Source organism: Scomber scombrus, chromosome 8 (assembly GCF_963691925.1).
Source record: "Scomber scombrus chromosome 8, fScoSco1.1, whole genome shotgun sequence".
Classification (NCBI taxonomy): domain Eukaryota; kingdom Metazoa; phylum Chordata; class Actinopteri; order Scombriformes; family Scombridae; genus Scomber; species Scomber scombrus.
Genome location: NC_084977.1, coordinates 19,742,398 through 19,886,576, shown reverse-complemented (window position 1 = coordinate 19,886,576; position 144,179 = coordinate 19,742,398). Strand labels below are relative to the sequence as shown.

The 144,179-nt window shown below is 39.1% G+C and overlaps 5 protein-coding genes across 5 annotated transcripts; 2 read left to right on the top strand and 3 right to left on the bottom strand.

Moving 5' to 3' along the window:
- Positions 1-61,280: 61,280 nt before the first annotated feature.
- On the bottom strand, positions 61,281-71,037 carry ankle1 (ankyrin repeat and LEM domain containing 1). Its single transcript, XM_062424817.1, has 9 exons — positions 70,973-71,037; positions 70,144-70,296; positions 69,837-69,942; positions 69,376-69,499; positions 65,255-67,577; positions 64,881-65,042; positions 64,257-64,419; positions 64,037-64,169; positions 61,281-63,089 (listed from the first exon to the last, which is right to left on the bottom strand). Exons 1-9 carry the CDS (start codon positions 71,035-71,037, stop codon positions 62,923-62,925), a joined length of 3,396 nt encoding a protein of 1,131 aa, XP_062280801.1. The 3' UTR covers positions 61,281-62,922.
- Positions 71,038-77,163: 6,126 nt separating this feature from the next.
- Positions 77,164-84,184, bottom strand: LOC133984557 (alkaline phosphatase-like). The gene is made up of 11 exons (XM_062423962.1): positions 84,109-84,184; positions 83,302-83,418; positions 81,821-81,936; positions 80,655-80,829; positions 80,019-80,191; positions 79,712-79,837; positions 79,534-79,603; positions 78,927-79,061; positions 78,343-78,534; positions 78,126-78,236; positions 77,164-77,432 (listed from the first exon to the last, which is right to left on the bottom strand). Exons 1-11 carry the CDS (start codon positions 84,182-84,184, stop codon positions 77,164-77,166), a joined length of 1,560 nt encoding a protein of 519 aa, XP_062279946.1.
- A 5,387-nt stretch (positions 84,185-89,571) lies between these two features.
- Positions 89,572-91,629, top strand: LOC133985220 (piggyBac transposable element-derived protein 4-like). Its single transcript, XM_062424816.1, has 3 exons — positions 89,572-89,695; positions 89,937-91,111; positions 91,234-91,629. The coding sequence occupies exons 1-3, from the start codon at positions 89,572-89,574 to the stop codon at positions 91,627-91,629; spliced, it is 1,695 nt and encodes a 564-aa protein (XP_062280800.1).
- A 678-nt stretch (positions 91,630-92,307) lies between these two features.
- alpi.1 (alkaline phosphatase, intestinal, tandem duplicate 1) lies at positions 92,308-104,542 on the bottom strand. The gene is made up of 12 exons (XM_062424815.1): positions 104,422-104,542; positions 103,420-103,536; positions 102,605-102,730; positions 100,628-100,743; positions 99,255-99,429; positions 98,339-98,511; positions 95,393-95,527; positions 95,220-95,295; positions 94,473-94,607; positions 94,112-94,303; positions 93,744-93,860; positions 92,308-92,576 (listed from the first exon to the last, which is right to left on the bottom strand). Exons 1-12 carry the CDS (start codon positions 104,540-104,542, stop codon positions 92,308-92,310), a joined length of 1,752 nt encoding a protein of 583 aa, XP_062280799.1.
- An 11,193-nt stretch (positions 104,543-115,735) lies between these two features.
- Positions 115,736-119,281, top strand: srek1ip1 (SREK1-interacting protein 1). The gene is made up of 5 exons (XM_062424297.1): positions 115,736-115,842; positions 116,358-116,405; positions 116,757-116,915; positions 117,783-117,864; positions 118,109-119,281. Exons 1-5 carry the CDS (start codon positions 115,830-115,832, stop codon positions 118,341-118,343), a joined length of 537 nt encoding a protein of 178 aa, XP_062280281.1. The 5' UTR covers positions 115,736-115,829; the 3' UTR covers positions 118,344-119,281.
- Positions 119,282-144,179: the final 24,898 nt, after the last annotated feature.

Genomic DNA, 144,179 nt, shown 5'->3' with positions numbered 1-144,179 from the left:
AGTCATCTATATCAAATCAACTTTAAGCTTTGAAATGGTGGTAGAGGGACTGGTTTGGAATTAGACTGTAAGTTTTCAGAGAATGTACCTCTATCTAATTCAGACAGTGATCATCCCACAGGCACTGTGCTATATCTTGTCTGGCTGCTTTGATAGAGTCTTCATGTGTAGGCATTTTTTTTTTTCTTAACTCTCTCCCACTGCCTGAAACTGTCTACTCAAATGAAAAACTTTACATGGGAACTGATGGGGCTTCAATTGCACATCTGGAACGACTAGGCTTAGCTGAGACTATAAATAAATTCCATACATTTTCTGTGGCCGGAGCTTTCCCCAGCATGCAAAGAATTTCATTTGATGTTTCCATAAAGTTATAACAAGACTTGGATTTTTTCCAAGAGATCTTGTGGGTTTCTCACTATTGACAATTTTCCTCAAGCATAATGTTTTAGTAGCTGGCATTGGTCCACTTACAGCCAATATAAAGACCACCTTAACATGATAAATCCAAGCCATCTGTGTTGATGAACATACAGTACATACATGTAGAATAACGTGAATTGTGAAGAAAGTTTAACCAAAATTTGGCTCCAGACAAACATTTTCTCGAAGTGGAAAGCACTTCCCACCCATCAAGGTGCAAAGTTTTAATGTGACAAGCCCTTTTTAATTTTTTTCAAACAGCCTGCAATTTACCATCTCATGAATCGAGACTTAAGAGAACTTTATTGTCAACCCATCCATGCACAAGTATACAGTAGAGATGGATTTTCATTTCCCCCTTGGCTAGCAATTCTACAAACTTTACTGTTCTGCAGGGGCTCTCTGATTTTTCCATTGCTGACCTTTGAGTATTGTTTTCTGTCTACCATGTGTGCATGTGAAATCTTATTGTCCAAATCAAATAGTCGTTTCTGGCAACACTTACCAGAAAATCATGAGGATACGTAACACTTTCTTGGGTTTTACCCGAAAAGCTGTTTCTGATCATGGTAAGTAAATTCATTCAAGTAGCAAATTGCTTATGAATGACAAGTTGTGTTTATTGTTTCATGTGTCATAGTCATCATCATTTCACAGATTGTTTAGTACTTTAACACATTCTGAAGTTTGCCATGTCATTGTAACAGATGTTTCTTTTGTCCTTCTACAGGAACAACAAGCATTTCTTTGACTGGTTGACCTTACAACAAATTATATTTAACTGTAGGAAAGGTATGTATAGGTTAACTGCAGGTGAAGGTAGGCTATACAGGATTTTCCTATAAAAAAAAAACAACAATATATGGAATCACACAAAGTTAATCTCTCTCAGTCATCACTTATGAGCCCCTGGAATTGTGTGGTGATGTATTTATCTGCAGATACCCTGACCTCTGCCAGTATTTTCTTATTTTTTTGCTGTGTTTGGGATGCTTCTGGGCATCAAACAGTGGGCAGTGGGTGTGTAGCCCCAAGCCAATACCCCACCAACGAGTCCCAACCTCAACAGTGTTAGTTTAAGACTCGTACCATGGTGACCAGGTTACATCACTTTCTCCTTTGCTCTCCTCTGCTCCACTATGCTCTCTGTCTTTCTGTCATGAATGTATAAAGAGAGCAGGTCTAGGTGTATGCTTGACCCAGAGCAGGGCTGAGCTACACACACGCAGAGCAGAGAGGCCACAGCGAATAGCATTAAGCGGGCAATGCTGCACCTTCCCCCAGGGCTGTGGAGGTTTGAGCTTCTTTATTTGTGCTTTAGAATGTAACCACCATGAAACAATGAGAGAATATTTTTTTTATTTATCTGATATTTGACTTTGTTCTTGCCAGCGCCACTCTCTCTGTTCATTCACTCTCTAGCTCGCTTGACCACTACTGCTCTCTCCCTCTACATAGCTCTTAAAAAGCAAAATCCAAATGCGTATCATTGATTGCTAGGCCCTATGTTTTAAAAATGACATTTCAAAAAAAAGTATGAAGATAAAGAACAAAATATGCTTACAGTTACATATTAACAAAGACATTGTCAGACATTTTTAATAAAAACAAGAATAAAATAAACAATTCAAGTTTATACTGATGCATTACTTTTGACGTACACGTGTTACTTTCATCCTGACTGATGGACTTGAATAGCCATCTGCTATTGATAAAACACACATGGGAATTGTTAATCACAACAAAAATGAGTTTCTTTCGGTGACATTATCTATTAAAATGACATTTATCTGAGAGGTGCTATTATCGTCCTGGTTCTCCCTACCTTTCAATGTCCTGAGGGGGGAAAGCAAGTTTTGTTCCTAGAGCACTTCCTCTGTTTGCATTCTTTGTATGTGATGGAAATAAAGAAACACTGGTTTCACCAGACAGACAGAGCAAAATTGCAGCAATAGTTCAGCAGAAAATAAATTCAGAAAATATTAATATTCTGAACACAAAATAGCATTACCAATGCCACAGTCCTGCACGCCCAGCATCTAGAGCCACTGATGCCGTATTATTACTGTGCAGGATGGAGTTCATTCAGTCAGTCACCCGGTGTGAGGTGGCGGCTGTCTTTGCTCGCCCGGCCGCTCCTCTGCTTCTCTCTCACTGCATTAACAGCGGGAAGTCGACTCCCAGAGCCTGGAAAAGACACACTCCATTAAGTCTCCTACAGGACCCAGACACTACTCAGATACATGACGAGGAACAAAAAAAAACACCCAGCACAGAGGAAATACACTATACATTTTGATACAGACTTCTGATGTGTATATGGGGTGTGTATGGTTTAAGAATATACGCAATACCAGATGATCAGTTTATATTTGAACAAGTGTGTATGGCAGATGTCCATAAATATTCACTAAATTTAGAAGGTGTGCATGCATATGACAATGAAAAGCCCAAGTTGGGAATTAATGCACACACTGAAAGAAAAAGAAACCAAGTGATGCGTGCATGCTTTTGTGTGTGTTTGCCATGGGGCCAGTCATGTATTAAGTTCCATGTGAATGCATATTCAGTGACTGAATTCCTTTATAGAATTATTTTCATGAGATGAAGATTAACTGAAGGCATCTTATATTTAAATGTACATGTGTTGATATTATGACAAACACTCATAGCCAGTTACACGAAAATCTGCAATAACTGCAGTACGTTAAAAGATATTTTAAATCAGCAGAGGCGAATTGGTTTCTTATTTTTGCCATCGTAGAGTGAACAGATGAGGTTTATCCTCTAATTCTGACTGAAGGGTTGGCATCACCCGTCTCTCCAGCTAATTGCATTATTGTTGGCTGTGCACTTTTTAAAAGTTTCATGAAATAAATATAATTTTGTTGTCACTAGACTTCTGTAATATTGGCGTCAGGCGTTGTTGTTGATATTCTATAAAAATATTCCTCTCTCATCCATCTAATAAGAAAATTTGATATAACATATAAAATCCAAACCCCTTCACCATCCCTTTCAATCTCATACACACAAGCTCTTTCCTATGTGTGTTTTGAACGGTTACTGTCATGCAGGAGTACACGCAGCATTTTCATAATGACCAGAGTTGTGTGCATATTGATTCGTAATATTCGCAGAAGGGACTGAGGCAGAATCAACCTCTTCCTCATCACATGCGATGCATCAAAATAATTGGCAGTACCTAATTATCTGTGATCCGTGTACAGGAGATCTGACGAGCTGCCTGAAAATGAATCTGTAATCAGGAAGCCTCCGGTAAGACTAACAGACGTGACACTGGCAGTTCACAATGTTTGGATAAAACAAGCAAAAATATGAAAATAGAAGGACAATTGTTTCCATACTCTTTATAAATGCCATATCAAAATTCTGCCCAAAAAGAAAAAAAAATGCTGACAAAAGTGCTAGCTTACATGACTTAATTAACTGTGGTTTAGTACCCCAATAGCAGCTACTAAACAGTAAGTAATTACAATCCTGACCATCAATGCTCAAGATTCTACAAAGCTTTTTAACTGTAGCTGTTACACAAGAATCAAGTCTTTGCCATGTCACACGTGGCTGGAATTAAACCAGATGGGGCAGTACTATGTGAACTGTTACATCAGAGAAACGCTGTTTTACTATTTTTGTGTGAGGCATGTACACCTTGTGGGCTCTGGTTTATTTTGTAACATTTAGATTTTAGTTTTTTTTATGGTGAAACAGAGCCTGATTAATGTATATATATATATATTCATATTTTTTCCAGCAACACTCAAAATAATGACTTTATTTTGGACATGGGCTGCTGGTGGTGTTTGTGTAAGACAGAGCACTAAAAGTCAAATACACTTTAACTCTGATTATCAGTATTTTTTCTTTCTCTGTGCTGACAGCAGAGTAGTTAGAGTCGTGTTCAAGGACACTTTGGCAGGTGAATGCTTGCCACCGAGAGGACCTTTTAGCAGTTGTGAAAGCACTTCTCAGATAAACCAGTTGAACTAAATCACAATAAATGTAGGTGTAAACTTACCATTTTTTGAGATGCCTATTGGCTAACTGGCTGATTAAAAGAGAGACATATCATGATATCATGGTTTCAGAATGTGTGCACAGTGCCAATCTTACAACAGAACACAAAAAACGATAGCTCTGTGCCTTGCTCTACCCAATGAGGTCAACTAGAAATCAAACCACTGGTCATGTCAATTGGTGGTACGTCCACTTTAACCTACATGAGCTACAGTGTCTAGTCTAACCTATTCCAGTAAATCAGCATAAACAAAGACTAAAGTCAAAATCCACAGTTGACATGAAGCATCAAGAAAAAAATGTACAAACGCTTTATGGGGGAAGGACATAGTGATAGGTCATGCTTGAGACAAAGCACTCAGAGTGGATGCCTCCCAACCATGAAATGTTGTTGCTGTCAATCAGTTGGTGAAAAAGATTTAAGCTGGCATCGGCAAAGTCATAGGGTGGTTTCTGTCCATGTGTGGTTTTCATCATGCTGTTTCTAACAGGAACAAATACTGAACACTGTGACACACTATACGGTTCAAATAACAATCGCTCAAATTGTGAATGTCTTGAGATGACAAACTAAATGAATAGGATTGTGATAAAGGAATCATGTCAGTATGTGTCCTTTTATATATGTTGTCCAGAGTGATTTTCCAATGCATAAACCAATTGTGAGGCTCTTTTGCCCAAAGACACTTAAACATATTTAGAGGTGAGACAAATGACCTTGTGATTACAAAAAAACGGTGGAGTGTATTGGCTGATTGTCAGCAAAATGAGAAATGGCTTTGAAAGTTTAAAAAAAAAACCTTGATGATTAGTAGTAGTGCTAAATAACAGGTGTTATTATAATAGGTGTAAACTGTAATTGGACAAAAGTCAATAACAGAAGAGAGAAGAGAGAGTAGTTGGGGATAGAGAGAAAACAGCGCCATCCTCGCCTGTAAGGCCTGTCACCAGAACTGCAGTGGTATGAAATTGAAATATATCGTTAAATATTAAATTGATATTAAATTTAAATGGTTGCTGTACAAGTTAATTGCATATTTGTCAATATGTTAAGCAACAGTATTATTTAACTGAGCCCTTGAGCTCTACATGTAAACGGCCAAAATGCCACTAAAAATCTGCAGTTTTCTTGCCCTGGCAGTTAAATGCAAAAAACTATCAATCAATACTGAATTCCCTATTGTTGAATTATTTGCATACATTATTGTTTCGACCTTGCACTCCAAAGAAAGGTGAAATTCAACATTATTATTTAATGGTCAATGACAAAAAAAAAGCAATCTAAAATTCTTGTTCTATATTTTTCATCACCCTTAAAATATGAGTCATAACCAGTAGACTCAGCCCTTCAAGAAATAATTCATGTCCCTTGCTCCCCCCTGAATCCCACCCTTCCCTCCCACATGCGTGTCTTACTTACTCCTGTCTACTCTTTTCGATGCCCATATTTCTTACCGGGAATATATATTGTCCAGCTACTCTGGCACAAACACAATGCTCTGGACTTGCATTCAATGTTGGAGGGCTAGAATATAGCTTGTAGCACTAGTTGCACTAGTTAAAAGCCCCATTTAAAACATTTGAAAGTAAATAAATAACACAACGGTTAACACTAATACATGTAATACATAAAAATATTTATTTAGATTGCTACTGTGTGACTAAGTCTGTAAACATTGAATTTTCTTCCAGCACATAATAAAAACCCATAAATGACAAACTCTGAGTTGCAGCACTAGGGAGGCAGAGGCTACATCAGCTTATGCTTGAGCGAGCATGTAGGCCATACGCCATGGATGCACCACACACCCTGAGGTGAATGGAGCAGAGCTTTTTTTTATATATATATATATATATATATATATATATACACGTCAAGTAAGCTTCACTGCATCATTGTGACACAACCCCTGCCTCAGAGAGGAGTCATCCCTGTGCTGAATAAAATAGGCCTGATATCAGCACGGAATTTTGTAAATTGTTAAGGATAAAGATAAACTGGGAGATGGAGTGTTTGTACTGATATGATTTTATTTCAGCACATCTCAGCAAGTGTGCAATGGGTTGGTATGTGGCCTAGAAAATAGTTATATGAGTTGGAATTTTAAAATTCGAAATTATTTACGATTTTTGCTTCCTGAAGCTTGCAGTTGGCCTATGATTTAAGTATATTTTCACACTTTAAACATATGCGTATGACTTGCAACAAGGGTAGCAATTGAGTGAGGTTAAATGACTGCGTACTAACATTTTGATTTAAATCTAACCTGAATTAAGATAAATCAATATATAAAACCTTTCAGCACTCCCTATATTACTCTTTGACTCCATACATGAATGTCTGTTGAGATTCAGATCATGCAGAGTGCAGAGGTTACATAGTTTTTGACTCGTCATTTCAGCTCAACTGGAAAATCTTTGCATGATTAACAGTTCCAAAAATGTATCATTGGTTAGCTCCTGGAAGCTTCCCCTCAACAGACTTCCACCAGTTCCAGAGATTACATACACCAAAATAGTTGTCTGATTTTGCTTCTTTTTCCCGTTCTTTACTCGAAATATAAACTTCTCAAATACATCTGTGCATGCTAAAAATCCAATCCAAATTTACAAGTGGACAATGTGAACAACCCATAGAACAACCTTAACAACAAAGGATACAGAACCCATTGCTATCTGTGGGCATCCATAAACAATCTGATGCCAGTTTTACGGGAAAGTAAAGGTAAGCTCTGACTTTCAACTTGAAGTGGCAGTTTTACATATGTTCACCCCAAGCTTTGGAACTTTGACCATGCTTAACATAAACATCCAATATTATAACAGTATGTAAATGACAGAAAGACACAAAGAGCATGTTATGTCCCTTTTAACCAAGAGTTACTTGCACAAGGTTCAGGATCATAGTATTAAGACATCCCAGTGGGAAATAAAAATTCCTAAATGTAATAATATGAAACGAAATAAAGCCTTAGGAAGACAGTTTTATAGCTAATTTGCAGTACCTATTACTGTAGGCCAGGTAAGTACCTTAAAAGCAGTTTCACCAATCAAATGAAACTTACAACGGGAGATGTGGTTTACTCTGTTGCTAGGTGATTTGACATTTCACATCTTTTGATGGGAATGGGCAAGCCAATCCTGTTTCCTCGTTGGAAATCCGTGGTGAGATTAGATGTGAAATTTGAATATGAATAAGGATATCTGGGCTAATTATAACCCCTCATCCCGCTGCCTCGTCAGCACCAAGCGACATTCAATGGAATCAAAAAACTCCAAAGTGGGGGAGGAGGAGGAGCAGGAGAAGGAAGGAAGGAAGAGGAGAGAGGAAGAAAAGAGTGAGAAGGGAGGAGTCAAGAGATCAATCCCTAGTTTGGGATTACGTGTGCTCAGATAACATCCTCCACCCCACCCACCCCCACAGAGATCTGCTTCCTTTCAGGGTGACTGTTTCAAGGCTGCACTGAGTGATTCCCAAACCCTGCAACACACACATACACACATACACACAAACACACGCGCACACAAAAGCACCTTCACTCATACCCTGCATCCCCCATCCACATAATGCCGTTGGCCAAGTTTACACCTAGCTCTGCTGCCACGGTCTGCAAATGCGATTAGTGCTTATCTGAAGGAAGACCAAACTACCTTCATCATCGGGTTCATCATCATCACATCCATATTCATGCTGTTCAAATCCCCTCTGGAGTAAAACTAAAGGGATTCAAGCACCTGAGAACACGGAGCGCTTAGCGGAGGAGGAAGGATTGCAGATCCTCTATTGAGGTCACAGCACCATATAAAAGAGGCATTTGAAGAGTTCTTCCTCAAAGAGATATCCACTACAGCAAGAAAGGGAAAAGTATTCTCTGACAGTGATCAATTGCACATAATGAAAAGAAATTAGGGTAGCCTTTAATGGAATGTGATGTAAGACCTAATCATCATGTTTAATGTATATTTTTGAAGACAGACTTGAAAATTAAATACTTTATGCAATAAAATGCATATTTTGCAGTATCCTATATGATCTATTATTGCCCAAAGTGATTTGAAAAGCTTTTCTCTGATGAAGTGGAATCAGAGTCAAGATGTTTTTCAATGACAGTTCAAGCTGCAGTGCTAATTTCCAGAAAACTTGTGGATTGCTTCACACAAGACTGCTTGGTTCACTGCTGGAGAATGGCGACGAACTGGAAATTAACACCAAAGTGGAATAGCACTCTGAATTCTTATCCAGGTAGTCTAATGATAATATATTTAGCATTTTGCAATGCTTTATGTTCAGTGGCTGATTTTGTCCATATTTTTAAGAAATTACAATGTATTATAGCCAGCACAATGCATCCTTTGTAGCTATGTAAAACTGAGGTCATTTATTAGGGCCCGAGCGGCGACTGCAAGTCGCCTGGCGAAAGCCCTATTGAAATTTGTTCATGCCCCAACGTGCAAGTGACCCCAAAGTGCAAGTGACCCCAAAGTAATCAAGTAATCAAGTAATGATGTGGTATGGAAGACCCCCGGGGAAAAATGCTATATTGAAATTGTAATGTTTATTATTATTAGGGCCCGAGCGGCGACTGCAAGTCGCCTGGCGAAAGCCCTATTGAAATTCGTTCATGCCCCAACCTGCAAGTGACCCCAAAGTGCAAGTGACCCCAAAGTAATCAAGTAATCAAGTAATCATGTGGTATGGAAGACCCCCGGGGAAAAATGCTATATTGAAATTGTAATGTTTATTATTATTATTATTATTATTCTTCCGACATTTCGTGCCCCAATTTCACCCCTTTACCAAATGCGAAAATGCTTATACTTTTGCACGGACGTCCGGCCTCATCCGAAATTCGATATTTTTGGGTGGTCGCACATGGTCGACGCAGAATGGCGGAATAGCGCCCCCTACAAAGTCCAAAAATGCCCATAGGGAATTTTGCTAACTTTGTCCTATGCTCACAAAATTCGGTACACATATGTATTATACCCACATATGCAAAAAAGCCTCTTGACCTCATGACCTCAACCCAACAGGAAGTCGGCCATTTTGGTTTTGATTTTTCCCGCCTAAAATTAACTCCTCCCACAGCGTTCGCCCGATCAAGTTCAAATTAGGTACGCAACATCTCCAGACCTAGCTGAGCTTAAGTTGTGCTCTGCGCATCCGTGGGTCAAAGGGCGTGTCTGCCAGGGCTCAACTAACTTTGGCGTGCTCGCCATGTACATACGAGTGGCTCTCACGCCCACATACTTCATCCAATCAGCTTCAAACTTGCTGGACATGATGATGGCTCCGCCCTGAACGTCCCGATATATAAACTTCCCACGTAGCACATAGCGCCCCCCGGTGGTAACAGGAAGTTAACTAAGATTCATTAAAAATTCATACTTTGCCCCATCAACTTCATTCAGAACCAGTTGGTGAAGCTACATTATGAAGACTGTGAAGCTACGAGTAATGGCATCCGTGTGGCGACGCAGCGACCATCAATTCCTTGCCATGAAAATACGTTTGGCTTTTTGATGGCTTTATTGAACTCGTATCATCATGAAAATTGGTAAACAGGTCCAGGGTGCCGACCTCAACGTCTCCATTCGCTCATAGGAGATCTCACTCGTGTCGCCCCCTAGTGGAAACAGGAAGTGCCATATTTTACATCATCATTGTGCGATTTCCACAAAACTTCACATGTGTAATCACTGTCCCACCCTGAACGCAACCGCTTGTGTTTTGTTACACTCTACTGCCCCCTGGTGGATGAACCATCAACCTCTCATAACTCCTTCATGCTTTGTCCAATTCACTCCAAACTTCACATGACTGATGAGTGGCCACCCTGAACACACCAGACCACACCAGACCATATGTGTAACTACCTGTGACTGCCCCCTACTGTGTGAACGAAACATTGCATTTTTGGCCTCCTTCCAGGTTTTTTCTCACTTTCTGCTTCACGCCACAGCCCCGCCATGCCTCAGGCCCCGCGGTGGCATGGGTGAGCGAGGGCCCGCCATCGCCGCTTGCGGCTTTAATTTACTTATATAACTCCAAAACACAAATTGATTTTTTAATCTATACAGCATATGACACCCTCAACTTTTAGACCCTCAATCAGATATGAGTATCTTTCTTCAGAGAAGAGGACAATATAGATCTTCTCATCTGACCCAGGGCAAGACAATGGTTGTATATTCTAAGTTTAGCTGAATCAAACCCATTACCTGCAGCATGAGCACTTTAATAGTAACAGATATACTGTAATAGAGTAATCTAACACTGTTTGTATAGTTATCAATGAATAGTAAAATGTACCAACTGACTGAAGATAAAACTTGAGCTTCAACCTAAACAAAAGTTATGATAGTAAGAATTACCATTTTGTCTGTTACTGTAGTAATGCTTTTGTATTCGGGAAACTAGTATGAAGTAATTTTACATTCAACTGACCAAAAGAAAAACTACAGATGTCAGTTTTTATTGATGGAAAAGCCATAAAGTAAAATACAGTCAAAGTAAAATTTTCTTTTTAAATATTTTACATTTGTATTGCCTTGTATCTTATTACGGTTCATATGTATCTATTACTCTGTCTTCCTATGTCGTGGCTACAGCTCCTCTACTCTACTGTAACGAATGTTTCCCATCATCAGCCACATAGGCCTACCTTCAAAACCACGGCCTCAACGGTTTCTTACCACTTCCACCTCCTCGTTCACTATGAGTGTGTGGGTGTGTGTGTGTGAGGGCTGTATGCAGCACACAGCTGCTTAAAAGCAAGTCGAAACCATGATAGCATCATCACACAGGAAAGGGGCTAGTGAGTTAGATGCTAGCTGGCGCTGCTAAATGGGGAGGAAAGGGAAGAAGTGGGGTTAAGTGCTAATCTGTCTCTTTGTGGATAAAACAGATGTTCAGCAAGCATGGGAACTTTTCAAACTTCTTCACTGCGGCTTTTTTGTGGAGGTCAGGATAGCAGCGTGGCCCAAAGTTCGTTACCACTACTAATTAGCTAAGTTGGATGCACAGCATGCGTAACCAGATATTCACAAGTATTCTTTTAGCAGTAATCTAATAGAAGACGAAGTGGCAACAACAGTCTAGACCTAAAGAACATCCTTGAACAAATAGATGTTAAAATAGATGTTTTGTTGTTTGGATGTGTATTCATCTTATTCTTGTAGATAACTAACCAATAATGATGATGATTTAATATCTTGACTTTTGTGTAATTGCATTGGATTTTTGATAGTTGACTTTTGTTCAGCTGTGTAAACCCACACATCAACTGTGTTGTCAGTCATTACTATAAAAGAGCAAAGACCTTTTTGTAAAGCCGCCATGTTGCACCATGTGTTCAAAAATCATGTCTGTAGGAGAGACACATCCCTAGCATATGCTGCATACTGAATAAAATGGGTGTGACAATGATCAAGCTATGATGTTTACACACTGGTTGGCTTGCTCAGCACTTATTGTCTGGAGATATTTGGAAGTTATCCTGGGAAATTTACAACACACTTGAAGTATGAGAAGATAAAACTGGTTTTGGAGCACATGGTTACACAAAAAAGAATTAAATTAACATAAGCACACATAAACATACAGAATAACCAAAGGCACTGACATTGCATTAGGACTTTAAAAGTGTTCAACGCAACACCACAATATTACATTCTTAAATAATTTACAGTTCTGTCCTTCATTAAAGCAGTACTTCAGTGATTTAGTACTGCACATCCATGAAGTTGGGATATTTGCAAAAGACAGAAAAACTGAAAGAATGGTACAAATCGGTGCAGCAGAAACACATATTGTGACTTTGAATCCCTAGAATAGTCCTTCCTTTGATGCAACTCAACAGCATCTTTCATCAGACTACCCCTGCCTGTTGAATACCCTCATCTTTTTAAACACCACACCACAAAAAATCAGTGGAACGGTCCCTTTCAAATTAAATCTTACTGTTTATGCACTACAAAATATGTTAATATTGTACATTTTCCATGCAGCACTGGACCTAATTAATACAGTGTTGTGTTGATTGAACTACAGCAACACAAAATTATTTTATGAGGTTATTGTAGCTTTCACATGAAACAGACAAATTAACAGGAAACTGCAGTCATCAGGTCAATGCAGTGGACAAAGCTGTACAGTACATCCTGTTTGTCTGAAATGTAGTGGAGTAAATTTACCAAATGTCTGAAAATAGAAACACTTAATGAGGCTGTACTTTTCTTTGAACGACTCAAATATGAAACTGTGTGAGGCTGAAGGGCTAGATACTACATACAGTACCCTGCACCTGAATGTTACGCTATGTTTTACAGTAATACAGTTTGTAGATGTACGTAGGCTATTTTGTACATACATTTTTATTTTTTCCCAGTGCTTCTTTATTTAAAAAACATAATGAAAAAAAATCCATCTAAACCAAAGTCATCCTGACTTCTATCAAGTTTTAATAATGATTCCCAAGGCGTTAGATGCTTATCTATCCACAATCTAGTTTACCAATCAGCTTATCTAATATGCTGCAAGTGAACTTTGTTCACACCCCACATGTTTTATCCCTGTCCCCACTTCCATACCCCTCCTCCATTTTCCCTTGCTCCACTCCTTTCATCACTCCACATCCACAGGGGAGATGTAAAGCTTTTGGAGTAAATCAAGGCTTTCTCCTTCATAAATGCCTGTGCAATTAACTTAGCTCTTTCTCCCACTGATTTACGGTAGCCATGTTGGAGACTGGAGTCAGCCAGGCCCTCTGGGTTTCAAACGAGGCAAAGTTGGCTAACTTCCCCCCCTTCTCTCTCTCTCTCTCTCTCTCTCTCTCTGTCTCTCTCTCTCTCACACACACACTCACACCCGAACACGCACATGCTTTCAACCACAACCACTGTATGAACACACACAAACTCATTCACATCTGCTTCTCTAAAACGAAAACGATGAGTGAAAATGAAGAAAACAAAAGTGAGTGAAATAGATGCGATGGCAGAATAAGGGATGATTGAAAGCGGCAGGACAAATTCACTTGATCAGCCTTTTTACAAAGGTGTGTACTTAAAGGCATGAAACATAAGAAGTATAGATATTGGTGGAAATACTGAAACTGTAAAACAAAATTGTGTTAATGGAATCTTAATCAAATAAGTAATTATAGTCTTGATAAACGTACTAAAAAACCTCTTTTTCTGTTGCTGTACTTTTATCAAAGGAGAAAAGGCGACAACTCTAGGAGTTTTGCAAAATTCATTCATATAACACAGTTTGGGTGGCAGAATCCCATATGGGAGGGGTGGTACACACAATTTGAAAAAACAAAACAAAACATCATTCTCCGAGTGGTTGGTACAAGTTGGAAAATCAGCCTTCATTGGTTGACCCAGAATGTTCCCACACAGACAGTCGTGGCCCCTCCCTTTGAGGAAACAACAGCCATCAAAAAAACTTTGTGTCTTTATTCTTCTCAAAATTGCAAGCTAGCATGACATGGGGACATGGATGATGATAAACAAAACCTGTTCTGCATGAATGAGAAAGATTGTTTCAAAGTGAACAGTATTATCCTGCATTTCAGTTTTTACATCCACACTGCGTAAATGTTGAGCAAACACAACTGTTGTGAAGAGAACACCTGCACTTATGGTGGTTTTCTTTCTTGACTTTGAACCAACCATAGGGGTTTCATTAACTTTGAAGCTTGCACTACATAGAAAAACCCCCATATGAGCTTAGTAATACATAACTACACTGGAAAATGTAGCGTGGTTGCTTTTTCGTTTTTACTGTAAAACATCACTCCTCTCGTTGTTTTTGTTCAACAATTGTGATAAACTGAGAGGAAGATACAATGCATTACTAATACTAATACAATTTGCATAAAATTAATTCAGGTTGCTGTATTGAAAGTTTGAGTAAAATTTAAATCATACACACACAGAAAATGTCAAAGGCAAAAACAAAATCAATTGAGAAAGGTGAACCAAACTGAATTTACTGTACATTGAGATCTCAACATTTTACACTAAAGAAAGAAAACACCAACTGATTACAGTTTTAAAGGAGTATAAAATGATAAACAGGGCAGCTACAATTGTTTCAAAGATTATTTTGTTACTGAAGCATCATGTTTAGGCCCTGTGCCAGGCAAAAACAGTAGAGTGTTCTGCTAAAGGGTCCTTGAACAAAAACATGGTAACATCCAACCTGCTCACTCACTATAAGTCCCTTTTGCTAAGAGTATCAGCTAAATGGCTTAAAAGTTAAAGAGAAACCTGACACAGAAAAGTCATTTAGTTTCATAATCTTAATCACAGTTAAATATTGGAGTAGAAGCAAACTATGATAGATTAAGAGACTGACTTTAGAGTACCTACACAAATTACAAAAAGGTAAAGGTACCTCAAAAAGGTTTTTAAGAGATGGTAACTCAAAATTCAGCTTTATAATACACTCTGGTTAAATTTGTCGGATAACAGGACACATAGTCTTATACCATTTTCCCTCTAGAATTAAGGGGTTCTTCTTTTAACAGCAACCAAATAAGCATACAATACATATTAGAGCTCTCCAAAGTTGTAATATCCAGATGTCTCTACAAACTAACATGAAGTGTGGACTCCAACAATTATGCATTTTATGTATTTTCCCCAAGGCCTAGATAGACCTATGGGCATTAACTTGTTTTGTTTGCTGCTTCTGTGAAGTTCAGCTGACAAGTAGGTAAGCAGACAATGACAGAATTTTCATTTTTACATTCAGTATTTCTTTAAAGGCAGTTTCATGCTCAAATCCTTTGAGTGTTGCTTTTAGACAAGCTTCTAAATTTAGCATGGAAACATCCATGATTTTAATAATTTATTACTAAAATGGCCTGTAAGGATCAGCCCTCACATCCTTTAAGGGTCTTTGTAGATGCGACTACAGATCTCCCAGTTTGTCATAATATGACTGCTAGAATGGCTCAGATTCTATTTGTGACTCTGTCTGTTTACTTAAATGCATTTATGCAGACGTATAGGCCAGGGTCCCTCCCAAAACCTACCCACATTTCCAAGCCCTCCGCACCCCCAATACACACACACATGCCCGTGCAAAACTCTGGCCCTGCCCTTGTCTGCTGGCTGCCTAGCTGCACACTGCTTCCATTCTTCCAGGCCATGGACTGAGGGGGGCTGGTTTGTCTGTGTGTGCATTTATGTGTATGTTTAAGGGTGTATTGGTGCATACAGTGCATAGAGTGTGCTGTGAAGTCAGTGTATATGTGTGCTTGTGTTAAGCTGTGCATCAAAGGCTACAGTTGTGTGTGTTTGAGAGTGATTATACTGTTAGCATGCGTGTGTGCATGTGTCTGTATGTGTGCGTGCTGAAGGCACAGAGTGCAGATGGGTTTAATGCATGTGGGAGGCTAATGTGTGCATGAGTGTTTTGCACGTGACAGGGAGAGGGAGGGAGACCTACAGAGGCAGCATGTCAGGATATGTGCAGGGGTATTCAGGCAGATGACCCCATAGAACCCCTCTACCCCACCCCAACTCAAACCTGCCATCCCTCCACCCTGTATCCCCCCGTCCAACCCACCCACGTCTCCACCCACCCATACTAAGGCCGGAACACAATGTTCTCACCAAGGCTGGCCTGTCATCTCCTGGTACAGGATGTCAGCATGGATGTGATTGGTAAGTCAATCTCAAATTATGATTTATGGTTGAATTATGGCAAAATAATATAATACATCAGCTTTATTAGTTTACAAGAGGAAATTTGTTTAAGAACAAGCAGAGTGGCAATGCTCACATTGTGAATCTAAAAGGCATACTTACAAAAACATGCATTTAAAAATTAAATGTTTTTCATTGCATCACAGTCTGTTTCACAGCCACACACATTCAGTTTTAACTTAAGAATCAAGAATATTAAATCACCTGTTGATAACACCTTTGACCAGAGTTTCTAGTTACTATTCGTACAATAACATTTTGTGAAATTAAGAAAACATTTCCCAAACCCGTGTTGCTTCTTGTCACAAAGGGGATGCTCCCAGTCCTGACTGCCTCTTGCCATTTCTTTGATGATCAAGAAATAGAATGAAAGCAGAAAACAAACTTTGATACGGGCAAAACAAAATACACTAAAAGAGTGAAGTGGCTCTAAGTATTATTGTAAATACACAGCGAATTTATAATGTCAGAACAATGGAAATGGAAATAGTTGAGTTTATGTTTGGGTTTTGACCCACAAACCAAATTTCCTGAGCTGTAAAACAATGCAGCTGACCAAATGTGATCCAGCTGTACACAATGTACAGTAGACAAGTAATAGCTTGTCTTAGAAATGTTATGTTTTTCTTTCTTTCTTTCTTTTCTTTACTGCATTTGTGTCTCAAAATGATTGTGACAGCCATTTATTGATGTTCAATGCACCAGACACTAAATTTCACTCAAGAGTTCAGATACTTAATGAAATGCATAATTTAGTTCATGGGGAAAATATAGTGCAGAGTAAACTGTGGACACGGTCTTTGATCTCAGAATGACATCTTCAACTGTTGAAGTGGATTATCACTGAAACTAAAATGCACTGCGTGCTGAAGCCCTGAACCTGAAATCTACATTTGCTTTCCACTTCTTGCACCACATGGGCACTAAATCACAGAGACAGAAACATAACAACAGCTTACCTTTGTGTCATCCCTAGGCACCGAGCACTCTCTCCCTCCCCACATCTTCCCTTTGTAGCCCTTGCCAAACACTGTCACCCCAAATCTCCTACTAACCTGCCTCCTTATGGCAGCAGCGCTCAGAAGGCGACCATGGTGGCATGGCGGAGCCACACAGCACCATCTGCTTCAGCGGGACACGTGGTGGAGGAGAGGGACAGGCTTCCTCCCAACCTCACTCACTCTAACCCCCCCCAAAAAAAAAAAAAAAAAAAAACTGATCATTTTCAAGGGTTGAAGAGTCCCTCTGCGCTTGGATTTATGAACTCCTGTGGTAGCCATGGCAACCATGGGCAACTTTGTATTTGAGGAGGGGAATAAGGGGAGTGAGGGGGGTGTTTGGGTGGGGAGGGTGGTAGTAAGATGTGTGTTTGGGGGGGATTTTGCAGAGAGAGAAGAGGCATTGTTGTATTGGTATTCAGGGTGTCAGCAAACCAGAGTAATTGCTGGGTCTTTATAAAGGGGAAGAGGTAAAAGCTTGTCTGGGGGGTGCAACTCTCTAAATACTCCCAGCACATGGCTGGAGGGAATAAACACTCAATCTGTTTATATTGCCTGTTGACTGGAATTATTTTTATAATTTATTTTCATTTTTTTTGGCTGAATGGTGATGGAAGGGTCAGTTCAATTTGTCTGAGAGAAAAATTAGACATGGCATTGCATTTTTTTTTTTTTTTTTATTTGCAAAATGTATCCTTAGGAAGACTTTCAGTGTGCTTTCAGGTGCAAAGGTGTAAGTTAGGCAGCCTTTTACAACCACCCTATGCTAACACATCTGTATCATATGCCACATGTAAATCCTTGAAACATAATGTATGTGATCTGTTTACTGTCTCCCTGTCTATGTATCTGCAGCTCACTCGAGGATGTATATATCTGCTTTCAGCTTCTTATCAGGAGCTCACAGTGTTCCCTGTAAAGCGCATGCCTATGACTATAGAGACGTAATTGCTGTGAAAAGAAAGAGTAAGAGAGAGAGCGAGTGAGAGCGTGAGTGAGAAAGAGAGAGGGGGATGGAAAAAAACTCCTGACACCTCAGACTCCACTTCACAGCCAGTGAAGGAAGAAAGTGAGCGAGCCGCTAAGCCTTCCCTCCCCGCAGCCGCCTGCAAGGTGGAGATATTACCGTTCACATTTGGACAGATGCAAGGATCCCAGTGTGGTGTGTGTGTGTTTGTGTGTGTATGCAAGGCTAAGGCCTTTAACTGACACTGAGATTTCCATGTATAGTAAATGACTATTGCTGTTTGATTTGGCTAGGTAACATTCTTCTGCTCACAGTCTCAGACAAAAATGCTTTTAATGTTGATTTAAAGCAAATCTGAAAAAGTGTCCTTTGTCCCACACTTTGGGAAGTGTGCAATTTCTGTGCAGTTGAGGTTGAGGTAACTGTTTGCATCTACCTCCAGGAGACTTGGATGCTTGCTGAGAACCATGGAAGTATACTGGGTTTTATGTATCCCAAATGGTCAATTTAGAGACCCTGTAAATGGTTTTGTTATGGTCATATCTCTAAATGCACAGCAGGATTATGTGTGAGTGTAAGCTTTGAAAGGCTTTATGATTGAGCTGTTAGGGGGAACAAAACAAACATACTGCAAGAAACAAGGGCCCTATTTGGTGTAATACTGTGTACTTAGAGAGCAGTGAGACAATAATAGCATAATCAAACATGACATGATCTTATTGCCCTCCAAATGTCAACTGCTGATCGCAAACATTCAAGACCACTGACGCAGAGGGTACCCAAGCAAAGGAAAAAATAGCCTGCACAAGGCTGAAAAAGCTTGTAAAATAAATAGTCAAACTAAAACAGCTGGAGTCAGCATACGAACCAACATAAAATGGATAACAAGAGGGAAGTCTGAGTGACTTGTCCAAACCCCAGTCTCATGTCTTATGCACTTTCATGCTGCATTATATTTAATTATAGATCATACCGGGGCAGCCCTTAACAGGGCCTGCTTGCCTCACAGGTACAAACAGTTGAATAATTCATTAGCCAGCGTGTACGATGTGGTGTGAGTGCAGCGGGAGAATAAGCTTACTGTTATTCAACCCGATGCTCCATCTTGCTGTGGGACAAAATGGAGATTCTGTGAGGTTAAATGGCTGATTTTTAAAAGCTTGTCCCATATATAAACCAGCCAGGGCATCTTGCAGGTATCCAACAGAAAAATATTATATTTTACGAGACACTGACAACAGTGTCTTGTAAAGTGCTACTGCTGCTGTTTTATTTTCAAAGCCAGCACAAGTCATTAGCAAGCCATTTATCCTACAATCACTACTAACACAGAATAAGCCATAGAGTATTAAACCACAACCACGTTTTTATACTCCACAGTTTATTAGGTTAACAGCTGACCGATATAATTTTCAACCAAACCCATTCCTGTTATCTTTTTTTTATCCGCGTGCCCAACATCTTTTTACTCGTTACCCATTATGAGAAAGGAAATTGAAGGTGGAGCTATAAATAAAAAAGGGATCTTACTATGGTTACAAGGAGTGAGAGAGAACACACTAATTTTGTGCATTTCTGTTTATGGCAGGAATTAATGGACTTTGGAATGACAGGAAAGAAACGGTAAATCAGGTGCCACGCAGTAATGTGATCCATGTGCTTCCTTTGTGAATTGTACTGTGCTTACTGTAAATTCTTCTTAAAAACTACAGGTCATAGAATGAAAACAGTAAAGGCTGAAAATGACTAACACTATAATTTCATGGGGGGGAGCAGGTTTTTTTGCATGATAACAAACAGCAGGGGAAAAGAACAAGTCATAATAAATACAGTGTTTCTGCATAGCAACCAATGGACAGGTTTGATTGAACATTTATAGAACTCCATGTGTATGTATTTATGTGTATTTATAAATATGTGTATGGATGTATTTCCCAATGGGATTAATAAAGTATCAATCTATCTGTCTATCTATCTATGTTATCTTATCGTGCAATCTAAAACACTTAACACTGTGTCTGAGCTTGAGTTATCACATACTTTGATTTTATCTATTTGTCATTTAAGGCACAATTATTGGGAGAAATGTGACCTTTGACCCCAGTCTTTAAGTCTGAGTTAAATGTATTGTACAAATAAGATATTTTGTCTTTTATGTTTGCAATGTACCACCTGCATGTGTCCTCTGCTGTACATATCTCTGTAAAAGATCTGTATTTAAATATCAGGCACATTTATTAATAATGTTGAAAAACCAATATGGAGTCATCCAAATCATGTTTTTTAATACTGTTGTTCAATACCTTGGCTTCAAAGACATGACTTGCGCATGGCAAGTTTTCATGCTTAGATGGTGTCATTGAACTGAATATATTGTATTAACTTGTAAATATGTAGCCACAAAAAAGAAACATGCATTTAAGGTGCCATTTTTCTCCTTCAGCGCATGGCTGACACAGCAACAGCAGTCAACACAGCAGGAATAATCTACTTTTTTACTTTTAATTTTACAGTACAGGCACTGTTTGGAAAAATAGGCTACAGATACCATATCAGAATAAAGAGGATGCTTGTAGTAGCATCTTAATGTTTCTAGCTGCCGTCTCTGCTGACGTTGTTGTAAGAAGACTTTGGATGCACAGCAGGAGTCAGGAGTGGTGGGAATGTATTGTGCACTCCTCAGTGGTTCCCGCAGAAACTTTAGAATGAAAAGGAGAATATTTGGATATTTGTGTCAACTTCTTTCCCGACAAAGTGTGTTATTCATTTCTGCCAGCCAGTGACAGTAAAGAAATGTGTAGACTTTGCTTGTGTAGAGATAGAGAGGTATTTAGATCCAGGTCAAACATTGGCAGTTGAAATTGGATTGGAATTTAATATCACATAATCTCCAAAAAATATGGTTTTCCGGCAATTAAATCAAATCTTTGTTGAATAAACAGAAAATTCCGAATCAAGCCACATCACGGTGGCATAATGTGTATATGATGTAGCTACATTTCTGAGCCTGATTAGGAAAAAGTCTGAATTGAGACTTAAAGTTGAACTTGGATTTATCCATAGCTAAATTCCACACAAAGATGCATAGCTTAGATGTCAGAGTATATTAAAAATAGATAAATGAAAGGTTTCAGCATGTGCATGAGAAAATAGAGATGGTATATGGGAAAGACTGTAAAGAGGAAGACATGGAGATGGGGGGTTGGAGTGACAGATAGAGAAAGAAGAGAGAGAGAGAGAGAGAGAGAGAGAGAGAGAGAGAGAGAGAGAGAGAGAGAGAGAGAGAGAGAGAGAGAGAGGAGTGCATGCAATGAACAGGAAGCATCCGGAATGAATTCCCAGAGATGGCCACGCATGGCTGGGCTGAACTGGCCTGGATCTGGGAGGTGGAGGCTGGGTGGGGGGTTGAGAGGCTCCTGCACGTCCAGCTGGACAGAAAGAGTGAGACAGAAAGACGACAGAGAGAAAGAGCGAAAGAGAGAGAGAGGCCCCCAGGCACTGACAGGTGTAGCCCTCCACTCCAGCTGAGGCTTCACAGCTGACCTGGATCTTTGGATATTTCTTTCTATGTATATGTCTCTCTCTTTTTCTCTCTCCCCCCTGTCAAAACACATGCTTTAACTCTGAGGGTTACACACACGACAAGCTACGGTATGCTACACCGTGTTCGCTATTCTTCATTTAATATAGCAAACCTCCCGCCCAGGCTGCAGCACAGCCACAATTTATCACATAATTACCACAAGTTAGAAACTACCACAATTTCCTCTGAGGATCAAACACAGTGCAGCAGCAAACATTCATAATAATAATAATGATAATAAAAGTGAGACTTCTACAGAGGTTAGATCTTTGCTGTCCAAAGCAGACAAAAGAATGTCTGCCTTTGCTGACAATGGCGAAAAACAATAAATACGGGATAACATGACAAGTGTTTCTGGCTGGATTCACACCCAGGACACTGGAATTAAACAACCTGAACCTCCAGGCCAACTGGACACCAGAGAATCACTAAATGTAATTAGTGTGATGGAATTTAACTTGATACAATTGCTACAGAGACATAAACCTTACTACTTGTGTTTTGAGACTTAAAATAAAACTCCAGCTTCAACTAAATATCTCCACTGAACACAGCTGGTATTGTTACTGGCGATGTGTGTCAAACTTAAAACCACATTTCCCATAAACTCTGTTGCTTCCTACCACAAGGAACAGTCAACAATTACTCTCTTTGGCTTTGTGAAGATGATAAACACACTTTTAAGTGACTTTTTCAATCACTCCGAACTAAGGAATACACTTCCAAGGAAGTGCTCTCATCCTGTTTTTTTGAATTTCCCATCAAATCTGATCTGATAACATAGAATTTGAAATGAAATTTGTAGATGCTGGTAGAAGCTGCTGATCTGAACAGCAGTGGTTTTAATTATTTATGATTAATTATTAGACTTACTTCTCAATCAATGTGGTAATAATTAGCTTATCTTAAAGTTTTAACACATTTAACAAATACTTCTCATATCTGGTCAAACAGACTGTATAATATTACGTAGAGCATAAGTTCTTATCTTGTGTAATACTGCAATATTATTATATTTGAATATAAAGAATGAGTGAAAGTCAAAACATACCGTTTTTTTTTTTTTACTTTTTACCAATTAGTGTTTCTATCATCATCCAGACCTTTTTTTGTCATGCACTGTTATTTGAAACATCAACATGATTAAAAAAAAAAATCCAGAATTAATTTAATTTGCCTCACTGGCTTGTTACGTGATGCGACTCTTAACATGATGAGTAAATGAGTATTCCAATATGACAAGTTAAAATGATAAGGTCAGTGCGGCTGAACAAAGAGGGACCATTTTCTGTCATTCAACAAAGGACTAGATTACACTCATGTTAAATAAACAATGAATTAGAGCGAGTGAACAAGTCAGATTGATTTGCTGTTAACAGCACAGCAATTAATCTTACACCGCAAATGAGGATACAAAAAATACAAAGAATTAAAAAAGTACTATTGTGAAAGCAGCATTGTTTCATGTCCTCATCATATGCAGTGAGTGTAATGTACTGTACTTTTTACATGCTTTGTCTCTCTCTGCCTAACAAGGGTTTCACACTTTGTTGTCTTAAAATTTCATTTCTTTGAGAGAAGTGCGCAATCTGCAAATTGGGTAATTTCATTTGTGTCTTTTGCAGGTTTTTTATGACAATATCAACACTGAAATGAAGCAGATAAGACTATTTACATAATGTCACTGTTACTCGATTTAAAACATAATTTAAACAGGGGTTGTAGCTTTGGAAAATAATTTAAAGGAAATATTTTAGAGTTCAGTTCTAGAATTAATTAGTTACTCGCACACATTGTGCAGGATTCCAAATTATTCAGGTCTTTGTGAGTTTTGTATTTGTGTTGTAACATTTATGATTCCTGAGAACAAAGGCATTCCATGTGAGAAATCTGTACACACTTCTGTAAACATTTGGCACCAAACTACATAACTTCTTACTTCAGGGACAGGCATTTTTCTCTTAGCTGTGATATTTGACTATTTGGGCAAACATGCAAGTGTGTGCATCTGTACATGCTCCCAACACACCCACATATCCCCTAAATCAAGCCTCTCCTAAACACACACACACCCAACCATCCATCCATCCATCCAACCATACACACACACACACACACACACACATACACGTACACTCATGTGGATATTATCAGTGGTGCTCAGCTGAGGCTCCAGGCTTTTCCGGTCCCTACGGCGTAGCGGTGACCAAGGGAGGAAGAGCTTATCTCGGCCTCAGGCCCCTCCCTCAGCCCCATGCCTTGGCTGCAGGAGCTGGGAGGCAGATGCCATACAGGCCCCAAGTGTGGCGTGTTTCTGTGGCCAAAGCATATAGCGTTTAATGCTTCAGGGACAGGCTTTTGAACCAGACAGTCCATCTTGTCCGTGTGTTTGTGTGTAAATTTGTGCATGCCATCTGCAGATGGAGGAAAAGGCTTTTAGTATGACCAACTCCCTTTGGCCCACCTGGACCTGATCAGAGCATTTGGTACTCACACACACATGCACACACATATTCACAGACAGACTTAAACCGGCTGTACTCCCTGGATAATATTAAATGGCACTGAATTATTACCAGGTGTAGTGTTCTCCAGGAATTCTAGGAATATTTGCTTCCTTTAAATTCATGAGGACATAATTAGCAGGATGTGTTAAGTCATGTGATGATGGAGATGTGAGTGATGAAGATGATGGCCACAGAGACAAATTTGATGATACTGTCAAAGACAATGAGGGCACCAAGGTTCCCACTGTTTTTAGAATTGATTTCAAATAATACCAATTCTCTCGCGAGTGGCTGAGAGAATCAACCAACTCATCACATTCATATCGTGTTCTCACTGTCAGGTTGCACCATCATCTCCATTCATAATAAACTAATTCCTTTTTGAAATGAGCATTTCATAGGACGATGAAGGCGAGAACAGGTGTTTTTGGAATGCGGAGCTGAAAAACTCTAAATGAGTTTTAAAGAGACGAGGTTAACAGCTTCGAAAAGCTCCTTTCGTCTCAGCGAATTATGCTAAGTGTTCACAAAACACCGGTCTAAATATAGGGCTGGAACGCGCTGCAGATTAGCTCGCACAGTGATGGGTCTATAAGACGGTGGCACAGAGCTGTCTTCCCTCTTTGACTGGCACAGCTTTGAACCCCACAGCTCAAATTCACTCCACAGTGGGTAAATATCTGCAAGTGTGTATGTGTCTGCCTATTAGCCTGTCTGTGTATCTTCCTACAAGAACCAAGGGTGAATGGTTTTTCTGTGTTTGGAGCAAATCCTGTGTGTTCAAATTCACTGCGGTAGAATAAAAACGATGCTACTGGAGTTTATTTTAGAGCTAGCACCTTCCTCTTGGCTGTTTAAAGGTATTAACGAAGGACTGGAGTTTCAGCTCTCGGGGCTAACTATAGAGGCTCGCAACCACCGAAAACATCGAATGGTTAGACTTGCTTAATTCCTTTTTCAGCGAAGACACCCATGCTTTAATATTTGAGTCTTGCCTTTGATGTGCAATCACACATGCGCATGTCTACCACTCACACACTCGCACAGGCACAATACATTTGCTGAGATAAAGTGACTGCAGTGTATGACCCATTTTGCAAAGGCAGGGTTTTGCTTTCATAACCATGGGGTGTGAGTGAGCGCATGTGTGTATGAATGCCTAACCAGTATCTTACACTGGGATGATGCAGCACGACAGGCTTTTAAATCTTGAAAAAGGAAGTGCTAGGCTGGTTTCTGGTAAAAATGCAACTGTCACACGTCCAGTCATAATGCCGTTAGCCATAGTCCCTCGGGGCAACAGGCAAGCTAGTGCTGAAAGTACGCACAAGTGGCAAGAAAAGGGGAAGCGTTATCTTTAGTCAAACAAATTCAAAAATCTAGTGCAGGGGGTGTGTTATGAAATATATTTAATGTTCCTTAAGTGTGGCGACAAGCCTCGAAACCCCTGACCATGCTCCTCAAGCAGTTAATAATCATTGTTTCACGGTATTGGAGGAGCGAGGCAGAGATAATGTTTTATGTCGAGATAACACGTTGCCTTATTTCTGTCGCCCCCCGTTAACGTACGAGACAAATGGAATGGGCGCATCGCCTTAGAGCCATCCAAATGAGGGTGTCTGCCGTGAAGTGAAGTGAAGTGAAGTGAAGTGAAGGAGGAGGAGGAAGAGGAGGGGAGGGGGGAAAGTGCCACAAAAATCAGGGAGAGGCTGCTCGACCCTCGCGGCGCATCACGGCAGCAGTCAAGTGAATGTGAAAACAAGAGAAAGCTTTGCGGAATATTGATTTAATGCTGCAGCCTGAGAAGGGGAAGATGCGCGCTCCAGATTACATGCGCTCTATTTCCCAACCATACAGAACCTTGAGTTCCTCTGCCTCCACACTTTAGAGAACCACAGAGACAGAGAGAGGATCTTCTTTTATGTGCTGTTGCCCCCTGTGAAGTCCAACTGTTTAGAAAATCAATGTGGAAATACAAAAGAGGGTAGAACAGCATAAATATGTAAAATCATGCTCCCTTTGTTTCTATACATGTAAAAGAGAATATCAAGGGATCTCCTTGTTGTATCTGCCCACCACAGCACCTATGGATTGTATCCTCTCCTTTCAATAAGTTCACTGTCTCCTAAATAATGATTTAGCTTCAGAACCTATTAGGATCAAACACGTTTTGATTTGTTGTAGGTCTTTCACAGCAGTTTTGGTAATGTAATTTATATATTTTGTGATGTCTTTTTAAAAACGCAACAGATTTTCTCTTAACAATTTGTATTTCTTCGTTTTTCAGTATTTTTTTTAATAATTCAATGTGGAAATTATGTATTCCATTACATTCCTTCCCACATACCTGTGACGATTGCCTTTCATGTATCTTATTAAAACAGTTCCTGATGATCACCCTACATCCATCAGGTTATTTAAGGAAGCAATGCAACTAATCTTATAAAAACATCCCATCTGGATCATGTGGTTATATGCCATCATAGTGTGTGGAATTGCTGCTCCTTTCCTGTCTTTTCATGATGTTTTCAAATTGATTTCCTCAATTTTAACGTCATCTTTCCTCTGCACCATAATGATGATTTAAAAAAAATGATAAAGTGCTTACATCAGATTGACAACTGAACACAAGTTATGTAGACTCACCACGCACGCATGCATTCAGTCATTCCTCTGTTTCAACTAGAGGAAACATAATGTGTGCATTTCTCTTTGCTGACCTCCGGGTAACTCTGTGCGTCGATGACAAAAAACAGTAGATCTTTGGAACAATGTGTTACTTAATGCCCCCCCTCCCCAACCACACACACACATACGCACACACGCACGCACGCACACACTCCCTCTCTATCCCTTCTGGTTGTGCTGAAAATTATGAACAGTGAGCAGCACTCACATTCTTGCGCACAGCCAAGTGAGGAGGCGCCTCTGCTCCTGTCCTGGGCCAATGGCGCACAGAGCAGCCTTATCGTACTTATCCCCGCCTGGCCAATGGCGCACCTCTCCCCGGCTCACATGACGCCTTTCTGTGCATTCCCTCTCCTCTCAGCGCACAATCCCGAGGAGTCCAGGCATCACTGAAGATCAGACATCGGCGGAATCGGACGTCCAGCGTCCTCGGCAGAAGTAACCAGGTGTTATCTTATGAAAACTTTATCGTCATCAAATGAAGCTGACCCTCCTATCGATGAGAATGACCATGCTTCGTAGGAGGAACAGACTTTTTTCCGTCTCCAAGCGACCGGAGAGGCGCAGGGGCGAGACAATAACGCCCAGAAGTTATTGAAATGAATCGTAAGTAGACGACATTATTAATTTTTGTTCTTCTTCTAATCACTTAATTGTTGCTACTATTCTGGAATGTCGGCTCTTAGTTATGTTTATCGTTTTTTTGTAGCCGACTTAAGTTTTTTCTTTTTTTTTTAATTACAACTGCATGTGTCACTTTTGCGCCGTAGCATATGCTGTGCCTTTTTAAAGTATACATTAAAAGAGAATGAAATGCTTAAAAATGCTTTAGAGATTTTCATTACGAAACAATTTCACTGCACTTGATGCTTGATTCACAGCTAAATTCATTTATTCATGTCGATATTCTTTGTGCGTCTATGTGAAGTCTCTCATTGTGGATGTGCTGCTGTCTCCGCACAGCGCCATAGCATGAAATATAGATAAAAAGCACACGGAAAACCCACTGACCCAGGCAGGCAGGCTGTGCAACCGGTCCACAGGGCTCAATGAGGACAATTAGAGGGGGGACAAGAGAGAGGGAAAAAATTGAGTGCTTGACGCACGCTGAAAACAGGGCTGCACTTGATTTCAACCTGCCAGGCAGGATAAGGGTGGATCTTCAATAACCTTATGTGTCATTTGCAATGAAGGATATGACCAAAAAATGTCCCTTAAGTTAGACTCAGACTCAGAGAACTAGGGTTAAAAGGCATTTTTTAAGAAATTAAATGTACCACTAAACATACATTTATGTTCAATTCCAGTGAATTTGAAACCCCATGAGGTCATGTCATTTACTGAACCCATTTATTGATTTTAAATGAGGGGGTAGTGGGGTCAGAGGTGGGGGGCAACAAAAATGATATACCTTTTTGGAGTCAAAGCAAAAATGGGTGCACGCTGATTGTCCGTGATCTCTGTACAATCAGAGGGAAAGAGCCGGGGACCGGGGCCATTTGATGTTTTGAAAGGCTTCAGATGGCTTTAATTAGGACCTATAAAATCTGTCTGCCCTATTCTCTGAGGCGGCGTTCTGGAGGAGCGACAAGGGAGGGGAACTGACAAAAAACAAAAAGAAAAGCAAACCGACACAGAAAGTCACTTTGCCGAAGGATCGCCTAATCAAAATTTTATAACCCTTCTTCTTTTTTTCCTTCTTCTTCTTCTTGTTCCCTCCCTTGCCTCCCACCCTCCCTTCCTTGATGCTGGTGGTATGTAGGCAACCCTCTTATTCCCTCTTTGTCTGGCTGCTGTGTTATCTACACTCAGCCCCCCCTTCACCCCAATCCTCCCACCACCCTCAACCTAACTACCGCCAACAGTGAGCCCGACCCGAGACACCTGAAGGGTAGACATAATGATCAAGAGAAGTTCCAGTCTGTCTGGAATACAGCCAGTTGTTTTAGCTTTTCTTCTTCTTCTCTACCTTCTTCTTCTTCTCTCTTTTGTTGTCCTCCTGCTGGCCCTGCTCGTGCCTCTTTCCCCGTCCTCCAGCCACAATCAAGACACGCTATGTTGTTTGTGAGTTGGGGGTGTTTGTGTGTGTGTGTGTGGTACGGGTTGCAGTTTCATCGCTACTGCTGTCGCTGTGTAGCCTACACGGATCTCGGATGGAGTGTGGGTGTCTCACGCAGCTGCAATATACACACTCATGAGAAAACATCAAAGTCTTGTGTGTGTGTGTGTGTGTGTGTGTGTGTGTTGGAGAGAGATTTCAGCTTTGCTGTTTTGGGGAGCTTCTATAAGAATATAGGTATGGCATGGTGCCTGTAGTTATTGTATTGTTTCTATTCTGTTCAAACAGCTGGGGTTTATGGGCTGTACTACTTGGCTGTTTTTGAAAGCGTTAAATTAATTGCACAGTGTCATATTTATTCATACGTTTTTTTATACTGCACACAGGAGGTCTGAAGCTTGATGTTTTGCCTCTTTCAAGTTTTTTTAGTGCTATTAAAGTGTTAAAGTTTTGATCTTGAAACTCAAAAAGGATTAGGTCAATAAAACAACATTATCCATTTACTAATGAATGGTGGTGTAATCTTTGGAGCCTCAAAAGTGAACATGAAAAATCATTTCTTTTTGATGATTCCATCTTTATTGAACTGGAGGTTTTAAATGAGGTCCTCAGACACTACCTCTGCTCTCACGGTAGGCGTCTTTCAGTTGGGGCTTAAGGAGAGGTGGCGTCTGAAGCCGAGCAAAAAGAACTACAAAACATTAATTAGAGGTGGGAGTAGGTGAAATGCCTCAATATGTGCATTTCTTTGAGAGACAAATTCATTTTCAACAGTGTATTCTGTTTTGAGGAGTACATGTCTTTGTTTTCTCTGTGTGTGTTGGTTAGGGATTACATCACTCGGCTGCTGCTGGGTTAGCTACATAATAAGCTAGCTTGCTGTATGGAAAATGGCTGGTTGGAGTGGAGTCTTTGTTTGACATCTATGCCTGACAACAAGGGTGAACATCAGAACAAGTAGAGCTGTATGTAATGTTTTTCTCTTTTTAGTCAAATGAGGCAAATCATTTTAAATGCGCATTCTGAGTTGTTTTTCTGAACAGTGCCCATTTTTTATAAACTTGTTTTCAAAGAGAATTATCTCCTCTGTATCCAAAGCCGGGTAATCTTGTCGGATTGGAGGTTTTTAAGAACAAGTGTTTGTTAAATTTGCACAGGGCTCCAGTCAAAATCCTGCCACTTGTTTGTTTGTTTTTTTGTCTGGTTGACTGTGTATCATGGCATCAAGGAGATTGGGGATGTCTCTTCCTCTGCCACCACCCTTTGAAGGGGGAAGTAATAAAAAGCTCAATGGGAGCAACAAGCTGTTCTTCCCTCCTACACTTTGAGGCTTTCTACCTGGAGATGAATAGGAGGCCCCTCCATAACGAAGGGGGAGAAGAGAACATTTTATTGAAGGCTGAGGATGTGGGGGGATGCACCATAGCTTATAGACAGTTGGTGTGAAATACTCTAGTCGTACCAGTTCACCGCTGCTGAGTTTGGCATGAGAAAAGTTAGCATTTTAGATTCTGTAGAGACATAATTTTTTGAAAAGATAACTAATCTGTCAACATATTTTGGCACAAATGATTTAAATCCATTAAGGTTTAAGTAGGTCAAAAGGTTGTTTTGTAAACGTTACCAAATTGTCCTGTTAAATCCTGTTTGAAGTAAAACACTGTCTTCATAGTGTGATAATACATCATCCATGATAATGACATTGGACAATCACAAAGCCACAGATTAGGATTTTCAGTAACCAGATTTATGCGTGAAGGAGTGAAGTCATGGTCAGGAATGTAAATGGCAGAGTCATTCAATTACCACTGTGCCCTTTCCTGGGAAAAGTCCCCAGCCGTGAAGAGGTTAATTGTTTTTGAATCTCCATCCGAGGGGAAAAATGGGTGAACGGGAGGGATAATTGAGCCGCTGATAGTTGAGTGGGTTATGGATTACTGCGCCTTTTCAAATGAGAAAAGAAAAAGAGGTGAACGGGAGAGGAAAGGAGAGAAGGAAAGGGAAGGAAGGGGTGTGAAAGGCCCATGTTGTGCGATGCAGCCGCAGGGGTCGTCTGGCCTTCTTAGAAAGAAGGAGAACTCAATCCAGTTTAGCCCACGAGGTGACCCTTGACCCCTCGCATGCTCCACCCTGCTCCAGGTGCAAGCCCTCACTGCTGGCAGTTCACACACAGACACACATTACAAGCCAATTTTTCACACACTACAAACACTGGGGGGAAACGCTGTATGAAAATGCAGATCCTTTTCACATTTTTGCCCCCCTGCTTCTTTTTCTTCATGCCATTCTTTTGTTGAGGGTTAAAGATTCAAGCCTGGTTGTTGAGGTGGGGGAGTGTTGTAATAATATTGGACCTCCTATTTTTCTTTCCCTTCTCCTCCTCCTTTTCTTGCCAAGAAAATGGATGACTGTCTTTAATCGGTGGAAAAAAGATGATCTGACATGGTGCAATAATCACAGGAGTGTTAATCAGAGGGATGTCATGTATAATTACTACAGTGTTTGATAACACCACAGCGAACCACCTCAGGCCATCAGCGAAAGTTTCCCGATGCTATTAATGTGCGTTAATAAAATTCAAGAAAGCCCGGATGGAACGAGCCCTCTGCATGGCCCACTGGTTAAAGCGCTGTAAGGTTAATGATCCAATTTACATACTTTCTGCTGCCATCTGGGTGGAGTGACAAGGCAGATGCTACCCGCTCTATACTGTTGCATTGTGCTGTTCAACATGGAGGAATGTGTCAGGCTTACAAAGGTCAATGAACACATTTAACAGTAAGCCTGTAGTCAAAGATGTTCTTGAATGAACTGAAAATGAATGCTGCTGAAGGGTCCTGTAGAAATAAGCATCGATCTAACGGCTTTTGTAATACATTTGAAATTTCATTGAACCTAATTGCAAATGGTTGAATAAACGGTAGGTTTTCTTTTGGTTGATGTTAAATGTGGTTGAGATTAAATTCGGCTACCACTCTAGCTCACCAATCTTGGAAATTGTTCTTCATATTAAGTGACCATTATCTATGGTATACAGTGACCTCTCACAATTGAGGGAGGAAAAAAGAAAAAGCCACAGCGCCTCAGGCAATGAGAACCTCGACGGGGGTGATCCACAAAAATCACCATAGATGATACTGGAGACTGGGGGTAATAAAGAGGATTAGTGTTTGTCCACCTCTCTGCCATCCTGGGTGATCACATTACAAATAGAGCATTCTCGAAGCGCTCTTTTAGCAGAGGAACAAAATGAGGTCTGTCGGCGATCAATAAAGCAGTGTGAAAGCAGAGGGATATACTTTAAAAATCAAAGGCTTTGGCTGGCACGGCCATCATCTCGCCCCGTCTGCTGGAATCAGATAAGGGAGCGGGGCGTTGCAGGAAAGGTTGTTCGGCCCTAGGGCAGCTCAACTTGACGGCTATCCCTCCTACTGGCACCCACTGTGGACCGATTTCATCTGCAAATGGGCAAAGCCAAAACCTTTCAACATTTATCTGGTGCCACTCTGATACTGTACATGTGGAAGAAGAGCTGAAGGGATAGATGGGTAAAGGGGGAGCATAATGTATAATCCCTGCAGTGTTCATGGGGAGAAAATACACAGCTATTTCTCAAAACCCCTCTGTTGTCCTCCATGGATGATGGCTTTTACCTCATTCTTCACTTACATGATTTAAAGAAAATAAAATCACCCCGGTTTTGGTTTGACAATGTGTCAGAGCTGGTGCAAGTGTTCGTCTCAGATTAGCTCTTTGTGCCGTGAGGAGAGAGGAAAGATGGGGTGGGGGGGGGTCGGGGATGGGGGAACAATACCGCCGCGATCCAAGTTGAAAGAAATCATTTGCACAATTTTATGAAAGCGGTATTTGTCCGGTTGGATGGTTCTATCAAAGCTTAACAGCCACGGTGGAACGTGATTTAAATGACGGGGTGAGCTACAAAGCTGGCAAGATGTCGGGTTAGAGTCATTTCTCAGCTGAACGCTCTCCAGGTAAAATGCAGATAATGTGCTCTCGAGTTTTTCTTTCTCTTTCTTAAAGAAGTCTCATTTCTACAGACGGTTCTGAGCTGACACCAGAGCTGTAGAGCCTCTGTTCTCAGAGTTAAGCTTGTACAACATTTATGTGAAGAAGATGAAAAGACACCATGACTACACTTCATGCCTTTAAATTCATCCCTGGAAAAACAGCTTCACTAAAGCACTTAGTTTCTTGTTCTTCTTAAAGTATTATCTTTTTTTTTTTAATTTATAACTTCACCCCAAATTATCTTCTCTTAAACACTCCCAATTGTGACTTTTAAAACTTTAAATACCAGTTTTGTAAACTGGCATAGGATGAGAGTTCAGGTAAGTGAACAGGAGAAGTAATAAGAGGATGAGTGCGATTGCTGGGGTTGAAACATGCTGTTCACATGCAGATAAAAGGACATGATTTGCCTCAACCCATATCTGTTGTTGACTTAAGTTTCAGAACCCCCCGACAGTATTTCCTGGCGACTCACTTCTTTTCGAGCCATTTATACTTGAAAACGTCCTAAGGATAAACCACATATATTCACAGTTTTATTGTCAATGAGGGACCATTGGGCATAATGAAGTTCTGTGTCCCAGCGTGAGTTAGGGAGGCTCATGATTACAAATGCTCCTCTCATTGTCTCCCATCATCTCCTGCCTAATTGAAGACAATATAACCAGACAATGCTCCCGCTCATCATTCTGCATCAATGGCATGCTCTATGGAACGTGCCAGTCTGTTAAAAGTAGATTGGTGGTGGTGGTGGGGAGGGGTTTGTGTTTAGATACTTAAATGCGCTCGGGATTGTTTAATTTGGACCAAGAAGATGGACAATTATACTACAGTTCCCGGGGGGGCTGTTCATTTTGGTCAGCTTCCCCATTTCATGGCCGCCCGCCCTTGTAAACGCTCCTGGATGTGTCTGGGTCATGCGTTAGGGGGTGGAGTGGGGTTTGTTGGCGGGAAGGGATTGGGTGGGGGTCTGCCTCTGGAGGGGTTGTCTCAGATGATTAGGACAGCCAAGTGGGGAGAGTCCCTCAGTGCCTGGCCTCCTTCACCTCCCTAATATGTTCTGAATAAGTCCCCCTCCGCTGTGCGTTTGTTGTGGGGTTTGGCGGTAGGGGAAGGGGGGGTGGGGGGTGGGATTATGTCTGGCCATGGTTTAGGAGTGTTTGTCATCTGCCCCCTCGAGACCTGCACCGGGTCCTTTGTCTGGGCGTCAGGCGTCGGTACAATGTCAAACAACACAATGTGCCTATGCAATAAGGGCATCTTGGGTTAGAAACTGACACAGGATTTCATGTCTGGATTTTTTCTTTTTTATCAGTACCTTCATTTTAGGGTTGAGAATTCAGACAGGCAATTTATTCCTTATCCAAAAAAAACACCAGTCGCCAAGATAGATAGATAGATAGATAGATAGATAGATAGATAGATAGATAGATAGATAGATAGATAGATAGATAGATAGATACTTTATTCATGCACATTTCAGCAGACATTTTTTTTCTTTTTCATTCCAGTAAGTGACTTTGCTAGATGTAAGATGATTTTCTCAGAATATTATCAGATAGAAGCACATTGTATCTATGAGTAAACATCTTACGTTATGAGTCGCCCAAAATCAAAACAAGATCTCTGCCATTTTGCACTGTCGTTCAACAGTCGTGTGACAAGGAATCCATCACGGAGGAGGAAGAAATGCTCATTACAGTGGCATCAGTAAACCACAATGCAATGACGCCACAGCTTGCATCTATGATTGCTTAGTGTGAAATCCATCAAACTTCTTAACAGCATTTTTCCAATTTGAACAATGCATCAGCATGGCATTATTTGTTCCACTGTCTAACTTAATCTTGAAGTTACAAACAAACAAAAAAAACACAGTGCAATGCAACTAATGGGCTCTCGTCCATATGTGAGTGCTGTTGAAAAGCATATTAAAAGATGCAGAAAAAATAACACTAACTAATGCTAGTAAATCACAATATTTGTACCTTAAATCAAGGGTTAACACTTTCTTTAGTTTATACATATAGTACTATTTTAGGTGCCTATATATACAGTCAGGAGTTATGTGTAATGGACTCAAATGTGTTTTCTTAGTTTGACACAGTGCATCTCTGTATGAAAAGTGGAAGAAAGATTCATTCATGTCCACACAATGGCTAACAAAGAGACTACTGAGCCCTGGCCAAATATCACAAGTTACACTGAAAAAAAACAAACAAAATAGCCTTGCTCTGAGGAGGCATAATCGCACAATGACTTATAACAGTTTAAGGTTTGGTTGCTGTGGGAGAAATGGCTCCTGTGGCATTGGATTCAAGTCATTTAGCCACCAGGAAATGACAAGCATTCCTTCTGCGCAGTAACAAAATAAACCAAAATCTAGCTTCCTACTATTTCTGCACAATTATACCTAAAATGTCACTGTTAATTGCTTTGCTAAAAATCGTGTAATTGATTTGTGGTATTGATTTTGTCGCACCTGAGGGACCATTTACCAAAATTTGACTTCAAATACAAGTGGACCATGTGTTTTAAAATCAGAGATTACATTAAGAATAGCATGCCATTGTTCTTTGACTATGAGCATTTGTGGAAAATATTTATAATAAATAAATGCAATGTTTTACCAATTAAACTAAGTTATTCTTTAGTCTTTACGATTTTTTAAAATGTATTTAGTCGTTTGTGAGAGATAAATACAGACACACTTCCACAATATATCCTAACAGGAACAAAGGAACAAAGCTCTTCTAGCTAAACTATATTTTTCAGTTAATTTGAGGTTGATAAGGCATGGGTTTTTTTCTTAAGTTGAACTTGCCTTTAATTCTGACTCAAAGCTACATGGCAATGACTAATTGCATCCCATATCCATGTTACAATTCACAGTACTTACAAACTGTACTTCAAAGGCGTAGTCCTTCTTTTCAGATGAGTAAATACACCAAATAGATGAGTATTGATGACACCCAATGAGCTATTTTGGATCACTTGACATGCTCTTGAGAGTGGCAGTTTTAGGTGTTTCTGTTACAGCTCACATGTTCACAGAAACTCACTGGCTTTTTAATTGACAGAAAAGGTTTCAAACAATGAAAGTATCAGAAGTTCACTTGATCTGACTTGCAGGCTAGTCGTGGAAGGTTTTTTTTTTTTTTTTTTTTTACTTCTAAGTAGTTTCCATTCCATTTGACTGTGCCTAAAGGTAAATTAAAACAATTTTCATAAAGATTTGTGAAAAAGCCCTTGAGATGTTGTTTTTTTTAATAGCCTGGGTTTTGAGGAGTATAGATATACACATCAATACAATTTATGTGTGAGTGTGTGTTTGTGTTGGGGGTGGGGAAGCAAGTAATTACAGTCATATATATAATTGAGTTTTTTCCTGGATTCGGGTGAAAGTCTCATCTGACCAGCAGAAATCTGTTCTTTGGTGCTTTTTTTCAGTCTGGTGTTTCATTGTGGTATAGTTGTACCTTCAAAACAGCCTTATACTCAGTTAGTTTTTGCAGATATTAAACACTTTTAAAATTGGTTACTTCACAAGGTGAAAAAGAGTTGCTTGCACATAAGCACACAAATTCAAAAACTCCATTGTCTTTCTTGGAGATGTGAAAGGAGTTGCTGTAGGTTAGGGTTAACACACTGGCCAATATATCAGTCTATGCAAATTATATATCAAATTGTGTCTGACTTTTTTCTGGTGGTACAAGATAGAAAATCTAGTGCAGATTATCTCTGTGTGGGCATGAAGCCTTGAAGGTTGGCATCATGTCTGTCACATTCTCCCTGAGGGCATTCTAGCCTCCTTACATGCAGAAACGCACACACAGACACACACACTCATTCACACAAGCTACTGTTTTTCCTCACAGCACGGCAGGAGTCTGTCTTCATCTGTCCTATTGATTAATGAAGCAGGCGCAGCAGGGTGTCCGAGAGAAGCAGGATTCTAGATCAAGGCTGTGAGCTGCATCATTGACACCCACACACACGCGCGCGTACACACACATATAAACATTCAAGCTCACGCACTCTTTCACTGTCATGTTCTCTCTGTGTCTGTCACAGCAGACACTGTGGACACAGGCAGCGATGACACACAAGTGTACACACATGCATACTGAGAGACATGACACACACAGCAGCACTGACAGACACGTGTCGTCATAGCTTGCAAATACAACATATCACACTTGCATACTTACACGCGCACTCAGAATGAATTAGCATGGCTTGGCTGCGTGGGTGCTTAAGCTGGAAAGGCGTTTCTATAAACATAATGTTCGTAGATTAGTTGGGGTTAATGATCCGATTGCCTTGGAGCTGCCACGGCGCCTCTGTGTGTGTATATGTGCACACGTTTGTGTTTTTGGCTAAGGGGAAAAGGCACTGCTCTACTGTTCTGTCTCCCTCATTTCCAAATGAGACATGCCCCAGGCACCATTACAAGAGCAGAATTTATGCTATTAGGGAACTGGGTCTGCCGTGCTAGCAGTGGTACCAAAAAGAAATGGCTAAAATTATGTATTGACTAACCTCAATGGGCAGGTCCAGTATTTTCTTTGCATAAATGAGAAATTACAAGTTGTGTATTTAAAGGCTATTTTTACACATTGCCTGTTGGAATATTGCGCACATTATTTCTGAACCATGTAAAAAAAAAGCCAAGGAATACAGCTGGGGTTTTTTTTTTCCAAAGTTCTTTCAGAGCAGAAATAAAAATTCAGAGTTAGAGTTTTTTCTTCTCTTCCCCATCTTTACTTTGCTGTTTAAAATTAGCTTTGCAAGTCCCAACCAGAAATAGCCCTCTGCAAACGACTTAATGCAACTCTTAGTCAAACTGGAGTCGGTGGGTTCAGTGAGGGTGTAGTCCCTCCAAACCTACCTTCCTCCTCCCCATAAACACACTGAGAAATCTCTCTCACGTAATGCTTTATGGACAGGAAGGTGCTGGAATGAAAGGCAGGAGAGAAAAAAATGAGTGGCAAGGAGCAAAAGACTGAAAAAATACTGTAAGACCCTTACTCTTTTTTTTTATGCCCTCAAACATTTTTTCTCTTCTATCGCTCCCTCCCTCCATCCTTCATACCCTCCCTTCCTCTCCTCCGGCGTTCCTGTCGAGGCATGCCTCCATCCCCGCCAACCAGCATCGTCCAGAGCAGGGCGAGGGGGCAAGAAGAAAGGAGGGGAGGGTGAGGGGTGCAAACAAAGGAGCACTGTTGCTGCCTCTCTGGGGTTTTGGGGAGGGTTTATACCAGGGTGGAGGGGTGTGGGTTAGGGGTGGGTGGGTGTATGGGGGATGTACAGACGGAGAGAGAGTGTGACTGAGGAGGTTTATCATTAAGAATAGAGATTAAAATGAATGGGAGGAGAGCAGGGGTGTGTGCTCTGTTAATAAAGAGGACAAGCAGTGCCAGTAATTTTTTCACACACATGCAGACACACACACACACACACACACACACACACACACACACACACACACACACACACACACACACACACACACACACACAAGTTGGCACACTCTTACCAATGCTGCAGTCAGTGTGAGTGTGAGAGATAGGGGAGGGATGGGGGTGGTTCATTGTTTCCTGGCCATTGTATAATATTTGCTTAACCTGCGTGCTTTATCTGTGCAGCTGTATGCTACAAATGAGATGGTGAAAAGTGTTTGCGTGTATGTGTGTGTGTATATGTGTGATGGCGGCTGTCACAGCTGTTAGCAATTTCATCAGTGCACTGTAAGACCCCTACATACACATACAGTACATATATACTACACACACACAACTCCTGTCAACTGACAAAGCAGTCTGGCTACGATAAAATCATTCCACGAACAACATAATTACTTACAGTCTATACAAACAAAAGATGAACGATTAAACTGACACAGTAAAAAGCCAAGGCAGGTATGCAAACTGTAAATGGCAATCAGGCAACCATGTAGAGACATAATGATAATCATCGTATTCCTCTTTTTTGCCACTGGTTGCCAGTCAGTGCTTCCTAACCCCAACTTGAACCTTATTTTTTTGTTACATTGAGCAATCTTGGTCTACTCTGCAAATGCAACACTAGCTGTTGTTACTGGTGTTATCTCAGCATTGCTCAGGCGTTTATAGCTGCAAAAAAGTTACCTAGCTCTTGCAATAGAATACAACACAACACAATATATCTTGATTTTAGACTTTCATGTAAGCAGATTCTACTGTCAGTCATGAACAGCATCGATTGGTAATTTCTGGGCCTGTTTTGTACATAGATTATTTCCAAGCGTAGAGCGCAGAACTTTTTTTTAAAGATAACAGAATTTTAAAGGCAATAACTGGAATCCCTTAAGGCTCGACTATATGAATGGAGTGTTTTATGTATTTATTTCTCTTGATAGAAATCTATCTGTGGGGTTAGTTACGCTCAAACAGTTTCTTAATCATTCACTTCCCCTCTCGGCCATTTTTCTGTTTCAGGTCATGAAAGGAGCTGGCACAAGAAGAAGAAACCAAACTAGTACTTGCAGCATTAGCCTTCACCACAGAGGGAAGGAGGGGAAGCAGGAAACCCCCAGAGCAGAGTGCAACGAGGAAAAGACAAGAGTGATGAAAGAGAGGTAAGAAGGCTCAGTTTGCCCCGGGGATATATATGTGGGTCTGTCTGTCTGTCTGTCTTTTGTCGCCCTTACACCTGGTTGCCTGACTAAACTGTATACCTGGTGTGGGTTTGGTGTTTTCATTGGTGTATGTTTTTGTTATGTGTTTGAGTGTGTGCGTTTTTTCGTTATTTGTGTGTGTGTGTCTGTGTGTGTTTGTCCCTGGCATTGTGCCACAGCCGCCAGGTGAAGAACGTATCATCCTGTCTGAGTCACCTCCTGCATCCTCATCTTCTCTATTGTCTTTATCTCTCCTTCTTTTTGCTTTTTTCCCCACTATCATAACGTTTTCTCACTGAATAAAGCCACAGTTTGAAATTACATTTGTTTGCAAATTGTAATAAATAAATAAAATAATCAAGTGTTTTAATGAATTCAATTTAGAATTTATTAAGAATCTTTTTAAGTTTTTATCAACATTAAATACACGTTGTGTGTCACCTTGCATAATTTTTATTGTATTGTATTGTATTCCATGTATTGCCTACTTGTGTTATCACAAATTTGTAGCCCTTTCCGTTTTCTGTCACAGCATGATCTGGTTTATGTTGTCAGGATTTTACTTTTTCTCCACAGTAACCATTACACTTTAAAAAAAGTCCAACATTTCAGGGACAGAGGAAAGAAAAACATTACTTTAGAGAGCGGCATAGCCAAAAGGCAAAACACAAGAGTGAAACTGGGAGAAGAGCCACCTTAGTGTCTTAACTGTGTTTCAGCAGTTCCCAAAGTGAGCAGTCTCTCTGAGTAATCTTCTCACTCTCTCTGTGTGAGACTGAAAGCAGCAGTAAATCATTTTCCACCATGCGGGCATGGTCCGAATGGCTTCCACTGTACATGGATAGGGGGGTTGTTAAAAAGGAGAGGCAGCGAGAGGGAAAGAAAATGTTGTTTTTCTCAGTTCTTGTCATCCTCCCTTCTGATGAGACTCTCCTCCACCTCAGCCTTCCACCCAGAGGTAACAATAGCAATGGTGTGATTTTTCTCTGTCCAGGGTGTTAATAGCTTTGGACACAGAAGTTAGCATGTACTACATTACATGTTATTATTTGTTTTGTTTTGTTTTTTGATTATTCTAATATCCAAAGTTCTTATATTGCATTATTCCCATTATATTATAGTTTTGCAAAGTGGTAATGTGCATTCTTTCATCTATGGTGAATGGTGATTCTATTTTGCTGGGGTTTTTTTCATTTCCTACTTTCCTACCTATTTCTTTTTTCACTCTTTAGAACACCAAATATAAAAACCTTAAATCAGATATCGATTCACATACTATCATGATATAACAAAGGTTTATAAGACGGCAGTAAAAATGTCCATTTCCCTCTCTTTTTTTACCTCTGTCCAGCACTCTATGCAATATTTTCAATATGAACAGCACCTCACAATGTTCAACACTCTTCTGTAGAAGACAATAATTCCATTCATCTTATTTCAGTTCAGTTCAGCTCAACTCATTTCATATCAATCCAGTCAAACTCAAGTATCTCTTTTTGTTACTCATGCTTTGTACTCTTGCTCACTTATTTTCAGTCTGCTGGAGCCTTGCAATCTTCTGTCTGTTCTCACATTTTCAACTCCCTTCTGTTGTGTCTCTCAAGTGAGCATAGGTTCATGGTCTCCCATTTCCTTTATGTAGTGTATTCACACGCAAGTACTCTCTCTATTAACATCTTTCCATCACTGTCTTTATTTCTTTCATTTCTGCTAAATGTCAGTTTTCCCAGGAAGACAAACCAAACAACCCTCCAAGGGATTGCCCAGTGCCGATCATAATCCCTAGAAATTATTTAAATTATTGTACTTCCTCACATTGGATAAGACTAAGCTATTTTAAATCAAAGCAGTTTTGAACTCGTTTGAGAAAGAAATGCAATGTCCTTCTTCTTTCATCATTGGATGGATGTCTTTCAACCAACTGGAATTGGCGGCATCACAAGTTGTCCAACTACACATAACCCCATTGTTTTAGGAACTGGTGAAACGATGCAAGTGTAGTCTGGGGAAGAAAGAAAGGAAAAAGGTGGAGGATGTTGTAAGCAAATATCCAGACGTGTCAATGCTCTTTCTTCTCCCCCCCCCCCCCCCCCCCCCTCCCTTTCCTCTCAAGTGTGTCAGCCTTTGCTTCGGTGGATGAAGGTCTTTCAGGAGCAGCCAAGTCTGTCTAAGATGGCTTTAGAAGCTGCAGGACTCAAGAAGCAGTATCGTTTTCTTTTGGTGGCCATTTGTGTATGTGGAGGTGGGGTTGCATAGCTCACACCACAGTGTGTCACATAGTTTCATATTTCAAAAAATGCATTTGGCAGGCAAATGAGTTACTCCGTCAAGTCACATTGATTCACTGCAGGACTGGGGGACAGAGCGAGTAATTGTCACTTTCACGCTCAAGCAAAATAACCAGAAAATGATGGAGGATGGTTTACAATGGTAAGGAGAGAAAAACATACTCAGCTGGCAAATGGGCATAAAAACCCGATGGACAGGTGTTGAAAATGGTAACATTTGTGTCCGCACAAAGGGAAGCGTGGGACAACACAGTGCTATTTCATCAAAGCCCTTTACCCCCCCATCAGCAGAGACAATTTACAACCACCAGGGGATTAAAGATTAGAATGAGAGCTTTTATTGAGTTTGAAGCCACAGCAATTTCAAAAGTACTGAAGGGATGGATGGCTGGAGGAATGGAAAAAAGATTGATGGATATGAGGTTAAAGAGACAGAAACATATAAAGAAAGAAAGAGGGAGGTGGGTGGTGAAGAAGCAAAGAAGGAAAGAAAAAGAAAGTGAAAGTGATGTTGGTGTAGTGTAGTGAGTAATGAGAGAGATCCAAAAATGGGAGAGATAGAACTGGTAAATGGAGAGGGGGGGTGCCTCTAATGTCTTTATAAGGCCATAAAATACTGCACTTCCTGGCCTCTCTCTAATTGCTGTGAGGGATGGGACGGGGGGAGACTCGACTCTACCTGCCTACTAAATGAGGCCTCTATATCCCCTACTGCCTGGCCTTGGGGGCTTTCTTTTGGATTTTTTGGTGATTTCTGGGAAGCAACAATCAGTATAAGACAGCAATTTGAGGAAGTTCTATGTTTGAAGATTCTTTGTTATTTTGCTTGGAATTAAGTTGATAAAGAGATATGTAAAGAAAGGCAAGAAAGGAGAGAGGAAAGTTAAATTTTTATTGATCCCCAAAAAGTGAATGGGATCTAAGAGAAAAATCCAAACCCAGAAAGCTAAAGTTAAAAATATAATGGACTTGTATGCTATTTCTAACAATAACCACTTGAAAATAAAACTAAAGAACACACAGAAATGAAGAGGTAGAGAGAGAAAGGGATTTTATTGACTCAGCAAGAAACAACCGTAGAAATGGCTATGCTTCCCCAAGGAGCTATATGCTGAACTCTTAAAAACGTGAAAAGTAACGCTTGCCATCATTGGAAAAGAAAACATTTTCATTTCATAAACTGCTTGTCTAAGGGACCCTGCCCCAACCTCTAACCCTCAAATAAGCACAGAAACTAACAGACAGAGCCTTCAGAGGAAGAGAAAATCTTTTTTGACAGTCTGGAAAGGTGTGTGTGTGTGTGTGTGTGTGTGTGTGTGTGTGTGTGTGTGTGTGTGTGTGTGTGTGTGTGTGTGTGTGTGTGTGTGTGTGTGTGTGTGTGTGTGTGTGTGTGTGTGTGTGTGTGTGTGTGTGTGTGTGTGTGTAAGAAGAATGCACTCAGTACAGTGCAGATCTCCACCACCTGTGCATTTTTTCTTATACAGATGTATTCAAAGTTTTTTCATTAAGCGTGTTTGTATAGTGTAATGTTATTAGGGCTTGCCTAACTTAATAAGGAAACTTCTCAATTTAAATATTGTTATTTATGTACACAATTTTGTTGTTATAACACACCACACAGAATGACACCCCTCCCTACCTTCCTCTCCCCTCCCAGACAAAGAAGAGTTGAATCTCACTTAATTGTCTCTTCTGCCTTCCTTAGGGCCAAGGTGGCGGTAACACTAAAAAAAACAGGGATTTATTAATCTCGTACCATGCCTAAATTTGGTGAATCATAAAATATCAGGTATATAAATTAATCTGCAGATGCTCCGGTTTGATATGAGCCTAAACCTTTCGGTGAATGTCAGTTTATGAGCTATGACAAAGTCCAAAATGTGGCCTGTAATAGACTAGGTAAGGCTTGTTCTTAGCTTTGCTGATTGACTGAAATGCATTTACCTATGTCGTAATACATATCATAAAATGAAATGAATCAAATAAAATGTTGAAAAGACCAAATTTTCAGTTTTACAATAGGCTCATAAGGAATCACATAATAAAATAGGCTTTTAAAAAAATGATTAATTATTAAAAAGTTAATCACCACAACCATGGTCCTTGAGCATACAGTCATAAATGTGCACAAAAAATATTAAGCTGATGGGTGCAGTAGTATGCGAGATTATTTATGGACAGATAACACACACATGACCAAATTCATGATCTCCTTCCAGGCTTATGCCTGGCGGAGATAACTATGCCCAACATACCTGGTGATGTACTTAAATGAAAGAGCCATTGATCTCGATATTTGTTCAAGAAGAGACAGCATCAATTTGAGAACAGTGACTTATCAAATTTTTGGAAGCATGAACTATAAAAAAGGTCAAACATTAAAGCCTTGAGCAAAATCCAAATAATTTATAGTTAGGGTGACTAGATGTCCAGTTTTATTTGTAATATTTGATGACATTTTTCATCAAATACCCAAATGAATTGACAACAATGCAAAATACAAGTGTAAACTAGTAATGCGTTTAAATTAATTTAAAAATGTTATTTGTATTTTCATACAAATCATTTTGAGAATTATTGAATATTATTTGATGACTGAATATTTAACATTTGGCTTTAACATCATTCTGCACCACATCCCACACACTATTTCTTTCTATCACGTCACCCTATAAACTATAAATGAAAAGTAATTTCAGGCATTTTGTTTTCCAAAATATGAATTCCACTTCACAGTGACTTATCCTAAGTTTCCGAGCCGTGCGCCTAACTTTTGCTTATTTTGATGATGAGGGTACAGGGGTGTGTTGTGTCTCAACTTGCCGTGCCACAGAAACTGTATAACAGTTGCCTTTTTTGTGCGGGGTTTTATCAGTGGGTGAGAGAATGAAAAGGAGTCAAAGGCAGCCCCCTAAGCTTTCCATAATGCGTCCCGAGAGGAGACAAAGGCCTGCATTCACTGCTGGGTGTCGATAAGACCTATCATTAGTCTGCCATTGGAGGTATTACCGACACACACAAACACACTATACACACACACACACACACACACACGGAGCAGTAATAATAAATACTAATACTAGTACTAATAAATATTAGTATGCGTGCCAGAGGAGTGAAAGAGCCAGCCAGGCTCGACTTGAATTGAATGAGTAGACCCCCTGCCGCCTTCCCATCACAGTAGAATTCACTAAGTCTCACATGACAGCGGCGTCCATGCTTAGCTATACTGTGTGTGTGTGTTCATGTGTATAAAACAGTGTATAGCTGCAACAATAACTTTAAGCAGCTGATGCCACAACTGACTCATGATAAATAATTCACAGCACCATGGAACTGATGTTTATATGCTGCATACTCTGAATGGTCATTAAGGATGTAGAATCTTGAGATTAGGAAATTAATCTATTGAAAACATTTAAGATTGAACTTGCTTAATTTAAAAAAAAAAAAAATATTATTTCATTGTTAAATTAATGGTGGTTTATTTATTTAAAAGGGCAACCATTGTACAAATGACTAATGGCTTTTGCATTAATGCTACACTGTATTTATTTTATTCTCTGATTCAAAAAGGATATTGCTACATGCTTTTTGTGCTGAAAGAACAGCACCTCTGTGAAATATTGTGTATAGTACTGTAAATCCACCCAGCAGACAAAATCTAACCATGTGGTTAAATGAAGATAAAAGGGTTGTGGAAGCCGCCAGCCATCTTGATGATAGTCCTGCTTGTTTATAGTAATAATACTAATGTCTCAGAATTAATGTGCTATTGACTTATTGATGATAAACTTCTACACATCATACATTCATTTAACAAGACAGGGGTAAAATTGGGTGCAAGAATAGGAGGATGCTTTGGTTTCCTATTACCGTTTTCCTGTGCATGTGTATACGTGTGTGTGTGTGTGTGTACAGTTCGGGTAGAACGACGGCACTGCTGTCTAGTTCCTAAGTAGATGATGAACCGTAGCTCGAATTCCCATTGCCTCTCATTAGCTCAGCCCCCTGAGAATATATGAGGTTACTTACCTTCCCGGTCAACGCCAAGCGTCGGCTCAGGGTCATTAGCCTCGCTGCTTGGAACAAATGGCCTTCGATAGCATCTCAGCTAAAATACAACAGAAGCTGATTAACCCCTTGATCCTTGGAGGATAGCATATTGAAAACATATAGGGAAGAAGGAATGGACAGGGATGATAATCATTTATTATTTTTGGCCTTTTCCATCTTAAATTAGATATTTTTTGCTTGCCTTTCTTTGTTGTCTTTTTTTATTTTATTTTTTTTTACAGTTGCTTTTGAGAGTCCTCATCTTTTTAGTGTCTTGGAATCTCATTGCACTTCAGCTAACGACACAGTTGTTTGCCTGAAAACAAAAACCACAGAGAGAGAAGTGGGCAGAGGATCAAATCCCAGGGCGGATTTGTCTGGCAGATAGTCATTGGGGTCCTGTCTGTGTAGACTATTCCTCTCTGTGTGTCTTCATGTTGCTATGTCTCTGTACGTACACAGTGCTAGCTTGCCCCCTCACATTGCCAGCTTGAAAATTACAGATTGTGAAAAAGAACAGTGCAGTCACAACAACCTCCTCCCTGGAGCAGACGCCTCTGTATTCCAACGTTTGTGTGTGTGTGTGTGTGTGTGTGTGTGTGTGTGTGTGTGTGTGTGTGTGTGTGTGTGTGTGTGTGTGTGTGTGTTGTCTTTTCCACCCTTTCATCTAAGTGTTGTGCAGGTTTTTATATTACTGGTATTTTATCCCACCTCCTTTGATATGGTAAATGATTCACCCACTTGAATTTAACATGCTGCAGATTTTGTTATCAGGGACTCTGCGGGAACTTTTAAAGTCTGGAATGATTTACAAGTCTTATGATATAGGAGGAGATTATCCAACAACAAACAATATAAAATCAGATTGTTTTTGTAACCTCTGTGAAAACAACTACACACTGTACCAAATACATTTGTTTCCATCTAAGGTCAGCGTGTTCACCAAAAAGTTCTTTCCATAAGGCCTCGGTTAGGTTTGTGGCCTGATGGTTGGGGGGGGGTGGCTCAGATGTCTGTTTTGAGCAGAAAAACACGCCCAGAGGATGGATATAATTAAGACTATTTTTTTTTTTTTTTTTTTTTTGTGAGTAACTGCTCTGGGTTGTCTAGCTCTACATGTCTGTACTAGTTTAATTACAAACAGCCACAGTATGGTAGGAACACAGACACATCCTGACAGAGCACAAAGATCGGCACATAAAGTGCATACAGACATAAACAGTATAGAAATAGAAGAGTGCAGCCATGTCTCCTGTTTCCTACTCTGGTACCCCTGTTGGTTGTTTGGATAAGACGTAGCAGATTTTTTGCTGAATAGATTAAAACAGATGGTGGACATACCTGACATTCACAGATGTGCACTTGAAATGATTCTGTACTTTACAAAGAACAACTGTGAGCCTGTGCCCTCTGCTTTTCATCACAGAGCCAACTTTAGTATCTTGTAACATCAGGTCTTCATGCATGTCGTTTCATGGCGAGCCTATATTTAAACATTGAACAGAAGCCAGATGAGGCAAAAAAGGGTTTACATTTACGTACATAAAAATAACCATAAAGACCATAAATGCTTTTGATTTTTTTCCTGTATGCACTTAATTAACTTCAAGAAGCTGAGACAAAATATTTGTTCTTTTATGAAATTGCACAAACTTTTCCCCAGCAAGCATCTATTTATCGAGCATCTCACATTTCCACCCTCAGTGACCTGGTGAAAGTTGAACTGTTGTTCTTTGCCTGTTGAGCTGTGGGACCAAAAGTAGTCCCCTTACTTAAATTGCAAAGAGAGTGTTCATTAATAACTTAAGGTTTATTTGCTTGACCCTGCAGCAGTCAAAAGAGAAAAATGTCACCCGGATCACTAGAAATAACCTTTTAGAGTCATATAGGAGCATACAGTTTGAAAACTCTCAATCTAACTGACTATGTAGGAACGAAGAAGTGAAAGGATCAAAATACAATTATACATTTTGACACATTTTGATGCAAACTAATTTATACAAGGTTTCCTTTACTTTGTGGAAAAAGAACAAGAACTGCATGGCCGGTCAATTCCACAACAAGGGCTTTTCAAGCAGTCAATCCTGATTAATAGCATCTCCTCGTTAACACATAAACACCCCATGTATCATCAAACGCTGAAAAAGTCCCTTAATTTGCAACTTCTTTTTTCTCCTTTTCCGTGAATTGGTTCATTTAGCTGGCAGAGAGAACAAAGATCTTTATTGTTACATTTTGTTTTGAGGGGGCCTAAACACATGGGTGGTCCTAGGATTTTTTTTCTTTTTTTACGTACTGAGCAACATGGATCAGTTAATGAGAGTATAAATTGGTGACTCCGTGCCAGGACCCTAATGAAGGAGGTGCCCTCCCTGGTCTTGGGGAGTCTGCTTACTGGAGCAGAGAGAGGGAGAGAGATTGGAGTGGGAGAGAGAAAAGAAAAAAAAACTATGAGAGAGAGAGATATGGAGAAGTGGGAGAGAACTGATGCAAAAGGGCTAAAATAACATGGTTATTTAAAAAGGAAAATACCATATAGAAGAACAGTAACTGAAGGATACATTAGCAAGGCAAGACAGAAATAGTAAATTGCATGTATATTCTGGCAGATGGAGGCAATTGAACAGAGGGTAACTTTCGAAAGAGAAATGTGAGGGGGGTGCAGGTCTTAAGCGGCATAAAAGGTTTAATTTCTCCTTCGGCTGTGGCAAGCTGCTTTCCTGCGCTGCCCCGTTTCACTGTATTTAACATCAAAGTGAAGTAAGAACAATTGAGGCAATTTTTCATCCGGCCAAGGTCAATCATTGTTCTTTCTCTGTGGATGTAGATCCGGCTGAGAGGAATTCAGAGGAACCATATTTCACTGGCAAGTCTATTTTAGCAAGCCACCTTTCAACAACCTTTTGGACACTTTTGGGGGCGGGAGGGTGTATATGTGTGTTTTCATTTGCAACTAGGTTTTAAGGATAGATATATAATTTCAAGTCCATTTATTACAGCAGTGGTGTTATGTTTATAGTGTGGGATTCATTAGAGCCCTGTCTTTAAATAATACATGTGACTTACTGCATGTAACATGAAAGAAAGCAGATTGATATGAGTGTAAAACGATTCCTCCTAAATATAATAAAATGTCAAGTTTGAAGTGGAGCCTCTGCACACAAATTTGTAGTTTAGGATCGGGGTCCTGGTCCTGAATTATATTTAAGATCCAAAACTCCACTCCTGATGTTTACACAAACCAAAAATGGAACGGGTTAGGCCATATATAGCATGCTTAAACACAGCGCATGAACTGTAGATATATTTAGTAAAAAGCACTTGTACTTACCACATCTAACCATGACCTCTCACTAGAGTCTATGCCAAGGAGCAAATGGCTCTTGAACTAAAGAAGACATGAGTAAGAAAGAAAGAAACGATAGTGTGCTAAAAAAAAATCATTAATATAGCTAAAGTGGCTTTAAAACATTTATGAATATGTCTTTAACGGGAACATTCATTTAGTCATTGGCCACAAATGAACCTGGAGCTTTCAGAGTACACAGTGTGACTCATTACTGGTCACAATGGGAGACTGAATAGAATTTGAATCAAATAAAACATCAGGGAATGTAGAGTATAACAATGACTGTCAAAAGTCAAGACTGAACAATCTGTGATGTGATTCAGTACTCCCCTTCCTCCTCCACCTTCTCCTACTAGTACAACTACTACTATAATATTTATTTATTTATTTTTTAACCTCTGTGGAAGTTGCATTTCAATTGGAACTGTTTTTTCACACTAGTCACTCTCAACCTCCCAACAGAGATCTACGGTAATAATCTCTTAATCTACATTTTGATTTTCCAAACATTCACAAGTGATCCTTTTGAAATGATTGAGATTAATTAGTCAATTGACAGAAAATTAACTGGCAACAATTTTAATGTATTGTAATATTTGCTGGATTTCTTTTGTTCCTGGACGGTTGGTCGAGCAAAACAAGCAAGTTTTCACTATTTTCTGACCATTTATACAATGATTGATTAATCGATTAACCAGGAAAATAATTTACAGATTTATTGGAAGAGAATAATAAATACAATTGCAGTATTAGTTCTATTTTCTATCTTTCTTTTTCTCCAATGCTCTTGTAGAGAAGAACAATATTAAAAAGAGCCTTTCAAAGAACAGTCAGGCTTTATACACATGAAAGGACAATATTATCACACTGATGACCTCATGGTATTTTTATGTCAAATACATGTTTTCCTGTTTGCTAATTATGTTTATGTATAGAATACCAGGACAGTTACATTAGTCGCCCCTGCTGCATCTCCAGGTTGTACATATTTTTTTTCTCCCTTTCCATCTGGTCAACGTAAGATGTTTATACTCAGAAATTCCTTTTGATGATTCATTCTGTCTCAGTGCACATCACTAGCCTAGCCTCATCATGCCATGGGCATGTCAGACACCCAGCGCTATATAATTCATTACAGTCAGTGCTGTCATTATCCTGAAATTCCTCATTGTGTTTAGGGTAGCACATAAAAGCACATCAGTGACATTTCAGCCTTATTAGAAGAGACATAGCAGTCATTGCAACACACAATCCTTTAGTGGTTATCTGTTCTTACTATTTTTTCCCCATTTAAACCACCTAGCCTACGTCTAACTTTTTTTTTTTTTTTTTGAAGATGAATCATGTGTTAATGTACACACAAGCTGACTCCTTGTCATTGTTTCTCAAGACCACCCAGAGTGTTTATAGGAATTGGGTTGTGAGTGGGCTTGTTGTACTTTTAAAGTCATGTGTGAGTTCTTTATAGGAGATGAAGTGCAGACTTATTACAGCTAATTGTGTTACACACATCAGTCGGTGCTGTTGATTAATTTAAGTGAATAATTTAAGACACATATAACCACTACAAAATTGTTTGGAAAGGGAAGTTTTATAAATCACGTTGTGTGAAAAGAAAACCAATAAAACACATTAAAACATTTAGCTGCTTAGGTTTTTGCTTGCCTTAGGTTTGTGTCTGTGTGTGTGTGTTCATAATCTGTGTATGTGCAGTCCTTCCTGTCTGTGTTTGTGTCTGTGAGTGTGCTTATTTCCGATCCATGCGCTTTGCCTGCACGTCACAGTGTGCATATTTTCTGTGGGTTTGTGTTGTATGACATTTTAATAACATGGTTTACCAAACAACACCTGAATTTATCCTGTGCTTTCTTCTCCTCTGTTTGTTTTCTGCCCAGGTCCAGACATGAAGGAGGCACGCACTCACACACACACACATACAACGGCACCTAGAGTCTGTCTGCGGTCTACCACCACCCTGCCACACACACACATGCCTTTTACGGTAAGAATCAGAGACCACCGAGTCAGGAGGATAATAATGGTGTGAATGCGAGAAACAAACTCATCCAGTGCTGTTCTCTGAATAATTCAAAGACAAATTGATGACTTGTCTTCTTAATTGCTCTAAATTCAGTAATTTAACACAGGACAAGCAGAAAATATGTTTAGCCTTTCCTTTAACAGGAGATTTATGTTAAATTTAAATGATAAAACAAAACTCTTCAGTTATTCAATGTCATTTTGCGTAAGGGGTGATTATATATTTGTGCTGTCTTGCATGCTGCGCCCTTTGTAGTGTGTCTGCCTCCAATTTTTTTTCTATTTTCATCAGTCAAAACCAATCCCCACAAGTCAAGTTTAACAGCTGCACCACATATCCCACAAACACCCATATTCAACCCCCTGAAAGCACCAAGTGCCCCTCCCAGGCTTCCCAGCACCCTGCACCCTCCCTCCAAAAAAACATGCGTGCTGAAATTACAGTGTGTGTGTGAGCCGGCATTGTGGGAAACCCCTCCCTCCCTTTTTGCTCTATCTGCCCTTCTGGTCCCTCCTTATCTTTCTCTCATTCCGTTAGTGTTTTAGATGAGTACGGGCGGGGTGTATTTTGTTACCCAAGTTAATTTGCATCTACAGTTACAGTGACTGAAGTTCAGAGTGAGGTTAACAAGGTATTAATTCAGTTCTAAATAAGATTGGCCACTTTGTGTTGATTAATTTTTTATTCGTTGGCTTTCGCAAATTACATTTAAGATGATACTGTTTGTCCTCATAGGATAGCTGAAGGGGAAGGGGTGTGTGTGTGTGTGTGTGTGTGTGTGTGTGTGTGTGTGTGTGTGTGTGTGTGTGTGTGTGTGTGTGTGTGTGTGTGTGTGTGTGTGTGTGTGTGTGTGTGTGTGTGTGTGTGTGTGTGTGTGTGTGTGTGTGTGTGTGTGTGTGTGTGTGTGTGTTTTATGACCTCTTTTGAACACAGCAGCTTATAAGTCAACAAAACTCCAAATTGTTTGCATTGATCTTGTTCAGAGTGACTCCAGGTTATCACACTGAGACATGCAAAATAAACCCAACTGTGCTACACCGACTCAAATAGTAAAGACTGTGTATGTTGAATTAAATACAAAGGAAGAAGCAGAGTTAACAGTGTGGGCTATTTACAGTGCTGGATTCATGTGACTTCTATCACGATGGATATAACTCTGTTATTTCATCATATGCACACTTCAGGTTTAAACACCTGATGTCTTGTAGGTCTTTTCCACGAACATTTCTCCCACAGCTTTTGTTTAGAATAAACAAAAAAAGAATGGGGTTGATATCATGATGCAAGAAAACAAGACAAATGAGCACCACCCACAAAGGCTTAAACTTCATCAACATAAAATCATGTGAAGGTGTCATGATGAAACAGGTCCTTTTTGAAAAGTATAATGAGAACATGGCAGCATTGCTGTTCATACACAAAGACATGAGCAAAATGAATAAATACATAATTAAAAAGAGGGGAGGCTGCAGGATTGCTGCTTCAAAGCTACTTAAATCAGAAAGCAGCACCATCCTCTTGGTTTCTAGCTCCAGGTTAACTGACGGCACCACCCTCACTGCAACCGTGTTACTAACCAGCTGTAATGACACACTCCATCAGTTTGGCTTTGCCTGCACGGGGCTAGCTTGGTTAACAGTTGGACGAGGAGCGGAATGGAAGTGTGTGTGTGTGTGTGTGTGTGTGTGTGTGTGTGTGTGTGTGTGTGTGTGTGTGTGTGTGTGTGTGTGTGTGTGTGTGTGTGTGTGTGTGTGTGTGTGTGTGTGTGTGTGTGTGTGTGTGTGTGTGTGTGTGTGTGTGTGTGTGGGCTATTAAAACACTTGAGAATCAGAGAAGGAAGGACTCGTACAGCTAATGGATTGTGTCTATTGATGTTCCCATTTAACAGCACACTGTAAACGATAGGGCAATGATTGTGTTGAAGACGGAAGGAGGTGGGGGAGGAGTGGAGAGCGGTTTGGCTCGGCGATGATAATGACAAGGAAGGTTATTATTTGACGCCCCGCGGAGTCTCTCTCTACTTAGTGTTTGCGTGTGTGTGAATGAATGAATGAGAGAGAGAGAGAGAGAGGCACTGTTTTCTCTACCTCTCTCGCTTCTGTCACTCTACCAGCCTATGGGCTATTATTCACTTCTCGCTTTTTCTCCCCAGTCTGCTCCTCTCTCATAGCATTACTCACTAGTGCTAGTCTACATCCAATTGTGGCTGTCTCTCTCTCTCTCTCTCTTTCACATCCACCTCGATTTCTCTTTTTTCTCAATGGCTCTCCCTTTTTTAAATGTACAGCGAAAATACCTCAAGTGATAGTAGATAAAACAGTAGAAAAATGTCTAAGACAGAATAATGCAGCAAAGGCGGCAACATAAATTCTCGTTATAAAATTTTTAGGATAGCAGGTTGCCCTTGAAATATTGATTTACTCACCAGTAAATGTTTTTTCCCAGCTGTGGTGTGTGTGTGTGTGTGTGTGTGTGTGTGTGTGTGTGTGTGTGTGTGTGTGTGTGTGTGTGTGTGTGTGTGTGTGTGTGTGTGTGTGTGTGTGTGTGTGTGTGCGTGTGTGCGTGTGTGTGTGTCCTGTCAGTTCCAATCAGTGGGTGTGTGGTGAATATGAATACAGTCAGTTTCCCTGCAGGTTTGGCAGGAGATCACCTCCAGCTGGACTCAGACCACGACTCAAGTGTGTCTGTGTGTGTTTTCAGAGCGTGGTTGTGCACGTCAGCCTGTATCTGTCAACGCCGTGACAACCTGAGGATGAAATAACAAAAAGTATACAACATAATATGCCGCTTGGCGCACGGTGCTGCCAGATACTCTCAACACAGGAATGCATCCAGTTCCCTCATTGGTCAAAGCAGTGGGGATCGTATAGAGCCTATACAGATAGAAATGTAGTCCTGTTGTGTTTGTGTGTTTTCCTTTATTGTTTTCTAGAAGATTAACTGTGCTTAAATTTGCAAAAAAAAAATAAAATAAAATAAAAAAATCTTGTCAGCGTAGTAAAAGTCCATTTATCATTCTCTGTGTGTTTGTGTCTGTAATCGCAGGGCAGCAGATAAAGAGGGAGATGCCATTCCAGCTGTGAGGAGATGGAAGAAGTCAACACACACACACACACACAAACAGACCCGGAGGTGCATGTGCAGGTGAGCATTAAGTCAGGCAGCTAAACAGATCACGTCGCGGTATGATATCTGCAGACAGGCAGACAGAGGAGGCCGGTCTATACCTGCAGGCAGAGAGCAACAACTCACAGCACCCTCGCCAGGAATTTCCCCCCCTCCTGAGAGAGATAGAGAGACAGACCGACAGACAGAGAGAGAAAGAGAGACAGAGAGAGAGAGAGACAGAAAAAGAGAGAGAGAGAGAGACAGGTACTGAAGATGAAGAACAGACAGTAAATGGGTTTTCCACTGAAGTGTTTATTGCAAAAACCAAAGTGTAAAGCCTTAACTGACAAATCGTCCTCACAATTACTACCTTCTGTGTCACAAAATATTTCCTTTACTCTGACATGTAGCAACATTTTTTTAGTGTTGATAAAAGAAAAACATTTAACATCCAAATAATACTTTACCATAAAAAGTACATTACAAACTATGTGCTTAAAATTTCACCAAATTTAGATGGTGACATTAAATGATCATTCCTCTGTCCTCATATGTTGTTTCTTTCTTTTTTTCTGCCTTTATCTGACCTCTTATTTTATTTCTTGTTGCAGGATAAGACATTTTCCAATAGTATTCATTTCCATTGAGTTATTTTATGTGTTTGTATTTAATTTAATTTTCGGTTAGTTTTCAAATCACATTTGGATTAGTATTTACCTTTTGGAGATGCTTTTTTTTAAACTCTTTTTTCCCCAAGGTCTTTTATATTATAGAATAACAAAAAAATTATGTTTTCACTCATGCATTTTTCTGGCAAAGGTTCAACTTTTTCATGCCTAAAATTCTCAGAATACACATAAAGCTACACTTTAAGACAGAGAGATTAACAAAAAGACAGGGCGATGAAGTGCAGTGAAAAGATATTAATCCTGTTTAGAGGAGTAGCGGAAAAACTGCCTCAAAATGTCCCAGCCTCCGCTTACCCACATTTTAAGTTTAACATACTCCCTTAACCTCAGTTGATGAAAGGATATACTTTGACATTAAAATAGAGCAGCATATTCACATGCTACTGTAATATTGAGCACACATGGTTCTTTTGTTATTTCGGAGTAATTCGATCATCTGTATGATTTGTCTTTCTGGAATTACTATTGTGTTATGACAAGGTCTGCAGTACTAATTGTGAAACTTTGACAGTATCTGTTACAGATACGTGTTCAGCTAGTTTGCTATTGTGAGCACATCTAAATGCAGCTTTGACATCTTCATTTTTTTAACCAGTTTTTACGGCTGCTTTTCATTCATAATCCGCTAAGCATATGTGTTCTTAATCAGTGGCATCCTGTATCACATTCATAGTAATACCCTGCTGGGAATGATGTTGGCCTCTGAGCAGCTCCATTGCACCAACTTGAAGTTTATACAATTGCTCAAGAGCACCTCAACAGTTGTTACTAAATAAAGGAGAGCTATCGATTCATTTCTCTTGAACATATTTTTCAAACTGGTTCATCAGATCACACCACTGATCCTCAAAGTCACAAACCTGCTTCTCTTCCCTTCAATCTGACCTTGTCCTTGAAGTGAAATTGTTTCACACATTAGACAGATTGTCCCATGTTCTGTGATTAGCTGCGCTTTCTTGGCTTTTTTTTTTTTTTTAAAGCTCTATATTCAGCTGAAAAACGCCTCCTGAAATTTTTACAAGTCACAGCACTTCCCACACAAACCACCGCATCCACTTATCTAAAAATGATTCAGTGGTTAAATGTCAGAGCTGTCCATGCCATTAAGGCCAGCATGTTTGAAGGAAGGACACCCTTGCCTGCCCTCTCCCCCCTCCCTCTTCTGTCTCTTCCTATTCGTCTCTCTCTCAATCTCCCTTTGCCTTCCTCTCTCCTGTTAGCTCCCTCATCATCTATCCCCCCATCCACCCAGGCTGGTTTGAGGGCTGATGTGCAGAACTTGTCATTCAGATTAGGGCCACATTGTCAGCTCAGGGCCATTCTCTCTCTTAGTTATGTGTCCCGGATCTTTCTTCCTACTATCATCCTCGTCCTGCAGCCAGAGAAGACCTTATAAAGCAACATTCCTTCTCATCCACTTCTGTCAATTCCAACACTGTCACTCAAATCACTTTTCGGGAGAGTGGAGAGGCCGAGTTAGCAATGTCCCTTGCAGCAAGGACTGTGCTTTTTGGTCCAAGCTTTGGTTGGTGACGTGTCAGCAGCAAGCAAACTGTTTCATGATTTGAGGTATTTTGAGTTAGGATTTTTCCTTTTTTTCACAACTGACAAGCTTCTCAGACGAATCTAACTGAGACGCACAGGAAATGACAAAGTAGGAGCAGCTTTTGTAAACCAAAGGAGAGAAAAGAAGTAGCACACTCTTTGCTGTCACGTCTTTAAAAGTTTTCAAAAAAAAAATTTAAATTGTGGTGTTGTTAAATAGTAAAGACCACTAGTGTTTTTTGTTTTTTTAAAACTCGGTTGTCTGTGTGAAATGAGTATTTGGCAGATGAGTAGTCCACCACATCATCTTAGTCACGCCTTATCCTGCTCCGTTTAAGGGTCCCAACACCATTATCATCCAACCACATCTTGACTCACTGCCACAGTTTTATTGTCACATTTTATCTAATTGCTACAGCAGCTCTGTGGCATTTGATTTTTGTCCTTCTCACAAACTGCTCTTTTTTTTTCTCAGGATTAGCAACTATGATTCAGCAGTCTGCAATAAAACCTTTCATGCAAGATGGCGCATAGTTTCTTTTCTGGTATCAGTGTAAGAAGGAAAAGGAAAAAAACACCCTAGTTTTTAGCCACAGCGCCACATCATAGCGAAAACAACAGGCGCTATTGATCTCGGGTGAGTCGACAGTTTCATACTTGTTGTCTTCCTCATCCTCTACCTTGCATGTAGCTCTAGAGGCATGCTGGGGCCTCTCTGGAAGCCATGCCGTTGTTTACTAAAACCTGCTATGAGTCAGGAGTTTCAAGATTACTTCACTCTTGTGAGTGCTACACACAGTGAAAGAAATTGTGTTCCCATACATTTGAAGTCAGTCATCTGGAGTCATAATGAGATGTGTCACAGAAGTTAATAGTGCATAAAACACATGGAAATGGCACCATTTTGATTTAAGAATAGGTGCACTTGATATACATCTCAGCATGTGTGTTCCTCCATATTAATCTGTTTTTCTGTGTGTAATCCTCAGGTACAGTAAGTAATCTACCAGAACCAGATGCAAAGAATGCATTGCAAAAAGGAGCTTGTTGTAAATTTGAATACTCATCAATACTGAACAACTATTCAGAATTATTATTAAATCTAAACATTTATAGATATTTGATAAGCCAAAAAGATGGAGAAGATAGCATCTTGAAAAGTATGGTAAAACAAGTCTGACTTTTTGAGCGTCCTTCCCTCTCAGGGAACAAAGGGACCTAGAGAGAGAGAGAAAGAGAGTGAGTTAGCAGAAAAGACATGCTCCCTCTGCATCTCTAAGCAGACTGTCATCCCTGGTCACCATCAGGTCTGTGCTCGCCCCAGTGAACATTCAACGCTGTCGGTGAGTTTCAGCTAAATTGAAAAAACCATCGACCGTTGATTGTACCCTGTGGCCAGCCTTTGTCACTCAGTGTCTCAAAAAAGAAAGAAAAACAAGAACAATACACTCAGAAACCTGCACATAGGCATGGCCAATGACTCCTTGAACCATCACAAGAAGAAAACTGCATCCCTCCTCAAGAAACAAACATCCTAAAAAAAAAAAAGTGGGGAGAATACTTTCTTCATAAAAGCTTCAAAAAACCACAGCAAAGGTCACAATCAACATTCATTGCTGTCGGTGGGTTTAACTGTGTGGAAGAGCTCACTGAACGATGAATGCAACTGTGTCCCAGATTTCATCCGACCGTCACAAGGAACAGCGTCACAATATGCTGATGATGGCATTATTTATTTCTCTGCCTGCCTACCCCACTCGCCTCCCACCAGCAAAAGGCAAACACAGGTAGTGTGAATTGACAGGCAGCTCAGATTTCATCTCTGTCACGCTGACTGCAGTGGGTAAGTCCGAGTCTAGCTACAACAGCAGAAGAGACAGTTAGAAAAAAATGACCTTTTGAAGAAAAATAAAGAATGTGCAGCTTGTATTGCATCTAGTGTCTCATGAATGTTTCAGTTATTGTAAATATTACTGGGATGGGGGCAAGAGTTTGTTGAAGATAAACAGATGTATATTCACCTTTCATCACAAAATGGTTTTGAAATATATATATACATATATATATATATATATATATATATATATATATATATATATATATATATATATATATATATATATATATATATATATATATATATATATATATATATATATATATACACATATCTATACATATATAGAATTTACTCATTAATAGTCATAAATGTAATTAGTTTGAATGTTGAGGTAAGTTTGGTAGAACAGGATACTTGAATATCTTTCATATGGTAACGTCATTTTGTAACAAACATTCATATTATGCAGAATAAAATGTTTTGTTTGAGTCACTGAGTTGTACTGTGTATGCATGATTGTTATAAACCGTTGCTGGTTGGTCTGTTGTATTTTATTAAATAAAGTTCATCAGTTGATCCCTAAGTGATATTGCTCTTTCAGGTTACTTTCTTTACTATGGTTGGAGCAGATGTGAAGGTCATGAGATTGGATTTAACACAGTCAAAGCCAATTCCTTCAAGCTTTCAGGAAAAAAGAAATACATTTAAAAATTAAAATATATAAATGTAACATGCTGGTGATCTTATTCATACTTCAAGCTAGTCATTACTCTGGCACTGACATTTAAGCAATTTTTTTGGTAGTGATAGTTTTGATGAATCGTTACATTTCACATATTGTATAAAGGAACTTGAACAAATGTATTTTATGCTATTTGCATTGATTCTTCACATTTACAACATTTCTCAATATAAACTTGTTTACTAGGGAATAATGCATAACATACACATACTGTTAGTAGTCTGAAAATACTTTTGTGCTAGTGTAAATGGTCCTATGTATTTTTGTCTATTTTGATTATGTAAACCGAAAAGAAAAGTAGTTTGATTCAATAGATTAGTGACCAAGTTACATGCATACAAACAATAATAGTAGGTATGATATTCATGCACAACCTGAACAAGCCCTCTGAGCATCAGGAGCAGTTAAAATAAAAACATGTCGCTACAAAAACTGTCGATGTTGATAACAACATGTAAGTGAACCGTACGCTTTTTTTCTTTGCCTCTTCATTTGCGCAAAGTTAAAGTAATTTGGCCTTAAATCAGACTACTATGTGACCACAAGACTCCATATAAACATATAAATGAATAAAATGTATATTAAAGTTCATGAGGGAGCATATAATGTAAATAAAATAAATTTACTGGTAAAGGTTTTTTCTGCAAAAGAAGGTAAGTCAACTGCTTATCCAGCTGGCCTAATTTAAAAAATATATATTTGACACATTCTGTAATTACAGTTAATTAAACCTGAATCATTTGTATTATTTGTAGGAACTATATCTTCAATATTTCCCTCTTAAACCCCTGATTGGAGATTCTGTGGTAGTTTCTGAAGGTCGCTGTCCTACCCAATAAGGAAAGTACCAGCACAGTATTACATTGAAAACTTCAGGGTGCTCATTCTGAGTTATAACCAGTGTTTGACCAGCAGAGATACAGAGCAGTACAGGTGCAAAGGGGGAAAATCCAACTTTGTATGGTCTTTTAGTTTCATTTATGCAAAACATTGTAATCTGCAGCTTTCAAAAAAGCTGTGCAATACAGCAATGGAGATGTGCAAAATCAGCATTACTTTATTTTTTAATGTAATGTTATTTTCAGACTGTCTATATTGTACAATATGTATTCTACACATTTAACACCATTATCTCAGGTGTCCAAATTGTGAAATGTGTGCATAGGAGAGCAAATATGAAGATGAGATATGCAGCCCTGCTTGGGTAATTTAATGTCTCAGTAAGGTCACTGAGCCTCAGGGAGGATGTTGACGACAGTAGAGGACATTTGTGGTGTTTGTTGTAGAAACTATGATGATGCTCGGAAGAAAGCACTGGCTAACCACTAACAAGAAGCTGTAGACCTATGAAACTAAATGAGTCATTATAACAGTAATTGAAGACCAATTTCTAAAATTAGATGTGCACCATTTTATCAAGAAAGAGAAGACTTGCTAGCACACTATCAAAGCCTACATTTTGTAAGACTGATGCAACTGAAACTCTAAACTCAAAATGGTAGATGTGCACAAATTTGTTTTCTCATTGACTCTCATATATTACAATAAATTAATACCAGTGACAATAAATGTTCTTTAATCTCTTCTGAAAAAGGGGGTTTTAGACCTAATGCTTGTGGTAGTAAAACCAAACACTAATTTGAACATATCTTATAGGGAAAAGGCTGCATGACTGCATTAGGAGAATAACTGAACAGAAAAAAATAATAATGACTTCCTTTGTCCACTAGAGGGACACAACAGAACAGGACATGACATGACAAGAAATGACAAAGACTCATCCAATTCAGGTTCATGTCATTTGTATTTTCTTCCACTACGTATACATGAATGCAAAGAAAAGGAGCAAAGATACAGCAGTAATAGCAGTAGGTGGTCATAATGAAAAGAGAGCACTACATTATTACATAATTACACATGACTGATATGTCTTCTCTTCAATGAACAGGACAATCATGAGACCATGTCAAACACAAATATAATCGAGGAGTGTTATACCTATTAATTTTCCCACTGTACTATTGCAATAGGTAGTGTTTTACTCCACTTTATGATGATCTCATGTGTATATTCCTTTAACCCAGGGACTGATAATGTAAAAAATATATATATGCATATTTCTAAAACACAAGTTGTTTGCAACAGTTAGTATTAATGCATTTTTGTGATTAAAACAAAAGAAGAGATGTACAGCTTCAATACAACTGATCCAATATAATACCCTGAGGAGACAATGGATGTTTTTAAAGCTTAAGTCATTAATGTAGAAAGGGGGATGAGAATGTATGCAAACTTCTTTTTTCTTCTCCTTTTTTTTTAAAGTAGAAAAAGTAACTTCAATTTGGGATTACTTTGGCCGATACATATCTTAGCATCTTAGTTGCTGATGTACTACAAACTCAAGCACTGAGTTCCTACATAACTGCTGATTACACTGACCTATCACTATCATATCATCAGCTTGCCTGCAAAGCATTTTTCTTTTACAGAAACAAAATGTCTTAACAAATGAAATGGAAATCCAGCCATGAAAACAAATCATATAACATCAAACATTAAGTTACTAAAACTATACACTATAACTATACATTCTTTATTATCCATGAATTCTATCACGCTAAGTACAAGTAATCAGCCTCTGCTGATATTCATCTCCATCTGTCTTTTAACATTACAAAAGCAGTGATTAACTACCAGAGGCCAGATGTATAAACGATGAGTCCGCATGAAAAACACGCGTATGCCATTTCCATCACATAAAGTGGTTTATAAAAATAGAATGTGTGCACCCTCACACATACCTCAGACAAGATTCACTCATTTTTTCCTGAAGAAAGCCACAGTATGAGTTGAAGAGAAAACTATAAATTGCTCCCTGCAATGTGGAACTAGCTAATGTGATAATGCTGCATAAGACATTTGAATATTGTTGTGTATCAATTTGGAAAAGTCATTAGTAGTGCAGAAGAAGAAAAATGTCCCACTGTGAAGAATGTTTTTGAAAAACGATGTGCTTATTTTTCCATGACATCTGTAACATATGCAGTCTCACAGTTTTGTTTTTCACATTATGTTATTTACTCACTGACTTTTCTGTAAGTGGAAAACTTCATTCGTTCAGTATGACATGATTCCACTTTCATTTTTTGTGTGGAATCAGCTTTTAGAGAAATCTAGACAGATAATTAATATACACAAAGAAATGAGGAAATCAGTCAGCTTTTCTGACTGTAAAGGATACTTTTGTAGAGCGTCCTTGGGTTTGTGAAAGGCGCTTTATAAATCACACCTATTATTAATATTTTTATTATTATTAATTGAAACTTTAGACACTTGAATGGAAAAAAGCACAAAGATATTAACTGACAAGCTCAAAGGTATGTGAATGTTACCAGAAGATATGACACATGACAAACTCTATATTGTGAAGGGAAAGAGAAATTGGGGCTGTTGTTGATGTTGGAAACCATCACCCAACTCTTAAGTGCAAAATTGTTTGACCACGAATGGCTTTGGATTCCAAACTAGTGGTGTTCTCCCAGAGTTGGCTCTGTGTTTCACTTCAAGCCCCCATCCAGTGGGGGCTGTTACTGTCTGATGTCTGCTGGTCTGAGCTGTCTCTCACCTTCAGCCAGGAAGATCTGCATGGCTCGGTAAAGTAGGTGGATACCCAGCTCACGCTTCCTCTTTACCTGCCAGTTGGACACCAAACCATAATAATCTCCTCGCTTCTGATTGGTGAGCATCTTTAACCCTGGGACATGATTGGAGAATGAAGTGGGTTATTGACAGGCTGAACAACAACATTTCCAACAACTTGATTGTTTAGTTTGTGCTTATTTAGTTGTGGTCACAGCATTATTAACTCTACTAGCACTGTCAAGAAGAAAATAATCTAAAGAAAATAAAAGGAAGGACCAGTGAGATCAAAACAGACTCTAATGAAAAATATAACAGCCAAATTCAATGTCATAAATGTTGACTAGAAAAATGACTAGATTGTACCTTATCAAAAATGAAGAGTTTAGAAACAATTGCAGGTACTTTTAAGCTGCCAGTGGTCACATGTTTGATATTTTAAGTCGTACTGAAGTTATGATATTATATCCAGCAATACAGGCTTTAACATTTAATTACAGAAACAAGGCAGCTACATATTGTATATCCAGTAAAATTACATGTGAGGAACAGTTGACAACAAGATAATAAAATGTGTATATACTCTATGGATCACATGGATTGAACCAATACAAGTTTGGTTATGAACACAGCTTGTCTCTTCAAGAAGTCCTTATGTTGGTTAAGTCAAGTAACATTTATTTATATAGGCCATTATTATAATTCACAAATGTGTAAATATACAACACCATTTATCCTTGGTCACAACCACATCCCAACATCACATTGCCTGTATCTTACTTTCAAGCCCTGTGTTTATTACAACTATGAAAATACACTCATGCGGTAATATTATGGCTTTGCAGTTGCCAAACTCTCCTTAGACTAAAGCTACAACCTAAAAAACTGAAACATTTAAATATATATCTAATAAATGAGGAATGGTATCACAAAATAAGCCTTGAGATGGTGAATACCCAAATTAAAAGCAGATGGGTACTGAGTTTTCACATTATATTCATGAGTTTTCCAGTGGGATATAGACAGAGCTAACTGGTTGAATTTCACCCTCCTTCTACTCACCCATGGCCTCCACCATGCAGGCCTCTCTTGTGTATGCCTCCACTGGAATGACGTTCTGGAAGCAGTGGAGTGAAATGACGCCCTGCTTGGCGTTCCATACCTGAAGGATGTGCTGCACTTTGCTACACAGTTTCTGTCACAGAGGAGAAATGGAAAAGTGTTTTAAATACAATTTCTACATCTAGTTTTATTTATATTGAAATTCATTTATCTAACTTACCTTAGAGGTTTTGTCCCCTGTGTAGTACTCCAAAGCCTCATACAAGTGGCTGTAGGGACGGGAGCGTTTTCCCTTGCCCACATAAAATATAGCGTGGACAAATGTCTGGAAACACTCCTGTGGAGTCATAGTCTGACTCCTTAATGGGAGGTTGGTTGTGACTCTGAGAGAGCAGAAAATTAAAGATCCATTTAATTCTGTTTTCAATGTAAAAAGTGTATATCTGCATTACAGGAGTGTGGATTGACTCAACACGGAAACAAATCAGTCCTACAGATATAATGGAAATTGAAGTCATTGCTTAGTTTTGAAGACTTTTTGTAGATTTTTTGTCCATGTATCTACTAACTTACAAATCATTTAACTTGTTTTTTTAATGTAGTTTTAGCTTTGTGTACCAGATAGGATTTTTTAAAACCTTTATTTATTCATGAAAGTTTCACTGAAGAGTAAGCCTCTCTGATCGCATTCGCACAGTTACACATTCACACCTGGAAGCTGCATCATCTAAATCTGGCTAGTTTTGGGCACATTTTTTGCAAAGTCCACATCTTCTTGGAGAGCTGGCAACACTGCCTAGAGCAGAGCAAAGACTAACACAAAGCAACACGACAGACAGCAAACCTTGGGTCGAGCAGAAGGTAGTTGAAGCTAGACTTGATAATGCCCTCCCTCCACTTTCTGTTCTGATCTGGTTGGTCAAACTGCTGGCACAAAGCCTGCTCGTCAACCCAGCAGTCAGGCAGCTTGAAAGTCTGCAGGACCAGATTCAGTTCTGGACTATAACTGAAATCTGCAGGAATTAAAAAAAATAATAATAATACAGGAAAATGACTTGATGTTTCAGTGACAGTGATGATATCTAAACAACAACACGAGAGCTTTAATGCCAGTTCAATTTTCCATTGTTATGCTACTTCATGAGAATTAAATACTTTTAGGTAAACAACAATCCAAAAAGCACAAAATAATTACCTGTGTGTGATTGGTCTGACTGCTTCTGGTCATGTGGTGATTGGGAATTTGACTCCTGCAACCGGCGGCACAGCCTTCGCATGTATGTTGGCCTGGTACGGCTGTTGATGGGACCCGGGTTCTCCCCCAGCTCCAATAGCCTCTTTCTCAGCTCCTTGTCAGTCATCCCTTTGGTCTCTAGCAACAACCTGTCCATTCCATCATCTCTTTCCACATTTTGTAATGTCTCCTGTGGTTTCTCGTTCTCCTTTCCTTTGTTCTGCTTCATGTCAGTCTGCATGGATCGCCAGTCATAAAGGATGGTCTCCTCACTGCTGGTAGTACTCATGCTGGAGCTGAGGGAGGTGTTAGCTGTAGGTGGGACATGAATCTCAATAAGCTTGTGGCCTTGTTCTGTATCAGTGTAGAGGTACTCCACTGGTTCATCCACATCCTGAATGACTGGACGCCCCCCGGGGGTGTAAGATAGGTTAGCCAGGTGCTGTGGCCTACGGCAGCTCGACAGCTGGCTCATGCTGTATCTGGGGGTACACCCGGTGCCTGGGGTGCAAGGAAGGTCAGAGTCTTCTTTAGATCTTTTTGGGGAAAAATAGCTGGAGCTGGATGAAGATGACACAGAGTCTGACCGAGAACTACAGTCCTCAGTGATCCAGACACCTTTGTTTTTCAGGCAGTCCACATCAGGGGCATCATTTATGTTTCCCCTTTTTGTTGCCTCATCTGTACTTGTCAGATCATCAGTAAGAAAATAGCTGCCCTCAGGGAGATCCCTACCTTGTTTTTGCATAGCCAGTATAACCTCTGCAAGGTTTCTTTTATAAGCATCCATTGAAGAGTACTGATTTTTTTCCATTATGACTGTATCACACAGAGTCTGTGATCCAACAGCACTACCAGTTACACTCTTAGGTAGGATGAAGGTATCAGCTTGGCTGTTGCTAACACTTGAACTGGCTTTCAGGGTGTTGGACTGTGTGTCTTGGTCATCAGTAGGCAAGGAACCTCCCCCAGTGCTGCTCCCTGAGTAGGATGGTGTTACACATGGTGCATGTGGTGAACTGTAAAAGGCATCGCTGGTCTGACACCTGAGTGTCTGACGCTGTGATCGAACCGGAGTAGGCAAGGTCTCCTCAAACAGGGAAGACGTGAAGAAGAGGCTCTCAGGCGTTTTGCTTGTTCTCAGTGAGCAGCGACTCAATCTTGAACGTGTCCTGCCTGTTACAAAAGGACTTGGTGTAAAGGTATGGTTGAAATCTTCCTGAGTTGCTTCAGCTGCATCGATCATTGGGGTGTCTGCCTTTAGTACATGATTGTTTGGGTGTTTTCCTTCGGACAAGACCAGGTTATCAAGCATACGTGGTAAATGCTCAACACTTTCAAGTTCTGAATTTATCTGAGGTTCAGACTGAGCAGTCTTTTTGGGAGATACAACACTAACAGATATTTCCTCTACCACAGGGAGTAAGAGTTGCCTGGGGTGTATGGAAGCATCCAGAGCGCTGGTGTAATGGTCGCTCTCACAGCTACTATAATGACTACTGCTGGTCCCACTGCTGCTACTGCTCCCACAGGAACCCACTACATGCCCTGGTATGTTCCCCTGAGGCTCTTTTACATTTGCATCCTCTTCTTCATCATCACTCTCTTGAAAAGCACAGTGATTAATGATGACCGTTTTCTCCATGTCCTCTTCTGCGCTCTCACTGCTCCCCCTGCCAAAAACAAAAACATGGTCCGGTGATGTGACATCGATGCCCTGCTGGGGTAAAACAGTGGCCATTCGTTCTGAATCCAGGAAGTCAGAGTACTCAGATAGGTCAAAGGCTAATATGCTAGTGCCAACAGTAGGCGGCTCTTTTGGATATTCAGGACTAAAAACAGGGAAATATTCATCTACATCCCTGAAGCTTACACTCTTACGGATTGCTCGCCTAGACGGTAATGCAGGGGGAGTGTCTCTTTTGGAGGGATAGATTCTGCCGTCGTTTGAAACAGTATTTACATCATCAATACACAAATCCTCCTCCTTAAGAGTTGGTGATACAGGTGCAGGCCCCACTTCAGACCAGCGAGTGCTTGACAGTATGGAGGGACCTTCAGATGTCCAGTGTGACAATGTGTTCCAGCCCTGGGTGTGATGCTGTTTAGTGTCCATATAAGAAAGTCTGTTATATGACATTCCTCTGCAACTTGGCCTTCCATTAATGCTAGATAGGTTGAAAAATGATGAGCGCCTTGTGCTGCTCAATGGGGCTTCGCCAAAGTCACTTATCATAGATGAACAGGAACTGAAGCTGTAGTCTGATTCAGGATAGCTGGACATGTCCGTTTGGTCTGAATACACAGCTGTGGAAGAAAAAAATACATAAATACATAAAGTTGCTTCCCTTGAATAAAGCCTGCAGTCACATGAAAAGAACATTTGTTGTAGTGTCAGATGTTACTTGGTCTATATGCAGCCACAAAGTGGTGTCATTCACTCAGCCGCACCTGCAAAGCGTCATATGTCGCCATGGCAACATACTGCGGTCTCTGTAAAAGATATCACACAGCGTCGCATAGCAACTTTCTTCTTAAACAGACATTTAGAATTCATGTTTGCCTTTTTTTCCACAAAAAAAGTTAATGTTAAATATCCCTGCAATCACTGATAAAACGTTGTTCAGTATTTTTTGCTATATCATCATAATATTTTTATCAAAAATGTCCTTAAAATAACGTGATATCATTTTGAGGTTATTTGTTTATTTGTTTATTTAAAAGGATCCCCATTAGCTGACGCCAAGACGCCAGCTAGTCTTCTTGGGGTCCAGACAATAATATTTAATAGAGCACAGACATTACAATCTCAAGTAAATATAAAAATATATAAAAATGGAAGAAAAACATTATACAGTCATGTATCACATAACCACACTCAAATAAGATGATATAATTACATTACATTGATATCAAATACATTCTTAATCTTCTTTTAAAACCAGCCTTTCCCTTAATCTCACGAACTTCACCTGGAAGACGCAATTAACCTATAAAAGACTGACAACTTCATAGAGTCGGACTTCGGTAGTGGCAGAGTAATCAGTCCCCTCGAGTGTTATAAGAATGAGTATTTGAGCAGTAAATTATATTATTATTAAAGAAATGTAGGGGTCTGAGTATTACTTATTCTATGCAAGTATATTAGTACATTAGCAGGTAGTCTATCCTTGACTCTCAACCAGGTGAGAGGATCATGCATTTCTGCAACACTAGTTCTTGGAGAACAACCAAGAACTAGTCTTGCAGCTTTGTTTTGAGCCACTTGTAATTTGTTTAAAAGACTATAAGATGCAGCAGACCATACAACTGAACAATAATTAAGATGACATAAAACCAATGAACAAACTACTTGATGAAACAACTGAGTTGAAAAACGGAGCACATTTACGCGTTATGGCAACAGCTCTACCCATTTTGGCAACAACTCTGTTGATGTGATCAGACAATGACAATGTGCAATCAAGCCAGAGCCCAAGAAGCTTCACAGTTTTTACTTGATGTATTGTTTGACCATCTATTTGTATATTAATTTTAGGATTATGTAATAATCTATACTTAGAACCAAACCCTACATATCGCCCACCCCTACTAGCCAGCCAAATACTCGGAAGATGTAACTGTAAGTCATCTGATTGAGTTGTTGCACTGCCAGAAAACATCGAAGATCTATACTGGTAGTTCCCAGAAGTTTTAAGGAAGTTAAAGCTTAATAATCAATGTAATGATTGTGGTATTAAAATGATATGATAATCTGCTGACAGATGAGCCAGGGTGTCTGCCAGTGTGTTTCAAGCTGGGCCTGAGTTGAGTTGAGAGTGAGTGAGTGAGTGAGTGAGAGAGAGAGAGAGAGAGAGAGAGAGAGGGAGGCAGAGATGGAATGTGACAATGAGGCTGGCGACCAGAGCTGAGAGTATGAAATTAACAGTATAGCTGTTAACAGTGAAGCTTGTGTACAGTTTAGGCTATTTGTCGGTGAATACATGCTACAACTCCTCAAGACCCAAGTCTTGTCTTCTATTCCTTCTTTCTGCCAAAAACAAGCATTGAGACCTGGGGAGACATGAGAGCAGCTGCTTGCTAACAGTTATGTGTGTTTTCTTACAGTATTGGAATTGAGGCAAGTCGTCCTCCTCTGTGTCCACACAGCTGGTCTCGTACTCCTGAAGAAGCTGGGCACATTTTTGATTCTCCTGTTGCTGTGCAAGATGCCCAGGTGTATTTCCTTCCTGCATGAATAAAGAACATGACAGGAGTAAACCAAACTGAAGCAAATATTCAATGGCAGATATTAGGAGATTTCTTACTGCAGTTCTGGCTATTTTTTTATATTCATTCATCTGTAACACAGAGCCAATGCAAGTTTCTAATGACTGTTAACAAAAATTGGCTTTTTTTAAACTATAGAATGTTATCTTAGATTAGAGTGCAAAATATGTATGTGCACATGTCTGTGTATGTAAGTATGAAATGATGTTCTATGCTCTGTTCAGGAGACTGACATCTGACCCTTGCACTTCCCTGGAAAAGTAATAATAAAGTGTTTTTTTTTAAAACCCTCCTTACATTATCTTTAAGGTTGGGATTCCCTCCATTCATCAAGAGCAGCCTCAGGTTTTGATAACATCCCCACAGTGCAGCAATATGGACTGGAGTCAGCCCATCAGATGATCTGGTAGAAAAACAAAAAAATACAAACACACAATCATTAAATTAAATAAACTGCTGTACGAGGTTATGTCTCAATGTAAAGTGGGGTGAAAAAATGTGGGGTGAAAGTTGGAAATCTGATCCTGTATATATGGACAATAATGATGTGGAAAAAAATTACCTAACAAGGTGATTTTTCATGCCACTGTGTTATTAACCATACCTGATATTAGGGTCAGCTCCATGTTGCAGCAACATTTTCAAGCAGCGGTTGTTCTTCTCAGTCTCTTTGCCGACAGCCAAGTGTATTGCAGCTACCCCCTTACTACCAACCAGGTCAGGACGTGCACCTTGTGAGAGAAGCTGCTGCACAGATCTGATGAAGAGGAAAGATCTGTTCAAATCTGTCATGTGTTGCGTTGCAGGAGACACAGGCATGATCAGTATTGCTGTATTGTTAAAAAAGATGTTTGGGTCTGGTTGTTTCTCAGTTAAGTTAAGTTTAAATGATCATTTGATAACTTTGAGTCAAATTTGCCTACATAGATCATAAGTCAGGTCAGATGTATTTAATTTATATGGCTCAAAATCTTTTTTTTCCTTGGAGGGCTTCACAACCATGCACAATGTTACCTTCCATCCTTAGACCCGAACAAAAGGTAAAACTGATGGCAGGTACATCAATAAAAAAACTTCAGAAACTAGTTATATGAGAAAATTTGTCACAATGCTACAGCTGAACAGTCTGCAACTCAAACAAAGATAATCGAACAAACACAACAAACAAACAACAAATACTAATTTTAAAGGCTATGTTGCTTTTAAAAACTTCAAACACACATTAAGTGATTATAATTCCACGACTGGAAAATTACTTTTTCGTTCATCAAACACACTTCAGTTATATTTTAAAGCTAACTTATACCTAAATACCTAAATATCTATGTCTAGAGGGGAAAATATCCAGCCTGTTCATTTCCTGTAGTCGCATCATTTTCAGCAGGGGCATGTCTGGGCAAAACAAAAAGAAAGACTAGAGAGCTGCAGCTCACCTGGGTTGTCCATCCTTCACAGCTTTACACAGTTGACTCTCCAGCCCCCTCGTCTTTCGATCCATGGTCAAAAGTTATGCGTTTATAAAATCTCTATCAGCAACAGCATTTTTAGCTTATATCAGTGCAGTATGATATAGACAAACAAACACGGCTAGCAAGCTAAAAGCTAACGTTCATAAAGTCTGAGAAGCTGCATACTAGTTACTGCTTGCACACATGAAACTACGATATTCTACGCGGTTAGACAGCGGTTGTTTCACACACTCCTTAGTTTGCCTTCTAACTCAAAACATTTTTTTTTTTTTAAATCCACGTAACCTTCATTTTCGAGGAGGCTGCATGACCATTCGCTTAAACTTCCCTCCAAGCAAACAAAAACCTCCCGGAAGTCCCACCCACAGCCATCTCTGATTGGACAATGCTTTCATTTTAACCAATCAGACGAGACTTTATGTATCCTACCTCGTTTTTGTTGTTCATTGCTGCTCTGGTTAATAAATTAAAAAGTATATCTCCTCCATTGTTTTAAACAGTGTGAATAGACAAGCAGTGAAAACGCATTTCATCTGTGTGTCTTTTGACGTTTTCACTTAATTGTGTCCTTTTGTTATACTGTATGTACTTTGCCCCAGGCTGTATTTAGGGCCCGAGCACTGACAAGTCAGTGAGGGACCTATTGCTTTTGCCAGGATTCTTATTATTATTTTTCACGCTCTTGTGCTGCCACTTTAGTCCTCCCTCTTGTGATGGATGACCCAACGCTGCATCCTTAAGCCTGCGTGACTTGACCATCAGCTATAAATGTTTTTAATTGGAATCAATTAAGTAATCACTTAACCCCACAGGTCAATTTCCACATCTGAAATCATTATCAAATCTATTTACACCCATTTACCACACAAAGGCAGTCATCAAAGCATTCACACAAGGCCTCAATCCAGAAATGAACCCAGAAACCCATTTCAACCCCGCAGTTGGTATGGTTCAGTAAGATGGACTGAGCATGCTCCCTACAAGTTACTCAGGCACTATAAAAGACAGCCTGAAACAAGGTTCCGGTCCTTTGTCACTGCCCAGCACCAGGAAATGCTGTGGTAAGAAAAAAACAACATAATTAGATACAAACTCATGATTTCCAAACCTCAAATAATGAAGAGATACCCAAAACAATACATGTGAGTGATTCTAGGAAACTTTATGGGAATAAATAGCACAGGAAACTTACTTGGATGTTAAATGTAGTTCAGTGTGTGCACCCACCAAACTAACAAAAGCATGCTACCTGGCTAACATGTGGTCCTTGTAATGAATGATGGTGTGGTGTATTACCAGTAACAGGGGAAACTGCCACAGCAGCAATTGGCCTGGTGGATGGGCTGCTGCTTTATCAACTAAAACTGTAAGTAAAACGGTTCTCATATATTCTCAAATTTTTAAGTCAAAAACTTGTTTTTTTGAGTCAAAGATCCCCTTTTCAACAAAATAATGAAATTTGGATGAAAAAAAGCTGCTTGCAACATTTTTTTTTGTTTTTTGTTTTTGTTGAAAAAAAAAGGACAGGCCTAGGCCTAGCTGTCGCTCAGAGGACAGCTAGGCCGAACTTTTTTTCGTGACTAAAATCTGAATAACTTTTGTCCCTGTGTGAAGTTTGCGATCTACAGGTTATGATTCTGCTGCTTCAATGAGCACAAATGGGAAAAAAACCCAGTACTTTCTGTGTTGTTGACAGTCACAGATGGCCATGTAAAAGGATGGCATTACATAAGTTGAAACTTGATCAACTTGGAAGTTCTTTTGCTTCAAAAAGCCACATAAAAATTCAGGAATGTTCTGATACATAACTGAGAAGTGGGAGTTGTAAGAAGTCAGTATTTTTTTTTTTTGATCATGATTCAACCAAGAGGGCTGTTTTTCTTCTGTATGTTTTAACTGATGATAGTTTATTAATTTGGGATCGATAGCTTGTTTCAGAGTTCATGAAACACCTGTGAGATTAAAATAAGAATGCTGAATGTGAACACAACTCTCCTTCATGGTTTATTGGGCTATGATGAATCATTTAGAGGATTTTCAGGATCAGAGTTTAGTTTTTAGAGTTGCACAGGAAAAATCAGTAATGAGAAATATCATTTTTGAAAAGCATCTTTTTAGTTATCACTTAATGAACTCAAGTTTTCTAGTGTGTGTAATCATGTCATCTTACAGATTCCCTACAAAATACTGTCTTTTAAAAAAAATGTTTAACCCTCACATAATAATCATATTCAAACTCTCCACAGCATCTCTTCATAATTAGTCTCAGTATAAAATGTATGCACAACAAATGTGTGTTGCAATGTTTAATTTTTCTGGCCTTTTTCAGGCCTCCTACGGTGATAGGCCAGTTCCACACCTTGTTCTTCGGCTCGGTGCGGATGTTCTTTCTGGGCGTCCTTGGCTTCGCTGTCTATGGGAATGAGGCCCTGCACTTCAGCTGCGACCCTGATCGCAGAGAGCTCAATCTCTACTGCTACAACCAGTTCAGACCCATAACACCTCAGGAATGACTAAACTAAAAGGTACCACAAATTGACATGGAGTCGTAGTCTACTGGTAGACCCATTTCGGTACTCTAATATTACAAAATGTATAGCACTGAGGTAAGCTAAACTACCTTCAGTGGTAGTATCAGCAGATATTAGATAATTTCACATAATGTACATCTGTCTCTGCACATATGTCGGCTGATAAGTAGCAAAAGAAACTGTAAGGAAATGACAAATATATGTTTTTGGTAATTTAAAAGAATAGTGCCATCACCTAATTTGTCCACGAGAGAGCACTGACAAGTATAAAAGGCCCACAGCGGACCAATATTGGTCACAAATCTTTAAAGAAAAAATGTTTAATGATATTGGTGCTTGTTAAAAATATTGACAGATACATCTTAATTTTTTAAATAGTTAAATTTAGCTTGTACATTCCTTACATATTGTATGAGGCAGCTGGATTTGCGAGATCACAACATGAGCTCATGTGAAAATCCATCCTGTCAGGCTTCAAGTTACACAATTATGTCCGAACTACCAGTGGTTCAATCAAATCAGTGTCACGCATGCAGCTGCCCCTCAAGGTAACACAGAGATAAAGAGATGGTTAATTCACCTGCCAAGTATTTTTTAGTGCCTGCACCTTTTCAAACAGTTTCCATGGGCGACTTTTTAGATGGTTCTGTGTAACCAACCATCTGGCATGTAAGGTTACAAAAACATTTGCAAAGTCAGAAAACAGAAAACTTTCAAAGGTGGTAATCAGCATGATGTGTTTTCCAAATTAGTAGAAAATCCAATTTAGGAGAGATAAAACATTGTAGCAATCATTAAATTCCACTGGGTTCCTGCCAGCCTCAGTTACAAAAGACCATACCATATTTTATTTCTTCATTCTTGTTGTCTTCCATTTTATATATCCTGTAATCTCTTTCCACAGGCTTTTCTCATTTTCCACCTTGCCTCCTTTCTCCAGGTCTTCTGGGCGTTACAACTGGTAACAGTGCTCGTTCACGTTCTTATGCTGCCACTTCAAGCGCATTTTTGGTGGCCTGAACATACATGAAAACTCTGCACACACGTCACAGCTGGTGAAAATGTATTTAATTTAATGTGATTGGACCCAAGCGTGGTAAGGGGGCTCTATAGCGCCCCCACACGTCGGGTCATGTGACCACAAATCCTCTCGGATCGGCTTGAAATTTCTATATGTCACAGCTCTCATCGGATCATATGGAAATTAATTTTGTGGAATTTTTTTACCAAACAGGAAGTTGACCACGCTGCGTGGCGTGCACCGATTTTCAATTTTTCGAACACCGCTTTGAGGACTTTACGATGTTCACAGAATCATGAAACCTGCCACATCTGATACCACATTTGCCCAACATTTTGCCCCAACAGCTCAGTAGCGCCCCCTAATGCCTTTTCCCACTTAGTATGTACTGACAAACTCTAAAACTCACCAAATTGGACACACTCGTCAAGACTCGACGAATATTATTTTTTGGTATAAGCGCAACCTTTTCAGTGCCAAGATGACTCTACAGCGCCCCCTAGAACATTAAAAGTTGAAGCCCCGCCTTTTACATACACGTACATGAGTGAAATTTAGGATTCATATATATCATGACCAGACGCACAAAAAAGCCTGTGGACCCATACCGTAACTCCAACAGGAAGTCGGCCATGTTGGATCACAGGTGCATTTTTTCCGCCATTATCCCCATTTTCAGGCCTCATACTTTAAAAAACTCTTCCTACAGTTTTGACTCCAGAGACTTCAGATTGGAACTGTATCATCCTCAGACCTTGATGATGTAAACTTTACGACAGATTTTACCTACGTTATACCAGGTGGGCGTGGCAGTCGTTTGTTTGTATAAACAAACAACTCCTTATAACTCCTCTATACATTGTCGGATGTTTATACATGCAGCGTGTGAAATGTCACACTTGGTGATGCCGTTTCAATTTCAACATCATTGGGGGTGGGTGTGGCAAGGGGTTTCCATAGCGCCCCCTAACAGCAGGTCATGTGACCACAAACTTTGTCTGATCTTAGGGAAATTTACAGGACTCATAGCACTCATGGGTAAACCCCCAAATTATTTTTTTCAAAATGTTCACTCTAACAGGAAGTGAGTTATTGTGCATTTCCTGCGTCAATTTTCCGTTTTTCCCACATAGTTTAGCCGACTTTCCCGTCTTCACAGAATCACCAAATTGCCCACATAGGTTCACACTCAGGAGCACTTTCATTTGAGACCATAATTGCCCCTGGGCGTGGCACAACAGCTCAATAGCGCCCCATAATGCCTTTATCCATTTTGTACATTTTACCAAACTCCTACACTCACCAAATTGTACACATACTTCAACAGTCACACAGATTGACTACTGACAAAGCTTGGGATTTTTAAGTGAGAAGATGACTCCACAGCGCCCCCTGGAAGATTTCAAAGTTTAAGCCCCGCCTTCTACATTGACATAGAAAAATGAAATCGACAACGCCTATGTATTATGTCCAGACGCACAAAAAAGCCTCTTGGACCCATACCATAAGTCCAACAGGAAGTCGGCCATCCAGGCAAAAATGCTCAATCTTGATGATTTTTTGGCCCTTCACCCACATTCCTTTGTGCTGAGAAGTCACCCAGACTCATTTGTGGTCTTAGTTTGCCATCTAGTGGAGACATTAACCGCATCACACAATGTTCAATTAAAGGCACAGGAGCAAAGACATCTACATGCCAGTTTTGACAGCCCTGCCACTGCTGCACGCACCAACGTGCACGTACGGCACGCGTTACAGTTGGGGGGAAAACTGGGGGGTGCGAGGGCCCTTCGACACTGCTTGCAGTTTTAATTCTATTTGTATTTGTTCCTTCATTGTAAATGTTAGGGTTTTTTTTATTTTTATAATTCCGACCATATACTGTCTTGTCCTGCACATTTGTTTGTGCTTTGTGCTCTAAAAAAGATTGCTTGAAAAAAACTTTTGTTTTGCTCTTGTTTGAACAAAATTAGTTACTCCTTTTGTTATCCAATAACACTGATAACAGCTAATATGACAAAACAAAAATAAACATTTTCATCCTGGTGTAAAACTTTCTCCATATTTTGTAGGCCTATTCATCAATTAAGTGTAAAGTGAGAAAGGGGCATGTGACGGGCATAGAGATGTAAGAAGGCACAAGGTGCTATTTCATGAGTGGAGAAAGATTGGGATATAGGACAAGGATGAACCCACAACACTTGTGTTAAAACAAATGAAAATTAAGTGGAAATGTGAGTTAGTTAAAAGAAAACATCAGAGGCCAGTAGGAGAAAAAAAGAACAAGTTTGTTTGACACATAGATACATTTATTTGCTGTAATATGACTCTTATAAACAGCAGAACATATGACATTCTGAAATATTACATTATTGTTTGGCAGTTAATCACTTATTCAAAACATCTGAAAAATAATCAACCATATTTTATATAAACAAACTCAGTAAAAAGTCATGGCTGTATGCCATAATAATAACAATAATGTTACATTTTACAAGGGTATCTGAACAATTTACTCAAAATGGCAGTGATTTGGTTTTAACCAAACATCAGATAGCAAAGTTATCCCAATGACAAGTCCTCTGAGGGCTGTGAGCTCAGACTCAGACAGAGCAGAGGGAGAGAAAAAGGAGGCCTATCAGGTGGAGCAGCAGGCTGGGGTGGATCAATCCGGCGTAGTTGGGTAGGAGTGTGCAGTTCACATAGGGCTCCAAACAGGCAGCGTAAGCCATGGCGTGGGCAATGTAGCTCTGCTCCTGGACCCCGTGAAAGAGGTGTGACATGGGACCTTTTGCAAAGATGGCTACATCTTCTATGCCATGGGTCTCTGAACCAAGAGGTACAGGTGCCTGCTGGCGGTACTCATTATCCGCTGAGGGAGAGTGAGAAAGAGGACTGGATTAGCTTTAATCCAGAGTTAAGTGCCACATTAAACATTAAATATAGAGGTCTGTTAGAATAACATGGAAACTGCCATCCAGTGTAGCTAACAGCAAAGCACTGAGGCACTCAAAAAAAAACTTATTGCAGGTCTACTACTGCATTATATAGTAATTGATCCGTCACAAGTTGACAGTATTTACAGTCTGCATCCCCATAGGATCTTAGGTCTTATAAACACTTAAAGTTAATTTTAGTTTAATATTAACTGTGTTATGCCCATAATACATTAACAGTCATAACGTTAAAGAGGTCCTTAGTTTTTAATTTCTGGCTTGAAAAATTATTTTTGCTTTGATTTCCTTAGCACTTTAAATAGGTTAATACAATATAAGAATTTTAAATATTTGCAACTTGTTTAAAATAGTGCACTGTAGACAAACAAGTATTCAGTACATTTCATTACAGAGGATAAAATTGGTAAATGGATTACATTTTTTATAAATGACAAAAGTTAAGTATCTTGTTATGCGATAACCCAGATGAGATGAGCAGATGGAGGTTCACTGTCTGGCTAAAAGTCAGAACAATCATTACTTCTTTACAATAGGTATACTCTTACACCACAAGATGGAGCTACTATATAACTGTACTCTCTCTAGAGTGATAATCATAGAAAACTTACATGAAACTGAGTCATTTACATCTGGGCGAGTACCATTTACATATCCCGGCCCATTTCCATACACAGCAGTTGTAAACTTCTTGTTGTCATCTGCTAGTTCACGAGACACGCCTGTAAATCACAGAACAAATTAGTATCAGGAAAGATCAGATGATGATCACTGTTTCTGAGAAAACATCCCTCAGCATATCTTTTATCAAAGAGTGTGTCATTTTACCGAAAACAGAGTTTCCTCTGGCAGAATATCCTCCAAAGGCAAAGACATGGGAGTGGTCTGCAGTGACCACAGTCATGGTATCCAGCTCACTGGTGAGTTCAGCTGCTCTCCCAATCGCCCGGTCAAACTCGACAGTCTCATAGAGGGCTTTTTTGGCCTGCCCTGCATGGTGACCGTGATCAATTCTCCCCCTTGAGGTCCAAAAGAAAGTCATTGACAAATAAGTAGAAGTTCTACATCGTGTACATTTTTAATAACACAACATGTTTATGTATCTACAGTAACAAATACTTAAATGTACTATAATCATATTATAATTTGGACAATTATTTTTTGCAATCTCAATAATCATGCCACAGTGGAAAATGTTCCAAAAATAAGATTTCCACTATTTGAAAAATGTAATCCAAAATAATGACCTGGCATCAAAATAAATCCACATTCAGCAGTTTTAAAGTTCTTACAATTAAATTATGGTGTTTGAGAGCCTATGAATGAATTGATGACTAAGCATACAGTGGGTTTACACTAATATAACATTGCTAAGATATTTTATTGGCTATACAGAAAACAATCACTCTTATCTTCCACAAAGAGGTAAAATCCCTTGTCGTTCTTGTTGAGAATCTTGATTGCTTTCTCCATCATCTCAGTGAGGGATGGGTCCATGGATGCATCACGGTCCAACTCATAGCGACAGTCCTTGGGCTCAAAGAGACCTAAGTGTAGAGACAATAACAGGCCTCAGTTTGAGGTAGAAACAGTAACTTCTAGGATGTTGACGCAAAATTTTAAGTGCCAATGCCATGATTATATGTGCACAATGTAAACTCTTGAGTGAAAAATGTCTCATTGCTCAAAATCTTAAATCTGTAAGCTCCTAATGTAAAATCATCCTTTCCACCTAATTGAGATCCTCAGATTCACCCAATCAAAAGTAATAGTTTCCACAGATTAATTTTCTTTCAATTGACAAATCATTTCAGCAGAGCCTTTATGCAATAGCTCAGCTGTTCACATACAGTCATTATCCTAGTTATTTTTGATATTAATGCTTATAATGAAACATTATGCAGTGAAAGGCTAAAAGCTAAACTTTAAATTCTGTGTTGTGTGTCTTTACTGTATCCAGAGTAACAAACTGCTGATCATGTTTTTAGACTTTGTACCATGTGTAACTGTTCTTCTTACCCATCAGGAAATTCGTTTTTGAAGGATTGACAGCATCAAAATCTGCTTTGTTCCAAACATATTTAGCATCCTGTAGGCAATGAATAGAAAAAAGGAAAAAAGGACACATTTTTTTGTTTGTTAGGACAGGGAAAGGGGTTGGAAACATGTGATCACAAATATGTAATCAACCATTTACCTCTTTATTTTTCAGCCACTCTTTAACAAGATCCTGTCCGTCATTTCGGGATCCTTTATAGGTTGGATACTCTGGGTCCTGCACGGTTGTGGGAAACATGTACTGACGACCTCCACCCAGAATGACCTTGATTGTGAGACACATTAACAGTTTATAGCAAAGAGGTTATACTTATAATATATAACATACAGTATATAATAACAATATTGTATATTTGTATCAAATATTTTGTATCAGTTATATAAAAATTCCATTGCAAGTGTGCTCTGGTGTTTAGATGCAAAAATAATTTTATATTAAGGCTTACATTTATCTCTGTGTTATGAACCAGCTGATATGCAATATCACGGCAGCCATTTTGAACCGCTTCATCGGAGAGATCAGAGTCACCATACCAGCCTCTGTTGGCACTGTGAGCATAGTTTGCAGCAGGAGAGGCATGCTGCACTCGGGTGGTGGTGACAATTCCAACTGATTTTCCTAAAACATAGAAAGTTGAGGTCATCATTTTTATTTTTACTTTTTATATATCTTAGAATTATCATTTCTTGATGTTGGTGACCATTACTCTCAACTATTACAATTAAACTGTTACAAAATTTCAGTTGACTTTGTAGGACACATTGAAATGCATAATTATCTGATGAGACCCATCAACAAATGCATTGAGATGGAAACAAACATTAAAAAAATCTAGAAATTATCCACGGGACATGCAAACTATTAATTCAAAGTTTTGCAGTTCACTTGATAATAATTAAGTATCTCTTCTTGTCTATCAGATGTATTTTATTCTTTGACAGCGGCCTTACATGCACAAACAAACAGAAACATACTATGTGTATACAGAGTAGTAGTGTTCCGAATATGTCTCCTGAATAAATATCATAAGGATTCAAACATAGACATCTAAATAAAACCACTATAAGGAACCTAAGCCTACCTGCTCTCTTGGCACGGTGCAGAACAGATTCAACTTCATGACCAAAGGTGGCACTACAGTTGTTCCTCGGGGTGGAAGCACTGACACCCAAGGTGCCATAATTGGCCTTCACTCCACATAAGTATGCTGTGGCTGTGCCAGCACTGTCTGGCATCTGCTGGTCCACGTTATATGTCTGCCGGGCAAACAGAATCACAGTTTATCAGATGTTCTCATCCTCTCACTGTAATGGCTTAAATTTCAAGTTATAGAAGTTATATTCTTGGACTTATAGTAGCAGTCAGATGTTTGGACTTTGTCATTCAAGTGACCTGAAAGGTGTCCAAACTTTTGACTGCCACTGTATATGAAGGGGATATAACAACTACCAACTGCTAATATTACATGAGCAATATATTCTTTTAATATGTTTGTTAATCATTCCTCATCTTGTAAAAAAAATAAAATAATAATAACTTCATGAAATTTGATTTAAACAGGTTAGCCAAGTGTTACAGCCCAACAAGAGTCAGGGCCATGCTGAAATTAATTTTTACTTATTGATTATAACAGCCACTTAGACCTCGAAATACAGATTTTCCCCAGTAATCACTAATATCAAAATTATCAGGAACATATGCAAACATACAAGTATATGATTAGCTTTTTATGGCTGTACAAGCAGCTCAAACACTTCTACATGACTTCAACGTAGCCAATGAAAGCATGAAGTCTTATCTCTGAACAACAGGACTCAAATTGCTACCACTGCTAGCCAGATAACAAGAACATTGTGGTGGTTTTATGGAACTGTTTAAAGATGATGATGATGACGACAGGATACATACAGCATACATAAGTCACAAATCAAGTCACATGGTCAAAATTCAATAAGAAGAGTTAAGTAAAAATGTATAAAACAAATTGTTTGTACTTCATAATAATATGCGGGTGTAAAGAAAGAAAATTGTGATTCTAATTCCAGTGGCTCTCCACAAGGATGATACAGTTTGCACAGTCTTTACAATCATGATTAGTATGTGTCCATTATCCTCACATAACACTGCATCAGTACATGTAATTATACATACATAACACATAAGTGCATGTGTGGTAACCTGCCTTTTAACAGTTTAAATCCACATTCCTACAGAGCAGTGTGAATGTGTTAGTCAGAGTGGGCTGACCTTAGATAGCGCCAGGTGAGGGAAGGTATCCATAACCAGACTGGTCTCCTCTCCAGATTTTCCTGCCAATTGGCCTTTGAGGATACGGGCAGCGGTCACTGTCGGTACACCCATACCTGGAAGCAGGTGGAAACACACCTGGATGTGAGATAACATCAGCCAAGAAAGCACAGAGTTGCCATTGTTCTGAGAAACTCATAAGGCTCAGCTGATGTGAGAGTTTAAAGGGTGGTGAAGGACATTCAAGTTATTCACAATCACAAATGGTGGAGAAAATGCAGAGTGAAAACATTAATATTCCACATTTCTTCTCTTCCACAAACTTGATTATGTTTTCTTATATTTCATCATCCTCTTGTCCAACATTTCTTATCAAAGCTTGTCCTTTCACAGGAAATTGTCAATCCATTACCAGATATTACTGATTCAGGTTGAATGAAGCTTTAGCTAATGTACTGTTTTCACCTTACTTGTTGTGTAACATTAACATTATATGTCATCCCTGGGTATAAGATTTCATAAGAATCACTGTGATAAGCAGATCTGGGCGTCAAATTACAGTCATTACTAGTCATATGTCATTCATTCTTAGAAGAGTATAATCACTTAGTCTCATGCCATAAACTTTGCAATTTGTTTCATAAACATGTCACTGATGGGTTGAGTCAATGTTACTGATCAATCCCCAACAATGATAAAATATTAAATCAGTTCTTATCAGCATGCACTGTATGTGGGTGTTGCTGGTGGCTGCTGTAAATGCATATATCCACTCATCCATACATTTATAATTTGTGCAATGAGTTCCCAAACAATCAAGCATGTCATCTTACATGTTGGATCACAGAAGGAAGTGAACTGTGAGTACTTTATCCGTGTGTGAGGTTTGGACTCATGGCTAATAGGTTTAAGGCTCACCCAGAATATGATTTGTTTTGTTTCTCCTAATTTAGCGGGGAAAGAGAGATTTTATTCACACTTGTATCTTCCAGATCTAACAACCAATGATGCCACAAGTACATTTTAGCTTTAAAGGGAGATCAAAGTAATTGAATTGTACCAGTTCCTGAAATTCCAACAATGCATGGTGGACTTGACTGAACTCTTTGCTGTGATTTAACTTATGGTGTTCAGATCAGCTAAGGACACAGAAGGAAAAAGCTACAAATGCAGTGTAGACTGTGGTTTACCCTCAGTTCATTTTATTATGCTTGGATTTCCACGCAGAATTAACTGCTGGCTATCATGTGTCAACATCCACCTCCTTCAACCAGTAAAACCATACTTTTTGGGGTCACACATAGTTGGTGTACATTGCATGCTCCCTCTCTCAGTGAGAAACACCACAATGATAATGAGACTAACACTTAAGCTCCATTGACTTCTTCTCACCTGAACAAACAGACTGAATTAAAGGGGGGAATGTTACTCTATTCAAAGAAATGACTTAAATGGTGGGAAAGCTCCATTCTCAGACTCACCGTCCCCCAGGAAGAGGATGAGGTTCTTGGCTAGGTGGAGATTGGACTGAACATTCAGGGCATTGTAAAGAGCCTGATTCCCTTTGTTGTTCCAGTAGCTGGCATCGAGCTCTTCCTCTGTGGAGAAGAAATAATCAGTGTAAATGTCATCCGCATCCAGAAGCTGGATGAGCAGTAGCTCATTACTGCAAATACACTTCTACTCTGTAAATCTTCATGAGCCACATGGCTGATGCTTTTATTCTGAGTGACTTGCAATGACAGAAGTATTAACATCAATTATTCAATCTCTCATTAAAAGCAAATTAATTAATGACACATTGTTATAATAAATAACAACAAAGACAGTTATAAAGGCCAGGCACTTTTCCCAGGATACTGGAATTCATGCAAAACAAAAATACCAGTGAAACAGTAAAGGAGAAATATGAAAAATGAGAGGCTGTGTTCAGTCAATACATTAATGTCTGCATGAATTATTAACGTTTTGGTTTATTTTATGACATATGTGAAAGCCGTTGTAGCAAATGGGAATCTTATTAAAACCAGTAAGTATTTTAGAGGAAGAAAGTATATTTTCCTGCAGCTTCTGTGGAGTCCTCTGTTTCATCAAGACAATATTTTAGTCTTGTCGAATAATTTACTTAAATTCAAAAGTTGATATGACTATGTGTAATATGTTTCAGTCTGTGTTGTCTCTGAAATCAAGTTTTTCAATTGCAATGTGACTGAAATCTGAAAAAGAACATTTTTCAGTTTCTGCAGTTAATTTTTGTCCATCAGCACCAATATGTAATAGACCCTTACCTGAAAAAGACAAAGTCCACTGCACTGAAATCAAACTCAGTAATCCAGTAAAAATGATCTTGTGTTTCCAGGCCATTGCGTTGACTGTATGTGGGTTTACAAAAAAAATAATTGCTGAAGGGTAAGCTTGTCCACACACTGAGGTCTCTTTATAGCTGAAGCCAAGGAGCAAAGGTCACAAGGAGGATCCTTACAACACAAAAGATCATATACAACACTGCGAAACACACAGGAGCAAAGGCAGTAAACTGCACATTGGGATCAAATGAACTGCAACAGGCTTTACATTTACTTGCTTAGTCATCTACTTGCTGTGTAAGGTGTGAATGAGGTGAAGAAAAGGCTAGTTCATTGTGTTGTCTCAGATGGCAAATAAGTATAACTGCTGTTAGTAAAAGAAATATATATAGTTCAGACCTCCTGTTCAAATAACTGATTTCCTGTAAGAGTTTCTGTTGGCCTAATAGTTGATCTCAATTCATGACATTAGCTTCTAGCCCCGTTTCCACTGCAGGAACTTCCACTCGGTCCTCTCAGCTGTTGTGTTTCCACAGCAGAGTAGGACCCGGATAGGACCCACCAGACTGACCGTGACGTCACAGAGGCAACTCGCCGGAAAACATAACAAAGAAAACGACAACGAGGAGGTAAACCTGGAAGGAGCTGAGCTGGTTCCCGCGTTTCTGGTCTGTGTGTTCATGTCACAGTCTATGGTTCATGTACATGACGGTGGACGTTATAAACTTTTTTCCGGCGGTGTAGACGCTTTCTACTACTGTTCTACTACTGTTCTTCTTCTTCTTCTTCTGCTGAGTTTTTAAAAATGCCGCTTATTTTGGCGCTTTCTGGCTAATTGTCAGGTTTAGCCTGAGTTGCTGCTTATCCTGAAAGAAAAGAGATGATTTAACATATTATATGGCTTCATTAATCATCATAATTTAAAAAGAAAAGTTCACATAAAGTCGACTTAATAATAGCCTAATCATATAAATATATATACACATATATATATATATAGTCAACTTAATACTTATATATATACATTCATACATAGCCCTACTGTATATAGTGGAGTACATAGTCAACTTAATTATATATGTATGTATTTGTGTCTGTGTGTGTGTGTGTGTGTGTGTGTGTCTTCATAATATTGAACATTGAGGCCTGACAGAATAACAGCCTCATAAATATTGAACAACTGCAAAAATATTTGGTCAAGAGATGTAATATTTAAATCCATGTCTTTAACTGGTAGGAAGCGCTGTTTAAAAGGTATTGGTTATTGATTAGTACATTCAAAATAATGTCTAAAAAGTAAACTAAAACGTGTTTAGTGGATGCATGTCTCGGCATTTCCCTTTTTCTGTTAATTGATTAAGGTCCAGTCTATAAAACGACCTCGACCCATGCACTGTTTCTCTGTTTGTGGCGTGTCCCTTGATTGAAGAGCTTGTACATGACAGAGCTGCCATAGTACACAGGGCACTGCAACAAGAGCACACCTTCAGAGACAGATCAGACCCATTCAATTGATCAGCAATTTCCTGCCAGCCTTTCTCTTGGATTTTATTTAATGTTTTTTGTGATCATATGTTTAAATTCTTCATATGTCTTCAGCAGAAGTGTGTGCTGGAGACTGCTGCTGCTCTGTGGCTCTTTTGTGGTGGATTGTGTCATTGTGAATACGTTTGATCTGTGTTCGACGTCATGGGCTGCATGTGAATGTCGTGCACACGCAATTAGTCTGAATACTTGAGCCTGTCTTGAATTAGTTTGATTGCATGAACGTGGACTGGCCTTTATGGAAGCACTGTAGCCTGATCTCATTTGTTAGGCTCATTCAAGTCAGGTGTTTGACAATGAGCGCCGCTTTTCTGAGCTTGCTTTATGGAATGGACCCCTGGTGAAGTCCCTGTGTGTATTCTAAAAACCATGTTACCTTAAACTAGCCTGGGTATACCCATGCTCTCATTCCAGCGAGATTCTACTTCACTCAAAAAGTTAGCATGGCCACCAAGACAAAATTTTCGCCTGAGATAGGGAACCAATCACAGAACAGGGAGGCATAGCGGCCACGGAGGTGCAGCAACCGTTTGAAGCAGCAGTAGATTGTGTGCTAAATAAATTGGAAGGCAAGTTCACTTTGAAAATAGAACAAAAACGTGCGCTACATGATTTCTCCTTCATAAAAAGGATGTACAGCTCCCCTACAGGCTCTGAATAAGTCATGGTCTATCGTTGATATGATTGGCTGTAAGTCTGCGTACAGAAGCATTTGATCGACATTCGTTGATCCCGCCTCAAATACGAGGAAATGAACGGTTCCTTGCCAGACCCTACCTCAATCTCACATGAGATTGAGACGCAGTCTGGTGTTAGCCATATAGGCTAACCTTAAACTGCTTTGCTCACAAAACATTAAACATATTTTAGGGGGCCTATGTACGTTACTCTCAGTGCACTTGGCCGAACACCAATTTGTCCCCATTTTTCACCTTCAGCACCAGCTATCTTATTAATTTGACTATATTTGTTAATTGTTTGTTGAAACATTAGTTTATCAGTAATCAATAATTTGCAGACTATCCCATGTTTGTTTGTGTTTTGCATTATATTTTATTACAGTCCATATTCCTGCAAAGTTTTTGGTTGAAGTAAAACACCGACACATAATAAGTTTAGTTGAGTTTCATAGGTTAGGCATTGTCTTACTGTGTTACTTACTATACCCACCATGTGTTCAACAAACACATGGTTCTGCCTAATAGAGTGGAGGGCCTATTTAAGGGGTGAGATGGAGATTTAGAGGGTAGAATTCAGAGAATGACGGTGTAGGTGTCTGAACGTGATCATGCCTTAGTTTGTGTGTCTTGAGTTAAGCCTGTTCATTTTTGATTGCTTGTAGTCTTCGTTTTTGTTGTTACACCGGACTGAATAAATCCGTTTTTTACTCATTTCAAACAAGATTCTGAGTCTGCCTCCTACCACCTCCCTTGCTACTCAGGTCAGGCTACATCGTCACAATATTATCTAAATATATTGTCTGTTTTTATCAGTTCCACGTTGCTCTGAAGTGCCATGGCAGCTGTTTAACAGTACACCCTGGTAAATATTTACTAGTGGAATCTTTTGAAACTAATGTTTTAATAGACACTATAAATCATCAAACAATACCATGATGATCATGATTATGAGATTTATGATGTCTTGCGTGTTTTATTATAACATTTTATGATGTATTATTGTATTTATAACAGCTTTACAAATCTCAACAGATAATGTTGCATGTTAAAATGTTTTTTTTTAACAAAGCAACCACAATTTGAAATTGTGGCATTATTACATTAATAACATTTGAATCCGTGTGTGCAGGTGCAGTTTGTGGGTTTTTTCTGCACTGTGGTTAAAAATCCTCTTATTAACTGGTTGTGTGGTTCAGAGAGACCATCACAAGGTCACAGTGTTTTTTTCTTGTCTGTATCAGCATTTGGATGTATTACAGCAAAGATCTTATCAAACAAGCAAGACCTCTGAAAGACTGAATGGAGTGTGAGTTGGACATTGGAACTGCATTCATTCATCACAAATGATCACAGTAAATGACAATGAGTGGAAGGTAGATACAGCTTTTTACAGATTCTGTTGCTAGCATAACATATGTACACTCAATGACCTTTTCTCCAAAATGTCAATGCCAAAGATTTTGCTATCACTGGAAATCTTGTTGACAATGTTGGCTAGAATGTAGGCTAGGAATGGTGAATTTGTGATATTGTTACAGAAAGGTCACAAAGAAAATCCTTATATAAGCTGTATCTTATGTCACTGGATGAACTGATGGAAAAATGCATGATATTTGTGTTATATTTTCTTTTCTTCCTCTGTCTATCAATGCCTTGGTCTATTGTCATATCACAATTTGTTGTATATATTTTAAGGGTTTTCTTTGTATTTTGATTTTGGAAACCAAAAATACCACAATATATCTACCATGTGTCTCAAAGTGATACCATTTAAAAGTGCTAGATATATACCTTTGTGTCAAACATTTGCCCAAGTGAAGACATAGAGACCAAATGCTTGGTCCTTTTTTAAAATTAAATGCTTGCTTAGATCTAAGTGTGAGGATTCCTAACAAGTGTTTTTATTACACATTTCTTTCTTTATTAATCAACCTCCTTTGTAGGAGGCCTCCCATGAAACAGAACAGTCGACTACAAGATGTGTTAACCCATAAATAAGGTGTTAGCTAAAACAACTAATATGAAACAAATTTTTAAAAAACCTTATATTAGTAACATTTGCAAAAACACAATATAAAAATACATTGACAATATTTGCATATAAAATACATTCATATAGGACACATAATAAATGACATATCAAGTGACAGACAATATGACAGACAAACAGATTTACTTTTTTTAAACCAATTTGGTCAAGACAGAATCTAAAAATCTTAAAAGCTACATGTTCTCCTGAAATACTCGCAAAGAGGTACAGCAGCTTTCTGAGTTCTTGTAAGGTCTGTTGGTGTCGCAGTTTGGCATGGCACAAGGGCTACTACTTCAGATTTTTCTGTTATCCTTCAGTCATATATTCTATCCACACATTGACCAATATGTAGATCAACAGCTGTGTGTCCACAAGACAACCATGAGCCCTCATCTTGATTGTCTGTTTCAAGTTATTCTAGGTAAAGCCTCAGATTGATGTGTAAATAGGAAATTGCAGCTCCTTGCAAATGTGTCTGAGTGATGAGTACTACCAGAGATTGTAAGTAACTTCAGATGAGGACACAAATCTAACTAGCTCATGAAATAACTACTTTGTGCAAGATAGTAGTCATGTCGCCACTGCAGGTTGGTTTCTGCAGAGTGTTTCATAAAATAAGGAATAGTTGCATGAGACCTTCCTGTCGTGTTCGGGTCAAATCTGACCGATTTCCCTTTCGATCAATCATAAATATTGTGTTTTACATTTTATTGTCTCAAGGGCTTATGATATCCTCCACACTAGGCATTTGAACATATACAATTGCTGATCACTACTTTCATTGAATTTTGAGTTGTTTAGTCAACTTTGTAACACCTGTGGTGTTCCCGGTAAAAAATGACCGCCATAGGAAATGAATGGGTGACCCTAGATTGTGTTCATTCATCAGATAGTACACAACCACAAATCCACCACCACCACCACACGCACACACATACACACACACACGCACCTACACGCACACACACACACACACACACACACCTACACGCACACACACACACACACAAGCACACACACACAAACACACCTACACGCACACACACACACCTACACGCACACACACACACGCACGCACGCACATACACGCACACGCACGCACACACACACACACACACACACACACACACACTCCACCCCACGTGAACCCCTTTCAGACTGACCATGTGTCCTCTCTTTCCCGTGCTTATGTGCCTGTCCCCCTACGTGAACCACACCTTCCAGACTAAACGTGTAACACTTCAAAGTTACCAATTAGGTGTTTGTTATGGGAACCTGGCTCTTTCCCGGGCTAATGTGTCCATCCCCCCACGTGAACCACACTTTCGATACAAAACGTATGATATCTTCTCACATATCCCCTATATATAGCTTGCTTGTGCATTGCTCTTATTTTACTCTGAACACAATGAGTCGGCGCCCGATCAGACGTTTTTCTGTCAGAGAGGCTCTTGACCTTTTTTTTCAAACTGATGAAGACGGGATTTGAGTTGAACCAGAAATAGAGGAGGATGTTTCAGAAATAGAAGACAACGATCCTGATTTTGATCCAGACCATCATGAGACCGAACAGTCAACAGATGGCGAGGAAGAGGCCCCTGAGGAAGAGGCACCTGGGGAAGAGGCCCCTGTGGAAGACACACCTGAGGTGACATTCCAGTCCAAGGATGGCAAATTGCTCTGGTATTCATCCCCCCAGGACAGAGGAGGCAGAGCAAGAGGGGAAAATATCATTAGGATGTCACCAGGGCCAACACGGTATGCAACATCTCGTGTGGATGACATCAAGTCCAGCTTCCAACTCTTTTTACTAGAGTCCATTGTGGAAATTATACTGGCGATGACAAACCTGGAAGGGGGGCGTGTGTTTGCGGACACATGGAAGGCGTTGGACCAGGTAGACCTCCAAGCCTACATGGGTCTGTTGATTCTAGCAGGAGTACATCGGTCCAACAATGAGGCTACAAAAAGTCTGTGGGATGCAGAGTCAGGGAGGCCTATATTCCGGTCAACTATGTCCCTGCAACAGTTTCATGTCCTCTCAAGAATTATCAGATTTGATGACAGAGCTACACGACCTTTCCGCTGGCGAGACGACAAACTGGCTGCCATCAGGAACGTTTGGGACAGGTGGGTGGAGCGCCTACCACTGATGTACAATCCAGGCCCTGAGGTGACAGTGGACGAGCGCCTGGTCCCTTTCAGAGGTCGCTGTCCATTCAAACAGTACATCCCAAGCAAACCAGGCAAGTATGGGATCAAGATCTGGGCAGCATGTGATGCCAGGCGCATCTACGCCTGGAATATGCAGGTTTATACAGGGAAACCTGTTACTGGAAGGCCAGAAAAAAACCAAGGCATGCGTGTTGTGTTGGACATGACAGCCGGTCTCAAGGGGCATAACATCACATGTGATAACTTTTTCACGTCACATGGGCTTGGTCAGGAGCTGCTGAAAAGAAAGCTCACCATGGTGGGGACAGTGAGGAAGAACAAGCCTCAACTTCCCCCTGCACTGGTGTCGACCAGAGGGAGAGAGGCACTCTCATCCAAATTTGCTTTCACTGACACACACAGTCTTGTGTCATATTTGCCCAAGAAAAATAAAAATGTCATCCTGATGAGCACTCTACACAAAGACGCCGCTGTCAGCGAAGCAGAGCACAGGACGCCCCAGATCATCCTGGACTACAACAGAAACAAAGGAGGCGTTGATTGCCTTGATAAGGTAATGTATATTTTCATCTGTCATGCATTTGATTTACTTGTATTCATGTAAAACATTGCATTTTGTGTAAGACAGGTTCAATATGGTTTCCAATCTATTCATTATTGTTTCTTTCATTGCAGCTTACTGGTACATACACCTGCAAGCGAATGACAGCTCGTTGGCCTGTGGCTGTGTTCCACAACATCCCCGATGTGTCTGCATGTAATGCATATGTGGTGTGGACAGCGATCGACCCAGCCTGGAATCAGGGGAAATGTTTCAAGAGGGGACTCTTCCTGGCAGAGCTTGGGAAAGCTTTAGTGACTCCTCTAATTCAACGGCGCCAGCACCTTCCCCGCACACCAGCCTCTTGCAGTCTGGTGAGGAGTCTGCAAGCCCCAGCAACTGCCCTGGCCACTCTCCCCCCAAAACAGGGGCAGAAACGGAAGAGATGCAAGCTATGTGCCCCTAGAGATAATAAGACAAGTCTTACATCAAATGTGATGCCTACGTTTGCAAGGCACACTGTGACCTGATTGCAAAATGCCACTCCTGTGTCTGAACACACACACACACACACACACACACACACACACACACACACACACACACACACACACACACACACACACACACACACACACACACACACACACACACACACACAATGTGTTCATGTTGATGTTCTGATGTTCTGTGAATTTGGTCTCTGTTTTGATTTTTCTATAATAAATGTTAATTTTGGAATACAACTTTCAATTTCTGTGTCTATTCACTGCAGTTATTCATGTAACCAGTAGTCTGAGACATTGTTTACAGGTTAAAAGGGAGTTAAATACAATTTGGTGACGATCAATGGTTTTTGTGTTAATGTAAGGGCAGTTAAAACAGGCCGGTCAAATTTGACCGGGAGCACCAAAGTAAGGGGGGAGAAACGAACACGACACAAAGGTTAAAGCACGGCTTATGTTCATGTTTGGATGTGAACTAGCACGCAATGCCTGAATGGTGATTAGAATGTATGTGTATCCCTGCAGTCTGACTTAACAGCCTGTGTGCATACAGTGTGTGTGCATGTAATGTACAAATGTCCTGCTGTATGCATACATTGTATTTGTTTGTTTGTTTGTGTGTGTGTGTGTGTGTGTGTGTGTGTGTGTGTGTGTGTGTGTGTGTGTGTGTGTGTGTGTGTGTGTGTGTGTGTGTATGGGGGGTCATCTGAACAGCCAGAGAAGGCCAACTATGCCAAACAGGAGGCTCGACGGTGTGTTCACATAGCTGGTGGACACGTAGGGGTGAGGAGGGCAGTTCCTGTAGGGCTCCAAGCAAGCAGCATAGGCCATGACATGTGCCACGTAGTTCTGCTCTTTCACCCCGTGGATCAGGTGAGCCATTGGGCCTTTGGCATAGATGGCAACATCTTCCCCGCCGTGCGTCTCGGCATCGAGCGGGACGGCAGCCTGCTGCATGTATTCCTCATCATCTGGACAGAAGTGAGTAGAGTGGAGCATGTAACCAAAACAGCTTGAGGCAACTTTCGATTTAGATGATTAACTGTTAACAAAAAACAGATGTTTGTATAAACTATGTCACCATCCACATGAACTGTGTTCTTTATCCAACTATGTCACCCCAAACCCAGCAGAGCTGCTGAGACATTATAAATACTACTCACAGCATTGGACCACACAAATAAAGCAAAAATGGGATATATACCTTTGCCACTCTGAAAAATATCTGCTTCTTAGCTTTGCTATCATAACAGTGCATTGAAATGTCACCCACTTCACATCTTACTACATTACATTACATTCACCCTATAGTAATTTATGCTGCTGTTTTGCCGATTGTGTTCTGCAAATCTTGAAATCCTTTTAATGAAAACACAACATTTTCAGCTTAAATTATCTAAAGAGAAGATCTAATATTATGAATAACCTTTACACATGAAACTAATGAATAGTCCTGGAACATAAATATGACCATGAAATGTTTTTTAATGATGTGAAAAGGCCGTAGGCTAGGGTTTTTAAGTTTAGAGGACAAATCATTGAAAAAAGGTTTAAAAAGGCTTTATTGCCTGTAGCTAATTGTCTCAATTCATTAAAAAATGCAGCCATTGTGTTTTGACCTCATAGCCTTAATCAGAATATAGAGGTTGACTTTTGCAGTGCCATATATTTCTACAGAAGTTTTAGAAATGAATCCCTAACATGTAATTACATTTTCCGAGACACAACTACTAGCTACAAAACCATAAAATAAAGCCAGTCCATTCAGACAGACAAAATTGGGGGTTTTAAAAGGTAATTCATTCCAGGAAAGAGTATTTCCACCTTTAAGTATATACACTGATGCAATGACTACAGCAAATAGTGCAGAACAGGAGGAGGAACTGGATCATTGCTTGTCCAGTGTTCCACAAAGAAATACAAATAGCTTTTTAAGTCAAGTTACATGTAAACAATGAAGCCATTGCATAAAACAGAAAAGAGCACAGTGCAGTAAACGCCATAAACATCATATTTCATCTTTGTTTTCCAGAGAAAAACACAGGCATGAGTCAGCCATAACCACATCAGTTCATGCAGTCTGTCTACACATCAGCGCAGACAAATGCCGCATCTGAAAGACATTAGTGTGTACTCACAATAATCCACCATTGTGATGTTCCCTCTGGTTCCATTTATATGGATGTAACCGGGGCCATTGGCATACAGGATGCTGGTGAAGGGCATTTTGTCATCAGCTTTCTTTGGTGCCAGACCTGAATGACAAAAAAAGGTGAGCAATAATAATACACTGGTCATATATTTCTATATTTTGACGAAGGCAAACACGTCAAGTATTCAAACAAACAAAAAACAAGAAAAGTCTTAAACTTTTAATATTTTCATGCTTGATTATTTCTTTAAAATGGCTATGGTTTACTTAAATCTTTAATTTCATGTTGCTGAGTATAATTTTCATGCAAATGTCCATCTGGCAAACAGTCAGGGTTTGATTTGTGGATCATACCAAAGATTGGATTTCCTCGAGGTGTGTTACCACCAAAGGTGAAGACGTGAGAGTGGTCAGCAGTGACAATAGTCAGTGTATCGGATTCTCTGGTTAGTTGTGCGGCACGATGAACTGCTTGGTCGAACATCACAGTTTCTGTCAGTGCCAGTTTGGCAATGCCATCATGGTGACCATGATCAATTCTCCCTCGTAATAAAAGACAACGGAATAGATACAATATTAATCTTGGTTTTCATTTGTCGAGCTGCCAATTTTGTTGTGCTTTGTGCTTAATGACGAGGTCTATTTTCTATTATTCTTTATGTTGTTTTAATCCATCATTCTTCAAAAGTAGATGTTACGTGCTGTTGGTACTCATCTTCCACAAACAGGAAATATCCTTTGGGATTCTTGCTGAGAATTTGAATGGCCTTCTCTGTCATCTCCACAATGGAGGGGTCACGCGTGTCATTCCGGAAAACCTCAAATCTCATGTCCTTTGGTTCAAACAGACCTGGAAACAAAGATAAAGGCAGAGAAAGTGAAAGAAGACAAGAGGAAATGTTATTATTATTATTATTGAGCACTTATAGACTTATCGTTTGGGAAACCTTGTTCTGTTTACCTGTGACCTATATTCCTATTCCTATTCCTATCCTGACCTGTTCCTACATATTTTATACGTAGGAACACTTTTAAATGTATGAATATAAAACAATATTGATTGTGTGTTGCAGGCAGTTGAATCTGTACTACTCTCTGCTTTGTCACAGTAAGGAACGTGCCCTTAGGTCCTTATCACTGTAGAGAGGAGTAATAATTCCGTGTTATTGTGAATTTACAGCGCACCACCATGATTACCACACATGGCTATAAAGATTAAATGTGACCTTACTGGAAACCTCTTGTTTCTTGAAAGGTTTCACAACTTAGATAAGAAATGTATCTAAGTTATAAGAATTAAAAATCTGCAGAACGTGGACACAGTGGTGCAAATAATATGTATACGTGTGTGTGCAGTACACATTGTGTGTGTTGCACATTCATTGCTATCTATATGGGTTTGCTCTATTAGTCCTGTTTGTATGGGGTATGGTGCAAGTGTGTGCTGCAGCAAATTACCCACCCATGAGTCGATCAGTGGTTTTAACATTTATCTCATCAAACTCCTTCCTGTGCCAAACATAGTTTGACTTCTTGTTCTGAAAAACAAACCAGGGGACACATGAATCTCTGAGTACTTATCTTAAAAACAGGAGGGAACTGACTAAATAATACAGCAATGTTAAATAATCTTACTGGTTTAGCCTTCAGCCACACGTCAATGAGGTTCCTCTTGTCTTTGCGCTCCCCCTTGCGAGAGTTGGAGGTTGGGTACTCAGGGTCTGGAGTGCCTTTTGGGGTCATGTACATCCTCCCTCCCCCCAAAATCACCTTAAAGGGACACCAGACAGAGTGGAGTCATTATATGGAGAGGTTGTATTACACGAGCAACACACCTTTCACCGTACTGCTGCTCTTCTACTAATGGGTGTCATCACATTATTTCATATAGATAGTTTTATGATTGGGTGGGTTTGAGATCTGTAAGGTAGTAGGTTAAAGAAGACAACAATACTATCCTAAACAAAGAGCAAGCAAACACTGACATCTATAAAATCAACTTGGTAGCCTCTTATTCTGTTCTATTGTCTCATGGGAGACCAAGTCTTCGTATAGCACATGAATGCACGACAGCAATGGCTAGCTATTCACAAATAGAAGCCTACTGTGCATGTTACCAGCCAAATGGCTTAAAATGCAAGGATATATTGATGCAAAAGATGCTATGAACATTTTATGATGCATGATGATGTTTGTTGTGTGTACAGTAGGCTTATTTGTATCAAGGCAAAATGCTATCAGCATACTAGATATCCTGATGAAATCACAGGATAACTCCCAGTGTTACACCTGTAAATCTAGACCACATACAGTGCAGTGTCCATGCCAAAAGAGAAATGATACAATGACATGACATGCTATACAATGACAAATGCAACTAAATGTGCATAAAAGTTCAAGCCAGAAGTCATAGCAATGTGTAGCATGAAAACTTTTCATTTTCACATATCACATCATCAAATGTAGAGTATTACATGAATCTGGTATCCTCTGGATACCACTGTCTGTAGCAATGTCAAAGGACATTGCTACAGACAATGTATCAAGTATCTCAATAGGGTTGGCTAGGGTCAAATACAAGTAACATGGACAAGAAACAGCAAAGTGATGATACGGTTAAATGGAACACCAGAAGAAGCCAAAGTTTTGATAAGAGAACTCAAAGACTTAGACCAATATAGATAAGGAATGATTAACTCATGCCAATTTGTGCTGATGCCATTAAATATTACCATTTGGAGACCTGACTGTGGATTTTATGGTCATTGGTTCAGATTGCGTGGGAGAGCATGTGAGACGGACTGCACAATGGTAGGCCATGAGGACTATTCATTCCCATTTAGAAACATTGATGAGGAGGAATTTGTAGACGTTGGGAAGAATTATGTTGTTTATCATCTACATAAACTATATACTAAGTATGAACATTTTTACTACTTAGATTATACAAGACTGAAAATTATTAAGTTCAGTGTAATCGCTGTATCTCAGGCTTGGCCTGATAATGAGATAGTTTATGATCTGAACATGGAGAAATATGAACTGTTCATGATTAATAGGACCAATAAAAAAAGGTGTTACCCTGTATGTTGATTGGTTAAATGTCTGTCAAATACTAGAGGAAATATCCTGGAAAGTTTTACTATGAAAATTGATGTTTGAAAAACTAAAAACATAATCATGTGTATATGTATACACAATCTACCTTGACACATTCAGTTAGCTGTAATGTTTGACAAATTGAATGACAAAAACGTGCAAATTATATGTGGTGATTTTAAATTTGATTTGTTAAACTCAAATGGATATAAAGGACTACAGGCTTTATTAACAATGTACAGCAACAGCCTATTTCCTGTAATTATCAAACCAAGGACTGTAAAATAACAGATACTGCTACACTGATAGACAACATATTCACAAATAAAAATTAAAGGGAAAATAGTAGGAGGCCTAGTGATAAAGAGTATAAATGACATCCTTCCTAATTTTGCAATGTTTCTTTTTTTTTTTTTTTTTTTAGATAAAAAATGAACATGAGTCTAACATTTGTAAAGTGATTTGGCACAGAACACCAGAAGCCATCTAACACCCTCAAGGTGGACCTTAACAAAACTGGAACAATGTTTATGCTTAATGATGATCCTAACAAAGCTTGTGAGGCTTTTCTGTCCACATTAAGTGTGCTATATGAAAATAAATAAATATGGGGACAACCCATGGCTTACCAAATGGACAGAGAATACATGTACAAAGAAAAACATATTATATAGGAGATTTTTAAAACATATAACAAAAGAAGCAGAAAACTACAGAGCATCAGTATCATATATGTTATAACGTTTCACGTTGTAATGTGAAACATCACATTATAATCACGTTAAATTTTACGGTATAACGTAAAAACTTCTTATGTTATAACGTGAAACTTTTCATGTTATAACGTGAAACTACTCACTTAGAAGTGAGGCTCTATCTATTAGTAGCTTAACCATTCATGCATGTCATATGATATACTACTTCAGTACAAGTTAACAGCAAATATTACTGGGAACATAGCAGAAAATTGCAGGTGAATGTTTAATATCCACCAATTCACATTATGGACACTATTGCTGACTATACCTGTAACAATTTGGCTACAATTATGCACACTGACTATACACAGTCCAGCCATATACTTCTTCCCTGCACCTAGTATGTCAGTCCTGTCTTCTACAGCTGCCTTGTAATGTCTTAAAACCATTTAACCAGATCAAAGTCCATGTGGTCCCCTTGCACTTTGCAAATAAAATGAGTCATATTCTAATAAAATCTGTCATTTGTTTCCAAGCAATATACTTTTATATGAAGAGTTAGTATCTACATTGCCCCCAGCCCATCTGAAAACAAAACAGGCATCAAAGACCATACTACTATTATAAATAGGTATACTTGTGTTGTTGTGCTGTCAGTCATATAACACTAAAACAGTCGGTGACAGTACAGTATTTTTTAATTCATGTTGATCAGATTAATCAAATCTTATTTGGTGGTAAAAATAATGATAAAGACTAAAAAAGAAGAACAATTCTTACATACATCAATGTCAACATTGGTGACCAGCTGGGTGGCAATGTCAACACAGCCCTGACGCCGGGCATTATAAGGAAGATCAGCGTCACTGTACCAGCTCCGGCTGACGGAATGCGCATAGGCAGCGGCTGGTGAGGCATGCTGGACACGAGTGGTGGTTACAATACCAACTGATTTTCCTGGAAAACATAGAGATACAGACAAATCAGAGATAAAACTATTTTTGAGTAAATACACACAATGTGGAGGAATTTTGGTATAAAAATTATTCAAAGCATCAAACCACAGATGACAAAGGGACCTTTAATATGCAGATTAGGAATTTACAGTGCTTATTCAAACTTCTCTTGGGGAGAGACTGCTGACTGCTCTGGAAGAAATAATGACACTGGCTCAGTTCTCAATGGGTGTAGCCACAGTGCCAAAGTCTTTTTTGGCTATGTAATGAAGCCCAATAAAAGAGGTAGAGCGAGGTTTTAGTTGACTAAACAGCTTATTGCTCCCTGGGAAAGCTTGTAAGTTTGCTTGGTACCATGGCAAAGCATGAGTGAAAAAAGTAAATAAATGTCCTTTATACATAGATTTTATTTTAATTTTGGCAAATTTTCAATGTCTCAATGCCAAAATAATTGGTTCAATTAACATGAAATTGACATTAAATTGTCCATGGAAAACAGCATGCTATCAACATTACCACAAGTATAAAAATGAAGTCTCTCAATGTGAAATGATTAGACTTATTCTGAACATTAGTGTAGCAGAGAATATGCTTATCACATGATTGTTTTATTCCTCATATTTTAGTTTAAGGCAGATATGGTCATTGCATATCTTGAGAGTAGAGTATAGTTCAAACTACAGTAGTTGAGCTTTCAATTACCAGGCACACCCACTACTTATCCAAGCCATTCATTGCCTTTACCTTGTGCTTTTGCACGTCGTAGTACTGAGTAGACCTCGTTACCAAAGGTGGTGTTGCACTCATAGGCCACTGCGTTAGCGCTGAGTCCAACTGTTTTAGCGTTGGCTTTCACCCCACAATGGTAGGCTGTAGCTGTGCTAGCACTGTCTGCTACCTGTTTATCCACACTGTAGGTCTTTGGAGAAGAAACACAAACACTATTAAAGATGGAAAAAGACATTAACAGCCACAGCTTGATAATAATATGAGTTGTCTGGACAGAGTTCAGCCACTGACAGTGCACATATGGTATAAAGGGATGGAAAGATGAGACACTAGAGACAGATATAAGTAATAATTCTCAAGACCCCCTTTTAAAAATGCTATTTTCCTGTTTGTTTTTTTGTTGCTGAGCTGAGTTCTCACTTAATAAGTGGGAAGTGGAAACAGTGGCAGTTTCTCCACTCATTAGCTATGAACAACCTAGTTGTTATTTTATTCCACACAAAAAACTGTAGCTACTTTTATAAATGTAAAACCCATCAATTCTTCAACGAAGGCAGTCGAAAAGGTATTTCCCAGAAGACCTACAAGAGGAGAACATATTAAATCTATCTTGAGTATAGTTAGAACACAGAAACAGCAAAGAAATACATTTAATCACACTCTCACTTAAGTAACAATAACTGGGGGACTATGCTTGGCCAATAGGCTGAATCTCACTTTTATTTAATTTTAATTCTATGTTCACTTCTCCCAACACATTGTCAGCATTTTTCCGTTAAAGCGTTGGTTTTAGCTTAATCTCTCAAAAGTCTTTTCACACAAAGATTTGAGGATGTAAGCCATAGTGGGATGGTATGAGGCAAGATGCAACATGTTAAGAAAAGAATGACTGGGAAAAATGGACACACACCCTAAGCCATTGACCCACCCTTCACTATTTTTGAGGTATTCATCTATGATGCATGGCTGTCTGTGTGTCACTCGCTCCTGTTTGTCACAATGCAGTGGATTACCAAAAAAACCACAGACACAGACACACACATGCATGCTAACATCAGCAGACAACATTTACACAATTATTACTTAATATTTTGACAATTTTAAACTTACAAAACAACTAAGTCCAGTGTTTTTTATAGGATGTGGTGGTGAAAAGCTATCATAATTGCATGAAAATATAATCATTATGGCATTAGGCCTCATAAGAGCAGACAGCATGACTCCTTTCTTAGAAATGGTGGATGGTTCATAAAAGACACCTGCAATTATCTGATGAACAACAAATGGCTTTGTCAAATTGGAAATTGCATTGTAGTCAACAGTTGGGATAATTTGTGGATGAAGAATTACTCATGACCTACAGGTCATCACCGGCGTTGTATTGTCACCTTAGAAAGGGCCACATACGGAAAGGTGTCCATGGTCAGCATCGTCTCCTCCCCAGCCTTTCCCTCCATCTGACCTTGCAGAATTCGGGCTGCAGACACTGTGGACACACCCATCCCTGGGAGAGGATGATTGACAGGTCATTGATATGATTGAACTTTCTTTAGCTTCACTATCCCACTGACATACTGAATGACATATTAAAGATACAAATCAAGCATCTATGTCATGAATGTATTCACAATATGTTCTTGAATGTTTTGCTGACCCCACAGAGCCCTGCTGTCTGTGAACATTAAATAAAAAAATCCAGACCACAAATATTTAAATACTGTGGGTTTGTCTCTTACTGTCAGACTGAGGTAAAAATCTGGATTTGGTAATTCTGTAAGTCAACAAAGTCAAAGCATGTCAAGGCCATTAATCATTAACTGAATCCGCAAATGGACGCGGCATTTAAGGCAGTGGTTTTCTAGCAGAACAGCATTTTCAAACAGAATCATCACACAAACCAACGCAGACTGTTTCGGGCAAGTATTCAGACCACTATTTGTATCATGTCTGACATAAAAACATCCACAAAGTTACTGGAATGTCACTACTCAGCATATGTTTCATAAAACAATTAAGGGACTGGTTTTTATTTCTTCCTGTGGTCCACTATTGAATTTAACCTCTGACTTTGAAATCCAACTTTAAGAAGCCAATGTCAATGTGATGCACTTAACATTACATTCATGAAACTGATAACAAGGTCTGAGCAAGGTATTACTAGTAAGATGAACAAAGAAAATTCACCCTTGACCACCAGTTATCTAGGAAAAAACCCTCTTAAATCTCAGCATCTTTTAACAGCTGCCTTTACAAAACTCCTCTCATACTTCAAAAGTCCTCCAGCTGGCAATAATGTCTTTAGTAGGCAGTACAGTCACTGCATGCCAGACGAAAACGCTAAAGGAGAAGACATCCAGGAGATCTACAGAATGGCAGCCACCTCCTGCACTGATTGGAATTGTCACCTTAAATGCCGTCCTCATCCCTAAACAACTAAATATGTTGCTTTTTAATGCCATGCAACCTAAGTATTTATTTGGTACCGTAAGTCCAATGTTAACTTTTTGCCCTGTTTTGGTCTTTGCCAACTCCTGAGGGAAATATGTGGTTTTTCAGTTGCTACATGTTCCATTATGTTCAACAACCATTTGCTAAATTCGTCTGTCTGATGTTTGGTGGAGGGCAGTTAGTACACTCTGGGTTTTTCAAAGCTATTTTGCTGAAAACAGCTGCCTGCTGCACTAAAAAGGAGATTGTTGATTGGTGACAGTGGTGAATGTTTAAAAATGTTTTAAAATTTTCAGTAGAGCTGAAAAGTTAGGTAATGATCATCCTTTTTACTTTACTTGTCCCTAAGGGGCAATTGGTGGTGCAGCAGTGGAACACGGGATAAAAATACACAAAAGCACACAAACACAACATATATATACAGAGACAAAAGAATACAGTTTAAAACTATTTTTGAAATTGTTTTAAATGTTTAAATTGTAAGAACTCCAGGAAACGCCACTCCAGTATCATAGTCATGCCTTATATATTACAAGAGTCAAACTACTTCTGATTTTCTAGAGAAGACAGTCATTACTCACATTGGCAGCAGTTTGTCCAGTCAGCATAAGCTTGGTCCATTTTAAGTGTTTCAACAAATGACTAAAGATGTTATTTTCCTAATGAGAATAGCAACGTTTCACTGCGAATACGAGGCCATCAGTCTCTTGAAATGTTGATACCTTCGTGCAGTATTACTCACTCACAGCTCACTGTCCAAACGACTTCATTTTGAGCACCACAAGAGCTGAACAATGTCCGGCATTTCATATTAAGCTCTATTTGTCACTAAGGTTGATTGCAGTGGCTTTTTCTGTTCCAACTACAACCAATACAGATTTGCTGGAATGCATTCAGTAATGACAACATGACCCTACCGTCGCCGAGGAACAGGATGATGTTCTTGGCCTGGTGCTCCTGAGGGCGGAGTTTCAACGCAGCATCCAGTGTTGCCCTTGCCTGAGCATCCCAATAGGATGGCTCTTTCTCACGTTCATTCAGCTCTGCACCTTTGAAACACACACACCCATATATGAAGAATGAGATGAGTGTAGATGGGTACGAACTGATCTCAGAGATTTTGCAGGTAGGGAATATTTCATGTGTGTGATATTGACAGCTCAGTATGCATGTGAACATGTGTGGTGTTGTGATGTGTGGAATGGTGAAGCGCCACTACAGACAAACTTCAAGTGAATTCAAGTGTGTCAGTGGGTGCCTGTATGCTCATGCATCTCTCTCTGCCTTTTCCCGACACTTTGAAAAGTGGTTTCTCAAGAGATGTCAAAATGACAAAAACAGCCTAAGAAAACACTTTGGGTTCTGTCTGTTCATGTCCACTGAGAGGCTCGCAGTGAGGAAAGTCAAAAAGGAACATTCCTCCGGCCACTAAAACAACGGAAAGACAAACAGTCTATCCCACACTTTACACAAACAGGTAGACACAGAAATATACTTACACACACTTTTGTTCATCTACAGACTTCTCATTACACATACACACCTCAATTTGTGCTCATGAGCCAATGCGGTCGAAGCTCTTAGGCACAGTCTGTCCTCAAACACAAACACACACTCACCCTTTCCCAGGTTGAGGTTACCTGCTTGACTCTATCTGCGAGTCCATTTGTCTGCCCACACAGTGCTACTAATATCCCAACCACAGTGAGCAATAATAACTCTGTCGTCTCACCTTGGCTTTCTGTAGCGACCCAATGCACAGCCAGCAGGATGGGACCCAGAAGGATGAGCAGGAGATTGGGGGCCCTGCGCTGTGGTGTCTGCATCTCTAATCCAAGTGACCCAGAGGCTGGAGAGGTTGACACAGCCGGCTTTCAGCGCAAAACACAGCAACCAAAAGGCAGAGGCACAAGCAGAGAGTGTGTGTGGCTGCTAATACCTCCGGCCCAGCCTTTTTAAAGCCCTGCTGGGTGTGTAGTAAGGAAGGGCCCACGCCAGCTCATAGGCTTACAGCCACAAAAGGGGGAAGCGAGAATGTGGGAGAAGGAGGAACAGTCGGGGGAGAGAGAGAGAGAGGGGGGGGGGGGGGGGGGGAGAGAGAGAAGAGCAAGGACCACACAAGAGCACTGTAGCATCACTGCCCCTCTCCTCACTTTCATTCCTGAAAATTCACCACCCCCATTTGATTGTTTTAAAACATTACTTCAATTTAGTTCAACCTCTTTTCCCTGGCTCCCCCACTCTGTATTGCATATGATAAAAATTTGGAAGGTCCTTTGATGTGCAAAACGTAGGTCTTTATATGCAGCAGTTTTAACAGGAAGAGAAAAAAAGTGGCTAACCAGTTTGTGTTGGCATCCATCAAGATACGAATCACAACCATTTCTTTCCATTTCTTTCCCCCCATCCCCTGGAAAAAAACAGTCTAAGGGAAGCGAGAGAACACGCTCCAACGTATTCCAACCTAATATCATGATTGAGTCTTGATGGGCTCTGCTTTTCATGTCAGGAAAATGGTCAAATTTCCATTTCCCCCCCTCCGTATTTTTGCATTCAAAAGACCCCAATATTTTCTCTCTCTCACCAAGTCAACTTGGCTGGGTTTTCCATGGGAAGCGAAGCAGGGTTAGCATTTTTCTTCTGTGAGGTAGTGGAGACCGCCCGCAGAATGAAAATGTCTCTCTTCGATGCAAACACAACAGTTAATGTGTGAAATGAGGTGAGTTGGTCCAACTTTGTTCCACACGGCCAGAAGAATCAAATTCCCGGACGAATGACTCTTGCCTCGTGAAGCCGCAAGGCTGAATCTCGTTACAATGCAAAGCTCTGGAAGACCTCTGCTTTCTGCCAACCATTCACCCGTTGCCAGCAGGGGTTTGGAGTTAGTCACATGTGCCTAATCAAGACTGCTATAAAATCATAGCAGCAATCTGGGTAAGGAGGCCTCACATGATGTTGCCCACACCACATGAACTGGAAATACCAGCAGCAATGTGCAAGGATGTGAAGGATAACTCACGGAGCCATGTCTGTCTGTCCATTTGTTATGGGTTTGTCTCTGAGAGAAAGTCTACCTTAATATGAGAAAGTCAAATTAGTCTCCTGCAAGACAAGTGTAAACACCTGGTGGCTGTTTTAAGTCTCAGCATGGATTATCAATCCACCAAAAGGTACTTAGGCGCTTTTGTTGGCTGATTATATGGCGGGCTTGAATGCCCGTGGGAAGGAGGTGAACTCATGGGAATTTCAAAGACTCATGTAAACAAAGCAAAGCCCAACAACAGTATAAGAAATCTACTCCTAATGCATACATTACATACTGTATGCTGTACTAATGTCCAACATTTAGTCGGACATTTGGTTTACTCTTATTGAATCTTATATTTCATACACGGTCGACAATGCTTTAAAAATACTATCATTAGTTCATGTTTATACTATCTAAAACATCCAAAAGGTAGATGTCTAACTTGGTCAAGAAAACCATGTTTCATCTTTTTTATTACCCAAAATTAATTAATCATACTACAGTTTATTGAAATAAATCACAGACCACATTCAGGAGAGCTATGGAGATATGCAGCTAAAACAATATATATTTTCTTGGCCTCTAATGTAGAGAGAGAGTGTATAAGATATTTATAGTGTAGCAGAGCAGATGGTGACTTGTGTACACTATCGAGATCATGAAACAGAGGAAACTGTACAGTGGTGGGGAGCTCTTCATCATGTGATGTCTTAGATTTCCTGTTCTGTTTTGCCTTTACCAGTAAAAAGCACCTGTTCATAATTATCTTAATTATATCTGATCCATTATGTGTAATGAGGACTAATGCTAATGTGCTCTATGCTCTGTCCTGTGAGTTTGCTTTTCTCAGGTGATGCTATTTTTGTTTAATCGAGATTATCCTAAAAGGCACAAAATCATATCCTTTAAATATGCTGAATCTCAGTTGGGCAGCACCTCCTTCTCTTACACTGAGGTACCGAGAAGCACCTGCAGTACACTCAACTAACAAGAGGTTATGGATGCTCCTTAAAAAATAACTATATGTGTAAGCATATCGGTATAACATTGAGGTCACCTTTGTTGTATGTTGTTCCCCTCTCTTGCTTTCTCTGTCTCTCTGAAATATCAAATGACGGTAAAATGCCCAAAAAACGTACAAAATTTTTTTTTTTAAACAAAAAAATAGTTTATAACCATACATATAGTAAAATGGGATTCATTACCCCTCCCCCCAAAGATGTTAGTTTAAGTTGTTGCCCTGTATGGCTTTGTAAAAAGCCTGCCCAAGTTTTACAGTTACACACACACACACACTCACACACACACACACACACACACACACACACACACACACACACACACACACACACACACACACAAACACACACATACAGTAAGCACTCTTTCATCCCAGCATCTGGAGTCTGTGTCTGATTCCCGTAACAGTAAATTATAAATATTATACTCCCCTCTGCTTCCCTCCCCTCTGCTCTTCACATGTCAGTCTCCTTTAACCTATAGATTCTGTAAATTACAGTGGTTAGCCAGCTTTTGCGTCTAGATTACAATTTATGAGGGGAAGTGTTTAGGTTCAGGTTGTTGAAGAGAGGATATATGTGTGTATACTGCCAGACCACACAGCCACAATTTCAAAGACAGGGCCAAATCCTTTTTCCATGTCTTTTAAAAGATGACTTTTAAAAGCAATTTTTGAGATATGACAAAGATATGGGGAAGAAAGATTGTGCCATGATTATTGAGGATGAAAAGTTTTGGATGCTTTAGATGGTATCTTAGGGTAGGGAGAGAGTCAGAAATCCAGTAGGGAAAGAAAAAGAGGGAAGAGACAGACTGCCGGATCATAAAGAAAATAAAAACAGAGACAGCGCTGGTGGAACAATTAAAACAAGACTGCGATGATGCCTGTGATCTATTTTGGCCTTGTCACAAATATGAACCCCTCCCCATTCTTCCCTCAAAGACACAATTGCACATTGACATCTAGATCAATTTAAGGCACCATAAATTATGTCTTTTATGTGAAATGCTGGTGACTGAGATCTCATCCCAGAACTGTTGGAAGAAAAGGTTTTACTGCTGGTATGAAACTCAAGTGGGGGACAATAAGAAGTGAAGTACCGAGAGACCCATGTCCCAACTCAAGAAAGCTCACAGCAGCTATGGCAAGAGACTGCTACCTCAACATCAAACAGTCTGACAGCTTTGAGAAGTGGCCCCACTTAGTTTTTAATTGGACTCGTAAAGGAAATATGGAGTTTATATGTGTGTGCGTGTGTGTGTGTGTGTGTTTGCGTGTGTGTGTGTGTGTGTGTGTGTGTGTGTGTGTGTGTGCGTGTATGTGTGTGCGCTCGTGCATGCGTGCATGCTTGCGAAATGGTGAGCAAGGATACAACTTGTCAGCATGGGAGAGATGGAAAGAAAAAATGTGTTTATGTTTGTGTGTGTGTGTGTGTGTCTCTCTCTCTCTCACACTGTGTGTGTGTGTGTGTGTGTGTGTGTGTGTGTGTGTGTGTGTGTGTGTGTGTGTGTGTGTGTGTGTGTGTGTGTGTGTGTGTGTGTGTGTGTGTGTGTTAATACAAATATGACTGCCTGTGACTGTCTCTATGTCATAATTGTCTATGGTTTGTTATGTCTGACTTCAGAACTAGAAAAAAGCAAATTGCAGAGAACCCATATACAGGCTTATAGTTCCCATTTTACTGTGAGCATTGAAGAATATTGCATTTGACATCATGTAAAAATAAAATGCTTTCATGGGCACATGGTGACCACATCAAATACGTATGGCTTGTGGTTTGCTAACCTTCACCCCATTTTCTCGCTCTCTTAGCAACATGACAAATACAAAATACTGACTCACCTTCACTTTCACATCCAGTAAGGAGAAGCAAGCTTATCAATAGTATCATCTTGTGTCTGAGCTTTAAAACGTCTTCAGCAGTCTCTTTTTCCTACACTGTTCTGGTTATTTCTACTGTCCTTTCTTGCATCTCTTCTTCTTCTGCTTCTCTGATATTCTTGGAGTTTCCAATGCTTAGTGATTACAATCAGCTTCTTAAACCTCCTGTAACAATGGCTGGCGAAGCCTCTACAATATCCAGGCTAGTTATAAATGACTGAAGAAAAACAAAAAGTTATTTTTCTTCCACCACTGACATTTTGTATCCTCTGCTTGCATCTTTTATTGGAGACAGAGGCAGAGGAGGAGGGCAAAACGCACTTATTTGGACACACACACATATTTGCACCACCAGCAGTACTCACCTTTTTACTAGTATGCGTCAGTTATATCCATCAAATCAGAGAGCAGGCCCATTTCCCTCCCTATACTGCACATCTTTTTCCTGCACAATACATTGAATCAGTGTGTTTTTCTCTCTCTGTCCTTTGTGGACACATGTCTGTCAGCAGCTCACACAGGTTCAGGCTTTGTAGTTTGCTGCAGGAAATGTCTGAATTGGTTTCAGAGGAGTCAAAGCGGGACAAAGGGTTTATGGAATGCTGAGAAATAAACAAGTGTGTAGATACTGTACGTTTCAAAGCCAGGCATGTGAAAACAAACGTATACCAATGAGCTAAATGCTGACTGAACAGCAGGATTATGCAGGAAGACTAAAACCACGGAAATCCAGAGAGACGCATTTGTATTCAGGATGGTTGAGCACAGTCTGATGGGAGAAAACAGGAGTTTTAATCAACACACACAACTGTGCTGTACCTACCTCACATTCCTCACCTCCCACTCAACTAAGCACTCTGCTTACCCTAGATCTCCTCCACATCAAAGCACCCTCATTACAGAAACCATCACACATGCAGAGAAAGATTCAGGATGGGAGAACAAGAGAGCCGGGAGGGAGAAAGAGAGGTGGGAAGATGGAAGGGGTGAAGGAGAGTAACCACACTCCTACCACATACAGAAGTGCAAATCAATTCCAGCTGCTGTTTGCCTCACCTGGCAAGACCTTGAACAAGACCAGGCCGGCAAAAAAAGAACCCATCATAGTAGTTGTTAAAGAACAATGTGCAAAAATATTACCAAAGTAGTTTTTATTTCAGCCCGAGTCAAAGTAAATGAAGGCCAAGAAGATGAATGTTAATAAATCAAGAAGTCCAATCAGTGTGGTGGAATTGCATAAAGTCTTGCTCATCTTCCTCATGGCATTCTATGGTGGCCCTGAGAGTCAAAACATAGCATTTCACAAAACACAACATTTCACAAAACACAATGACATTTTAGAAAACACAACATTTCACAAAACACAATGACATTTTAGAAAACACAACATTTCACAAAACACAATGACATTTTAGAAAACACAATATTTCACAAAACAAAAAAGGTAGGGACAACAATTCTTGTATGTGCATGGACAGAACTCAAGCCAATCGAGTTCGGTCAGTGATAGCCTACTATGGGAAGTAAACTCCAATTGATGCACTGACTGGCTGTGAATGTATATTGGGTTTTGCTACTGGGCCTTGGTCTTCACTGAAAAAGCTATCAAGAGAACCTGGCTGCAGGGCAAGTTGATGTGAACCAGGGGTTTCCAGACCACAGTCTGCAGACCAAAATATTTAGTACTGGACCATGAGGGAACCATGTGATTCAGTTTAAAAAAAAACTCAATAGTAATTATATAAGTTTCCACATTATAGGCTATTTTGAGGTAAATTCCTTGAACTTGGCAAAATGGTTTCCTCGCTATCTCTCTGCATCAAGGTGTATTGGCTCGGGCCAGAAGCATAAATTAAGAGATCCTGCTACATCTTGATGTAGAGATGTGACACAACGTTCACCAGAGAGAGAGAGAGAGAGGAAGAGAGAGAGAGAGCGAGAGAGAGAGAGAGAGAGAGAGAGAGAGAGAAAGACAGAGAGCGAGAAAGACAGAGAGAGAGAAAGACAGAGAGAGAGGATGGTAATGGCATGACAAGGGGTGATGAAGAAAATGCAGCCACACAAACTGCGCCAAGTTTAAAGGTATTTACCCCCAGAATAGCCTTTAATAGCCTGCAAACTCATGTAATTATAAGTATTATATAATATTATTAGAATCATTCATTTTTACAGACACCTTCCCTTGCAGTTCCCACACAGTTTGGTACTAAACGCTCTGGTCTGCAGACTGGGGTCTGAAAACCTCTGGTTTACATCAACTTGTCTGCAGCCTGGTTCTATTGATAGCTTTTTCAGTGAAGACAAAGGCTCAGTGGCAAATCACTATACATTCACAGCAAGTCAGTGCATTTGTGGGAGTTTACTTCCTATAGTAGACTATCACTGACCAATCTCATTTTACTTGAATTCTGTTGTGTTTTCTGAAATGTTGTGGTTTGACCCTCAGGGCCACCGTAGCGTTCTCTTTTGAAACAATGCCAAAGGGAGTTCCCTTCTCCTGCCTGGCCACCCAGGCGTGATGCTCGTGCATATGGGAAGAACATTGTGTCAGATGGTTAGGTTAGGAGACTCCACGACTGGCGCTTGAGGTCAGACGTAGGTTTATTTACCCACGGAGTTTTGCTGGGGCCAGCCAGGCCTCTGTCCAAAAACATCCTCCGCAGTGTCGGCCAGGTGCTGACCAGACAGAGCTGGTAGCAGAGTAAGGAGAACTACTGTTAGACGGCCTGCCTCTTTCATTCAAGCAATTTGCCACTATTCATGTACATTTACAATTTGGGCATTTAGGTCACACAGTTATGCATGGATTACCAATTAGGCATACAGCTGACATTTCTTAGAGACCACCCAAGGTACTGTAGATAAATCTGTAATTCACAGGGTTTAAAATATGAGGTCTTAAAAGGTGGCCCAGCCCCCAGCCCAGGTGAACTGCTTCAGCCTGATGACCTTGATCTGCTTGGGTACTTCCTGGAAAGAAAAGAAAACAAGGACAAGCAGACCAACCAGGCAGAGCAATCACAGAAACAGTCATTACAATCAGTGACCTGTAAGAACTGCAATAATATTATTTCTTTGTTTCTGGCCAGTGTTTGCCTCATTCTCTTGGTCAACAGTGTAAGTAACAGAATTCATTTTTCAGTACCAACATGTTGCAAAACTGACTGTCCAGTAATTGCCATGGGCCTCCTTTTGTAGCAATCCTGAGTAAAATTAGTAGATGTCCAGCATTATATTTGTCTGTTATATTTTATATATACCTCTCAAAAAATAAATATTTTTCCATTACACAGCTGATGGTACTGAACTTTTCATTTTCTGCAATGAAATAAAAGTAAATTGATGTATATAAATGATGAAAATAAGTTTTTAACATCTTGTTCAGGACTGCCTCACAAAGAAAAACATTTTTGTCATTTTCTGTGGGAAAAAGTCTCTCATATCCTGCTGCCCCCAGCCCAAATCTCTAGATGCTTGTTGGGGTTACATACAACTGCATGACAACAACATTTGGGCTGGGAAAAGCGTTCAGGGAACCACCAAAGTACTCTGTGTGAGGCCGCCGTTTGAAGACATGTCTTTGACGTGTGTTTGAGGCATAAAGATTCGAATAATGAATTCACATGCATGCAAAAGCTGGCAAACAAGAAAATTCATTTTAAGTTGTGACTGTGGAGGATCCCAGTGCAGGACCCCAGTGGAATACTGATTGTTTCCATCTCTTGTTTTTATCTGTTCTCATAAACACATAACTTTATTGAAGTCATTTCGTAATGAGTTGACCTTGGTATGTAAAGTCCATGGTTCATTTTCTCAATCCAATTAAGGAACACAGACCACCAGTAAAACTAAACTAAACTAAACCTCTTCTCTCACGACCTCTGTGTTTCTGTAGATTTACCTATTACTGTTATTTTATTGATGTTTTAAAGTATTGAAGTATTTTGTTTATTTATATATGTGTTTGATGTTTGTTTGTTTGTTTGTGGTGCTAGAAACAATAAACAGTTTCCTTACAATTGTTCTATGAGTCATAGATGCTGCAGAACATAAGAGGAATTCAGCAAAGCTACCGTTAATGTTTATTTTTGCATTTTTATAATAATGTCTAACAAAGTTTATAAGGTACATAGTCCAAGATGGCTTGGATTTCAAGTAGCCAACAGTGGTAGTATCTCCACTGCTAATTCACTGACATATACAGTAGTTTGTTATATTTACACAAAGACAACTGTCCTTTGTTCTATCAAATCAGCCCCTGACAGAAGGAAAAATGGAGGAAAGATACGGATGAAAGGAAAGAAGCAGCAACTGAGGAATATTTTACCACATTCTTTTCATTGTCAGGGAAGTTTTTATGATATGCCCAGAAAAGTAGACAGGTTTATGAACCAGCCTGTCAGCAGGTACCAATAAGGCCCTCTTAAAAGGCCAAATCCATAGATTGTTTGACCCCATTTGAAGAGAAAATCAGCACTGATTCACCCTCACAGTTGATCATAATTCAAAATATAGGCTTGTTTCTTGTACCACACAGAAAGATTGGCAGGTTAATAAGCAAACATCAGTTTAACCAGGCTGGATCACCAGGTAACCTTAACTGCATAAGTTACTCTAGAGCAGGATTGGTTTAGAAGATCAGATCCAAATGTTTTAAAAGCTCACCTACTAACCAATCACTTTCCCAATGACTACTAATAACTGCAGTGTTTATAATAAGAAATAATAAGTACCAAGGTGTTATGATTAGATCAGAATAATTTTAGATTAGAATGATTTTGCTTTTTATTTATTATTTATTATTTAGAGATGTAGTTTGCAGATGTTAAATGCTCTGTCTTTAAAATAGTGCTTCCAATAAACAGCAGGAAGGTATCTGACCACATTGTGACACATGGTATTTAGTTGCAGCACTGAACATATTGTATTTCTATCAGAATTCAAGACAATAATTGATTCATTGTAGCCTAATTTGCACTCCTTGAAATTAATATGCATCACTTAAATGCAGGCAAACATGAGGAGACCTTCTGGATAGAAAAGTCTTTATATATTCATTAAGATGATTCTTGTGAACATAGCATTTGGGACTAATATCAAAATCTTCCTTCCAACTCATAAGACTTATAAAGGATTGGTTCGCTGATATATCTCCAGCCTTATTTTCCATATATTCCATTATGTTCTTTACTGTATGTTCTGTTAATTCTGGTCACTTATCTGTTCCTCAATTTAACAAAAAATGTTTTGGCCGTAGAGCCTTTTCCCGCCAAGCTCCCCTTCTTTGGAATAAACTACCACTGCACATTCAGGAGGCAAGGTATGTTGAGACGTTCAAAGATAAAAACACATCTTACACATATTTTCTCTGTATGCTATGGCCTCTCCTAATTTCTGGGAAGTCAAATCACTAACTGTTTTCATCTTATAGTGTTTTTCATAATTTTACTTCACCTCATATTCTACCCTCTATTGTCACTTGTGGCTTAGTAAAGCTAAACCAAAAAATAGCCTGACTGAGCTGAACTTGCCTCATGCAAGTCAGTTAATTTATGAAATGTAACAAAGCCTTGAGGGTGAATGAGTAGAGTGAAACATTGTTTTGAAGTGGAATAATTATGTCAGATGAAGGCATGTGTGAGTGAAAGTGCAGATCATAAGAAAAACGTGTGAAAAGACATCTGGAATAACAGTTTCAGATTACTCTGAGTCAAACCGTGTTAAAGTGAGTGTAACATGATATGTACAGTAAATTAATAGCCAGCAGAGGAGTCTGTCATCCCTGGCAGACTAAACCCATGCATTTCTTCCACTGTGTCTGTGTTGTTAGACAGACCACTGACAAATATGTTGTTAACTGTCTTTGGTTTGAAACCGTTATGACCTAGAACTATAAATCATACTGTATCATGTCATTTGTCACAGTTGTCATTTTTATGACAACTGTGACAAATGACATGATACAGTATGATTACATTATGTATTTTTTCTCAACTTTTTCAAATCCTTTTTTTAAATACAGGAAAGTACAGCTCTGCTAAGTGCAAGATGTTCTTGCACCTTCCAGTGGCTGAAAAAGAACATTTCCTGTTTAATACTCTGTTTTAATCTTTCACCTCCAGTGATAAGCAAGTTCCTTAGAACTGTATATCAGCTTTGTTAGATAATTGATGCCTCTTAACAGCAGGCCCAGATATGAATAAATGATTATGAATACGTTTGTTAGGAAAGCCTGGAAAGAAACTTTACTGAAGTGAAACTAAAACAAAAAACAGAACACAGTATGACAGTCACAATATAACTTATTTGATTATACATGGAAAAAGGAAAAAATCCACTCTTGCCCAAGCTATGGTTCAAACATCTGGGTGAAAATTAAACTAAAAAGTTCTGATTTCTATCATGCCTTAATTATTAGAATGCAAATACATCACCTCTGCATCTTGCTTAGTTTCAAAATGAAAAGTTTGAATACTCAACTCTCAACTCAACTCAACTTTATTTATATAAAATAAATAAATGTATGTGGCCAGTTGCTGGACATAGAGCATTTCTCTCAAAAACAGGGGCAGGTCACGTGTTTTTAAACATGTGAGGTGACAACAAGAGTACAAGGAAAAATAAGGTGAGGTGTAGTGGATCAAAGTCTAATTGCCAAGTGCAACTTTAGAGCTCAGGCAGCTTATTGTTAGGCATCATCTATTTAGGTAACAGTGACTGCAGTCATTTCAGGTTTCATCATTGATAACACAATTCTGTGTGTGTATTTGTGTGTGTGTGTGTGTGTGTGTGTGTGTGTGTGTGTGTGTGTGTGTGTGTGTGTGTGTGTGTGTATGTGTGTGTGTGTGTGTGTGTTTGTGTGTGTGTGTGTCATCTGTCATAGGCTACTTCTAGGGACAAATTTCAGACTAAAGACCAGCTAACTGGGGACGGTTTGGTGTTAGGTTGAGGTTAGGGTTCAGGGTTAGGTAAAGGTTAGGGTTAGGCAAGTAGTTGTGATAGTTAGGGTTATGCTTAGTCTCCAGGAAATTAATTTAAGTAATGTCCCCAAAAGTGACTATGGTCTGATATGTGTGTGTGTGTGTGTGTGTGTGTGTGTGTGTGTGTGTGTGTGTGTGTGTGTGTGTGTGTGTGTGTGTGTGTGTGTGTGTGTGTGTGTGTGTGTGTGTGTGTGTGTGTGTCACACTAACAAACATGATGATGAGAGAATTTCTGAGGGCGCCGCATCTGTCGACATATTCCATCTGCCACTCTGACTCTGACTGGCTTCAATTAACCGCTAACAAAAAACACAACTGGCCTTACTGGGAAAGCAACCAGGCATAGTGAAATATATATATATATATATATATTTTTTTTTCTTTTTTTTTTTCTGAAAACCCAGGAATACACATCTGGCACAGATAGACTACCACTATATGGCTGAATGAATGAACGCATGCAAATTGCAAAGTAATAGTGTTGCAATGTCTTTCACGTGTCAAGGTTGCTGTATTTATATAGTGTTGCATCCTGAACCACATCATATTATATTATATTATATTATATTATATTATATTATATTATATTATATTATATTATATTATATTATATTATATACTGAGCCATATCATTTGACTCAGTTCAGCATGAAGAGTTGGCTCTTTCAGCTACTTATTAATTACTACTTCTGTTTCTTTAGATTTAAAAAACTCTCAAAAACAAACTGTTCTAAACAAATCGCACTCATTAATTACTACTTCACAGACTTCTCTATAGTGAGACAAAGAGAGGGACCCAGGCCCGTAGCCTCCTTTAAATTTTATGTGTGCCTTTCTCTTTAGATTTTAAGTAGGGTGAATAGTTAAAGTTTTTTGTTTTTTTAAGTAGCTCTGGGAGCCACCACATGACTAATATCAATTATGATGAAGAAGATGATGATATAACATGTATTTCAGCACGTCTGGCCTGAAATGTATTTGAGAAGATCAAATCCTTTCTGACCAAAAACCCAGTGAGTCCACTTCATCATACTCCTGTCCAGCTGGGGGCGGCAATGAACCAGTTATCCAATTTGCCAAATGAAGAAGCCTGAAAAGGAGGAACCATTATTTTTGTGTATCACCAATGTTTCCCACCGGCTCTGTTTTGAGTGAGGACACGTCGTGGAGATTTCGTTGATTCGCGCTCAACCAATTTTGTCCTGTTTTGGCTTAATCTCGTGAAAAGTACAATGGCTGTGCCAGGTGCATATTATATTTTAATATTTTCATAGTCATTGCTGCTGTAATTTACACTGGAAAGCCAACAACTTTTCGATTAATGGTCAACAAAGTGTTGCTAACCTCAACGTTAGCCTAGCTTAAAGAGCAAACACACCGAACAACTTTCTATCAGTCAGATATCTCCAGGGTAAAAAAAAGACTGTAGCTTTTATATTTGTTTATTCATAATGATGTGACATAATGAATAAGCAGTTGCTGAAGTTTAATCTGTCTTAACAACAGAAATACATTTGGCTAACTCTTAGTGAGTCATTGTTTGTAGCTGGCTATGTTAATAGAGTATAAAAGTACAACTTACAGCCATATACTGTATGCTCTTAAATAGGACTTAAACAACAGCCTTACATATCATAAAACAGGTCACTTTGAATGCAGTTATATTTAACGTAGAGACGTCTTCTTGTTATTGGCCATCCATGAGTGCATGTGTACAAATACTTAATTACAAACACTAACAAAACCTCATTATCTTACAGGCCCTAATAAGGACAACATTAGAGCTGGGTGCAAGAAATGTGGATATCGTAAGTATACGTCTAATCCAAAAGTTTCATTGCAACTTTAAAAAAGCGTGTGTTTGTTTCTGATAGTTCTGGGTAAATGTGGGCTTGTTAAATTCAAGAGTCTGTTTTAAAGCTATTTTGAGGAATTTATGAAGCTCTTACAATAAGATGTAATCTTGAAATAGTGATTGTAAAATAATAATCAAATGCTTGAGACTTTTTTTTAAAGTTATGTAATATTCCCTGGATGTTGATTCACATTTCCTTAGTCATTCACAGAGGTCATGGTTATACTTGTGAAATGCAATCCATACAGATGTCCTGCTTTTTCTCAGTCATTCATCCATTCTCTCTTTGATTTTAACTTTTCAGCAGGCCACTTGACCTTTGAGTGCCGAAACTTTGTCAGAGTTGACCCCCAGAAAGACATTGTTCTGGATGTAAGCAGCACCAGCTCTGAGGAGAGTGAAGATGAAATACCTGCAACACAGCGCAATGAGAAGCTGGGGAGAAGTGGCCAGCATCGCAGAGGTAGGATATATCACCCCCTTGAGCTTTTTTTGAAGCACTCAACAGCTGATAATATGTTAAATAAAAGGCAATAAGATAATCATTAACAATGAAAATTCAGGGGAAAACTATAGAATTTATAATGCTTTTTATCAAAAGAGGATGAAAGGTTGAAATGATGACTCAGGACACAGTTTCCGTTTTGCTCTTTAGTTTATATCTTTTAGACAGAGGAAATTTGGGAAAATTTGATAAATCAATGGCTCGAAAGTTTTAGCAGGGTTGGGACATTTTTCTTTAGTGCAGCCTACCATTTGTGATTTAGGCTAAGCAGAGTGATGCAGAGTATAGCTTAAAATCACAAAGTCAGTTCTGCCACCCTTGGAATTCCCTGAACTAGGGTTGACACAGGGACAGGGACAAAATCAAATATCCCAAAATTTCTGACCAAATATGTGATACTGCAAAAAATATTGTAGGGATGACTATTGGCGCCTTTACAAAATATATACTCAATGAGATTTTTGGTAAATAATCATTGGTAATGTGGATATAATGACTAAGTTAGTAAAGGCAAATGATAGAATACTCTGGTGAGTTTACAAAACTATCACTTAAGTTACTGCAGCCTTTAAAATGAGGAAAAGACAACATTGCAGTTATACTACTAGGGTTGCTGCAATTGCATATCTATTTGCAATTAATACATTCTAAAAGACTTATCAGTACTATTCAGCTGAGTCTTTGCCTGTTTTTTTGCTGGTATTGTTGCTATTGTGTCATACTTCGCTTTTACAGGTGCAGGGTTTAACATAATGACCACATGAGTAGCTACTTTTTCAAGTAAATATGTCTTGACTGTTTTGTCCACATTTTCATGCGCATTAGGTTCCCATGATGATGATGCTGATGGTGATAGAAAAGGGAGACACAAACAGAAGAAGAGCAGAGACCGAAAGTCAAGAAAGAGGTAACATTAAACCTGTCTTGCAAACTTTGTTGTTGTTTTTTCTTTTTCTTTTGTCCACTCTCAACCTTAACATCAAATTTTAAACCTAAGTTTTCATCTGACATTAGAAACGTTACTATATGTAAACAATCACTGTTGTTTGAGTGGCTATATTAGAACAGAAAAGCTATTAGTCAAAAAAGACATGCAGACATGTAAATGTAGAGTCAGAATGGGTCAGTTTGCTTTTGTTTCTGCTCTTTAGATCTGCTTCGTCATCAAGTGATGGGGGAACCGCAAAGAAGAAAAAGAAGCACAGCAGGTCCTCTCCCTCATCTGATGAAGAGGAGAGGAGGAAGAAAAAGAAACTGAAAAGCCACAAGAAGAAAAGCAAGAAGGGCAAACGGGAGCACGGGAAGCATCATAAGAAGCAGAAGAAGAGGAAACAGAAATCTTCGTCTTCCTCATCCAGCTCCAGTGAATCCTCAGACAGTGACTAAACAGTAAAGTGACTGCAGGTCCAACACTTTTTAATATTTTCTGTCTATGAAAATTAGTTTTGAAGACTCAAAAAAGCAGCACCATCTCATACCATCTTGAACATTTTAAAAAGAGCCACTTTCTGAGACAGGTATTTAAAAGAAACCATCATGTAAATGAATAAGTGCTTACAGAATGTTTTCCTGAAGCATTCGGAAAAGATGTGAAGCTACGGAAGATGCTCTGATAGTGTGTATTTGTCACTTTCCACACCCATTCATACATTTGTTAGTATTTTTTGTTGCAGGGGAATCTTCAGTGATGCATAGTGCAGTTATAATGCTGACTCAGAATGTTTTGTTATTTGATTTGTGTTGTTTTTCCTGCTGTGGGGCATCGTACACAATTATCATGATTTTACAACATGATTTTTTTTGGTTGACTGTGCATAATACATAGATGAGGGTCACAGTGATGGTGCTGTGCTTTCTCACCACATGTTACTCAAAAAGCATGTCATTAAATGTCCCTTCATTTATCTGACGTGTTGGCCAGTGTAACAACAATCACCCAATTTCATTTTTTTTTCTGTATCAGGGGTCTTCTTTCAACACAGAACTGTATAAATACTGTATATACCATAGATGGAAAGGCTTCACAGCGCAATAAAACCAGCTCCTGGTCTTTCCTGATGAAACACTGGTTGTTAGCAATGTGATGAGTGTCAAACAATGAATTTTCTCCTTGAATCACTTGTACGTGTTTGAAAATAATCTGACTTTTTTGAGGATTTCATTCCAAAATATTTGTTTGTCATTAACTGAGCCTCGCTGTCACATTCTCCCTTCATTCTGTCACATACCATTCTGTTAATTTCCTGCCTGCCCTGTACCGTTGCGTTTTGTTCCACCTCAGTGTTTTTTATTATAATTAAATATATATTTGTATCAAACTGTCACCCTGTTCAGTTTTAAAAAAAATTATTTATAATTACACCAATACAAGAAATTAGGTGGAAGAAAGTATTAAATGTTAACAATTTACATTGTAATGTAACAGATAGTCTTATGTCCTATAGAGGGCAGCAACATACATGAAATGCATCTACACCTGACTGACATTGCTATTAAAAATATACAATGAACAAACAAATATACATCACCTCCTATCTAACAAAACACATTTTGTCTGCATGTGTGTGCTCTAAGTAAATATAAATAATGTTGGTTAAAAAGAATATTTGCTACATGTTTTATTTAGTCATTCAGTGGCACATGCAGTATATTTTAAGTGGAATTTCATGATATTTGATAATTGCTCATATTTCTGGTTAGTGTCATGGTTTAATACTCTTAAAGTGCTTAGTACACTTACAAGCTGGTTCACTGACTTATATAAACCCTTTAATTGTTGCTCTCAGGATCTGTGAAGATCCTGGGTCTGTGGTATAGAAACTAGACCACCTGAGCTGATTAACCCTCACATACTGTTCATATTCTGACTCACAATTTGTCTCTACACCAATTCACATTCATAAATTCCCCATTCGATTAATAATATGAAAAAAGACATTCACAATCAATATGTTATGTTCCAGAAGAGTATTTTATTGAATATAATGAATACAACATATTTGAATGCTGATTTTTGAATTTTTTTAATCAACAATGGTCAAATTTGTACATTTGCATATATACAAGTGTGTATCATTTGCACACATCCTTTTTGTATTTTTGTTTATTTTTGTATATTGTTGAGGGAAAGTCTGACTAAAAGAAATGTGTATAGGGTGTTTTTACAGCTTTCAAATGTAAAAATGGGTCAAATTTGTCCTTGAACAGTATGTAAGGGTTAAAAGCCAACATTATACATAAATTAAAATATAATTAATTTACACTACCTATATTTTTCTGTAGGGAAAGGCATACAGATAAACCCTTTTTGAAACACAAAGGGGAACAGCAGAACCTCACAATAACTACGAACAGTGTCTGAAAGGAGTTCAACAAAGAGACATAAAATAAAAAAAATAAAATAATGAAAAATTATTAAAAAAAAAAAAAAAAAAAATTAAATATTAAAAGACAGTGTCATAATTCATACCTATTATATACCTAAAATACCTATTTTAAAAGATAAAAGACAACGACTTTAACCAAAAAACAACCTTTAATCAAATGTAAAATAATGAAATACACCCTGTCTACCCTGTATCTATCTTTACTCCGCCTAGTGGTTGTGGTGTGAACATTTAAGAGACTGAATTGAACCCTGCTCAAAGTTGCTGCCATCATCTTTACTGATACTTTGGGATGTAGGCAGACCAACAGAAGTTACAAAACTGTCTGACACTTGTATGAGTTGCCAAATAATCATGAATAGACAGAAGTTGCTGAGTAACAGCACTCTTTGGCTCAGCTCCTTAATGGCAGAGCCATCAATCAACATCAATCTCACTTAGTACAGTAAATGTTCTGAGGGCATTTAATAACCACAGGGATTCTCGTATATCACGTCCTCACATCAAGCCATGTACACGTAATAGCACTTATATATACACACAATAGAGTATACACGCAGACACATGTAGGACACACACACACACAAACATTTAATTTTATTTCGTGCAAATCATCTTTTAAATGGACCCACAAGATTTCCTGTAGGGACCTGTAGCAGAAAAATGCCACAACGCTCGGCTCCGTTTTCATCTTTCAACCACCCTCAGACAGCAGTGTGTGTGTGTGTAAGACAGAGAGAGAGAGAGAGAGAGAGAGAGAGAGAGAGAGAGAGAGAGAGAGAGAGAGAGAGAGAGAGAGAGAGAGAGAGAGAGAGAGAGAGAGAGAAAGAGAGAGAGAGAGAGAGGAGAGAGGAGAGAGAGAGAGAGAGAGAGAGAGAGAGAGAGAGCAGTTTAAAAAGCTCAGCTGAGGGACAAACTGTAAATAGGAAACTGGACATTGACCACCTTGACAGTGCAGAGGTAGATGCAGAAAAACAAATTTTTTTGCTTTCATCCTGCCACTTCAATCCTGTACAAAGAGCCACAGAACCTTACAAACCCTACAAATCAAGGATTTTTGGAGGCCCTTATGATTTGTTCGATTTGGGCTGTGTGACAGGTGTTTATAATAGCCCCATTAATTTCACTTTGCCTCAGGGAAGGGAATATCTTTTTAAACATCTGCAACATCCTGACAGCTACATGCATGGCTGCTGATCAGAGCCCGGCATTATGACAAGACACATCCCGCTCTTTATCTTTTTGAGGTCCAGAGGGCACATTCATCAAATTCGTTAAAAAAAACAAAAAACAGCAACGTGCAGTCGCTGCTGACAACTAAGTGGAGACAGTCAAGTAGTCAAAGTTTCTGGGAACTGGGAATGTGTGATTTCGGATTCCTGCGGGAGCAGTTAAAACAACGGTAAAGATTTTGCACTTTGAGACTATGTCCTCAATCTCTATCTGGTCTTTCCTCAGCAAAAAGAAAAGCTGTTTGGAATCATAACGATAATAGCCATACCACTCCCTTAAACATCGATGTCCATTCAATCTGAAGTTAAAGCCCAGGGAAAACAGCTAGCCTGGATCTGTTTTAAGGTGAAAATATCTGCCAATATCTTCCAAAAATTCCTTTATTGTAACATCCATTACTTTATTGTAACATCCATTACCATGGTCTTTTGGATGAGTATTCATTCTAAAATAACAGTACAATTATGTTTTTGATGTTCAACATATTGACACAAATACTTATTAGTACAATAAGACTGTTTGTAAAGTGTTAACAAAAGAAACTTGGAAAGTGGGAAAGTTCATAATTGCCCAGATGGTAAGAGGACAACTTGCTACAGAGGAGCAAATGAAGTCGAAGGAGTGCCACCATGTGAAGCCACACTGAGCAAACCATATGCTACTTTGTATAAGACAACAACTAAGTTTCCTGTTTTCATCAGCTCATTGATTTTTATTGAGCCTGTTAGGCTTCATAGGAAAGCAGAGAGCAAATGGGACTCCACTGAGCCATTTACATGAAAATGAGATGGTCAGAGTCATCTTTTAGATAGTTCAGCAGCAGCAGAGCGGCAATTCAGCCTCCGTGGGAACGTCTTGAGGCACTGATTGCAAACTTAGTGGAAATCCTTTTTTGTAAAATGGCTGACCAGAACGACTGTACCACAGCGGTGAATGATCTCTCATTAACATAAGGTACGTTTTTCAATTTGTTTGTATTACTTTGGTAGTTGCAGTCTTCTGTGGGCGGCCTGGTAGTGTCTGTACTGATGTCTGTTTTTAACCTTTCTTGGGGATTTGAGCACACGTGCTCTTTTTTTTTCCAGCAACGCCCTTCACACAGTTACATTCATCCAACCTGGGAGCGGCCCAGTACAACCACAGTCTCCGACTGAAGCCAGTGCACAGCTCCACTGGAGATACAATTCAATGCTTGGCTCAAAGGCACCTCAGTGGTGTAGATGTTGAAGAAAGATAGTGCATAACTCATTCTGTTTTAGCGTTTACCCAGGGAATTCAAACCTGCAACCTTTTGGTCATGAGCCTGCCTCTCTTAACCTTAAGGCTACCACCACTACACAGCAAAGCATAATATCTTCCCAGAAATAAAATGAAAATCCCTTATGCTGCACTTTGGTGGGAACAACCCAAGCTGAGAGATGGTTTTGCGTCTGTAACCGCTGTTGAAATATTATTTCAGAGGCAAGCCGTCCCCGCATCTTGGAGCACAGCGAGCAGAGCACTTGAAAAATACATTAGGGCCAAGGGGCAAGTCAGAGGCTATACATTTGCTACCAATTTAGTTCCTGCATCTTAGATTTCGTTCGTCTCTTCCTCTCCTGGCCCCAAAACCAGGCCTAATGTAGTAAATGACCTCTAGGATAAATAGACAGCAGGCTATATGACCCCAGCCATCAAAAACGGAGGCTGTAATAAATACTACATGGCTTTAAAGGAAGTGTGTTCAACATTCTCCCAAAATCTGCAGGGAAAGAAAACGAGGGGGTGAACGGGGTGAGTCTCTGTTCTGCTCTGTCTTTGGTGAAAACCTTTTTTCCTGAGGTCTGTTATTACCGGCCTAGTTCCTGGGTTCCCATTCAGAGCGGAGCTTGTTCATATAAACCTTGAGGTTTTGAGGGATCGCTGGACTGACTGGGTGGCTTTCACCAGGGAATTAGCGCAGGGTCGCATTGGATCATGATCAGTACTCCCTCTACGGCTAACCTGTGTTGGACCGGGCTGCTTGTGGAGGTGGTGGTGGTGAGGACAAGTTTCCTGGCTCTGGAATATGGGTCAGTCAGAACCCAGGATGTGTAGGCCCTGATCCTGTAAATCATGGATCCTTTTGATGCTTTTTTTACTTACTGTACAACTTCTAAATCATTTTTTAAACCACCATTTTCCAGATTAGTCTCAATGAGATTGTGAGATTTTTTTTTAATAATGTGAGGTAATACATCATAAATATACTGTACAATGTGAAGACAGTTAATATGTAACAGTTTGAGGTCAGAAAAGGCTTATATACCAGACAGATTATGGTGTGGTTTATAGATGTAATATGATGTACTGTTGATAGTAATGCTACATTTTAATCATCTTTGGCAAGAGGGAGTTGTGTAATGTGAATGATCTTCATATATTTGCATATTCATGCTTCAAAAATCCACTTAGGGGATAAAGCAGTAGGAGATGGTATTGAGCCTATACATAGAACACTGCTTTTGAAGCAGCCTGGTGTACCATTTCATGATGTGTTCTGTTGCTTTTTTAGCATCATGTAGCAATGGAGTTAACACCAGAAATTCTGTCTATCTTTCCTAAAGTAATATGTTCTCATCCATTGCAAAAAAAGAAAGAGTTCAATTTTCAAATAATCAAAAAAAAGACAATGTTACTTCCTGCTCCATTAGTGCAAAATCTGCTGTTTCACTCGCCAAGAGCCAAGAATTGTAAATCCTTTCTTGATTCATCCAAGGAACTAGGAATATTTTACTTTACCTTTTGAATATTTTACTTACTACATCTCTCTACATGCCATAGAATGTCATCACAGTTGAGACACGTCTGTTAGGCAGGTGCACAGCATCCATTGCAAAATTAGTGCCTCTCCTGCTGGATGGCTCCCCATGTCAGTGGTTATTTTATTCCTTTTTGTATTGGTTTCTATTTCATTTTTCCTTTGGTGAATTGTGAAAAGATTCAGTTAGGCAGTGACCACTGAAAAACTCACTCATCTTGCACCTGAAAAAAATGTGAGTAATTTGAATGTACCTTTCGGAAGAGGCCTATTGTACACTCACACATACATACATACATACATACATACATACATACATACATACATACATACATACATACATACATACATACATACATACATACATACATACATACATACATACATACATACATACATACATACATACATACATACATACATACATACATACATACAAACAAGCACACACTGCTGACTTCTGTTCTTTCTTCCTCCACTTATGACCATTTGTCCCTCAGAGGTCCAGAAGGTGGCAGGAGTGGCACTGCTGACAGCTCAGAAAAAATACAACCCACCCAACAGCTTCAGCACCACAGACCCTGTCCTGTCTGCTCCTTGAATGACGATAGATATTTTACATGTCCCCAACATCAGACACATGTGGCTTTTTCAAAGACAAACGACATGGTGTCATCTCTGCGCTGGTCACATCTGCTCACTCTTACTCTGGTTTTAGTGTTCTTTCCATTCCACATTTATATGGAAAGTGCCTTTGTTCTGTGGGGGGTTTCTGTCCCTTTGTTTGAGAAAGACATCAAACGGGACCAGAGGGGCGCATGATGGCTTGAACATGATCGAGATGGTTATTTTTTGTTCTCTTACATTGTCACTAGACTATGCTGCCATTTTTTTCTGTTAATGGAACACTTCATCATAAGACACGAAAAGAGAAAACTGGTACAGCTGTCATCACTTCACTTAATTTTTTTTTTTTTAACAGATGTTGACAAATGCTTTCAGTCTGTTGGTTTGAGGTTTAAGGTGTTTAATCTTAGTTTAATTATTTTTGCACATCCCACAAATGTTTAGTGATAAAAATCAAGTGTTCTATTTGCATGTATTTATTGAGGAACATTTTTATTTTTATCATTATTATTATTATTTTTTAATCCAAGTCTGGCTTTCATATTCTCACTTTGGAACTTAAGTCACTCAGCAGCATTCAGTGCCTTGCTTAGTGGCACCTTAATTGTGGTTTTCAAGGGAGCATGTTACTCATTTTGCCCAGACAGTTTCCCTGCTGGTACAGGGATACATACCAGAATCCCTCTTGTCACAATGTTCCTTACAGATCTTAAACCAGCAGCACTCCCACCTGTTTACTGTATAGTCAAAGTTATTGCAGCATCTATATTGATTGAAGGGGAAATCAGCAGTGTTGGGAAGTCACTTTTGAAATATAATAAATTACAGATTAGTAGTTACTCTGTTAAAAATGATAAGTAATGTAACACTTTTAATTACTTCACTTTTAATTAGTGTACCTAATTACATTTGATTACTTTTTGAGTAGTTTTCTAACAAATGTTTTAAACTGGGAAATAAGCTGAAAGGTCCTCAAACCATGAATTTAAACCAGACAGACGAGACTCAACACTGACTACAGTCATACTTCTTTTGATTAGGCAACGAAAACTTCTTCAATATAACTTCAATTAAGATTGGCATGTTTTGATTTTAAAGCACAACCACTAAAACAAATCACAAGCATGTAGATCACAAACAACAAACTGACTCAGTTTGCGCTTGGATTTGATTGGCAGACGAGAGGTGGTGCAAATTCAAACACGAGAACCAATCAAAGACAACGCTTAAAATTTGAGCGCATACTGCCAAATGAGTGGAGCCTGTCTAGACGTAGAGACAGTTCCTTATTAGCCATCCTATTGCACTCAAATTTGTCCAATGGCTTTGATGACCCACGTTGTCTGGAAACATGCTAAAAGAAGGCATTCCTGCACAGCGAAAAGATACAAAACAACAAAAGGAATGTTTTATTCTAAATAAAAGTTTTTTTTTTACCTAAGATAATATATTTGGATTTAACCCCTTTGTAATCACCATCATTTTTAGTAAGTGTAATTTAATTACATATTTTTTCCTCAATGACTATAACAGATTACATAATCTGTAACATGTAACTAGTCACTGCACAACACTGGTAATCAGTATGTGTTGAGTTGCACTACATAGTGGCATCTGATGTTATTCTTGGTTGACAGTAGGATTTTTTTTTTTTTCAGTATTAAATGAGAAAAGTTTATTAAAAATTAGGATTTTCTCATATTTTTGATATTTTGAGGAGCACATTTAGGTAAATAGATATAGAATAGAAAGTCTTTATTGTCATTGTACAAAGCACAACGAAATTGAGATGCTGTCTTTAAGTGCAGAAACAAAAAATAAATAAATAATTGCCATTATTTAATGCAGTTTAGTGCATTAAAGGCAAAGTGAGACAATTTACACTTTTAACCTTACACCTTTAACCTCTTTTCGGGTCCTCAGAAGATTGCCCTCTGGTGATTTTAGATGTAAAACCCAACATCTACCTTGATACTCTAAATGAGTTGATAGCAGGGGAAGGTAACGGATGCACTAACAAAATTTAAGCCATAGTGAGAAAGTGTGATAAACAAATAGATATTCGATCATGATCTTTTTTTCATTTTTTTTCACCTACCACCATAAAAAGTGTCAATCACATAAAAACTGGCCATTTTTGTAGCTCAGGAACAATATTCGTAAATGCAAAAGGGTATGGGGTTACCATTTACCTCAAGGTAGAGAGCCTTGTGATATCTACATGAAACAGTGCTGTGTTTTATGGTCACCTTCTTCTGCTTTTTCATGACTGTACCAAACTATTTCTTCTAAAGTGCAGTATCTGGCCCATAAACTGCCCCAAGTTCCCGAGGCAAAATGAGCAGACCTCTGTAATTGTCTCAGTGGTCGGGTGTGTATGTGTTTGTAAGACTGGAAAAGAGACACAGAGGAGATGGCAAAGGAAGGGGGAGGAGGAGGGAAGCCTATTAGGCAGAAAAGTAAGTCCTGTGTGGGTGAGTTTTAGCGTGGGATTGTTTGGTAGCATTTTTTTTAAAGGATCAATTATTCAGTCAGGCATGTGATAAGCTTAGCTTTCAGTTCAGAACATCAATGCAGCTTAATATTCTAGCATTTAATAGAGAAATTCTGGGCTACTCTCCGTTTTTTCTATGCAATATCACAAAGAGCAGCTCTGTTGAAATATCCTCAAGGTTCATGCAGAAAAAGCTGGTTTTGTTCTTAACTTCAGGGGGCTTTCACTATCACCAGTGGCTTCAGAACACAGACAGTCACGTTTAGAAAGGAGCATGACTCTAGTGTTATATGAACCTGGAACTGCCTAACAACCTGAATCACCTTGTTTATATGGATTTAAAGGATAAAAAGGACATACAATGTTATTAATGCTTAATTAATTAACCAGGCCTAGCTAATGCTAAAGTCCAACTGTCCACTCTGCTCTATCTAAAGGCAGCATATAGCTGTTGATGAAATTATTTTTAGGTCCATTAAATAGATTCTAGAGCTTTTGATCATATCACAAGCATGATCTTCTTCAGCACATTACCCAATTTTAGATGTTCAAATTTCAAAATGTTGAAAATCTGCACTTCAAGAACCTTGGTGACTTTAAGGGTCAAATTGAAATGTCATTATTGGAACCTCCACAATAGTTACTGGATGGACTCTGTTCTTGACTGTTGAGAATAAACTAAGTAAACATTTTTTATAGGTATTAGCTGCTTTAATTCTACAGGATAAGCTGTGTCACTGTTTTTTATGAGCTTGCTTTTTTACATTTAAACCTGAATGATTTGTAGCCACAAGCTAATTTGTTGTTGTTTTTTTTTAAAGCACTTAGCATTTACCAAACGTAAGTGCGAGTGAGTTTTCTTGTGAGTCACATTATTTAAATTAATACTGTATTTATACAAACAGAAGATACAATGAGTTGGATTTAAATAATTTGCTAACGTTGTACATAAAACTTTATGCTAAACTTACTGACTGATTAAACTTAACACCTTAGCTACCTCATATTTTTAAGGGGTACACCATCAATGTTCATTATAAAAGTAAAGACACTTACAATGAATACTAAATTATGTTGAAACAGGCGAGTTGCAGAGACTGAATGAATGAAGGGATGTGCTGACCAGCACTATGGCTGTCAGAGCAGGCTGTGAATTAAGATAACCTGAAATAAGCACTTACAATGCTTGTACCAGAGTTATTTGGTTATGAAATAGCATGTTGCCACTCTGTGCCATTGTAGCTCTTTGTAACCCTTTGCATACTCTTCTTGAGAGCTTTTGCATACCCTTGTTTGAGACTTTTGATCACAGAAATAAGAAGCAATACTTGCATTCGATATGTGTGTAATATGTGTGAGGTTTCTAATTGCCAGTGGGTAGCTCTCACCAACCTGCTTTTTAGGTCAGAGCTAGAGTATTGTCATTTTTGCATTCATGACTTCAAACAGACCAGTTGTAAAACTTGGTAAGGAGCATAGCCACAGAGACGGTGGAAACCAGAGATGTTTTCTCAGTAATTCCCTCCTGGCTTTGGGTATAACCACGCCTGCAGCGCATGGGAAAGGCAGTTCACAGCAAGAGTGAGAAAAGGAAAAGGAGAGTGAGGGAGACAGATATAATAAAGAGAGCGGGAAGAAAAAAAGAGCATGAAAGACTGGCAAAGAATGAAAGTGAGAGAGCAGATAGAGAATGAGAGCTGATGCAATGAATGAGAGACATGAGAGAGTGGATAAAAGTGATGAGATTGGTTTTATTCACTTTATTAAGTTTTGCTCCCAGGTTATGGACAGCGTAAACAAACTGATATTGGATTAATACAAACGTTTAAATGTTGATGAATATTTAGTCCCTTGAACTCAATTCAATTTTAATTATGAAACACATTTCACAAACTGAATGTGCTTGACACAAAAACGCGGTGAAATGGTTCTCAGTGAAAAATTTCCAGTATCAGTAAATGAATAATAGAAGAGACACTCAGTAGTGTGTGTTTACACACATTTATTAGGTAGTTAAGAGGCAGGTACGAGTAATTTGACCACCAATAATTTCAGCACTAAGACCACTTTTTCCAATGCTTGTGGTTTGTTTGTGGATAAAACAACAACAGACGAACAAAGGGTATGTCAAATTTTATCTAAAAAAACAGCATACATTTTTAATACTGTTTTAATATGTGGCTTTGGAATCTTATAAAATTGTACATCAGAAGCTGATCAATCAAGTTTAATCATTTTTTATTCACATAGCCCCCTGCCCAGTTTCACTATAAATAATCTGTCGGTGCTTGTATTGCATGTGGAGCTAATCAGACATGTGACTTAAGTTGTAGAATAGTGCAGAAAAGTCATAGGAAGTGTTGTTGCAGATGTGATGGCCAACATATTGTTTTAGTCTTTACAGGTGTAAAAATTATACTTACTACTAAAATGAAAACATACAGTTTTTAAATGATTTGAGTTTTTGCATTGTTGCCTCTGTTTCATGCAATATAGGTTCAAAACATTTATGATTACATTTTTTATGTTGATACTTTTTTTTAAAGAGGCAATTGAACATTATTACATTTAAATGTATTATTGTATATGTACAATACCTGTTTCATACATACCATAATATGTACATTAAAGAATGAAAAAATACACGATACAAAAAAAACCCAAAAAACATCTGTAAAATGTCCTCTATTATTATAGTATAGAGAAAAATCTGCCAAATGTGACTGATCCAGTCGGTACCCGCTGATCTCAGTCAACTTGAACTTGGACAGTAATTCCTGGAGAAGTTATTAGAGGCTTACTGGTAATACTTCTGACTGAAGACATAAAACATGTGCCTTATTTATGTTACGCTCTTAAAGATACAAAATATTGACTTCCAGCTGCCAAGCGTCATGTTTTTTTTCTTCATTCTCTGTGTTGATTAAAAGGAAAACCACTGTGAATTGAACAAGAACCAAAAAAACGCCAAATGATTCAGCTCCTGATCCTTATACACTTTACATGTCACCTGTCAGGAAAATTGAGGGAAAAGAATAACACAAGTATCAGGTTATGAAGAACACAGCAGACTCAGAGTGGAAAAATATATATACAAACACTTCTTTGACATTAATCTTTGTGCTAATAGCTAACGAACTATTGCAACAACAGAGGGGTGTGAGAGCTTAGATGCTCATGAAGCGCCAATTCAGTGTGAATGTGAGGAGAATGTGGGTGGACTGCTAATAAAAGGCTTCCTTGCACGTAAATGACCCACATTGAGAAATGTGGTGTAGTTTACCATTGATTAAATGGATATAAAGGGTGAGACATTGAGAATAAGAACACAGGGTCAGTGGAGACCAGTGAAAAAAACATGTTCAGTAATTACAAATCTGTGTTTTTATAAATATATTTTATATGAATTTTAGCAACCTTAGAGAAATCTACATTAACAAAAAAGCTTACCGATGGTGAATATTTTATCAACTGATTCAAGAATCCTTTGACTCAGTACTACTTTTGAGCTAACAAAATAATAAATGAATAATAATGTTAAGAAAAGGCTTTGAAACATGTAACATGTAATTTGTGTGCATGTAAGTTAATAAATGAAATATGAAAAATATAAGCATATAACTAATTTTAGACCCTCTTTTTTTTACATACTGTTCAGACTTTCTGAGAGTGGCATTGGGTGGGTTAGGGGGACTCATGACCTCAACATTTCTTCTAAAATCTTGGCTACAGCCCTGCTGAAGAGATATGAGTTACAGACTGAAAAAAGGGGACAAGAACAATTGAATAAAGACAACAGAGAAAGAGAACAGGAACGTTTTTATTTTTCAATCTTGTGGGGATCCTGCCAGGCTGAACGCTTTATTCCTTGTACAATTCAGCAGCCCCAGCTTTTAAGGGTAAAGAGTTCAATTTCCACCAGGGTTGTTCATGTTTAAGTGTATGCACTCTTTGGATAAAAAGCTTCTAACAAATAGACTTGTATTATGTTTAGCATTGGAAACAGATGAGATCTATTTCCATACTGGACTCCTTTACTGTTGTACATTTTTGAAGGTGGGTGGGCAGCTACAGGTATTTGTCAGGCTGGCCTGACTGTCCTGCCACATGTTTGCATCAGGTTTGTGTGTGTGTGTAAGCGATGCACTGTACTGTTGCAAGCCCAGGTCATTCATCAGTCCAGGGTGGGTCTGGTGCTGAAAGGGCCAGTGTTGAACTGCTGTGATTGATCTGTGCAGGAGATTGGTCATGGCCTGGATAGGGACTTGTCGTTCCCTGTGCCGGTTCAGGCCAATGATATCAGGGGGGATTTGAGTAATGCAGTAATTCAAAATACAGACTGCTTTTCTCTCCCTGGGAAAGTGAGACCTGCAAGTCAAGCATTATTTTAAATCTATGTGTGGTCATTTTTCATTTGATTCTTTTTGACTGTTATATAATGTCAGTGGAATAATGTTGTTTGTACTACTGATGCCTTTGGATCAAAACCTGTGAGAGAATTAAATGCAATTAAATTAAATACTGTTCAGTATTTCAGTATTTTATGCTGACTGGATTTGATTTCACTGTCAGATTTATCTGAAAAACAGCATCACTAGCAAACTCATTACAACATTGTGCAAGTTAATTATTGAGTATGAATTATTGTTGTATTTTAAAATCAAATGGCCAAACAATGCTTTCAAACAATAATCCTCATGAAATCATAAATGGTACAAATTGAGAAAACATGCAACATGCACAGACATTTAAATTATGTGGAGTGGGAATTCCTTAATATATTACTAATATTTTATTTTTATTTAAAAAAAACAACTAAATATCTTTTACTGATACAATTTTTATTTTGCGTACGTCAAAGAAATAATAAAATATTTTAACATCTTTTCATTTTCAGACTTAATCTTTATGCAGAAAAATTAATCTCAACTCAACTGCTAAGGTAATCGGGTAAATTTCTATAACAAAAGTAAAATAATTCAAAGCTCCCTCAATTTATACCTTCAAGTTTTTACTCAGACCACATGAAATAAGTTCTCCCAACAATAATATCATCTGCTCTGTGTCAGTACAATATCTCCATTGACACTTTGTTCAGTGTATTTGAATGGGAGAATGGGAGTAAGGTGGGAAAGTGGGCACTTTGTGTGGAGTGGCAGTTAATAAGACTTGAGTCCACAGGCTTTATCAACTGCATTTACACTTTCAATGTTTTGATTTTATGTGTGGCAGCTGTTGTTTATGTAATGTCTGATTAACAATATGAACTGACGTAATTCTACTTCTCCATTCTGGCCCTGTCGCCATAAAATCAGGCACTGCACCAGAGTACAAGAAAGCGTGAGAAATGGGAGAAAAAAGAGGGAGGCAAGGTTGAATAATAATACGAATGGGGTAAATGGATGGCTGCTGTTGTGTGTGTGTATGTTTACGTCTATAGTTGTGAGGACCAAATTGAGTTGTAGACCTTGGGAGTGAGTACATTTTTGGCCGGTTCTCACTTTGGGGCAGACTGTCAAAGGACTGTTTGAGGGTTTAGGTTTGGTTTTATATGTTAATGTTAGAAATGGGTTTAGGTTCAGTTTAGGCTTGAGGTTGGGGTTTGGCATTATGTTAGTGAGTGTCCTCACAAGGATATGAGTACACACATGGTGGTTGCATATTTGGGCACAGATATGCAACTATGTGTCTAAATGTGCGTCTCTCTGCAGAGTCATGTTAGCTTTTACCCTGCTGGCTGACATTGTGCTGGGTGGCCGAGCATTGAGGGTCACTGCCAGAATGGACACAGACCCAATCCAATCCTCCTCAGCTTGACGTTTGCCCTTTAGGGCACACTGGATGACAACAGACTTAACTAAACAACAACACAGTAAGTGAATTATATTTTGGATGGAGGTTGATCCAAAAGCAGAATATATTGTTGATTCATCTTCTGAGACGTCAGCATTTGGAAAAGGTCACGGTAATTGGAAACTAAAGCAGTCAACCTTGAGATTTTCCATATTCCTGTCTTCCCAAAATCAATTTAAACAATTTAAGATTGATGATGTCACTTTTTTGACCACAGCAACAGTTTGATCTTCAGGAGTCATGCTGCCAACTCATACTTTAAAGAGAGTTTCATACTCAGCGAGGGGCACTTAAATCAAAAGATTAAACCTGTTTCCTTTGGACCCCCAGTTTGATAGATTGAAATGGATTTCAAAGCAGTCGACCAAGGGAATCGTTTCCCTTTGGCGAGACCAACTGAAGGCAAATTGAGAGCCTGCATTACTTGGTTACCTTTTGACAGAATCTCTGATCTCAGTTTAGGTGGTGGGTACTGTAATGACTCTTTTATCCTGTCAGCTGCAAACAAAACAGTTCAAACAGAGGACATGAAAAACAGATCTATGACTACACAATGATGCTCCTGAGGACAAAGTCACCCCACTTCTAAAGACATTTTTGGAGTTATTAAGAACAGAGCAGGTGTAAAACAACTATATTCAGACTCAACGAGCAATATTCACAGATCTTTGCCTGTACTTTCACCTGTGAAATTAAATAATTTTATAGACATGCTGGAATATAGCCAGAGTTTTATACTTTAATTTCCTTTAGGTGATTAAATAAAATGTATGCCATTAGGAAAACTTTGTCTTTAAATTTTTTCGAAAGGTGTTTTATCACGATGAACTAAATTAGTTAAAATTCTGTTTGGTCATACATTATATGGAGGAGTGTAAATTTTACTGAGAAAAGAGACAGCAAAAGATACCACTCATATACTCCATGTCCTTGGCCAATAAATGGACAGCACTCTCATCAGCATGTTGTCTTGAAACATTAGAGTCAGCACATTTTTCCTAAAGTGGACCAACTCAAAAATCAAATAATCAAATAATTGGACCCTTAAAATTAAGCCAGTATTCTTTTTACTCTCTGTCCAGTGGTCTCTGCAGTGACATCTTTACACTACACCCTGTTAATGACTCAGAGAACAGAGACAGGAAGTTCATCTTTACTTCAGACTCCCACCCGAATTGTTATGGTGCTGCAGGATGTGGGTCATGGTAAGAATCAAGGTCTTTCAGTAACCTTCTTTATAGTAAAGCTTGTGACTCATATTTGTTCAAGTTCAAGATATCTTTATTGTCCCCGAGGGGCAATTTGTGGTGCAGCCAGCAGCAAAACAATAGAAATGACAATGACAATTACAGTTACAGTTAAAAATAAGCAATCCACAAAAGTACAATAGCGAATAACAATAAATAATAAAAACAGAAAAAGGTAAAGCAACCACAGTGCGTGCAATCCACCTTAAAATGGCTAAGAATCATCCCTTATTTAAAAGGCCAATGGCCGCTGGAACCCAGGACTTTTTGAATCTGCCTGTCCTACACCTGGGCATACAAAATCTGCTTCGTGCGAAAAAAGTACATGCGCTGGTTGACTTTTTTGCACACTTGAGGAAACTGATTGATAGAAGGACAGAAGGAAACTCAAAATGCTGACTGTAAAACCCAAACAATGACTAAATCAAAGTAGGGAGGGGCTCCTCTGCGGCATAAAATCAATATCAGAGGGGTTTTCTATTTTAAATTATTTTCCGAGAAATTAAGTTTGACTCGCTGACATTTTTTTTTTACTGAAATAGATAACTAATGATCTTAATCTTATACCGTTACAGACAGCCCTCAGTTGATAAGACCAAAGAGGAGGACAGCAGCCAAAAAGAAACACAGGCATTTTTAAGAAGAAATCCTTGGAGTGATCTGCCAAAAAAAATACTAATAGTGTTATGCCCCATTCTAGGGGTGCCTAGGGCATAACGTGAATAAGCCCCATCTTCCCCAAATCCCAAGTAGCCATGAGCAAAATTAGGTTGTGTATAAGGAAAATGTATTTATACAAATAAATTAATGAACCTATAGATATACATAACATATATGACTGAGTTATTATCTTCAGGGTGGACCAAGACCAAAATAACAAATAAAACAATCCTATCTAGAAAGTAAGAAAAATGCCTTAAGAAAAACAAATGACAAACCTTACCTCCCTACCTAATTAAACAAGAGAAAACAAGGTTAACAAAACGGGCAGTCCACCCTTACTTCTCAAAATAAACTATCAACTTTATCTAATATTAAAAACAAGACAGAACAGAAGTGTGGCCGCCATCTTGGCTCATTTTATATCAGGTGGTTCCCGGCTGCAGCCAACCACAGGCCAGGGCACAAACCTCTTCCACCAATCGTAGCCGCGTCATGGCACACTCCTACTTGCATGTCAAAATCAAAAGAAAAAGACACAGGGCACACAAGCGCACACAGCAGACCGAAACAAATGACCACAGTCATAACACATAGTAACAATTAAGCTATGAAGCTACTAGACCCAAATGAGCCCACTGCAGCATTGCTGGGAGGATCATGTTACCGCAAAATAAGCTGCAAATCCTGATTTTTTTATTGTCCAGCAAAATCCCAAAATAACTGATTGCCCAAGATGTTCTGCAAAACAACACAGAAGGTAAGGAGAATTTTTTTTGTATGGAGCACTGGTGCTGAAGAACAGCTCCCACACTGTCCACTGGCCTCTAACATGACACACTGAGCTGGTCAGATCCTTTGAGTTGACTCAACTTACAATACTTTCAATATCAAATTGTCATCATAATTACATGTAATGCAGAAATATGAATAGTGTACCCTGTAGCTATTTACAAGCATGAAAGGTCTTATTCAATCATGAATTATACATACAATAGCCATATATCAGTAGGAATGAGACTGAAAGTGGCTTCAAATGCATTTAAAAAAAAAAAAAAAACCTACTGTAAGTGTACATTAGAATAAAATGGGGGTAGAAATATTTTACCATCTCTCAAACAGCAGTATCAAACAACAAAACTGGCCCCAAAATGCAAGTTACATCACCAATAGCACCTTAGGATGTTTGTGTTTTAGGATTCTCTAAAGTAAAACAGTTTTGGCCCAGACCAGAGTTACTGTAGTTGGGTCAAAGTCTTTTCACAAGCGTCTGGGCAGCAGTCCAAAGTAAAAGCGCCCCTCCCCTCCTTTGCAAAGACCAATTTATGCAGAGGAGTTTTTCACAAAGCTCTTGGAATATGTTTTTGACGCAAGGTTATGCACTTTAATTGCCTTTCCATGATTTTGGGTTTCCAAACAGTAACAGGCGTGTTCATTAATGTATTTGTATACACAAAATGGGTTAATTACGCCGGTCTCGCTCCCACGCTCCCTAAACCTTTTAAAGAGAGTTCCATGTTACAGGCAAGTAAAAACCCATCACAGATGAGGACAGCTCAAGTTTGCCACAATTATGTACTTTATACTTTTTCAGTATGATGGCATCGATGATGCAAACTGCTACCTACAGGTTAGAGTTTACATTGCAATTTTCAACAGACTGTAAGAAGGATGATAAGAATTTATGGCTTCATAAAGCTTCAATCTCGAATTCAAGAAGTCTGTCTTATTAAAAATGGAGGACGTGTTAAGATCAAATTTGTGTCTGCTAATGATTAAAAAAATCTTGATCTTATGTCATTGCATGATTTTAGCTAATTTGTTATTACTGTATCTGAATATTATTAATTTATTAATTAACACGTCCACAGACTATTCCTATGCAAATGGGGCTTTAGTTGTGTTCCAACTGGGTGTGTAAATCTAATGCAGGATAATATCTTAACCCCCAACCCTAACCCCCTCTTCTCATTAACCTGGAGCCACTTTGTTCATCATGAAGTCAACATCTGTCCAGCTTTCCACCTTCACTGCCAAAGAACAAAGGCTTTTCCATTACTGCCTTGGGAAAGTGAGCACTTATTTAGGCATCAGTAGTACACAGCGTTGTGTGATCTCTTAAAGATACTTTGGGCTTCAGGAACTTTTTTTCTATTCAAGCTGTACGTCAGAGAAATTGTACTTGCATACAAATGTGAGATTTTGTACTACTTTGCTATAACCTTGGGATGATTCTTGAAATCAAAGTGCCTTCTTTTTCTTCTTTGGACCTATTTTGTTCTTACCCTTTATCCTTTGTCCTCATCCTTAATCTTTTTCCTGCCTTAAGCAACTGATAAGGAAGAGGCCAACAAGCTAAAGATGACCAGGGATTTCCATTTTGGTAAGGAGATGACATGGATGCCCTTGCGAAATCCCCTCGTGTGATAAGTGACATCATAGGTTATGTTATGATGACTGCTCAGTCTGATATATGTAGTTATATAGGATCACACTCATCAAGGGTTCACTGTCTAATTATAGCAGCGAAGTACTCCGACTGTCATCCAGATACGATGGGTGATTCCCAAATGCTATCCCACCATTAGCAGTCTCAAATTAGCCTGCTAGCTCTAAACCAAACATAAATCTCGACGTGAGCAGCCCAAGTTGAGAATGAGAAGGAAATCCATTCTTCAATATGTCTTTACAGTGTCCATGCATGAAGATATATTAAAGGGCCTGTTTGCTTTTCAACCTCTCTGGGAACCCCAGTAAACCACCAGGCAAAGGTGTGACAAGCAACTAATGTTTCAATTTGAAAAGAGATTGAGGAAATGTGTCATTTGAAATTGGCTCCGAGTTGTTGACTGGGACGCCTCAATGGCCCCCAAATTTTTTGGAAGGAAAGACAAATACACCAGCTAAAAGATAGATGGGCATGCCTGTAGCGCATCAGCTTCTCTACTTCCGGAATTACGGGAAAGCCCTTCATACACTAAAGCATCCTGAGGATTCCCTGCTAGCACTTACCTGCCCAGAACTTTGCTGCTTCAGGGTGCTGGTTTTATTGTGAGGTCCCATGTTAAAGCTACCCTGGTTTCTATTTTTGGGGGGCCCTTACTGGGCTGGGTATTGCGATATAGCAACCAAAATAACTCAATAAACTTTTAGTGGGAAAGTTTAATACCTATGCGGCTCTTGTGTGGTCTCCTTTTCATGATAAAGGCTTCATTTTCCACTCAAGCTCTGGAAACTCAAGTTCACACTAAAGCACTACACACAACTTCAGTAGAGTTCCTGCGCTGAGGCCTGGGGCCAGGTTTCTGGAGACACCCTGCTACTGGACAATCCCCCTTCTGGCAGATGTCCTAATCAAGCTGACAATAGGGCTGCCAGTCACTCCCAAGCTTTTAATATGGTATTATGATGTTGTGATGTAATATACAGAGTATATCATATTGACCTTATGAGGGTTTGGAGGTTTGGATCTTTCTTTGCTTCACAGTTGCATCCTTCCCAACACTTCTCATTTCTACTTAAACTGCTTTCTAGATGACTTCCCGCAAATTAAACCTTTGAGACCTAAAAGTGGTTTACCTGCTTGCAATCTTGTTTTGCAAATCACAAGACTTTTATCATACACATCACTGAGCAAGAGATAGAGTAAATTACAAGAGCAAAGGTGATAATGTTAAGTAAATAAATGGATTTAATGTTCCATATCACACAAAAACATTTAAAGGCACCAGAGGAGAACTGTTCAATACATGCTGTATTCTATGAGATCTCATTTTGATTAGAAAGACAATGATTTATAGGGTAAAGACATACCACCGTGATGCAGAGATAAGACTTTGTACCACTGTTTACTCTGAAAAATAAACATGAAATCTGTAATGCTTGTCTTTACCTGTATAATATAACAGCATATTACAGAAAGAGGTTGGGGAAATGCAACTGAGGTATCTTACCATCAAAGAAATAGACCACTTATCATCAACCACATCTTGGCGCCACCTACACAGACGTGGAGGACAAAACTTGTTCTTTGCACTATTTATCTGACAGGTATAATTACATTACAGTGCATTTATTCATCACAAAATCAATGGGAAATACACTATGTTTTGTAAGTAAATTGTTAATTTTCACTCGTCTTGTGCCAGAAACAAGAAATTACCTTATAACATGGATTGTCTTTAAAGTTATTTAAACTGTACTTGGCAACAAAAAGTAAGATACATTTATCTGTATAATACCTACCAAACATAATGGTAATCCAAATGCTTTACATAAGACAATATTTATAAAACAATAAAACAATAATTGAAGTAGATCTTCACCCCACTTGCTACATATATCTGGTAGATGAGCATGCAACTCCAGCATTCTGGTGCCCCCTGGGTTGTTTAGATTGCAGATCAGGCATCACCATAAGCAACAATAGGTTTCCTTTCCTTTGGTATACAACCCAGATGATGGCAAAAGAGATGAAAATAGCCATGAGCTTCCCACCTCTGGTGCCGTTGTTCTAACTAATGATCTTTCCCTATGCTGCTGCCTGGTACTCCATTTAGACCTGATCCATGTTGGTGGCAGAAAGGTCTGATTCAGAATCGCTACTGGTTGTACAGAGATCATTTATGCAGTAGTGTGAATGCAGATTAAACCTCCTTGTATGAGAAACTGCTACTCTACTCCAGTGTCTGTCACATCTGTGCAGATGATAAAAGGCAGGAAGCTAGTCCCTGTTAAAGTGTGCTGTGCCCACTAATGGGTTTCCTGTCTAAAGCCTTATTCACACAGACCTCTAATGGAACAATTTGCAGTTTAATGTATTTAATTAGATTTGTGCAGCAAAACAGGTTGCCATATAGTATAATTTATACAAATCACTTCTTTTCAGTAGTTTTCATAACATGGATATATTGTTGTGGTGGACTGTCATTATGGCACTGCTAGGTATATATGAGCATTTAGAATTCACTAAATTACTCAATGATATTTAGTGACAGCGCACTGAACTGCAGTACAATGTCATATGTGCCCAGTTGTCCCACACTGTATCCATAGCAGGAGATATTTGAGTCACAGCAAAACAGTCAAATACTACAGCAGACTTGGACTCATACATTCCGCCCATCAGCATGCATTTGTTATGATTGCCTTCAAGAAATAAATAAAATAAAATGCAGGCCACATTCTATTTTTGAGCTAGTTCCTTTTCCATTTGTGATGCTAACATTTACCGCAACCTTGATTTGTAAAACAGTCCAGTCCAGTACCACTTTAACCTTGTTTGTGCATGACCATGCCCAAACACACACACGCACACACGCACGCACACACATACACACACACTTGATACTGTGAGCTAATGAAGTACTGTTGCTATTTTTTAAATACGTCTTTACTTTTTGATGACAACACTGTCAACTGGTTATTTTTCTGTATTTTATTTTAGAAAATTCTCTGTGATACTTTCAAAACCCACTTACCTAAGAGTAACTTGCAGTTGCCCAATGGGTTGTGACTGCTGCTTGCGATGACTCTACTCTGCAAGTCTGTGGGGGGTGTTGATAGTCTACACAAAAAGACCAGTATTTCCACTCTTGTTATCATCAAAGCTTTCCCATGCCAGTCATACCCTTGTGATTGTCAGGCCTCATAAAATCAATGCTTCTTTCATCCATGTACCTGGATATGGGCAGGCATATGGAATAGGAAATAATATTAAAATTACTCCAAGGGAGGACGATTCCTGACATGCCAAAGTTGTTTGCTCCAAAACGCTCAGAGGGGTAAAATCTTGGCTTCACACTGGACCTGTGCTTAGGTTGCAATAATTACTATACATATATTCATAAAGTACTTTGTATTTTGGCTATATGCTTTGAGTCACAGACTTATTGGATGGCTCATGACACCACTGCCTGGGGCTCAGGTTGCTAAGGAAATTTGCATTCCCTTCTCTAAAGCCTTTTAGTGTGAAATACGCACCGACAAGCACCCTAGATTTCCTAATCTAAAAAGGGGTTTCACGCACATACACACACACACACACACACACACACACACACGCAGGCACGCACACACACACACAAACAAACACACACAAACAAACAGCCTCACTAAACAAATGATAACCAAAGGTGACCTCTTCAATATTTAAGCCTGAAACAATTGTTTGTTTACTGCAATGCATTACAAAGTGAACAAGACAAAACATACTGAAAAGTGTGTAAGTAAAAATGTCAATGTGACAACCATAGACTGTATATAAGAAATGGACGTAACATCAGTGACATCACCCATTGGTTTGTGGACTGCTGCTCGGAGGCCAATAGTATCGGATCTGAGCAGCGCCATCTTGAAAATTTCAGGTGCATGCCGGGAAAAATAAAAACACGGATTCTACTTATATGGGCATCAGGAAGGGCATGAGGCGCCCTCCTGAACCTGTGAACCAATCAACCTGTCAATCATGACAAAGCCACGCCCTAATGCATACCCTGCTTTATCGTCAAATATAAAATCAGGGAGGCCAAAATTTCACAAATGAACATCATACTGCATTGAAGAAGGCTTTAAACTAACGATTGAGACCATAAACACATTTTGAAAACGTTTACTGAGGCTAGAAATCAAGTGAGAAGTTGGTGAATTCTCCATTGACTTGTATAGAGAAGGAAGTCCTTTTGACACCAAAACGGTTGCCCCCCTGGTGGCCTTTTGATAGAATGCAGTTTTAAGTTACTTCCGCGTTGGCCTCATTTCAGAGGACCGGAACTCCCCGCCTGATGACAACCCAGCTCTCTGTAAAGCACTGAAACTAAGACTAATGCAACATCATTAATCATTTGTTTCTGTTGATGTGCTGATTGCCAAAGCATATTCTGATTGTGTCATGTCCTTTAATCATCACAGGAAAATGATGGTGTACAGATTGCTGCAATTGTTTACACTTCAGAATGATTAAGACCACAATAATGTTTGATTTACCTGAATGTTATACTTGAAGGAAGGCTGTTTCCAATCCTATGATGTCGAATAGTAGTTGTTAAAGCTGGTGAATCATCCAATGAGAAAAAATAAAAAAGTGACACACATCCTCTGAGGTGAGTAATCAGAGGTAAACTGTTAACAAGAAGCGAGAGTTCAAGGTGTTTGTGTTCACTAACACGTGTGCAGACTCGTATTACACTGAATAATGCATATGTATCCAGATTTTAAAGTGTCTTTAAAAGTTATTTTTGGCACACGTAAAGCAGACATGTGATATGAGAAATGGACAAGATGATCAATTGATAAGGGGATCCAGCCATGGTGTCTGAGAGATTTAGCATATATCATCATAGTGTTCAGACTTTAAAAAATTCAGTTAGGGGTTAATATACATGAACTATTTTCACAGTGTAAATCAAAAATCTGTATGTAAGACAGTGTAAACAAGGGGTGGACTGGTGTGTTTTCATAGTGATATTTGATTGATATCTGAAAAGATATCCTGTTTCTCTTGTCAGACACTCCTTACAACACACCAGCAGATGACATCTACAGTATGAGCAACATACGCCTACACTATGTAAACAAAGTGTCCTTTGTAGCTGTAATTGATGACCATTCTACAGTTGCTTCCTCTCAGGTGTTGCAATGCTGGGCATTTCTGAAACCTTCCCATCAGTGAGAGAGGTTAAGTCAAAGAAAAAAAGTTAATATTTTCAGAAGCATATTGAGTGTGGTTAACTAAAAAGCCAAGGCACAAACTTCTCTGTCCCATAAAATGATGTTTTGCTATCAGTAAGGGTCAACCATAATTGGAGGTAGAACCTTTACTTGCATGTTTTTTCACATGCCCAAAGAGCATGAACTTTTGCACATGAAAACAAGGTTAGCCTCCTTGATTAAATTAGTCGCTGCATGATTGAGTCACAATGTTCCACATCACTCAGACCCAACACAAAGAAAAATGCCAAAACTGCACAGTCTAAAGGCAGGGTTTACACGACCTCTGATATGAGTATCCATAGATATTCCCAGCACGCACCTCTTCACAAAAGAAAACGGGAAAAAGAATCCCAGCTTCTTTTGCACAGGACCACTGGGCACTGGGTACAAAACAAGGCGACCTATAAAAATGAATGCCAAAAAGGAAGGAAAAAGGGGGGAAATGTAGAGAATGGGGAAAAATAGCCATTGACATGTTGCGCCAGACTGAGAGAGAGTAGCATTGTTGGGATCTTTTTGTTTGTAACAGCAGGGGTAGGCCTCCAGCAAGAACTGAGGCACATCACGTGCTTCACTCAAACCACTGAAAGAGCAAAGAGAGTGCCAAAACTTGGCCTAAACGACTCTAGAAGTCTTTGAAGTCAAATAAAGCCACCTCATCGATCACTGATTCAAAGGCCTTTTTTCCTTCTCTTTTCTCCCTCTCTCTCTTTTCACTCTTGGGAAGCTTTTCTTATCTGTACAAATGAACCTATTATAAGGCTCCTTCACTTTCCTTGAAAAAAGTCAAAACACACATTCTCAGATGGTCTGGACGACATAAATCTGGCATTTCCATGAAATAGCACAGCAAGTCAACACTAAGGATTTACACCATGCTGAACATGAATGCACTAACCTGAACTTCAATTTGAAAAAAAAACCCGGCTATCTTGGACAGATGTGATTTAACGTCACCATTTGTGACACCTCAAGTTGTTGTTACTGGTCTTGTTTACATGGCAGTTTATTGGGTTGAGTACAGGGGTCTGAATTGTGTTCTCTTAACTATTCATACAGATGTATTTAAGGTGTATTTTAATGCTGCCAAGTGATTATTTACATTTGTGATGTGCGTATGCATGAGGTAAAACTGACCTGATGGATTATGAAATTGCTTCTTAATCTAGAAATTCAATTTCTTTAAAATTAAGTATCAAACGTATTACTAAAAATCTAAATTATAAACATCTC

Excerpts from the sequence above, each read along its gene's own strand:
- alpi.1 (XM_062424815.1), bottom strand. The coding sequence starts at position 104,542 with ATGGTTGGCAGAAAGCAGAGGTCTTCCAGAGCTTTGCATTGTAACGAG. Across the intron at positions 103,537-104,421 it reads TTCTGGCCGTGTGGAACAAA|CCTCTGGGTCACTTGGATTA; the intron begins GTTGGACCAACT and ends CAACCTCTCCAG. Across the intron at positions 92,577-93,743 it reads CATCACAATGGTGGATTATT|ATGATGAGGAATACATGCAG; the intron begins GTGAGTACACAC and ends ACTTCTGTCCAG.
- LOC133985220 (XM_062424816.1), top strand. The coding sequence starts at position 89,572 with ATGTGCCTGTCCCCCTACGTGAACCACACCTTCCAGACTAAACGTGTA. Across the intron at positions 89,696-89,936 it reads TAATGTGTCCATCCCCCCAC|ACCATCATGAGACCGAACAG; the intron begins GTGAACCACACT and ends ATTTTGATCCAG. Across the intron at positions 91,112-91,233 it reads GCGTTGATTGCCTTGATAAG|CTTACTGGTACATACACCTG; the intron begins GTAATGTATATT and ends CTTTCATTGCAG.
- LOC133984557 (XM_062423962.1), bottom strand. The coding sequence starts at position 84,184 with ATGGCCTGGAAACACAAGATCATTTTTACTGGATTACTGAGTTTGATT. Across the intron at positions 83,419-84,108 it reads GTGGACTTTGTCTTTTTCAG|AGGAAGAGCTCGATGCCAGC; the intron begins GTAAGGGTCTAT and ends TCTTCTCCACAG. Across the intron at positions 79,604-79,711 it reads AGTGGCTGAAAAATAAAGAG|GATGCTAAATATGTTTGGAA; the intron begins GTAAATGGTTGA and ends CATTGCCTACAG.
- ankle1 (XM_062424817.1), bottom strand. The coding sequence starts at position 71,037 with ATGGATCGAAAGACGAGGGGGCTGGAGAGTCAACTGTGTAAAGCTGTG. Across the intron at positions 67,578-69,375 it reads CTTGCCTCAATTCCAATACT|CTGTGTATTCAGACCAAACG; the intron begins GTAAGAAAACAC and ends TTTCTTCCACAG. Across the intron at positions 64,420-64,880 it reads TACCTTCTGCTCGACCCAAG|AGTCACAACCAACCTCCCAT; the intron begins GTTTGCTGTCTG and ends CTGCTCTCTCAG.
- srek1ip1 (XM_062424297.1), top strand. Across the intron at positions 116,406-116,756 it reads GTGCAAGAAATGTGGATATC|CAGGCCACTTGACCTTTGAG; the intron begins GTAAGTATACGT and ends TTAACTTTTCAG. Across the intron at positions 116,916-117,782 it reads AAGTGGCCAGCATCGCAGAG|GTTCCCATGATGATGATGCT; the intron begins GTAGGATATATC and ends CATGCGCATTAG.